At 38.7% G+C, this 144,179-nt stretch overlaps 3 protein-coding genes across 26 annotated transcripts; 1 reads left to right on the top strand and 2 right to left on the bottom strand.

Annotated features, from left to right (window-relative positions):
• Positions 1 to 34,477: 34,477 nt before the first annotated feature.
• On the bottom strand, positions 34,478 to 37,676 carry LOC114278268 (uncharacterized). The gene is made up of 5 exons (XM_028220318.2): positions 37,104 to 37,676; positions 36,668 to 36,911; positions 36,129 to 36,196; positions 35,050 to 35,136; positions 34,478 to 34,891 (listed from the first exon to the last, which is right to left on the bottom strand). The coding sequence occupies exons 1-5, from the start codon at positions 37,674 to 37,676 to the stop codon at positions 34,478 to 34,480; spliced, it is 1,386 nt and encodes a 461-aa protein (XP_028076119.2).
• Positions 37,677 to 60,259: 22,583 nt separating this feature from the next.
• On the top strand, positions 60,260 to 94,132 carry LOC145788634 (GCN5-related N-acetyltransferase 6, chloroplastic-like). 23 transcript variants are annotated; one of them, XM_082906421.1, is made up of 12 exons: positions 60,361 to 60,722; positions 64,402 to 64,530; positions 64,664 to 64,886; positions 64,967 to 65,050; positions 65,741 to 65,777; positions 66,963 to 67,034; positions 69,685 to 69,789; positions 70,163 to 70,301; positions 70,398 to 70,474; positions 71,547 to 71,608; positions 81,009 to 81,049; positions 93,828 to 93,984. In XM_082906421.1, exons 3-12 carry the CDS (start codon positions 64,873 to 64,875, stop codon positions 93,842 to 93,844), a joined length of 648 nt encoding a protein of 215 aa, XP_082762547.1. In that variant the 5' UTR covers positions 60,361 to 60,722; positions 64,402 to 64,530; positions 64,664 to 64,872; the 3' UTR covers positions 93,845 to 93,984. The 23 variants fall into 23 exon arrangements, 17 of the variants coding, with proteins under 17 accessions (XP_082762550.1, XP_082762537.1, XP_082762538.1 ...); XM_082906425.1 differs by having other exon boundaries at positions 60,412 to 60,722; positions 64,664 to 64,890; positions 64,998 to 65,050; XM_082906423.1 differs by having other exon boundaries at positions 60,574 to 60,722; positions 64,972 to 65,050.
• An 8,350-nt stretch (positions 94,133 to 102,482) lies between these two features.
• Positions 102,483 to 124,798, bottom strand: LOC145807718 (E3 SUMO-protein ligase SIZ1-like). 2 transcript variants are annotated; one of them, XM_082906407.1, is made up of 18 exons: positions 124,596 to 124,798; positions 124,316 to 124,451; positions 122,474 to 122,554; positions 121,562 to 121,604; positions 116,638 to 116,710; positions 116,257 to 116,416; positions 114,104 to 114,237; positions 111,859 to 111,927; positions 111,686 to 111,773; positions 111,520 to 111,595; positions 110,578 to 110,651; positions 110,271 to 110,378; positions 109,217 to 109,378; positions 106,098 to 106,202; positions 105,877 to 105,957; positions 104,600 to 105,791; positions 102,853 to 103,262; positions 102,483 to 102,758 (listed from the first exon to the last, which is right to left on the bottom strand). In XM_082906407.1, the coding sequence occupies exons 2-17, from the start codon at positions 124,349 to 124,351 to the stop codon at positions 103,132 to 103,134; spliced, it is 2,613 nt and encodes an 870-aa protein (XP_082762533.1). In that variant the 5' UTR covers positions 124,352 to 124,451; positions 124,596 to 124,798; the 3' UTR covers positions 102,483 to 102,758; positions 102,853 to 103,131. The 2 variants fall into 2 exon arrangements, with proteins under 2 accessions (XP_082762533.1, XP_082762534.1); XM_082906408.1 differs by having other exon boundaries at positions 124,316 to 124,471; positions 124,596 to 124,753.
• Between the last annotated feature and the right edge of the window lie 19,381 nt (positions 124,799 to 144,179).

Genomic DNA, 144,179 nt, shown 5'->3' with positions numbered 1-144,179 from the left:
AAAGTTGGTTTTTTCCAGCCAACCATTCTTCAGCCATTCCCTTACTTTGGCTGAAGAGTAAAGAAAGTTGGTTTTTTCCAGCCAACCATTCTTCAGCCATTCCCTTAATTTGGCTGAAGAGTAAAGAAAGTTGGTTTATTCCAGCCAACCTCTAAGTTAGTTTTTCCGGCTAACTTAGAATAATATTTGGTTATTCCGACCAAATGTCCTGCAGCCTGGATCCTTATCCTGGGCTTAAGAAGGGTGTTGGTTTATTCCAGCCAACCTCTAAGTTAGTTTTTTCAGCTAACTTAGAATAATATTTGGTTATTCCGACCAAATGTCCTACAGCCTGGATCCTTATCCTGGGCTTAGGAAGGGTGTTGGTTTATTCCAGCCAACCTCTAAGTTAGTTTTTCCAGCTTAACTTAGAATAAAATGCTTGTAATGTACCTAATCTTTACTAAAGCTAATCTTGACAAAGAACAACTTGTGCTGAAAAGAATTGCTTGTTTTATTGAAGAAAGAAAAAATTACATATGTTTGAAAAAGAAAAGCTAAAATAAAATATCTTGAGATTGGCCGTGTTCCATGGCCTAGGGATTGCCTTGCCATCCTTGTCCTCTAGGTGGTATGCCCCTTTGCCTGCTAACCCAACCACCTTGTAAGGACCTTCCCAGTTTGGCCCTAACTTGCCGTCTCCTGGTGTCAAGGTGTTCCCCATTACTTTGCGCAGTACCCAATCCCCAATCTTGAATTGTCTTGGATGCACCTTTTTGTTGTATTTTCTAATTAACTCTCGTTGGTATGAGGCGATGTGAACCAGTGCTCTTTCTCTTTTTTCTTCCGTAAGGTCAAGTTCCAATGTTATGGCTTCTCCATTTAAGTCTGGATCAAAATTTTCGCTTCGAATTGTGGGGAGGCCAACTTCCAGTGGGATTACTGCTTCCATTCCATAGGCTAAGGAGAATGGTGTCTCTCCTGTTGATCGTCGAGGTGTGGTGCGGTAAGCCCATAAAACATGAGGAAGTTCGTCCGCCCATTTGCCTTTTGTCTTCTCTAGTCTTTTCTTAAGTCCATCCAAGACGACATTATTTGATGCTTCTGCTTGGCCATTCGCTTGAGGATATGCCGGTGTAGAATTGTAGAACTCTATCTTGTACTCTTCACAAAAGCTTCTGAAGATTCTGCCGTCGAACTGAGTACCATTGTCTGAGATCAGTGCTTTTGGTATGCCAAACCGAGTGATGATATTCTGCCAAACGAACTTCTTCACATCTTTTTCTTTGATTGATGCCAATGCTTCTGCCTCCACCCACTTTGTGAAGTAGTCTGTTGCTGCGAGAAAGAATTTTCTGTTGCCGGGTGCTGTTGGAAGTGGTCCTACTATGTCCAAGCCCCACATTGCGAAAGGCCATGGGCTAGTTAATGGTAGGAGTTCTCTTGCTGGTTGATGTATTTGGTGTGCGAATTTTTGGCATTTGTCACACTTCTTCACATATTTCTCTGAGTCTGCTTGCATATATGGCCACCAATAACCTTGTGAAATGGCCCTGTAAGCTAGCGACCTTCCCCCTTGATGGCTTCCGCACACTCCTTCGTGTATTTCGAACAAGAATGCTTCTACTTTGCTGGGATGAACGCACTTTAGGTAAGGCCCTGAGAATGACTTCTTGTATAATGCCAGAGATGGAGATAGCCAAAATCGCTGCGACTTCGCCCTTATTCTGTTGGCTTCTTTTTTTTCTTCTGGTAGGATGCCGTCTTTTAGGAACAGGATGATGGGATCCATCCAAGAGGGGCCTAATTCTGCACAACATACTTCTTCTGCTTCGGGATCTTCTATGCTTAGTCTTGGTAAATAGTCGATCAGTAGTGGATGAGGTATGGAGGAATCTGCCATTGAGGCGAAGCCTGCTAGTTCGTCTACTCTGCTGTTTTCCTCCCTGCCGATTTGCTCTATCCTTACTACTTCAAATTTCTTGATTTCTGTTCTGACCAACTCTTGGTACTTGGCCATCCTGTCATCCTTTGCTTCATAGTCGCCAGAAATTTGATTTACCACCAGTTGTGAATCGCTGTAAACCATTAGTTCGGTGGCCTTTATGTAGTGTGCTGACTTAAGTCCTGCGAGAAGCGCCTCATACTCCGCTTCATTGTTGGATGCTGGGAAGCCAAGATTGATTGCTTGTTCTACAACCAGGCCGTCTGGAGAGATGAGGACTATGCCAAGTCCTGCACCATGCCGATTGGATGCTCCATCCACAAAGAGCTTCCACATCTCTCCAACGAATAACTTCCAGCAAGTGGAGGGGTCAGATGATGTCGTGGGGTCAAGGATGGTGTTTTCTTCGAGGTCCATGTTTGTTGTCTGCCCTTCGTCATCTAATTGTACTGTTGGTGAATCTTTGTTTGTTTCTTCCTTGTTGTCCTTGGTCTGGTCTGCCTTGGAGTCTGACTGAGTGCTAACTGCTAGGGGTTGCGCTATTCCGGCGTCAACTTCCATCCCTAGTTCGGTCGTGTCAGTTAGGTCGACTGGGCAGATATGATGACTACCAGGAGTGAATTCTGCAACGAAGTCTGCCAAAGACTGGGCCTTTACTGCGATTCTGGGTTGGAACTTGATGTCGAATTGTCCTAACTCTACTGCCCACTTTAAGATTCGCCCAGAAAAGTTCGCCCTCTCAAACAAAGCTTTTAGTGGAAAAGCTGTGAGGACGACTATGGTGTGGGCATGAAAGTAGTGTGCCAATTTTCTGGATGCCATCATTAATGCTAATGCTAGTTTCTCCAAGGGCAAGTACCTTGTTTCGGCTCCCAACAATGTCTTGCTGACATAAAAGATGGGCAAGTGTTGTATTCCTTCTGCACGAACCAACACTGCGCTAACTGCGTGCTAAGAGACTGCCAGGTACAAAAAGAGTTCTTCACCGGGTACTGGAGTAACAAGCAGTGGTGGGGAAGACATGTACTCTTTCAAGCTTTCCAGAGCTCGGTCGCATTCTTCATCCCACTCAAACTTGGCTTTTGAAGCTTGAAAGAATGGTCGTAATCTGTCTGATGACCTGCTTATGAACCGATTGAGCGCAGCTGCCATGCCGGTAAGATGCTGCACTTCTTTGACTGAGTTTGGTCTCTCCAACTCCTGGATTGCCTTGATTTGAGTGGGGTCTGCTTCTATACCTCGGTTGGTCACGAGGAAGCCCAGGAATTTGCCAGATCCTACTCCGAATGCACACTTGGACGCATTGAGGCGTAACTTGTGCTTTTTCAGGATCGCAAACATCTCGCCTAGGTCTTTAAGATGGTCATTCTCATCCTTGCTTTTGACCACCATGTCGTCGATGTAAGCTTCCATTGTTTTGCCTAACAATAGTTCAAACATCTTGGTGACCATCCGTTGGAATGTTGCCCCTGCGTTTTTCAGGCCAAAGGGCATGACCTTGTAGCAGTACAATCCCCTTGGTGTTGTAAAGGATGTGACCTCCTGGTCTGGTTCATGCATGGCGATTTGGTAGTAGCCTCTGTATGCATCCAGAAAGCTGAGTCGATTGTGCCCTGCCGTCAGGTCCACCAGTTGATCTATCCTTGGTAGAGGAAAGCTATCTTTTGGGCAGGCCTTGTTGACAGTTTTGTAGTCGACGCAGACACGCCATTTACCATTCTTTTTTGGCACTACAACTGTGTTGGAGATCCATCTTGGGTAGTGCACTTCTCTAATTGCTCCTGCCTCCAGCAGGTTGCCTACTTCTTCTGCCACTATTTTGGCGTGGTGGAGTGCCGATCTGCGTGTGCGCTGAATGACTGGTCTGGCGGATTGGTGGACGTTGAGTTGGTGACTGATGAAGTTTGGATCAATGCCTGGCATGTCGTAGGGCGTCCAGGCAAACACTTCGATGTTAGAGGTCAAGAATTCCAAGACCTCTAATCTCTCAGCGCTGGACAACGACGAGCCAAGCAAGAAGAACTTATCCGGGTTCTTCTCATCTATTTTTACCTCCACCAAGTCCTCTACCGCTTTTTGATCAGCCTCTTTGCCGACGTCTGCGAATAGCTCATTACTTTCTGGCTCTTCCACCGAATGAACGTACCCTTTGGCAGTGCGGCTGCCATTCACCGTGGCGAAACATTGTTTTGACATGATTTGATCCCCATAGACTTCTTCAATTATACCGGTGTCGTTGGGGAACCGCATTACTTGGTGGTAGGATGACGCCACCGATCGCATGGTATGCAGCCATGTTCTGCCCAAAATGATGTTGTAAGTGGAGGGGACTTTCAATACCCAGAACTCCACTTGTTTTGTTACGGTTCCTGCTCTGACCGGAAGAATTATCTTACCAACGGGCCATTCTGGCATGGAGTTGAACCCAATCAGGGGAGAGACGGCAGGCGCCAAGTTTTTGTCTTGCAGCTTTAACTGTTTGAATGTTTCGTAGTACATGATCTCACATGAACTACCCTGATCAATCAGAATCCGCTTGACGTCAAAATCCTTGACTCGGAGAGTGACGACCAGGGCATCATTAGGGGGGCAGTATATTCGGTCTAAGTCTTTATCTGAGAAAGACATGACGTTTGTTGCCTCTGTCTTCCCCTTCTTAAAGGCAGGTTGGGCACTTTGTACTTCTTTAAAGTGTTCAGCCTTTTTGATTGATCCCTTGAGCTCGCATACACGCTCAGGTTCAAAGATTCCATGTATCACATTGATAATGCCTTGAGGTGGGGCGTCGATTGGCATTCCATTAGGGTTGTTATGATCCTGGGCGGCTGGCTGTGTCCCTCCTTCAATGTATTTGTCCAAGTGACCAGCTGCTACCAACTCTTCCAAGTGCTGTCTCAACGGCGTGCAATTCTCAGTTCGGTGCCCCTTTTCTTTGTGGAAGGTGCACCGTGATCTGTCGTCATAGTCTTTCTGAGCTTCACCTAGCTTGGCTGGCCACTTGACAAAAGGCTCATCCCTTATTTCGCTCAGGATCCGATATATCAGTTTTTTGAACACCGTTGTTATGGCAGTGCGGATTCTCAACCATCTTTTGTCTGGGTCTTCTCCGTTATCTCGTCTGCCACGACCGTTTCTATTCTGCCGATCTACCGCGTTGACCTTTGCTGAGGTTTTCTTTTCTGGTACTGCGGTCGTACTAGATTTTGCCTTGGCACGCGCGCCATCCTCTTCTACCCTGATGTGCTGATGCACTCTTTCCATCAGGGCCTCCATGGTGAGGGGTGGCGTCATGGTAATCGAGTCCCTTAGTCTGTTCCCGACTGGAAGGCCTCTTTTATACTGGGCAATGGCAAGATTGGTGGGACAGTCTCCAATCTGGTTGAATGTCTCCCAGTAGCGACTGTTGTAGGATCTAAGGGTCTCTTTATCCCCCATGTCGATGGAGAGTAACTGGTCTATCTCCACCGGTGTCTTAGTATTTGTTCGAAACCTCGTTACGAATGCTTCTGCCAATTGAGCCCAGGAGGCTATGCTGCCCTCTAGAAGCTTTTCGAACCATGTCAACCCTAGGTCGCCAAGGCTTGATGGGAAGAGTATGCACATTAAGGCCTCGTTTCGCCTGTATACGGCCATGACTTGGCGAAAGTGGCTCAAGTGTGAATACGGGTCCGTCTTCCCTTCATATGTAGTGAATTTCGGTTGAAGGAAGCCTGATGGTAGGGGCGCGTTTTCGATTGCTGGAACAAACGGCGAAGTCTGTAGTCTTGCCAATGCTTTGTCCGTTGGTTCGTAGGCCGGTCGCGGTATTGGCATTCCAACCTCGACGCTTCCATGCGTCCGAGGAGCCAACCACTGTAAGGCTGAAACTCTATGTAGATCCCTTGCCCTGGCATCCTCCTTGCATCGTGCTTTCTCTTCGAGCACGGTTCGTAAGTCGGATGATCTGGGTAATTCTGTCTGTCTAGATCTGGTTTGGTGCGAATGTGAAGGCCAATATGTGCTTCCTTTAGTGTATGATCTCTCAGATCTCGTCCTCTCAGACCTGGAATAACGAGTTTTGGAAGACTAGGATTGAGTGTCGCCTGTCCTGAGGCTTCTGCTCTCTCCTTGCGAGGGTGTAGTATTCTTACTACGATTTTCTGAGTGGCGAGGGGGCGTCTTGTTTTTGCGCCCCTCTCCTGTCGCCACTTCCTTTTTCTTCATCTGGCGCTTCAAGGCTTCCATGTCTGCCGCCATATTCTTTATCAATTCATCTTGCTCTTTCACGTGATCTTCCAGAGTTTGAGGGTCAATCCTCCGTCTTTGTCTGTCGGGACTTTGAGAATGGGATTGACGGGGGCTGTGAGTCCGTCTCCCCCTAGCATCCCTCCTGGAGGTATGTCTTTGGGGCTCCAAGTCCGCCATGGGAGGGACAGAAGGTAATCCTTCACGCCTTGCGCCCCCCTCTGGAGTTAGTCCGTCGACGGCGGACTGTGGCAAGTCTTCAATGTGTGCCATTGAATGAGAAAAGGATAAGCTTAGTCAAGAGGTTTTTGTTCTTGTCTGTTCTTCCCACAGACGGCGCCAATTGTACGGGGAAGAAATAATTCTCCTCGTATAATCCTGTTGACCAAGTCTACGCTCCTCCGTACGACGTCGCTTTGTCACCTGAAAATATAAACGTGAGCTAGCCGGCGGGTGTGTGCCGGAAACCTCTCCGATGCCTAAGTCAGTAAACTTGACAAATAGACAAAGCTCTATGTTTTCAGAAAGCAAAATTGTGTGTTGTGTTCTGTTACCTCCTCCAAGGTGATGTTTGTGAGCTTTTTATAAGTTTCGTGTGGCACAATCCTAGTAGGACTCTTATTCCTCCATGCAGAGTCCTCCTAGGATTCATACTCCTAAGGATAATGCTTATCCTTTTACACCCCCCCACTGCTTAAACCAAGTGGGATGGTTTTTACTTTGGCCGAACTACGATATGACTGAAATGAGCTTGGCTATGCAGAGCCACTGACTAGGCCGAACTATTCTTAGTTCGGTTCTGCTTTTACTCCTCATCTCGGTTCTCCTCTGCTCAACCCATAACACGACTGGACCGAACTAACAAATTGCGACCGGTACAACTCCAAGACCGAGCTACCGAGTAGCAGTGTTTTGGCCGTTCTAACCTCAATACGTCTCAACCGGACTATTACTGAGACCGACCTAACTCCAAGTTGCCCGGACCGGAGTAGCTTTACATCTTATTGCACCGAAGTAATTTTACCTCACCTGGGCCGGAGTAACTTTTACGTTTCTATTGGGCCTTTCTATACTGTCCTTCGTACTTTGGGCCATAAAGTCCATCTCACAGTTCTTATTTAGTGTGTTCCTTCATTGTTGCAGTGAAGTTTTGTATTCTTCCATTGGTGTTTTGTGTTCGAAACTTTATATTCGTCCATTGTTGCTTTGCATTTGAAGCTTTGTGTTCTTCCATTGTTGCAGGTTGAAACTCTGTTTTCTTGTAGTCAAATATTGCAGGGACATTACGATTGTGGTAGGTTTTTTCTTACACATTGGTTGAGATCAAAGGGAAAGAGAACGTTTCAAAGTTCTAACTCTGTCATAGCTGTGATTTTAGCTAGAGATCAAAGATAGAGAGAATGATGTGAATCAAAAGGAGAGAGAATCATTTGAAGCTCGATATTGTATTAACTTAATTTTTTTACAGACTTGTTCATCAAAGGTAGGTTTGGTTTAATTTGAATTACTGTAATAATGGAATTGTATGAATTGTTAATGACAGTGATAATGATAAAGATAAAGATGAGGATGATGATGATGAAGATAGGAATCTGAGTGATGGTTTTTTATTTTTGGAGAGATCAAGATTTTTTGAATTTCTGGCTATGTTGCTACCGTTGTTTCTAATTTTTTGTAAACATTATCACACTGTTTTTGATTTTTTGTAAATATCATCACATCATTAACCAGTATTAATATTCACATTAATCTAAAATGGAAAATTGTTATTGTGTAGTCAATCGGTATTAATATTCACACACAAATTTAATATAACATTAAATGATAAATATGTTTTCATTGTGTTCTTTACCACTATGACAAGATGATGTTAAAGTTCACATCAGTATTGCATCAAATTACACAGCCACAAGCCTCAACTTTCATTTTGAATACAAACATGATATGAATGTTCACACTAGAACATACGAATGTGAAGGTTCACATTGTAACTAGTTTTTCGTGCTCTTCAGAGGGGTTTAGTCTCTCCGGATATGATAGCCCTACAGTTCGGACTCCCGTGGTTTTGAATCTAGTTCCACAAGTGCAATATGAAACAGAAAAACACAAAAGAGTCTAAATCCGGCAAATATTTGGAAAATCGATTTTTAATCAAAAAATGTCAAAAATGGACTGCATTGTCAGATTTCAGAGTCACCGCCTAAATATTTTTGAAAAATTTAGGAAACCCATGACTCATGCCAAAAGCCACTTGTCTGTCATCACCAAAGTATCTTGGCTCGGGAACTTAAGTATGAGAGGGGAAGGTCATCAATTGAGCACCCGACTTACCCAGTCAAAGATCCGCCTCTACTAATCATGATATGATCCTTATGTATATTATATGCTCTTGTTCCGATTATTAGACTATCTTACTATGTAAGGCACACAAGTATAGACTGTTTCGCCTTTTTTGGAATGCTTTAATTTTATGTTTATTTGAAAATTGTTTTGAATATGTGCTCCTTGAAAAAGTAAGCTCACATTTACATTAATCAAATTATACTAACTTAAGCGAACTAGCCTCCGTCCATAGGCATTCAAGAGGTATATCAATTAAGCACTTAGCCTGCTGGTAAATATGCTCAACATGCCAACAATTGCACGCATGCAATATGCTAAAGCGAAAAAATGCTTATCCCAAGTGTCCAAAGCGAGCCAAACGAAAGAAAATAGTTAGAAAAAATGCATGATCCTAAACAATGCAACATGACTAATGCGACGCATATAACATGCAATTAATAGGCTCCGCTACTAGCATGGCATGTGAGTCAATTCAAGGCATGCGACAAAGCGCGTATTCGAGTAAGGAATTTGAAATTGATATTGATTAGTATGATGAGCCGAACCCTTATGCACGCAAAATGAATGAATGTGAGTTATGAAAAATGCTAAGGAAAATATGATGCTACATAACCACGGTAAGCATGTAAATAAAAAGGAGAAAAAAATAGGGATTGAAAGACATACACAAATTATTACATATTTACTCTCGCGCAAGAGGGTCCAAATAAATGTCCTAATTAAACTAACTATTACAACACCAAATTAATTAACTAGCTATTACAAGTTCTGAATGAAGCTACTAATTAATTACAACATACTACTATTAGCATTACTTTAACGGAACACGGAAAGTGAAGAATGGCACATGCATGAACGAGAATATCTGCTTGAAAACTCCTTTGTTTTGCTGCCAGAAACTGTTCTGTTCGCAGTCAAAAAATAATTATGTTTTTGCCTCAGCTTTTGCTTGTTCTGTCATGAAAATGACACTGTTTGTATAAAATAGAGTAGCTGATCGGCCTTGAAAAGTGGCCGGCCGGCCATTGTTTTGAGGGTCTGCCTTGCTACTATAGAAATGAAACAGAGCAAAAATAGAGTGTTTTCAGGAGATGTTTGTCCCTTCTGTCTCTCCCTATCATGAAACTGATCCAGAGAAGAGTAAGGTCGATTCACAAACCATCGATTGTCGCAAAGTTGTTGCGTGATAATCTATGAATCGATAGGACAAAAGTTCAATAAATGAAAATAAAAAACCAACAAAACCTCCTCCCTATCATGGAGTTACCTCAAGGGAAACGGTAAACATTGATTCTTGCCTCATTATCATCATTAAAGAGTATGAAATGACTCAAGACTCTATGGGTTCAATATAACGTCTGATTGAACCCAACTCAATTTTATTATCTTGTGCCTCTTTTAGTCCAATTTTATTAGCCCTTTTTATTACATTTCCATTCTTTAATCATTTTGTCCAAAAGTGATAATTACATCCACTAATGAAGAGAAGTGAAGTTGCACTTAGCATGAGAGAGATGTAATGCCCTGGTAATGAACCTCCGAAAAGATTAAACCATTAAGCATGAAAGGTCTTTTTCTCATGCCTTGAACAACAATCAATTGTTTGAAACAACTCTTAAAAAAAAAAAAAAAAAAACCAAGAAAGGAGGGAGGTTACAGAGATGATGAAGTGTGAGTATATGTATGAAAAACTATGAAATAAAAGCTATCAACTCAAATAGGTTAGCATCTAAAGCCTAAACCACCAAACCTGTGAGGAGTTACAACAACATAAGCTTAATATGCAAAGCATAACCTAAGTAAACACATCAAAACAGCCCCAAAATTAGTAAAAACAATGCTGAAAATTATCTTGGAAAAGCCAAGAAAAGTGAGCAAAAAAAGAAAAAAAATAATTAAAACTAGTATGCAAGCCTAAGGAGGGGTGGCTAACCCCTCCACTTTTTCAACCTCAAAACCACATATTTTAGCCTCTGAAAACTTGGAAAACAAGTGAGAAATACAAAGATAAAAGCTTATGGAATAAGGTTCAAAGAAGGGTGGTTAACCCCTCCACTTTTAGTAGCTTTAAATCACAAGTTTCAGCCCACCAAAACAGTCTAAAAACAGTATGAAAACAGCAAGAAAAGAGAAAAAAGAAGTAGTGTAAAGATGGCCAAAGTTATACCTCTTGAAGAGGAGCTACTCTTTTGTTTGCAAACCACAAGGCCTTCACTCTCAAGGGGTGATATTTGAGCTCAAGAACCTCAGCAAGGAGCCTCAAATTCTTGGTCTAGGAAGTGTACTGTGTAGTGTATGTGTGTTACAAGATAGAGAGGGAGAGTGTTTGGCAAGATTTTGAGCTTTGATAAATTTTTCTAACCTAAAACCAAGAGGGATGGCCAAGTATATATAGAAAAATAGGTTGCTATCTCGAAAAATCTGTATTGAGCCAGCTAGTGCAGTGCATGCACATGGGGGTACAACTGGCAACAAATATCTGTTCTGTCGAAAAACCTGGCCAGCCGGCCAGATAGGGGACGGCCGGCCACTAATTTTTGTCCAACCGGCCACTTGTTGGCCAGCAAGCCTCTGAGTGGCCAAGCTAGAAAAAAAGTAGGTTTTGGTTCAAAGAGGGTGTAAGGTTCTAGGCTTTGAAACTAAAAATCGAGGCTTCTTGCTGAAGAAATCGAACGTTTGTATAGCGTATTATTTCAACATCGAGTGTTCACCTTGAGGCGTCCAAGTCTTAAGGGTGATCAAAAATAGGGTGTCTACAGTTGTCCCTCTTTGATAGAGCTTGAAGTCATGAAATGACGTGTCAAAGTCCAAAGACGGCCCATTTGACAAAGCCATAAGACTTGGGCAAACAAACAAAATGCAGATGCAATTGGTTGAACTTGAAAGTTGCCTACATATCCCTTTGCAATGAATCAAATCAGTGTAGTTCAGGGGCAGAATACAAAATGATATCCACAAATAATACCATCTAAAGCTGGACTTACACGCCTCGCGAAGCTGGGTTTGAAAATCCATGAGCATACAAGACAATACAATGAACGATAATCAAGATGGCAGCATATGAATGCAAAGCCTCAAGATTAAATCAAAATAGGTCTAATCGTGCCACGTAGGGAAAGGAGTAAGCAAAAGTCAATTCCAAACACATTTCACGTAAAAGAATAAAAGATGCACTCTAATCATGCTGAAATCGTAAGAAGAGGAAGAGAAAAACCGCTTAGGGTCGCGTTCATGCACACCCTGAGATACTCTAATCACGCTCAAATCATGAGAAGAAGAAGAGAAAAATCACTTAGGGTCACGTTTCCGCACGCCCTAAGATGTTCTAAGCACACTGAAAACGTGAGAAAAACCGCTCAGGGTCGGGCTTCCGCACACCTTGAAATACTCTAATCACACTAAAACAGGAGAAGAGAAAGAGAAAAATTGCTCAAGTTCGTGCTTCCACACACCCTGAGATACTCTAATCACACTGAAAATGTGAGAAGAGAAAGAAAAAAACTGCTCAGGGTTGTGCTTTTGCACACCCTGAGATACTCTAAGCACGCTGAAAACGTGAGAAGAGAAAGAGAAAATCCGTTCAGGGTTGTGCCTCCACACGCCCTGAGATACTCTAATCACGCTGAAAATGTAATAAGAGAAAGAAAAAAACCGCTCAGGGTCGTGCTTTCGCATACCCTGAGATACTCTACTCACCCTGAAAATGTGAGAAGAATAAAAGAAAAACAGCTCAGGGTCGTGCTTCCGCACACCCTGAGATACTCTAATCACACTGAAAATGTGAGAAAAGGTCCTGAGATGATGTGATAGATGCAAAGAGTATGATGAGATTGTGCGATAGATGCATGATAACGGTTTGACCGTGCGATATGTACGATGACAGTATGGATCGTGTGATAAATGCATGATGTGGTATGCGTGACAAGCGATGTAACGAATGATGTTTAGGAAATGCAGTAAACAAACAAAGCGGCGCTTTAGAAAGCACCTCATGGAGTGAGTGATGATGAACCGCTCTATTCTGACAGGGATCTCCCTCTTGTGTTTTTCAAACTTCCACCTTTAACTCACAGTTCAAAGGTCCTCAAATGTTAACAAGGGGTAAAATTTGCATGCGAAAACCGCGGATACCACTTTTCTCCTTTATCATATTCACAACTTTCCTTATTCTCCAACGGGGTGACAGACTAGGTTGGTTCAGTATTCAAAATTGAGGCGCACACATGCTATTTCAATCTATGGGGTTGCCATATAGATTTAAAGCCGAGGATACACCCCTGGGTATTTAAACCAGACTTTAGGCTCGAAAATTCCAAACATTTGTATTCTAGGCATCGCAATTCAAACTCTAATTTCAACCGTCGTAGTTGGTCTCCTAGGAACTCATTGCAAACACAACCAAGATGCCTGTGATAGGGAATGGTGTTTAGGGAGAGCACTTTTGATCATTACTCTGACTAAGCAAGCTTGAGCTTAGGGTCGAGGTACACTCATACTTCGGAGAAATGACGAGGCCTGTGAAGGTGCATCCGAAATGCAATCTCGGAATTTACTGTAGTTGAAACAAACTCCCTTTTCTCTCTTGCTTTTGCAGTTCGGAACCTATGCAGCTTCAAATAGGTCCTTGTTTTATTGTTCCCTCTTTTTCGGGGTTGGACCCTGCAGTTTATGAAAGAAAGAATTATGTTTTGCACATTGTGGTGAGAATGGCACGGCACTCTGAGCACAAAACGATTTATTTTTGCAATTAAAACCGAGAATAAGTTCTTAACTGGGTATTGAGCCCATGACTGACCAAAGTACAAAATACGACTCAACAAAGGAAGAACAAAGGAAAAACTACCTAAACGCATCTATTTACACCTACTGAAATCAAAACAACTCAAAACAAGACTCAAAACAAATAAAAACCACAAACACAACACTTGGATGTTTGCCATCAATGAGAGACCTCACAATTCACGGGGAGCCCATTACTTCTCCAGGTATTGTTTTCCAACCTTTCTTATTTATGATTCTCACATCACTTTGGTAATCAATCTCTATTTTCTCTCAAAAGCCCTTTTCTTACTTTTTCTCTCAGCGCACATCTCTCTATTCTTTAATCTCTCTTATTTTTTATCCTTTCCCAAGTGTGGTTGATGGATAAGCTGAAAGTTGTGAACTCTATGAGGGGGTCAAATATCCAGCTCTATTTCTAGTCCATGCTTCGCACTTGGCTCGATACCTTGCTGCTTGGAGGATGAGAGAGCTTTTTGGCCCTTCTACTGGCTTCAATTGTGCCCTTTCTGGTGAGTGTGTTGACAATGGGGAAAAGACAAAAAACTTGACTCAACTATGCCCCTAGTTCATCATTTTGACTTTATTTTGTGTTTTTGGCTTTCTACTGAAACAATTTTGACCAACATGAAAATTAGATTAACATGCTTGTTCGATTTTCTGTTTTAAAATCATGTATGTCAAACTATGAGCACTGAAAATTTCCTTTTTTTGGGTCTAAGAAATGGTCCAATTTTGAAAAAAAAAATGGAGTAATTTTTGAGAAAATTAGTCAACTTCATTAAAAATCCTTAAAACTATTTTTGCAAATGACCACTGTTCAACCAACGTGGAATTAACTTTTGAGATACACAACCTCAAATCTGAACTTGATTTGTTTTATAGCTAAAACTTCTAACGGAATAGGACAACCGATTTTGAACAAAGATGACCATGAAGATGAGCCAGTTTTTATACATGGATAGGATAGCTGAGTTAAATAAGGATAAGCTAATTAACATGGATAAGACAAGCAGGTTGAAAATGGTTGGGGTGAAACATCAGGATAAAGTTGCCTACGTATCCCAAAGATGGGAATCGGGCCTTACGTAGTTCCCGGGTTAAGGTGCACTCAGGTATTAACACTTTTCTTTTGCGCTCTATCTTTTGCCAAAGCCATCCTTCCGGGTTTTCAACTTTGCGAGCTCTATTTCTCTTTTCTTTTCATTTTTTTTCTTTTGTTCTTTTCTTTTTTTCTTTTCATTTTTGTTCTTTTTTCTTTCTTTTCTTTTTCTTTTTCTTGTTTCTTTTTTCATTCTTTTCATCTTTGTTTTTTTTTTTTGTTCTTTTTCCATGCTCTAACTTTTGTCTGGGTTGCCCTTTCGGGTTTTCGGTCGAGTGAGCCTCTCAAGGATAGAAAAGTTTAACTTGTCCATGTTGATCGACTGTGAGATCTTTAAGCCATCTAAATCCACGAGAATGGCTGTTATTCCTGACCAAATAGTCACTGATGATGTAAGGATGTCACGACCCAAACCCGCCCCTATAGGTTTAGCATCGTAACCGGCCAGTAATCCTGGGATTACCGAAGGCCTCTGAGATAGATTAATATAATATTAGGGGCTAGCGGAAGCAAATAACAATAAACAACGTCCATTGAGCTGTGAAAACTTATATGAGACAGAAAAAAAAAATTAAAACTTTTTATATACATATATACACATTATCTTAAAGTCATCATATATATACAGATTAGACAAAAAGGGACTTAGCCCTATTTACAAACTACACAAGACTTGTTCAACCAAATACGAAAACAAAACTTAAACTTTAAATCACATAGCGATAATCACTTGACATATCCGGAACCTCCACGGGAGGCACATAGGTTGGCTGACAAAAACAGATTCTAGGCAGATGCCTCTAAGCCCGGTCACGCGCCTGATCACCTACATACATAAATAATACAGTGAGCTAGAGCCCAGTGAATAATAACAGAGTAAAGGATTTTAATGAATGATATCCATACCAGATTCAAAAATCACAATTCAGATTCATAACAGATTCATATTCATATTCTTGCTTAAAGCAAATACAGAAATCAGAGTCCATGCTTAATCATACATGGTACATCCATTAGCGCTAACAGAGTAGATACAGAACAAATGCAGACACATGGTGGTTATGAATAACCAGTTCCATAAAGGAACCTCCGGATCTGGGTAACAGAGAATAAACACGTTGAGCCCCATGATGGAGCCTCCGGTACGAGTAATAGAGTGCAAACTGATTAAGTTCCATGATGGAACCTCCGATACCGGGTAACAGCCAACACATATCACATGATGCTAAGGATGTCACGAATACATATCAGAAATTGGACAATCATTCATTGTACAGAACATAACATTTCAGAAAACAATTCTTATTTCATCATACAGAAAATAAATAAGGTTGAGCATAGCTTTACTATGTTATTACTCACAGATAGCCGCAGAAGCAAATCAGATGGACTGGACATATCAGATAAATCAGGCAGACAATGGCGCGTGACCTACACAAGCACATAACATATACACATTGAAATAAAATACTACTCCCTTGATCAAACTTGACTTTTCTAGTCTTTTTCCGTCTAAATAGTCCGAAGTTCTACTACGCTTATTCTTTCTTATTCAAATAAACTGGGTTCTTATTTCACATATTCTTTCATTACTAAGCCCTTCTTTTCCACAAAGATTGATCTTTCACTTGGCTTCTTATACAATTACCACTAGATCAATGATTCATTCTTTAACTAACTAATCTATGTTGATTGGTAGTTTATTAATCCTTATTGAGTCATAAATCATGTCTAGAATGCTTTGGAAAGAGATGAGAATAAAAATGTGAACTAAATGTAAATTTTCCAAAATATGCTGAAAATGGGGTCTTCGCTCGAGCGCCACTTTGGTCGCTCGAGGGGACTATAAAATTTGAACAATTTCTAGGAGCTCGATTTTCACGCTCGAGCGAGACTTTCCTCGCTTGAGCGGATAACGTAAATTCTGGAATTTCCAGAATTGCAATTGAAATTCAAATTTGATATTCAAAGCCTCAAAACATGTATTTTTGGTACACAACAATAGAGAACCATTGTATGATTTAGTAAACACTTTCAATTAGAAAACATTCATTCAAAATCATGTTCCAATTGCCTAAATTTAGTTTTAATTCATCTTATTAATATCAACCCACAATTCTAAAATATAAATTAGACTTCCCAACCTCTTGAAATTCCATGATGTATGTAATACAAATAGATCCAATTTTACTATTAATAACAAAATCAACTTAACTCAATTTTTAACCAAATACTTAATTTATAATCATGGGTGTTCTAAAATGTATCTAACTTGAATAAAATTCTTAAATTACATCACATGCATGGATTAAATAAAAATCTAACTATAAAATCAAAACTTTAGGATTAATTCCAAATTTCCATAAATTTGATTTTCTTAAAACATTTCCTTTGTCTCTTCAAAATATGAACTTGAATGGCTCAATTCCCTTAAAACTCATGTATTACAAGAAAATACTACAAAATCAAATCAAAACAATTAATTTTCCAAATTAATTTCCATGACTATGAGTCTACTTAATTTCTTACTTAAAACCTTATTTCTTACAAAATCCATGAGACTAATTCTATAACTTTCTTAAAGATTCATTGATGCATGTAAAGATGAAGTCCAAATTCATAAGGAATAACACCAATTAAACCTACTTGATAAATTTTCCCATACTCATTTCCTTAATCTCAAGCTTAACTCAATTTATTTTAACCTCATTTTAATTCATAATCATAGAGGTTCCATAACATAAATTTAAATTTTGAATAAAACTCTTTCATTATATTGCATGCATGGGTTGGGGATCAAAATCGAATCAATGTCCAATTTTCCATAAATTGAACATAACTCCATTTATTCATCATTTTGCTAACTTCTTCTATTTACATGAAATTGAACTCAAGTTAACAAATTTAAGAAATCATAATTCATACTCTTGATCCTAACTTGATTTTACATGCAAACCCAAATCTTAACAATTCATAATTGATCTACAAAGCTTTATTTTTAATTTCTTCAAAATTCATGATGTATGTATCATTAGAGTATTAAACTTGTAAAATTTATTCATGCATGTAACAATGAAGCTTAGTTTCATGTAAAATGACAACATCAAACCCCCAATAATTAATTTCTAATTTAATTTCCATAACCATCCACATGCATGTGACCCATTTCAAATTAATTTCCATAATCTTATACTTAAGCCAATTTTCCTTCATCTTCTTGCTATTGATTCCAATTTCATCCTTAATTTCAAGTATAATGTAAAGATTCTACACAAATTAATATAAATTCCATACCTTAGTTGAATCCCTTCTAATTCTCCTTGGATTCCTTCCAAAAACTTGAACATTTCTTTAAATCTTCTTGAACATTTCTTTCTTTTCTTCTCTTTTTTTTTTTTTTTTTTTTGTTCTTCCAGCAAAACTCTCTCTCTCTCTCTCTCTTTTGGTCTCTGTCTCTCTCGGCTACAAAACAGAGCACACTTGCTCCTCTCTTTTTTTGAGCTTAAAGTTCCAGCACAAAACAAAACTAAAGCTTCTACTCTCTCTCTCCTCATGTATAAATGCTTGTCAACAAATCTCAGATTTTTATTCTAGAAACCTCTCCAACATACCAATGTGCTAATTAGTTGAATAGGATCAATTAGCATTTTAATTAGCTTAATTAAATACCACTTAGTCTAATTATAATTAATACTTGGATAGCACATAATTAATTAATCCTAACTAATCACAAATCTCACATATTAATTAGTCTAATTGACTTCCTTTAGAGTCCAATTAATTATTTTTAAATTTGTTAATCTCAATCAGATTTTAATCAAACTCCCAAAAGGTTCCAAATTCCGTCGCTTAAACTACATATTCAAATTGGACACCCCATAAATAAATTTAATTCGTAATAATTAGAATTCTCAATCTTCATAATTTAATTAACTTGATTAACTCCAATTAGGATCTAATTAATCGAATCTTAATTTTACTAAACTGAAACGAATATTTAATTAAACTCCCAAATGGGTCCATAATTAAGATTAAATTGATTCAACTTCTTAACTTCACTTCCTTAAGTCATTTGGACCCTTAATTTCTAAGTCCAAAATAAGTCTTTAATAGAATCATGTACGAGTTAGATTCCACAATTCTCATAAATCCCAAATTAAATTATAATACTCGGCAATTAAATTTCAAATCCTCTTAATTATTCAAGTACTAATCATTATACATGATGAGGTCGTTACAAAGGACCTATCTGTAGACACCCCATTTTTGACCGTCCTCAAGACTTGGACGTCACCGTTTGAACACTCGGTGATCATCCATGTTTGTGTTCGTTTGGAGTTCCCGGAGGTCTCGGCTACGCGCCTTGCCTCAGGATCTCCGAACTCGACTGTTTAGTGTCTGGTTTTGCACCAAACACTTGTGTTTTGCCTTGGAGGGGCAGGGAATGCCTTGTGAGGCATCCCCACACACCACCGGCAGTAGCTAAAGGTCACCGGCTGGCTTTTTGATGCCATCGGCACTTTTTATTGCCGGTCGGCACTGTTTGTTGCCGGTCGGCACTTTATGTTGCCGGTCGGCACTAAATTTTGTCAAAATGACATTTTTGGGCAGCCGACCACTGTTCATCCACTTTATGGAGATATTTTGTGCTAGCTGTGATAGCTGGCACCAACTCTGCCTCCCTCTATACACGTGTATGGAGGGATGTCCCTCTAAGCAAGCTTGTTGTATAAGCTTTGCAAGAGGGACCTCTATAAGAGGAAGGCTCTCCTCTTGGCTCTAGGTTAGAAAAATTAGAAGTAAAGACCAGGGCTTAGAGATATAGATACATCCTATCTCTATATCTCCCTCCCTCTCCTCCTTTGTGTGTGTTATTTGGCCCAAAAGTGTGATTTTACCTTACTTTTGCACCATTACACACACTATTACACCTTGCTTCGAGTTTGAGGGACTTGGGGGGTTGATTCTTGAGTTTTTGGACTGATTTTGATCAAAAGAAGAGGGCTAGACCATTTGTTCTTCAAAGGTTCTTCAAGGGTGAGCATCTTGCTTTATTTTCCCCAAACTTGCAATAGTTTTTTACCTATCTTGCTTGCTGATTTAGCTTTTGTGCATAACATGAAAAAGGCTTATATTTTCATGCTTTAGAACTTTCATTAAGGTTGTCTTGTAGTTTGAGTGCAAACTCACCTTGTTAGGCCTTATTTGGCCCCTTTTGTTGCCTCTTTTGTAGGGCTTTGTTTACTTCAGTGTTTTGATCTCTTTACCACTGAAAACCGGTGTATTTTTAGTGGTAAGGAAGGTGGTTTGAAGTCTTGCATAGGGGAGGGACACCCCTCTCCCTTCATTGTCTTGTTTCCTTGCTTTTGGCTTAAAAGGGTAGCATGTATGCTTGATCATTTTTGGCCTCATTTCAGAAGTTTTTTGGGTGTTTTAGGTCATGTGTGACCTCTGTTTTTGGCTGGATTTATGTCCCTTTGCATGCTTAGTATACTTGCTTTGCATTGCTCCTTTTGGCCTAGAAAGGCACCTTGTGTTTAGGCCATGATTCTTGCATGTGTTGGCTTGGTTCCATGAAGATGTTGGCTTTATTTTATCATGTTTAAAGTCTGTTGGCCCTTCATTTCAGTCATGCTTGCATGGTTTAATGTCATCCCTTTGTGTTTTGGCTTGTAAGTCTTGAGCATTTTGACCTCTAACATGTATAGCTTGAACCATCTTCATGATTTTGGCATCATTTAGGACCTTATTTCAGCCCAAGAATCATGCTTATATGTGTGCATGTATGGTCTCTTTCATGCCTTGAGGGCGCGCCCTTTTACGCCTATACATGAGCCTTGGTGCATATGCCTTCTTGGAGCCACTTTAGTTGCCATATTAGGAGGTTATGGAGCCCTATTTTGCTTGTAAAAATTCTGTTCCTTACTTGTCTAAATCATACTATGATTGGTCATGCTATGGGAGTGAGGTACCTCATTTCTTGTGCCTTAGTTTCGAGACCATTGGCTTGCATGTTGGCATGAGAGTTTGTCCACCATTTTAGGCACTTTTGGCCACTGTTTTAAGATGGTTTGATGTCTGTCCCTTTGTGGTTTATGGTCACCCTTGCATGCTTATCTCATGTTTGTTGCATAATTGCTTCATTAAGTGTTGTAACATGTCGATCCCATTGCCTAAATGGCCCATGTTCGCACCACATTTGCATCTCGTACGCCTAACATTGCATGCTTGCCATACTAGTTGCACCACACTTGGCATGCCTTGCATCTTGGTATGATGTCGCATTTTAAGCCATGTTTGCATAACATGCATTGCATTATTTGGTTTGGGGTGTCAAGCCAAATGTGGGGATCAAGGGACATTCATACTTCAAGTGATGTAATGTGCCTTGATTCTCGGTCACCGAGGCCTTTGACTCCGATTTGATAAGGCTTTGGTTCTCATTTTGTTTGTTGCATGCATCTTTACATCAAGTGGCAAAATTGATCCCTTGGGCTATCATGCACCATTGATGGCTCGAGGATCGAGGACCATGTTTCTTTGAGTTCAAAGCATGATAGGAAGTATGACCATGCTCACATATGCCTGAAACCCCATGCCATGCACTGTCTGTTCTCTGTTTGCTGTCAAAACTGTCTTCTGCAGGAAGTTTCTGCCGACCGGCAGAATTCAGTGCCGGCCGGCAATCTTTGAATGGCCGGTAAGTCAAAACAGTGCCGATGGAAATCCTGGACTGCCGGTGAGAATTCTGTTAAGCCGGTGGTGTTCTGCAACATTCAAGGAACCTGTCCTAGGGTTTTGGCAACTTTCAGAAAGACAGGGCAGTACAAATAGAGGTGGCAGAGATATGGTACGGGTTTTTCCAAGCAAGCCGGGTTCCGAGCATGCATCATTTGCGCATCCCGAGGCAGAGGCTGCGGCCACCCTCTTCTTTATTTTGCATTCTTTCCATTAACTAATTAGAATTTCTGTAATAATTTTATTCGCTTATCATTCGGACTATAATATTTATTTGGCCCCTCCGAGTGAGGGCAATTATGTAATAAGCGTGCGTGAGTGTGTGTATGTCTTCCAACCTCACGTCTTTCTTCCCTTTTATTTACCTGCTTATGATGGTAGATTAGGGCACGTTTAATTTAGCATACCTTATGCTATGCATGTGTGCATTCATGCATTTGTATTGCATGCATTAGGCTCGGTACATCACGCTAACTGCATTTGTACTTCAATTCACAAATTGAATATGTGATAGTTGATCACATTTCATATGCCATGCTTAGGTTAGCCGAGCCTATCTAATTGCATCCTGTATGTGTTGCATTAGGCAATTTAACATGAACTAGGACACGCATGTTTGCTAACTAGTTTCTTGTTTTAGCACGGAGTACTATGTAAGTATTTGTGCTTTAGCATCTCGCATGCGTGTGAATGTTAACATAACAGTATGCTTGCCATGCGGCTAAATGCTTATGTGCTAAACTGTTTGAATGCCTGTGGGTGAAGGTTGGATTGTTTAAGTTGGAAAAACTCATTGAAATCCGTGTTTTTAGTCTACTTGCGAGTAGCAAATTCCAAAGCACTTTTTCAAAGCAAACGGATATGCAATGCTTGTTTCCAAATTAGGCAATCCAGTCTATACTTGTTTGCTGTGCGCATAACATAGTAATTCTAGGCCAATAACCGGAATAAGAACACGTAACGTTTTCAAAATCAGATATCACGGTTAGTAGAGGCCGGTCTTCGGACCGGGCGAAAGGGGGTGCTCATAGCTGACCTTCCCCGATCGTACCCAAGCTCCCGAGCCGAGATAACTCCGGTGATGACGGACACGTGGCCTTCGGCACCGAGTCAGGGTTTCCTAAATTCTCCCATTTTAAATATTTAGGTGGCGACTCTGTATCTGGCAAAGCAGTCCATGTTTGGCACTACTTTTTCAAAACATCTGTTTCTCAAAACGATTAACCAGATTTGGACTCTTTGGTTCAGATTAAGAACCGTGACACAAAATCGAGTCCGAACTGTAGTAGCGAGGTCCCCCCTTCGCGGGCGCTGTTACAGTTTCTGGCGACTCTGCTGGGAAATTTAGAGAGCTTGACTCGAACTCGTGATATCCTGTTTTGATTTCACTTATGTGTTTCTTTGCATTGCATGTGCATTGGTGCGCCTAGGAACACAGTGTTTGCCATTTGCCATTCCTGAACGGTTTGCCGGAGGCTTTTCTTGTCAAGGCATGACCATAAGGCTGACCGGTTATGGGCTCTGACAGTATGGGAACACAAACCCCGGTTTTACTGGGGCACCCTTTTTTGACCATTCGACCTAGTACATATTCGGATCCATAGTGACCATTCCAAGTTAGGATAGGCTGCTTACCCGATGTTAGGTTGTTTGAAAACTGCTGCGTGCATAGTGAAACCCTAGCTCCTGACAAAATAGGACAGGGAAACCCTACCCCAACATAGGGGTGTTTTGGTTCTCTTTATTTGCTATGTGCTTTTAGGGTGTATCTCTACAGGAATGTGCATACCAGTTCGCAAGTCTGGGGCATCAGGCCTAAGGGCATGGGTAGCAGAATTCGAGAATCAGTTATATCCGCGGGTATCAGATTCAGTATTTTGGGAACAGAAATTTGGGGAACAGTGATCAGTATCGAGGAACAGTGTGTTCGGCTTATCAAACTGTGCATTGTGAAATGCCCAACTGCGTGTTGAATGTGTTTATTTTATGCAGTTATGCCGTCCGATTGTTTGTTTATTTACTGCTTTATTTATCTTTTTGCTAGGTAGTTTAGCACCATTGCTTCTAACCCGGTAGATATTCCCCAAGCACTCTGGATTAGAGGTCGTCGGCTCCATCGATCTGAGGATCTGGTAGACGGACAACTACTGTACCGCTCCCTACCCCCGGTTACTAAACGGAGGACAGCTGGGCAGAGAATATCAGTTCCACAGTCAGTTCAGAGGGCCTTATCTACCCCGCCTGAGTTCAGTAGGGATCAGGGTCCTGTTTCACCTACAGAAAGAGAACATATACCAGTAATCCAATCAGAGCAGAGTAGTATGGCTAGCTTAGAGGAGATGGTGCGCCAACTCCAAGACAGCATGAAAATGATGCAGCAGGATGCTGTTCAGCAGGCAGAGTTCGCCAAACAGCAAGCCACAGTTGTGAGTGAACAAACGGATTTAATCGTGAGATTGCAGCAGCAAACTGGGGCGTCAGCTTCACAGCAAGTCCCTCCTCCACTAAGGGTTCCGATACCCGAAGAAACGCCGGATACCAAGAATGTCCAAGAGGATACCGACCTTCCAACGGGGCCAGCTCCGCCCCCGATCCCGCCTCAACTATCCAAAGCACCCACTCCTATCAATCAATTGGATTCTCCCTTCGAGTTCGAGGTGGACCCCATGGCATTAAAAATGAGCAAGCTTGAAAAGCTGTTTAAGAAATCTCAAGGTGTGAAGTCCATTCCAGACATTGGAGACGGATACACCGACGCAGCCGTGACGCTGCCAGATCGGTTTAAGATGCCACAAATCGATCGTTTTGATGGGTCTGGAGACCCCATGGTGCACTTGCGACTATTTTCAGACATCTTAAGGCCAATGGGCCTCACTAGACTGCAGAAGCTGTCTTTATTTGGCCGGACCCTGTCGGGTGTAGCGGCCACATGGTATGCCAAATTAGAGGATGACGTCAAGAGAAGTTGGAACGAGATGGCTGAGGCCTTCATCCTGCAGTATTCGTACAATACGCAAATCGAGATCACGACCCGGGATCTCGAGACAACGAGGCAAGAACCCAAGGAGAGCTTCTCCGAGTTTGTAGCCAGATGGCGGGCTAAGGCTTCGATGATGACCTTAAGGCCCACGGACAAGGACCAGATTCGGATGATTGTGCGCAATCTTCAGCCGAAGCTAATGCAAAAGATGATTGTACTCCCCTTCCTTACTTTTTCAGACCTACATGAAATGGGGGTGTAGATTGAGGATGCTTTGAAACAAGGATTGATCGATAATGACCGGGAGCAGCCCCGTAGAACTTTCAATCGCAACGCTAATGCAGGCCCGAGTGGCACTACAACTACCAGGACCTCCGAAGTGAGTATGGTCACCACCAACCCTCCCCCAAGAAATATGGCAGCCACACCATTCTCCGGTGCGTCAGGAAGCAACCCACAAGCAGCCAAATACCTTCTCAAAAATACCAGAACCTTCGCTCCACTTTATATGCCCCTGTCCAAAGCTTTGGGGGTTTTGATCAGAAAAGGGCATTTGAAGCCCCTAGAGCCGCGGCCCTTACCGGAAAGACTCCCCGCTGCCCACAATCCAGCCAAGTATTGTGCATTTCATCAACAGCACGGTCACGACACCGACCTGTGCTTTCGATTGCGGCATGAGATTCAAGATCTCATTGATAACGGGGTGATTTTACCCCCTGAGAAACCCAATGTCACTACAAACCCTCTCCCCACACATAACCAAGCTCCACCACCCAAAAGAATCAATTTCATCCATACTGGGGTTGTGCCCTACGATCCTAGTATCTATATCACATCTTCCTACCTGCCCAAGCCAGAAATTTTCCTTCCTGATTGCACCGATTTGTGCATGATGGATGTCTCCGTAGCCCAACCCAAGCCAGGGGTGGTGACCATCGAGAGTAGGGGAGAGAAAACTCCAAAGGAGAAAGGGGTTTTTGAGCCAGAATCTGCAGGGTCTGGGAGTGATGTTCGAAATGCTTATAGTCCGAGTGACTACATTTCGCCCGTGGGCCAGAATAGACCAGATGTGAAGTTTCCAGTAGAGGGAGAGCTGTGTGCAATCCAAGGGGACAGTCCAGGACAGGGAACGGATGATTTGACAACTGTAGAAGAGGATCTCGCCAAGTTCCAGTTTCACGGTAACCAAGATCCAGAAAACTCAGCCATCAACTGGTTCGATTACGAGGAATCGGCAGAGGCCACGGGATGGTTGGACGATCAGCCAGATGTAGTAGGAGAGTTTCAGTCAGAACAAGGCCCGGCAGGGGCAGGAATGTCAGTAACAGCCAGGAACGTTGGAGAACAGAGTACATCGCCAGGGAGCGCCGGTGTCGAGAATTTCGCTCAGGAATGGAGCATTTTGAGTACAAGGATTACCGAACAATCTACTGCATTGACACAGTCAGAACGGAAAAAATTTGAAGATTCTGAGAGAATCAGGAAGGCAAAAGCCCATGTAGGGGTTGAGACCGCCGCAAGTACAGAGATGGAGAATGCCGCGAGCATGGGAATAGGAGGTACTGCAAGTATCGGAATAGTCATACCGGAACCAGACAGGTGCCTGTCGATCGCAGATGGAATGTGGTAGGAGGATGATGATCTGTGTCTTGCCCACACCGACGAAGATTGGGCGAATCACCAACCAGATGATACTTGGTACATCGGCGAAGTCGATCACATGACCAGGAGTGGACGGTATTTCAAGCCTCCACATCTGGATCAACCAGAGGCGTCTGGAAAAGATAGGGAGGCAGAAAAGCAAAAGGAAAAGCAACTCGAGGATGAGGCTGTATTGAGACAATTGAAGAAGATACAAGCAGACATCTCCATTTGGGGGCTGCTTATGGCTTCTCGAGTACATAGACAGGCTGTCCTTTCAGCCATGGACAAAGCCAAGCTTTCCATAGACACCACGCCCGAACAGCTGGTAGGCCTAATCTTTTCGGGAGGGGCCGCCCCGATGTTGACCTTTTCCGATAAAGAATTACCACCTGAGGGTGCGAACCATAACAAGCCACTCTACATCTCTGTGGAGTGCAGAGATAAATGGATACCCGTAGTGCTTGTCGACACAGGGTCAGCCATCAACGTCTGCCCGGCAAGGACAGCCTACGCAATTGGTTTAAAAGTCGCGGATTTTGTGCCAACAGCCTAGGTAATTCGGGCATACGACAACACAAGCCGGGAAGTAATGGGGACAGTTAAGATTCAAACAAAGGTTGGGCCGGGACAGCATGAGATAGACTTCCATGTCTTGGAGGTCCCTGCAACGTTCAACCTGCTTTTGGGGCGGCCATGGCTGCATCAGGTAAAGGCGGTTTCCTCTACCCTACATCAAGTGGTGAAATACCCCTATGGGAAGGGAGTAGCCATTGTTTTTGGAAACTCATCGATTCATCCGCCACCGGAGGTGTCTACGCCTGTTCTAGAAATCGAGCACGGTATGGAAGACGTGTTCATATCAGGTTTTACCTTAGCTGAGGCTTGGGTCGTACAGGATATCATGGCAGCTAATGAAGGGGTATATGTTAGTGCCCAAGCAGTCTATCTCATGAACAAACTCCAGCACATCCCCGGGATGGGACTGGGGAAAAGCAGCTGGAAGGGCGTCGCGGCATTGGCCGAAGTGCCACACAACCCTCACACCTTTGGGTTGGGTTACCTACCCACCAAAGAGGACTGGATAAGGAAAGGAAAGGAGATGGCCGGAAGAGCCAGAGCAAAACAGATGGGGAAGCCCTTTGACTTAATGCACCGGCCCATTCAGGGTACCTTAAACGGACGCTTCGTCCGGAAGGGGGAAGACTTTCCGTTCTGTGGCTTCCCCGAGCCGTGGTTGAACGCAGAAGGGAAGCGCGTACCAGGGTTTGAAATTTTCTTCGACCTGCAGTTACCTGAGAATGACACCGCCGAAGAGCAGACGGATTCATTAGCCAAGGCTAAGCAAAGTGAGGAAGTGCAGTCTGAGGACGCTGAGAATGAAATGGGGGTAGCGCTGGCGTGTCTACTGTCAGATCCTCCGATCGAACAGAAGTGCTTGGGGGATAACTCCTCGGTATGCATGATTGGGAATGAAGCAGCTGCGGGCCTACCATCAGCCATTTTGGATGCATCCATCGCACCTTCTCTCATCTGGAAATATGAAGAAGGATTTTTGTCCAGTAGCACCGGGTCAGGTAGTGAGCTAGAATCTGATTCCACCGAGTCTTGTGAGTCGGAATCAGGTTCCAGCTCGACTGAGTCTGAGTCCGGTATTCCTGGGGGTGATAACCCGGATGCCACAGTCCTGTCTAGGTCGTCATTTTCTTTCTCTTTTGAGTCTGTTGTAACAGAAGAATCGGACGGCTTGGAAGTATTTAATGAGAATGATATGGATGTGGTTTCTGAGTATTTTTCTGTGCCTTTGATTTATTGCTTAAATCAGGATTTTCAAAATTTTGATGAAAACGACGAGGAAGAAATTCCTCCGGTTTTGCAACGATTAATTGATCAAGAGCAGGAAAGATTTGTTAAACCCTTAATGGATGAAATCACTACTGTGAATGTTGGTACTGAGAAGGACCTGCGGCTGGTCCAGATCGGGTCCACGTTGTCTTCGGAGGAACGCGAGCGCTTAGTCGCCTTATTAAAAGATTTCAAAGATGTTTTCGCGTGGTCCTACGAAGACATGCCTGGAATCGATCCTGAGATTGTACAGCACCGGATCCCTCTTGATCCCGAGGCCCGACCTGTCAAGCAGAAACTCAAAAGGATCCGCCCTGATTGGGCCATCAAGATCAAAGAAGAGGTCACCAAGCAAATTGATGCAGGCTTCCTGCTGGTATCTGAGTACCCGACTTGGTTGGCCAACATTGTTCCAGTGCCAAAGAAGGATGGCAAGATCCGAGTATGTGTAGATTTCAGGGATTTGAATGATGTGCACATCTGACCTTTTTTGCTCCTAGTTCAAAAAAGGTCAGATGTGCACATCATTCAAGATCTGACCTTTTTTGCTCCTAGTTCAAAAGATGCTTCTCGTCGAGCTATGCAAGCTTCCTTCAAGCACATCCGACCTTATTGCCCCTAGTTTAGGAGTTATTTTCAATTCGACCATACAAGCCTCATATTGTGGTTGATCGTTGAACATTCTGAATCAAGGTTTGAAAGTAAAGAGGTCGAGTATTGAGACCGAGTGTGCTCCTATGCTGTATGAGCTCAAGATCAAGTCCAGGCATGTCTTCGTAGGACTATGCAAAAAATATTTTTGAAATCTTTTAATAAAGCAACTAGTCACTCGTGCTCTTCTGAAGACAATGTAGAACCAATCTAGACCAAGCTAGGATCTTTCCCAGTACCCACATTAACAGACATGATCTCATTCATTAAGGGCTTAGCATGTTGTAGACACCCCATTTTTGACCGCCCTTAAGACTTGGGTGCCTGAGGTTGATCACTCGATGATGAAAGTTACGTTGTACAAACGCTCAATGTCTTCAGCAAGAAGAGTTTCAAAATCCCAACCTTACACCCCATTTTGACCAAAACAATTTTAGACCTTAAAACTCTCTCTTTCAAAATATTTTTGAAAATGTTTCTATGATGTTCCGAGGCTCGCATTTTGTTAAAATTACGCTTTTTGATAAATTGAGCAAGGAAAAAGTGGAAATCAATGAAAGGGTGGTGAAATATTTGGAAAAAATCTTTAAAACATCTTATTTAGAGGTTTGGAATTGAAGAAAATTGGAGGAGAGGGAAGAAAACCAGTTGGGGAAGAAGTTGAGCATTAAACCGTTAAGAGAGAACTGAGTAGCCTTGACTAAATTAGGCATATCTCTTTGTGCACTTAGACTTTAGTTATGAGGTCACCACCATTGGAAATTGGACTTCCAGGGCTTCATTTTAGACTCAAGAATCTCCTAAAGCCGAGTTTGGATGAGGAAGATATGGCCGTTTGAAGTTGGGCATCAATTCGGTTAAGATAGAAATGAGAAACCTTTACTAAAATAGGTATATCTCTTTGAACACTTAGAATTTGGATATGAGGATACCACCATTGGAAAGTAGACTTCTGAGACTTCTATTTAGACTCAAGAATCTCCTAAAAACGAGTCCGAATGAAGGAGATATGCTCATTTGAAATCGAGCCTGGAAGCAGATTTTTGTGGCCGAAAGGCCACAACTTGTGGACGGCAGGCCACTATTTGTGGCCGGCAACCCACACTTCTGGCCTGCCGGCCACTTGTAAAAAACATAGATATTTTGTACCAGCTGGCCCCAAAAGCTCCAGCTGTTTCTATATGGATATCTCCGACCTGTGAGGCTGTTTTTCTATATATACTAGGCCTTCTTTCTTGGTTGAAGGTTACAAAAATTTCCAAAAGTCCCAAAACTTGAAATTCTCTCCCTATCTTTATCTTGCAACCTATAGACCCCCTCTTTACACTTCCTAAACCAATATTGGAGCTCTCTATGTTGAGATTATTGAATCCAAATTTCAGCCCTTGAGAGTGAGAACTTGTTAAGTGTTATTCCTCTTCAAGAGGTATAACTACTAGCTCGTTTGCAATACTTCTTTCCTATATTTTCTTACTGTTTCTAAATTGTTTTTCAACTCTTTTTATTGGCTAAAACTTGTGCTTTAAAGCTACTAAAGGTGGAGGGGTTAACCACCCTTCTTTGAACCTTGTTCTATAAGCTTTTGCCTTTGTGTTTCCTATTCTTTTCTCAACTTTTTTTGGGCTTTTTACCATTGAATTTCAAAGTTTTTCAAAGGCTAAAAATCATGTTTTGAGGTCCCAAAAATGGAGGGGTTAGCCACCCCTCCTTTGGCTTGTTTACTAGTTTAAATTCTCCATTATTTTAGCTTAGTCTTTTAGCTATTTTTATCTAGATTCTAACACTGTTTTTGCTTACTTTATGACTGTTTTGGGTTGGTTGTGTTATTTATGCCTTATATTACATGCTTGTAGTGTAATGGTCCTCATAGGTTTAGTGGTTTAGGCCTTAGACACCAACCTATTTAAGTTGATAGCATTTATTTTGAGCTTTTCTTACTTGTCATCACCTTTAATCACCTCTACAACCTCCCTTCTTTCTTGGCTTTTTCTTTGCTTTGAAAGTTGTTTCAAGCCACTTGTTTGTTTAAGCATGAGATTAAGGTGTTATGCTTAATGGTTTAATCCCTTTAGGGTTTCATTACCAATGGCATGACCCTTCTCTCATGCCTAAAACAACTCTTTGTTTGATATTTCTTTCCATTAGAGGACTTAAAGACCACTTTTGGACTTAATGAACTAATGAATGGATGGTAATTAAAATGGAGTAATGAAAACACATGGAGACTTGAGTCATTTCAAACGTGTTAGTGATGAAATGGTTCAAGTTTCCAAGGTCAACCGCTTCCCTTGATTAAACCATGATAGGAAGGAGGTTTAAGAGTCTTTTCTTGTATTTATTGAAAGTGTACCCCTTGATTCATTGGCCATCATGCAATGAAATTGCATTGATTGATGGCTTGCGAATCAAACTTGTCACTCCTTCGAACTGTTTGATGATAATGAGGGATAAGGTGTATAAATATACCTTGAGAATACAATGTTCTTGCTCTGTATGCTTTCTGTTGCAGTAGGAGGAACCAGACTTTTGTGGTCGGCAGGCCACCAATTCTAGATAGCAGGCTACCATTTGTGGCTAGCAGGCCACCACTTTTGGCCTACCGCCCTGTCATAACCCAAACCCGTCCCTATGGGTTAAGGTCATAACCGGCTAGTAATCAAGGGATTACCTATGGCCTCAAACCAAATTAGACATATTTTATAATGATAATGGGGCCGAACAGAAACAAACTCAAAAATTTTGTCCAATGAGCTGTGTTTACATGATAAAGCAAACATTCCATAATAACTCACACGTATATACAAAATTAATATCTTATATGTCCAGGAACTTTCAAACATACAGTCAGTCAAACAAAAAGCTTATGTACATGGTGATCCAACATATTTACCAAGACAACAAAGAGAAAACAAAAGAAACAAAACAAGTCTCATGCGTTTGACGTTCGGGCTGACTCCACAAAAACTTGACTTCTCTCATGTCTCTCACTGAGGTTGGGATTGATCGTCTCTCTGCTCACCTACACACATATAAATGAGAGTGAGCAATAGCCTAGTGAAAAATATTAAAATAAAAAAGTCACCTGAATGAAATTGTAACAGATATAACAAACGGCCATAGGCCTATTCATATTTCTATCTAATACATCAAATGGCCTCAAGCCCAATTTGTTCATGTCAAATGGCCTTTGGCCCAATCATTTTTGTCAAACAGCCTTTGGCCCATTCGTTCATGTCAAACGGCCTTTGGCCCAATTTGTTCGCATTCATGTGTGTCTCATACTCATGATCATGATCATAATCATACGGCCTTTGGCCCAATTTGTTCTCATGTTTGCATTGATGTGTGTCTCATACTCATGATCATGATCATATTTGTATTCAATTAGTCTTATGCAAAAGACTGATAGTTAAACTATTCATCCATAATTCAAGATACAAATCCATAAGGCTCATACAGTAGTAACATTCGGAGAATAACGTACTTGAACATATCTTTACTAAGATATTACTCACAGTGATCTGTCGGATGTGTCCTTGCACTTGACCCTACATATATCATAAACATAATGGATCACAAGCGATTCAATCCGTTCTTAATTTATATATTCCTCTTAGACCTCTTTCTTATCTTGTTAGTCTATTTACAATGCTCAATGTATGCCTAAGAGTGCTTAGAAATGAAAGAGAACGGAAAACAAAGCACAAAACCACTTTTTAAAATTTCTAAAACAGGGTTCTCTGTTCGAGCGTAGCTTCGGTCGCTCGAGCGGACCCCTTTGGTCTGCAAAAGTGCTAGTTGCCTCATTTTTGCGCTTAAGCGTGACTTTGGACGCTCGAGCTGAGAGTCAAAACATGTGACTAGGTGCTCGAGCGTAACTCCTCTTGCTCGAGCGAACATCAATGTCTGCAAAACTTCTGGGAGCTAACATTTTACGCTCGAGCGGCGATTTTCCCACTCAAGCAGACTCGACGAATTCCAGAATTTCTAGAACTGTATTTGAAGCTCAAACTTGATGTTCAAAGGCCCAAAACTCATGGTTTTGGTACAAAAGCATGGAAAGACATTATATAACACAAGGACATAAGTAATTTGGAATCAATTGTCTAAAATCATGATCCATCTCTCAAATCATTCTTGTCAATTTCAAGACTCAAATAATCAAGCTCCTTATTTACATGAATCATGCATGCATGTAAATTATTGACTTTAATTCCATTTCAAAGGGTACAAGTGGTATTTAAAATGATGAAGCTTAACAAAATTATGCATGCATATGAAATTTGGTGCTTAATTCTTCATGTTCAATATGCCTCATGCTTGATTATGCAAATTCATGGCAATTCTATACATGTATGTGCATATAGACCTCAAATTCATCATAATCAACTCAATTCTTGCTCTCAATTGCGTTATGGATTTAAACTCATGAAGTTGAGTTCAATTACTCACCTAGAGGCTCCAATCTTCCCAATTATTGTTAAACTTTGTGTTAATCTACTTAGCTCTCCAATTCCCTTGCAAAATCTTCAATGTTGGCCCTTTTCTCTCTCTAAATTCGGTTCACTCTCTCTTTAGAGTGCCTATTTTAGATTTTTGAGCACAAGCCCAAAATGAGTATAAGGGTAATTACTTGCCCAAAAAAAAAGTATAAGGGTAATGTGGCCCTTGTATATGTTTGCCTTAATTAATTTGATTAATTTAAGGCTAAGTAATCATGCTTAATTAATCGGTTCAATCTAATTATTTTGATCCAAATCAATTTCTAATTAAATTTCACCATAGGTTCTAAAAATTACGCTAATCACAATAGTGCAGACAATTCCAGTTTCTGAAACCTCTACGGTCTTCAATTTTCAAATTATAACAATAAGTTTGACATATTTTCCTACGGTGAACAGATATAGTTTCAAAAACATGAATAATCACATAATTACTACTAAAAATCATATTAAGCATATAATCACAATCATAATTAAGTTCAATTAGCATATCACGGGACAGGGTTATCACAATCTTCCCCCATTTAGGAAGTTTGGTCCTCCAAACTTATTTTACCTTCGTCCGAAAACAAATGTGGATAGCATAGTCGTATCTCATCCTCTTTTTCCAATGTGGCATCCTTCCCATAGTGTTCTTTCCATTCTACCTTCACCATTGGGATGGACTTGTTTATCAACTGTTTCACTTGCCGATCAATGATTCGTTTTGGCCATTCTACATATTCGATATTTTCATCGAGAGCTATCCGGTGGCAATCAATCACATGAAATGGGTCTCGAAGATAACCTCTCAACATTGATACATGAAATACATTATGCATTTGTTCGAATCCTGGTGACAAAGCAACCTTATAAGCAACTGGACCAAGTCTTTCCAGAATTTGAAACGGTCCAATGTAGCGAGGTGAAAATTTGCCTTTCTTACCAAACCTCAACTGGCCTTTCATCGGAATCACACGAATAAACACATGGTCGCCAATCTCATACTCAAGAGGTCTCCTTCGAACATTTGCATAATTCTTTTGCCGGCTCTGTGCTGTCTTGAGCCTTTATTGGATGATTTTAATCTTTTCCGACGTGTCTTACACAATTTTGGGTCCAAGTAAGGTCCTATCCCCGACTTCCGTCCAACAGATTAGTGATCTACACTTTCTTCCATATAAAACTTCGCATGGTGCCATACCGATGCTGGAGTGGAAGTTGTTATTGTATGCAAACTCTGCTAGTGACAAATAATCGTCCCAACTCCCTTGAAAATCTAAAGCATACATTCTGAGCATGTCCTCCAAGGTCTGTATGGTCCATTCTGATTGCCCATCTGTTTGTGGATGGAATGCAATACTGAATTTCAATTCTGTTCCCATAGCTCTTTGCAAACTTTTCCACAATCTAGATACAAATTTTGGATCTCTATCCGAGACAATGGACACCGGAACCCCATGTAGGCGAACAATCTCATCAACATATGTAGTAGCTAGTCTATAAGCATCAAATGTAGTTCTAACAGGCAGAAAATGTGTAGATTTAGTTAGCCTATCTACTATAACCCAAATAGAATCCATACCTTGAGGAGTTCGAGGTAGACCAACAACGAAATCCATAGTCACATGCTCCTACTTCCATTCCAGAATAAGGAGATGTTGAAGTAGACTGCCTGGTTTTTTGTGTTTAGCTTTAATTTGCTAACATTGAAGGCATTTAGACACATACTCTGCAATTTCTTTCTTCATTTTGAGCCACCAATAGCTTTACTTCAAGTCCCGATACATTTTGTTATTACCCGGATGCATAGCAAATACTGACTTGTGGGCTTCATCAAGAATTATTTTCTTTAGTTCTGAAATGTTTGGGACACACATTCGATTTTGAAATCTCAACACATCACCGTCGATGCTGAATTTTGATTTTGGATTTGCTTCAAACTCATCAATTATCTTCTTGAGGAACTCATCCTCTTTTTGTCTTTGCTTGACTTCATTAATTATTGCTGGCTCAGCTAAAATGGCGGCCACCAATCTGGTTTGTTCACGTAACACGACTTCAATCTTGTTTCTCTCAAAGTCTAGCAAAATTTCCTTCTGTTCAGTAAGTAAGCAAGCTAAATTCCCCGTCGATTTCCTGTTCAAGGCATCAACAACCGTATTGGCTTTCCCGGGGTGATACTGGATTTGAAGATTATAATCTTTTATCAATTCAAGCCATCTTCTCTGTCGCATATTTAGCTCTTTTTATGTAAAGAAGTACTTCAAACTTTTGTGATCCGTGTAGATTTCGCATTTTCCCCATATAAGTAATGCTGCTAGATTTCCAAAGCAAATACAATTGTTGCCAATTTTAAGTCATGTGTTGGATAGTTCTTCTTATGTGGCCTCAATTGCCAGGAGGCATAAGCAATTACTCGTCCATTCTGCATTAAGAAACAACCCAAACCTTTATAAGAAGCATCACTATATATCTCAAAGTTTTCCATACCTGAGGGCAATGTCAAAACTGGTGTAGTGGTTAGTCTCGTCTTTAACTCTTGAAATGCAGTTTCCCTCTCATCTGTCCACTCAAATGGTTGTCCTTTGCGTGTGAGTTGGGTAAATGGTACAACTATTTTCAAAAAAATCATTCACAAATCTTCTGTAGTACCCAGTTAAACCCATGAAACTGCAGACCTCTGTTACAATCGTCGGTGTAGGCCAATTCACAATTGCCTCTATTTTCTGGGGGTCTACCGAAATTCCATTTCTGTTGATCACATGCCCTAAGAAAATAACTTCATCCAACCAAAATTCACATTTCTTTAATTTAGCAAATAATTTCTTCTCTCTAAATGTTTGCAAGACGATTCTCAAATGTTGTTCATGTTCAAGTCTATTCTTCAAATATATCAGGATATCATCAATAAAGACTACAACAAATTCATCGAGGTAAGACTTAAAAATTTGGTTCATAAGATCCATAAATGCTACAGGGGCATTAGTTACTCCAAATGGCATAACAAGAAATTCATAATGACCATACCTCATTCTGAATGCAGTTTTCTTAACATCTTTTGCCTTTACCTTTAATTGGTGGTACTTGGATCTCAAATCAATTTCAAAAAATACTTGTGATCCCTGCAACTGATCAAACAAGTCATCAATACGGGGTCAGGGATATTTATTCTTTATCGTTACCTTGTTCAGTTCACGGTAGTCAATACATAGGCGTAAGGTTCCATCCTTCTTTTATCACAAATAATACTGGTGCACCCCATAGTGAAATACTTGGTCAAATAAATCCTTTGTCAAGCAAGTCTTGCAGTTGTTATTTCAATTCTTTCATTTTAGCAGTAGTCATTCTGTAAGGGGTTTTAGAAATAGGCTGAGTGTCTGGCACAACTTCAATAGTAAACTCTATCTCTCTGTCAACCAATTCTCCTGACAATTCATCTGGGAATACATCTGAAAACCCGTTAACAATAGGGATACTATTCAATCCTACGTTCATAGATTGTTCAGATAACACACAACACAAATAACCTTGGCACCCTTTCCTGATCAATTTATATACTTTCATTGCAGATATCAAATAAGGTGGAGGCACTACCCCATTACCCACAAACACAATTTATTCCTGCCCTAGTGGTCTAAATACAACCCTTTTTATTACACAATCAATGGTGGCACAATATTTAGTTAGCCAGTCCATGCCCAGGATTACATCAAAATGTCTAAAGTCCAAGGGTAATAAATCTACATTCAAGGTAGCATTTCCAATACGCATATCACAAAATCGACATACAGATGTACACAACATAGATTCCTCGGATGGAGCAGATACACATAACAAATATGGCAATGATTCTAAAGGTCTACTCATTCTAGATACAAATGCATAAGTTACGAAAGAGTGTGTTGATCCGGAGTCAATTAATAAGAAAGCATCCTAATTGCATATAGAGATAGTACCTGAGACAACTGCTTCTGTGTTCCGTGTATCGCCTAGAACTAGCGCAAAGACTCTCATTTGCCTCACAGTATCTACGGTGGTAATAGGCCTTGTAGTGTTTCCTGGTTTTGGGATTGATGCGGTTAAGCTAGTAACTAACTTCCCACTGCTTTGATTACAATCCCTGGCCATGTGCCCTGTTTTACCACACTTAAAACAGGCCCTTGATATACGGTAACAAACCCCACGATGCCTTTTCCCACACTGATTACACATTACGGATGTATCTCTGGAAGAATTCAAAGTACTTGAGGAGCCCGTATTCTGCTTCTTTGAAAAGAAGCCTTGCCTTATACTACTTTTCTAGTCAATTGATGATTTGGCCTGTCTGGCTATATTAGCTTCTGATATTATGGCCCGGTCTAACACTTCAATATAGGTTTCCAGCTTGAGTACATTCACTTTCTCTAAGATATCATCCTGAAGTCCTCCTTCAAAATGCTTCATTTTCTTATAGTCGATATCGACCATATGTGGTGCAAATCTAGCCAATTCAGTAAACTTGGCCTCGTACTCAGCTACGGTCATGCTATCTTGCTTGAGTCCCATGAATTCTGACACTTTCCTGTCACGAACGCATTGTGGAAAGTATTTGTCATAGAAAATTTCCAAAAATCGTGCCCAACCAATATCGTTATTGCTCTCATGCATTAACATCCACCATCTTCTTGTCTCATCTTCGAGAGTAAAAATGGCTAGCAATACTTTCCGTGTCTCTAGACAAGGGAACACTTCAAATAACTTTTTTATTCCAAGGACCCATGCTTCTGCCTTCAATGGATCCAATCCCCCAGGAAACTGTGGCGGTTTTATTTTCTTAAACTCTTTGGTGAGAGCTATTGTTCGGTCATTATTCTGTAGGTCTGGTATAGGAGGTGCCGGAGGTGGAGGTGGAGGGTGTGGCTTTTGCCATTGTTGTTGCCTCAATATTTCTGCCATATCCTGTATTAACCTTTCCATCCTGTCCATTCTGGCAGTAGAGGACTCCTCTATTTCAACACCTCTTGTTCTCACCATTATCTTATTAGACTTGCATTATTCTTTATACAAAAATGTTCACAAGTATGCATATTCAAAAGAGCATATGTATTCAAATAATTCACAATGCAAGTAAATCACAAAACATATAGTACATAGTCACTTATTTCAAAACATTTAAGCATATTTTCGATATCTTCAAGTTCATACTTATCACATGAATACATCCCAGTTCTTTTCTAATTGCTTACTGCTTATTTGGACAAGTGTGTGAGTTATTAACTCGTGTTCTGATACCACTCTGTCATGATCCAAACCCGCCCCCATGAGTTAAGGTCATAACCAGCTAGTAATCAAGGGATTACCTGCGGCCTCAAACCAAATCAGACATATTTTATAACGACAATGAAACCGAATGGAAGCAGACTCAAAAAAAAATTTCGATGAGCTGTGTTTACATGATAAAGCAAACATTCCATAATAACTCACACATATATACAAAATTAATATCTTATATGTCCAGGAACTTTCAAACATACAGTCAGCCAAACAAAAAGCTTATGTACATGGTGATCCAACATATTTACTAAGATAACAAAGATAAAACAAAAGAAACAAAACAAGTCTCATGCGTGAGATGTTCGGGCTGACTCCACAAAAACTTAACTTCTCTCATGTCTCTCACTGAGGCTGGGACTGGTCATCTCTTTGCTCACCTACACACATATAAATGAGAGTAAGCGATAGCCTAGTGAATAATATCAAAATAAAGAAGTCACGTGAACGAAATTGTAGCAGATATAACAAATGACCATAGGCCCATTTATATTTCTATCTAATACATCAAACGGCCTCAGGCCCAATTTGTTTATGTCAAACGGCCTTTGGCCTATTCATTCACGTCAAATGGCCTTTGGCCCGTTCATTCACGTCAAATGGCCTTTGGCCCGTTCGTTCATGTCAAACGACCTTTGGCCTATTCGTTCATGTCAAACGGCCTTTGGCCCAATTTGTTCTCATGTTCGCATTTATGTGTATCTCATACTCATGATCATGATCATATTTGTATTCAATTAGTCTTATGCAAAAGACTGACAGTTAAACTATTCATCCATAATTTAAGATACAAATCCACAAGGCTTATATAGTAGTAACGTTCGGAAAATAACATACTTGAACATATCTTTACTAAAATATTACTCACAATGATTTGTCGGATGATTTGCCCTTGCGCTTGACCCTACATATATCATAAACATAATGGGTCACAAACGATTCAATCTATTCTTAATTTATATATTCCTCTTAGACCTTTTTTTTTATCTTGTTAGTCTATTTACAATGCTTAATGTATGCCTAAGAGTGCTTAGAAATGAAAGAGAACGAAAAACAAAACACAAAACCACTTTTCAAAGTTTCTGAAACAGGGTTCTCCACTCGAGTGCAGTTTCGGTCGCTCGAGCGGACCCCTTTGGTCTACAAAAGTGCTGGTTGCCTCATTTTTGCACTCGAGTGTGACTTTGGATGCTCGAGCTGAGAGTCAAAAATATGATTGGGCGCTCGAGCGTAACTCCTTTCGCTCAAGCGGATATTAATGTCTGCAAAACTTTTAGGAGCTAACATTTTACGCTCAAGCGGTGATTTTCTTGCTCGAGCGGACTCGACGAATTCTGGAATTTCCAAAACTGTATTTGAAACTCAAACTTGATGTTGAAAGGCCCAAAACTCATGTTTTTGGTACAAAAGTATGGAAAGACATTATATAACACAAGAACATAAGTAATTTGGAATCAATTGTCTAAAATCATGATCCATCTCTCAAATCATTTCAAATCCTTCTTGTCAATTTCAAGACTCAAATAATCAAGCTCCCTATTTGCATGAATCATGCATGGATGTAAATTATTGACTTTAATGCCATTTCAAAGGGTACAAGTGGTATTTAAAATCATAAAGCTTAACAAAATTATGCATGCATGTGAAATTTGGTTTTTAATTCTTCATGTTCAACATGCCTCACGCTTGATTATGCAAATTCATGGCAATTCTATGCATGCATGTGCATATAGACCTCAAATTCATCATAATCAACTCAATTCTTGCTCTCAATTGCGCATCTTGCTTGAATTCACTTATTTATGGATTTAAACTCATGAAGTTGAGTTCAATCACTCACCTAGAGGCTCCAATCTTCCCAATTATAGTTAAACTTTGTGTTAATCTACTTGGCTCTCAAATTCTCTTGCAAAATCTTCTATGTTGGCCTCTTTCTCTCTCTAAATTCGGTTCACTCTCTCTCTAGAGTGCTTATTTCAGATTTTGGAGCTCAAGCCCAAAATGAGTATAAGTGTAAGGGGGCCCTTATATATGTTTTCCTTAATCAAATTGATTAAGGCTAAGTAATCATCCTTAATTAATCGGTTCAATCTAATTATTTTGATCCAAATCAATTTCTAATTAAATTTCACCATAGGTTCTAAAAATTACGCTAATCACAATGGTGCAGACAATTCTAGTTTCTGAAACCTCTACGGTCTTCAATTTTCAAATTATAACAGTAAGTTGGACAGATTTTCTTACGGGTGAACATATATAGTTTCAAAAACATGAAAAATCACATAATTACTACTAAAAATCATATTAAACATATAATCACAATCATAATTAAGATCAATTAGAATATCATGGGATAGGGTTATCACACGCCCATTTTTGTCAAATTAAGCACCAATCTTCTAGGGTAGAACAGAATAGAAGCTGAGGTGAAAAGATTTCCACTATGCAACAGAAGCATTCTGGCAACAGGACAGCGGGCTTTTCGGGTGGAAATTAGCGCATGCATGAGCATCCCTCGCTCCCCGGGGCTAAGTAGTTAATTTAGTTACTCTATTTCATGTTGTATTCATGTTCTAATTAATGCTAATTCGTACTTAATTAGTTAGATGTAACTAATTAGCTAGAATAGTTCATTAGTTGGTTTTGTAATAGCTAGCTAGAATAGTTAGTTTATTCGGTTTGTAATAATTAGTTAATTTGTTGTTGTAATAGCTAGTTAATTAGTTTAGCTAGTTAGTTCATTCGAACCCTCTTGTGCAAGGGCAAACAATGTAATAATGTGTATGTCTTTCAATCCCACGTTTTTCTCCCTTTTATTTACCTGCATATGATGGTTAGTTTAAGGCATTATGCTTTGTCTAACATCCCTTATGCCTTGCATCCTCTTGTATTGCATGCATCAAGGCTCAGTTCATCATTCTAACTTGTATTGTTAGTTTATGCTTCTTTGATACGTGCTTAGACCGCATGCTATCAAATTGATTCACATGTTATGTTAAGTAGCCGAGCCTATTTAGATTGCATATCGCATGCGTTGCATTAGTCATATTGCATAGTTAGGATCATGCATTTTTCTAACGTTGTCATCTTTTTGGGCTTGGAGTACTAGGTGAGCCTTTACTCGCTTTAGCATATTACATTGTATGTTAGTGTTGCCATGTCTAGAATGCTTGCCATGAGGCTAACTACTTAAATGATAAATTGTTTGAATGCCTTAGGATGAAGGCTATTTGCTTAAATTGGAATAATTTGAGTAATGTTCATATACAATCACTTTTTTCAAGTGGTTCGTATTCGAAACAATTTTTCAAACATAACATGAATCAAATGTTCCAACTTTAGCAAATTAGTCTATACTTGTGTGCGCATCACATAGTAAAATTAGTCTAATAATCAAAACAAGAGCATATAATGTAGATACGATTCATATCATGAGCGGGGGTGCTCAATTCATGACCTTCCTCTCTCGTACCTAAGTTTCCGAGCCGAGACAATCTTGGTGATGACGGACACGTGGCCTTTGGCACGAGTCATGGGTTTCCTAAATTTCTTAAAAATATTTAGGTGGCGACTCTGTATTTGGCAAAGTAGTCTATTTTTGGCAATTTGATTTAAAATCGATTTTCTAAAAGATTTGCCGAATTTAGACTCTTTGGTGTTTATCTATTTCACATTGCACTTGTGAGATCAGATTTAGAACCACGAGAGTTCGATATTGTAGGGCTTAATCGTCTTCCGAGAGGGAGCACGAAGAGTCAAGCTACACACGCCTCTCTTCCTCTCAGTCAATCAAATTTTACAAATCCCGATGAATTCCTCTCTCTTTGTTTTCACCACAATTTTGGAAACAATTTGAAAAACTTTTGTCAATGCAATGATTTAAAGGCACATAAAAGTATGTGGAAATTACTGTCATTTCATTTAGAATTTCTGGCTCCATGATTGAAACAGACTCAAAAGAAAGAGTTAGAAAAAAAACAAAAACAAGATAGTGATGTCCGAGTTAACACTCCCGAAATCACCAAACTCTGACGCAACAAGACTGACTCAACACGATTCAACACCCAGTTCAAAAAGTAAAATAACCAACATTCTCAAATTACTAAACTCAGTTCGTGCCATCCACCATGCCCGGAGTAAAATGAGCGCCATCAGCAGGTGGTTCATCCTCAATCACAGCTCGAGTCACATTATCTCCCAAATTCACTAATCCAGCGCTGATAGACTTTGTTGGACTTGGTGAGGCGATGACTTTGTTGTCAATCAGATCTTGAACTTTATGGGAAATGTGAAAACAACGGTCAGTGTTATGGCCGAGTTGCTGATGGAAGGTGCAATACTTGGTAGCATCATGCCTGGCTGGAAGGCGGTCAGGGAGAGGTTGAGAGTCAAGGGATTTGAGATAGCCTTGTCCTATAAGGATTTGGAGAGCTTTGGACAATGTCATGTAAAGGGAATTGAAGGTGCGACAACCAGCCCTTGAAGGATTGACATAGGGGTTGGTAAGTGTTACCTGGGTTTGGAGATCTCTTATAGGTGTAGGATTGGAGCTGAAAGGGGTGTTTTTGGAAAGGCATCCCTTTTCATGGCTTACCCCCTAGTTCAAAATGCCCCCAACCTAAGCAACAAAAGTGTCATCTACAATTTTTGCAACAACTGCAAGCACTTGTTGTTTGTTCAACCCTTTGACCTTCAAAGTCTAAATAGCCCACCAAAGATGTGCATAGGGATCAATACTTGCCCCGGCCTTATTCTTACCACTTGTTTCAGCTTTACTGAGGGATTGGATGACTAGGCAAGGCCCATTCATTGTTGACATGTCATCACTCAAGCTCAAGATAGCTTCGAGTTGGCCCTTTTCCAATGGTAGTTCGCCCCAAGATTAGAGAGCTTTTTTACGTGAAATTTCTAGCATGTGATGTAGTCGATGATAGAGCCAAAATCCCAAAGGCTAAATCTACCACAATTCTGTGAAGATCTGCAATCATGCTCAATAGCTCAGAAATAGTGGGCTCGGCTATTGGTGCCTGCGATGTATTTGATAGGGTTTGAGATGATTGGGGTTCAAGTGCATCCATTATACACAAGTTCGTGCTTTATGGAATGAACACCTCAGGCTTGGGTAAATGGGCTGGAGTGATATATATGTTGAGGTTAAAGGTGGTTGGCAGCATATGGTATGGAGGCAATGGGTTAGTGGTGGCCTAAGGTCTTTTCGGTGGAGTTATGATTTCTTCGTCAATAAGATCTTGAATCTTATGACGGAGGCAGATATAACGGTTTGTGTCATGACTGTGTTGTTGATGATAAGCATAGTGTTTAGTGGGGTCATGTCTTCGTGGAAGAGGATTTGGAAGGGGTCGGGGTTCTAGGAGCTCTAGGTGCCCCTTTTCTAGCAGCGTTTTTAAGGCTTGAGAGAGAGCCATATAAAGAGGTAAGAAATTTCAAGCTTGGGGGCGAATTGAAGTGGTTGGCTTTAGGCTATTACTAGTATGAGAGAGTGTTTACTTTTGAGCATTTTGCAGCTGTGCTATTACTGGTAGTAGCATTGGAACTACGAACAACATTCTTCCTCATAGGCTCATTACCCTCCACAATGATCCCTTGTCTGATGGCATCCTCGATTTGAACCCCGATTTCATAGAGGTCTTTAAAGTTGAATATCATGTTCTGCAATATCCCAGCTTGTCGAGCTGTATCTTGCTGGAGCGAATCTACTAATTGCTAAAAACGAATCAGTAAATCCTCTAGTTTTGTCAAAGGCTGAGCCATGATAGGAGTAGATGGTTGTGTTTAGGATGAACTGAACAAAGTTGATCTAATTGGCGACTACGAGAACCGATGAACCCTGTCTAGCCTTCCTTCGTCTGGCCACTGGTGACGGCAAAGAAAACACTAGCTGCCCCTGAACATAAATCTCCAACCTGACAAAGACTATCGACACAAGTCCAGAGTACTTGGGGGATATCAGAGCCTTCTGAAGCTATGGTTCCAAAACTACCTTGAAAAAGAGAAAACAAACAGCACCTCAGTCTCAATGTCACTAGAACGGATATGATCATAGTTGAAGGATTGTAATCCTCACTAAATGCTGCATCACGAACCGATATCAACTGTACCACTGATACGAAGCACCCCTTGTATATGTTTCACTGTAAAGCACATACCAGGTAAAGAGAGCCAAAACACCCCTATGACGGGGTAAGGTTACCCTGTCCTAGCTTTGGCATGATCTAGGGTTTCGCTATTTCAAGCAAGTAGTTTCACAAAATCCTGCATACGGGTAAGCATCCTGTCCTTAGTTGGAACAGTCACTATGGCTTTACTATATGCAGCTAGGCTGATTGGTCAAAAGGGTGTAGCTTGACTTTTCATGCCCCCTTTTAGAAGGCAAATAGCCCTACAGTTCAGACTTCACTAATGGTTCTGAATCTGATTTCACAAATGCAATGTGAAATAGTGAAAATACAAAGAGTCCAAATCCGACAATTCTTTTGAAAAATCAATGTTTGAATCAAATGTCAAAAATGGACTGTTTTGCCAGATTACAGAGTCGCCACCTAAATATTTTTGAAAAATTTAGAAAACCCCGAGACTTGTGCCAAAGGCCAGTAGTCCATCATCACCAAAGTGTCTCGGCTCGGGAGCAGAAGGTCATGAATTGAGCACCCCACTCGACCAATCAAAGATCGGCCTCTACTAATCATGATGTGTTTTTTATTTACATTATATAGTCTTGTTCCGGTTTTATTAGCTATTTTTACTATGTGATGCACACACGAGGTATAGACTAGTTTGTAAGAATTGAAACACTTGATCTCATGTTTTACTTCGAAATTGTTTTATGTGCCATTTGAAAAGGTGGGCTAAAATGGACATTAATCAAGCCATCCCAATTTAAACAACTAGCCTTCATACACAGGCATTCAAACAATTATATCATTTAAGCAATTAGCCTCATGGTATTTATGCTTTGGATTTGGCAACACAAACATTCGATGCAAGATGCTAAAACATAGAATTTACTCAAGTAGTACTCTAAGACAAAATATAGAAAAATAATTAGAAAAATATGCATGCTCCTAATTAATGCAATATGACTAATGCAACGCACACATTATGTATTTTTATAGGCTCGGCCATGAGCATGGCATATGATTGCGTTCAAGACATGCGAGAGAGCACGTATTCAAGTAATGAGTTTGAACAATTTGATATTGGGTTAGCATGATGAGTTGAGCCTTGGATGCATGCAAGACAATGGATGCAAAGCATAAGAATGCTAATGAAACGTGATGCCCTATACTAACCATCGTAAGCGAATAAGTAAAAGGGAGAAAAATGTGGCGTTGGAAGACATACAACTTATTACAACATTGCCCTCGCACAAGAGGGTGCGAATCAAAGCCCAAAAGTCTGAATTAAACTAATTATTACAAAACCGAATGAATAAATAAACGAGGCTAATTAACTAGCAAACTATGCTATTACCATAGGGATAACTTCGATAAATAAACTAACTCTCTAAGCTAAGTAATTACAATAATTACAAAGGAACAATAATAATAATTACAACACTTAATAATTAATGAGACTAATTACAATAAATAATATTAAATTAATTACAGCAACAATCATAATACAAGCGAGGATGCGCAAGAATTGCATACATGCACATGCACAATGTTCAAGAACAACTCTGTCTACCCTAGGCTTGCTTTATTTCACCTCAGCCACTGCCTTCTGTTTTTTTGCAAAAATACACTGCTGACCAAACATTGAGGACCGGCCGACCCTCAATAAAGCAAGGTCGGGCCTAAAGAAGGCCAACTGTGCCTTAATTTTGCGCAAAACTCTGTTTTGTGTATTTAAATGAAAACAGTGCAGACGGAGTGATTTGGACTCTGTTTGTCCCTTTCACACTTCTCTGTCATGGGAAAGCCTCGAGAGAAGGTTAGAATTGTTTCGAAAACCATCAATGAACAAATTGATTGTTTCTTGATTTCGATGCACAATTTTGGCCAAAAATCAATTAATGTAATGAACAACAACCACCTCTCCCTCCTATCATAGAGTAACCTCAAAGGGGGAGGTAGAGACGCTTCAAAGTTAATCAAAACATTATGAGTTGACGTATGATGACCCTTGACACGATGGATTCGGTATAACGTTCGGCCGAACCCAAGCAATATACCTGATTTTTTTTTATGTGGGTTGGTTCATTTTAGTAATTTTCTTAGTCCATTCCATTCTTTAGTCCATTTGTCCAAAGTGATAATTAAGTCCACTAAATGAGAAGCGTGCCAAACGGGAAGTGATTCTCAACATGAAATAGAGACTATGCCGTTGGCAATGAACCTCCGTAGAGATTAAGCCATTAAGCATAGATTTCTAGCTTATGTTTTGAACAACCGTCAACCGATTGAAACAACTCTCAAATTAAAGAAATTGATGATAGGTTGATTATTAAAATGAGGCTCTTAACATGGAAATTAAATATAAAAAAAAGGCTAGGACAACATGTAACAAGCTATATATACGAACTTATGAGATAACAAACAAACTAATCAAAGTATGAAGTAATTAAATAAATTAAAACAGTCCTAAAACAGCCCTTAAAGTGTAAAAAATAGTAGCTAAAACCATGTTAAAAGAGCACAAAAAGATAGGCAAAAACAAAAAGATACAAAGCTAGTAAACAAAGTTAAGGAGTGGTGGCTAACCCCTCCACTTTTGGGACTTCTAAACCATATCTTAGCCTCTGAAAATAGTCCAAAAACTACCCCAAAACAATGGCTAAAATCAAAGAAATAAGTGGGAAACACAAGGATATAAGCATGGAATAAGGTTCAAAAAAGGGTGGTTAACCCCTCCACCTTTGGTGGCTCTTAAATCACAAGTTTCAGCCCACAAAATAATCCCAAAACAGTGTACAAAGCATGGAAAAGAGTAAAAGAGAAATAAGGAAGAAGGTGCAAAAATTATACCTCTTGAAAGAAAGGATGCTTTTAGTTAAACAATCTTGATTCCAATCACCCTCAAGTTTCTGAAATTTAGGTTTGAAACTTCAACAAAAGCTTCAAGAACAAGCTCTAATGGTGCATGTATTGTGTATGTATAGCTAAAGAAGGTTTGAAGGTCAAGAAAGCTTTTGTAAGGAAGTTATGTCTAAGCTTCTATAAATATTTTCTAGAACAATTCTCTAACCTCTAGGTTCTAAAAATATGCCTTGAATTCTCTATAAGAAAGCTTCAAATCCAAGCTTTAATGGTGTATAAAGGGTGAAAGTTGATTTGAAGAACAAAAGAAGCTTGAAGGTTCAAGAGCTCTCATCAATGTCTAAGCTTTTTGGAAAGTTTTTCTCACCTTAAAATCTGAAGTGGGAGGTCCTCTTTGTAGAGTTTGAGCCAAAAAGATCATAAATATCTTCAAACAAAGATATTTGTTCAATTCCCACCTCAAAACCCACGGTCGGGGCTAAAAACACATTGCCGGGCCTAAAAAGTAACCCAAGAAAAGTTTTCATTGAGGCCTGGTCGGGCCTCAATGAGGCACAATCAGTTCTAAATAGACCCCGGCCGGGCCTTAAAAATTTTCATTCAAGCCCTACTTCAAATGGGCATATCTCTCTCATCCAGACTCGGTTTTAGGTGATTCTTGAGTCTAAATTGAAGCCCCGGAAGTCTAATTACCAATGGTAGTGTCCTTACATCTAAATTATAAGTGTGCAAATAGATATGCCTATTTTAGTAAAGGTTGCTCATTTCTATCTTAATCGAATAGATGCCTAATTCTCCGAACTAGTTTTCCTCCCTCCTCTCCTATTTTCTTCAACTCCAAGCCTCTACATAAGATGTTTTACATAATTTCTTTCAAAGAGTTCACCTCCCTTTCATGTATCTCCACTTTGTCCTTACTCGGTTTACCGAAAAGTTCAATGTTTTAAATGAAATACGAGCCTCGAAATATCGTAGAAGCATTTGGAAAATTATTTTGAAATGAGGGTTTTAAGGTCTAAAATATTTTGGTCAAAATGGGGAGCAAGGTTTCAGATTAGAGATTGAATCCAAATTTCTTCGCTGAAGATTCGAACGATTACACAGTGTAACTTTCATAATTGGGTGTTCGGAATAAAGCGCCCAAGTCTTAGGGGCAATTAAAAATGGGGTGTCTACAAATGGGTACCACCACAAGATCACCTAATATACTTCTCACACCTAACACCGAGAAGTGAAAGGAGGATCAAGCGGTACGACAGTAATCCAGATCCGAGGGTTGTGTTTCCAACATGGCAGAGCCCACGATCGACCAGCCTTTTGGCAAGCTTTTTGGGCAAGCCTCCTGCAAGCCGTCCAAAAATAGCAAATAGAAAACACAGTGACTTAGAGTAACAATGTAGATACAAATGCAAAGAACATATATCAGTAAATAAAACTCACATCATGAAGTCCAAGTCCAGTTCCCTAATTTCCCTAGCGAAGTCGCCAGAAACTATAGCTGGCTTTTCGTGCTCCTCGGAGGGATTTAGTCTTCTTGGATATGACAGTCCTACAGTTCGGATTCTCATTGTTCTGAATCTAGTTCCACAAGTGCAATGTGAAACAAAAAAACACAAAAGAGTCTAAATCTGACAAATCTTTGGAAAATCAATTTTTAATCAAAAAATGCCAAAAATAGACCACATTGTTAGATTTCAAAGTCGCCACCTAAATATTTTTGGAAAATTTAGGAAACCCGTGACTCGTGCCAAAGGCCACTTGTCTGTCATCACCAAAGTGTCTCGGCTCGGGAACTTAGGTATGAGAAGGGAAGGTCATGAATTGAGCACCCCACTCATCCGATCAAAGATCGGCCTCTACTAATCATGATGTGATTCTTATTTACAGTATATGCTCTTATTCCAATTATTAGGCTATCTTACTATGTATGTCACGACCCGACCCCAGGGCTTAGGGTTGGAAATCGCAACTTACTAACTCATTCTATTTGTAGTAAATTAAACTGCGCAAGCGGAAATAAAAAAATAATTAAACATGAAATTAGTCCATTTTACTATTTTAATAAGAGAAAATACATTTATAGGGCTTTTATCATTTTATTATTCAGTGACCGGCCCCAAGTAGAACAAAAGGGAGCAAAAAAAAAAAAAAAAGACAAAATAGTGGTTCAACATCAATCTACGTGCGAGTTCCATTTCGTGAGGTTATGGGTTTCCTCTACATCTCGTCACTTGAAAGATTAACAGCTATTAGCACACAGCAGAGTGAGAAATATTATGCCAAGAATATAGAAAATACAAAATAACCATGGATAGTTAGTTAAGCTAAAACATTTACATAACTCAATTTAGTAAATAAATCATTAAAGTGGCAGAAACTGAAATACGAAAATTATATGAATAAATAACCATAACCACGGTACAGAATAGAACAGAACGGAGGTCACAGAAGTGACAATCAAAAAAGAGGTCAATGGATCCATGACAAACAGAAGACCACAAAGTGGCCAAACAAAGGCCAATGGTTATTTAAGTCCCCCAAGGCGTTGGACTCCCGTGGTGGTACTTACAAAACATAATTGTTTATAAGGTCATAGTCAAATATTCTTTAAAATTTAAACAAACATATCTATTGGTTTCATTTAAACAAATAGAGTTCAGAAATTAATCCACGTAACTGAAATATTTCTAAAACATAACTTGAATTAATATAACTTATAAAATATAACTTGTATAAAATAAATTATGGTAAGTCAAAACATACGTAAAATATATTATGGTACCTCAAGGTATAATATAACTCACCTTAATATTGATCTTTAGCCTTATTTTACTATCACAACCTTTCTACTATAAATTTCTTACTTTCAGTACTTACGTGCCTCTCTCTCTTTTTTCCTTTCTGTTTTTTCCCTTCCACAGATTTGATCCACTCCTCTATTTATGGGGAGGTAAGAACATTATTAGCCAACACGTGGCTAATCTCGAATCCTCCTTTGGATTTGCTTCATAACTCACCTGGATTTGCTCATTATAACCATAGATTAATACTTATCTTAATAAATATTTAAGATAATTACACTTTGGCCCAGTTTCCTAATATAACTATATAAACAAATTAATCCCTAATTAAATTATACTTTATCGTATACCAACAGAAAATTAGTTATTTATTTTACTACCATACTCACTATTATTATTGTTGTTATTGTTATCAATATTATTATTTATTTACTCTTACTTTTATATTTATTTATCTACTATCTTTAACTTTAATTTGGCCTAACTAGTATTATAATTCTATATTTCTGTTAATTTGGCTCCAAATAATAATCCCTAGTTAATCTCATATTTGATAACCCAATGCCAAATTAGATTCTGTATTTGTTATTATTTATTTAATAATATATTATCACATACACTTACAATTATATATATAACTATAAGTTTTTATGTGATATTTAATTAAACGTTCAGGGTGTCACAATGTAAGGCACACAAGGCACACAAGTATAAACTATTTCGCTCATTTTGGAATGCTTTGATTTCATGTTTCTTTAAAAATTGTTTTGAATATGTGTTTCTTGAAAAAGTAAGCTCACATTTACATTAATCAAATTATCCTAACTTAAGCGAACTAGCCTTCATCCACAAGCATTCAAGAGGTATATCAATTAAGTACTTAGTCTCATAGTAAACATGCTCAACATGCCAACAATCGCACGCATGCAATATACTAAAGCGAAAAAATGCTTACCCTAAATCTCCAAAGCGAGCCAAAAGAAAGAAAATAGTTAGAAAAAAATACATGATCCTAAACAATGCAACATGACTAATGCGAAACGACAAAACACGTATTCGAGTAAGTAATTTGAAATTAACATTGATTAGTATGATGAGCCGAACCCTCATGCATGCAAAATGAATGGATGCGAGTCATGGAAAATACTAAGGAAAAATTGATGCTATACAACCACGGTAAGCATGTAAATAAAAGGGAGAAAGATATAGGGGTTGGAAGACATACACAAATTATTAAATATTTGTCCTTGCGCGAGAGGGTCCGAATAAATGTCCTAATTAAACTAACTATTATAACACCAAATTAATTAACTAGCTATTACAAGTTCTGAATGAAGCTACTAATTAAGTACAACACACTACTATTAGCATTACTTTAACGGACCACGGGAAGTGAAGAATCGCACATGCATGAACGAGAATATCCATCCGAAAATTCCTCTGTTTTGCTGTCAGAAACTATTCTGTTCGCAGTTAGAAAATAATTCTGTTTTTACCCCAGCTTTTGCTCTGTTCTGTCATGAAAATGACACTTCTTGTATAAAATAGAGTGGTCGGCCAGCCACTGTTTTGAGGGTCTGCCCCGTTGCTACATAAATGAAACAAAGCAAAAACAGAGTGTTTTTAGGAGGTGTTTGTCCATTTTGTTGCCTCTTTCTAGCATGAAACTGATCCAGAGGAGAGTAGGGTCGATTCACAAACCATCGATTGTCTTAAAGTTATTGCGTGATGATTTATGAATCGATAGGAAAAAGGTTCAATAAATAAAAATAAAAGACTAACAAAACCTCCTCCCTATCATAGAGTTACCTCAAGAGAAGTGGTAGACATTGATTCTTGCCTCATTATCATCACTAAAGAGTATGAAATGACTCAAGACTCAATGGGTTCAATATAACGTCCGATTGAACCCAACTCAATTTTATTATCTTGTGTTTCTTTTAGTCCAATTTTATTAGCCCTTTTTATTACATTTCCATTCTTTAATCATTTTGTCCAAAAGTGATAATTACATCCACTAATGAAGACAAGTTTCAAACAAGGAAGTTGCACTTAGCATGAGAGAGATGTAATGCCCTAGTAATGAGTCTCCGAAGAGATTAAACCATTAAGCATGGAAGGTCTCTTTCACATGCCTTGAACAATAATCAATTGTTTGAAACAACTCTTTAAAAAATAAAAAAATAAAAAAAAAAACAAGAAACGAGGGAGGTTGCATGGATGAAAAACTATGAAATAAAAGCTATCAACTCAAATAGGTTGGTATCTAAGGTTTAAACCACCAAACCTATGAGGACTTAGAACAACACAAGCCTAATATGCAAAGCATAAACTAAGTAAACACATCAAAACAGTCCCAAAATTAGTAAAACAGTGTTGAAAATTATCTTGGAAAAGCTAAAAAAAGTAAGCAAAAAAAAAAAAAAAAAAAGATAATTAAAGCTACTATGCAAGCCTAAGGAATGGTGGCTAACCCCTCCACTTTTTGAACCTCAAAATCACATATTTTAGCCTCTGAAAACTCTGAAAATCAGTGGCCAAAAGTTGAGAAACAAGTGGGAAACACAAGGATAAAAGCTTATGGAATAAGGTTCAAAGAAATGTGGTTAACCCCTTCACCTTTGGTAGCTTTAAATCACAAGTTTCAGCCCACCAAAATAGTCTAAAAACAATATGAAAATATCAAGAAAAGAAAAGAAAGAAGTAGTGTAAAGATGGCGAATGTTATACCTCTTGAAGAGGAGTTACTCTTTTGTTCAAAAACCATAAGGCTTTCACTCTCAAGGCTAATATTTGAGCTCAAGAACCTCAGCAAGGAGCCTCAAATTTTTGGTCTAGGAAGTGTTTGTGTAGTGTATGTGTGTTTCAAGATAGCGAGTGAGAGTGTTTGGCAAGATTTTGAGCTTTGGTAAATTTTTCTAACCTAAAACCAAGAGGGACGATCAGGTATATATAGAAAAATAGGTTGCTATCTCGAAAATATCTATATTGAGCCAGCTGGTGCAATGCATACACATGAGGAGACAGCTGGCAACAAATATATGTTCTGCCAGGAAACCTGGCCGGTCGGCCAGATAGGGGATGGCTGGCCACTTGTTGGCTAACAGGCCTCTAAGTGGTCAGGCTAGAAAAAAAGTAGGTTTTGGTTCAAAGATGGTATAAGGTTCTAGGCTCTGAAACTCAAAATCGAAGCTTCTTGCTAAAGACATTGAACGTTTGTACAGCGTATTATTTCATCATCGAGTGTTCACCTTGAGGCGTCCAAGTCTTAACGGCGGTCAAAAATGAGGTGTTTACACATATGAATTCTAGAATATAGATAAAGAAACTATGATTTTAAAGTGTTAATTATCATTATGTAATGGTGATATTAAAGTTCATATCAAAATTGCATTGCTCACAGATCACATTAAACCAATGATTATGTGTACACAATTGTAAAACAACTGACAATAATCTGAATGCTTACATTGATTTTATAATCTCTAAAAATATAACACATCAACATTGCATTAACTACAAATCATTATTTCCGTGTGTATACAAACATGAAGTATACATTTATTCACAATTAGATTATTGATGTGAATGTTAACATCACGAATAAAACATCAAATAAATTAGTTTAGTCACATTAAGCCAATGGTTATATGTGTACACAATTATAAAGCAACAAAAACCAATGTAAATATTAACATTGATTCTGTAATAGCAAACATTCTGACAGCATATATACCAGTGTATCTTATTAGGCATAATTTGAATAACTAATTCTAGTTCTTTTTTCTTATGTATTTCAATATTTACAAAATTGCAAAGGATATGAAGTTCATATCTATTGGTAGTGGATACATTGATTTTGTATGTCAGGAGTTTTGTATCAGAAAAAACCATAATGTTCACATTAATAATAATTTGCGATGAGCTTGTATGTTTCCAACACACGTATGATGACGTCATCAAACTTCATGCATTGGTCGATCTTAGCATTCATCAATACATCAAATAATATCCAAAATGGTGTTTGTCTCTAGCAGTCCAGTTGAGCCTTTGAGAACTTGGTGCTCATCGTCAGTTTAAGTAAGCTCATAATGTTCGATCGGTAATTGACATAGCGCATGTTGATGTGGGTGCTTCTCTTTAGATGCATGTTCTCGTTTTTGACATGATATTCCTTCATCTTCCTTTTTATGCAGAATTTAGGTACAATATCTGTTACATGAACATGCACAATAGTGAATGTCTATATGAAACATTAAATTTTGTTTCAATAGAATTGTGGGGCATACGTGCACATTGACATCACCACATCATTAGTCAGTGTGAATGTTCACATTCAACAATATTCATGCAATCGGAGATGTAAATGTCCACATTGCTAATGGGGCATAAATAGAAATGGTCACACACGTGAATGGTAATATTCACACACTTATGTAACATTGGGTGTGACTAAGTTTTGTAGAAGGGGGAACTCATTACCACTGCCAATGTTAAAGTTTACATAAACATGACATTTAAAACGATACATATTAAGACAATGGTTATATACACACATTTATAACCAGATAACACTAATGTAAATGTTCACAATAACTACATACTACTAAACATTGTGACAATATCACCAATTCATCAGCTACAAACTACAAATTTTGCATCCTACCCAAACATAATATTAAGTTGACAAATATGGACAACATTAAGCGGGAATGGATAATTGTCAATGGTATTTTTCACATTATATCCACATACACACGTTAATTCACAATGTTAATGTGGAGATTGACATTAACATTGTATCATATTATACAACCACAAAAACAAGCCTTGTTTTGAATATAAGAATGATGTAGATGTTCACATTATAATTTACAAAGTACAAAAATATGACAGTATTAGCAATGCATTAACCACACACCACAATTTTTGTGGGAATCAAAATATATTATGAATATTCACAATATCAGAAAACAATAGTTTTATCCATATATCACATAAAAAGTCCAAGAAGGAAGGTTTTTCATAGGTATTAGCTTGATGTGAATCTTCACAATGTAACATACAAATGAATTGATCCACAACAATCATGTAACAATTTTATGCACACCATAGTTTTTATGTGAATGTTTACATCATGGGAACAACAACAACAATTTTTTTAAAAAAAAAATCTAAAATAAAGCAAAAACTTTAGGGGATTTACATCCATTCAAGGATATCATCAATATCAACAACAACGTCAAGAAAGGGAAAATAACAACAATAATATAAACATTAAAGACCAAATTCATATCAATATAATCATTGGGGTGTGTGGAAGTTCGCATTGGGACAAAAAATAGTTAGGGTTTAGGATTTATATACAAAATGAGTGAAATCACTTATATTTGGTACCCATTATGGAACGGTTGGATTGTTACTGATAATCACTGCGAAGATTTATAGCAAAAACGAAGGATGACAATGGTGATTTCGACGGCCGATGACGCAGAGAAGACGATGAAGAAGTTGAGGCGATGAAACGATGAGACGATGAGATGATTTTACAAGTATGGAATATAGGATTTTTGCAGGATTATTTCCGCTTTGCCTGGTGGTGTTCCTATATTTTCAGATTCTGTGAGTTTGAATGGCAAGAGACATTCAAAAAAATTTAGCAGGGGTGTTTTGGACAAAAAATTAGGTATGGGACTTATTGGAATAGTCAAAAACAATTTTGGTTAGATGGAATAAAACACTTAGGAATAGGATTTATCAAAAAATTGCCCTATTAAAAATCATGTCTCTATAATAATTGCTATATAAGAAGATATAATGAGATGAATTTGTTGTATTTACACATTTTATAAAATTTAGCTTAGAGAATATTTTAAAACTTTAAAGTATACTTATACAGTTTTTGAAACATTTTTATAAATTTAATCAATATTTATTTTAAATGAATAGTTTATATATTGATAAACTTCTACAAATATGGTAGGAGTTGGTTTGGTTATTAGTTTGTCTTATAACAAAACCAATCCAATCCAATCCAAAATTCTATTGTGAGAGCTTGTTTGGGTACACTAAAATAGTATATTTATTATCTTTTTATCTTTTTTTAATCATATCATCTTTTTTTTTTTTTGCATATTTTTTTTTTATAAAAAATAAAAAAGTACACTTATTTAGATTATCCTAAGACCTCATCAACTATTAGTAAATATCATTTTATCTCTCTCATTTATGAATTCTTACATATTGACCCCTTTAATTATGAAAATCATACAAATACACTCATTTGGAAGATGGTCTAAAGGGGATTTGGAGAGGATGAAAGTGATAGGTTTTTATAATTTACGGAGTCTAAATGAAACGGTTCATATATGACTAAGTAAAGTGATATTTGTTGATAATTAAGGGTCTCGGTGTAATGGATGTAAAATCAGCCTGGCCCGTCAGGCGTCAAGCTCCTACCAAAATCGGTCTGGGCCAATTTCCAAAAATATAGGCCCAAACTTCGAGTCGAGCCTCGGTTCTGGATTTGGACCAAGCTTGACTTTATATATATATATATATATATATATATTTCACTAAAATAGCCTGCATGTGATGTTAGATGTCGGGCAGGTCAGGCCTCAGGTCAGGCCTAGATCAATCCTGTCGGGCTGGGTCAAGGCTAAACATACTTGACCTAGGCCCGGACCAAGGGGTCTTGGTCCAAGTTGGGCCTCTGGCCTAGTCAAACGGAGATCAAGTCGAACAAGGAAGGGCCTCAGGCCCGCGAGCCAATTTTACATCCCTAGGTGCAGTTAACCAAAAAAATAAGAATAAATATAATACTCCCTCTGTTGCACAATAATAGCCCCGTTTGAAGATTCTAACTTTTTAATAGGAAATGTAATTATTATTTTGAAGTCAAGTAAAATATATTAATTTACCATATTGCCCATTTTATTCTCATTATTAAATATTTTTATAATTATTTTTAAAGGATAGTTTTGGAATTCTCTAGAGTTTTATGTTTTGACTTTTCAAAAGAGGGCTGCTATTAGCATATATCTTAATTCTTTGGACCTGCTATTTCTTTGAAACCCCACTCTAAATCCTAAATTTCAATAACATTTCTTTTAACATCCCACTTAATACTAAATTTATCCATATTCATAATTAGGGGTGAGCATGGTCCGGATTGGACCGGATTGGGATAAAACCAGGACCAATCCGTTATTTACGGTTCCTAAAAAATTGGAACCAATCCAATCCGTTTAAATCATGGAACCAATCCGAACCAATCCATTTAAATACGGATTGGATCTGTTTATGACCACGGATTCACATAATTAAATAACAAAAATATATATAACACTTGAATTTCATAAAAATATAAACATAGCGCTATATTAGTTCCATAATAGCAACATGTTTTTCTATAATAACGACATACTGTTCTAGAATTTAAACAACCATAAGAAAACTGGTTTCACCATAAGTATTTAGACCATTGCAAATTAAAACTTAAAACTAACAAACAAAAGTAATAAAAGAAGATATTATACGATTTTAGGTTTGAGTTTAGATTTTACATAGAATAAGAAAAGATACTATGGGGGAGGATGTATAATAAAAATATAGACTATTTGTATACGGTCCGGATCGGTTCCAATCCGGAACCGTGGGATTCAATCCGGAACCAATCCGTGAACTACGGATTTTTAATTATTCAATCCGGAACCGAACCACGGATTCAAAAAACCAATCCAAACCTATCGGATTGGACTGGATTGGATCGGATTACGGATTTCACGGATTCCTTGCTCAGCCCTATTCATAATATCATGACACTCAAGTGCACACCTACCTAATTTTGCATACCCTCTCCATTATGATTGAAGATGATTCCCCTCCTTCCCTCTCATGTTGAAGGACAACGACGATGATTCGTTTCTTGTAGAAGAACGAAGACAACAAAAGTCCCTCTCTTTGATTTATTCAAAATCAATTAACAACGGTGTTTATTTTGTCAAAACCATTGCATCATTGCATCATTGTTGTAAAATTGAGCCAAAATCACACCAAGAGTTAATTACCTAGCCATCCGACCAGTTGTCTGGCCGATTGACTGCCCAAGGGTTAGTTTAGCACTGTGTTATAGAACATAAACAATTTTGTCATCACTGTATTGCGGAATAGAAATTATTTGTTTAACATTGTATTGTTGAAAATAAATGATTTTTTCAGCACTGTGTAACGTAACCGTCAATTCACTATTTTCCATTCCAATTCAATATAACAAACAAAATAACAGACATCTGTTTTAATTCAACCACCGATTTCCAATTCAAGATTTAGGATTGTGATGAAAAGAAATACGATTAGGGTTTAGAATGGTGATGAAAAGGAATACGTTAGATTTAGATGGGTGAGCAATACGTTTAAATGAGAGAGATGAATGTATAATACTATAGAGTTGTTTTTATTTAATGAGTAGACATTTCATTAAAAATTATTTTTTAATATAATTTTACTTCAGGATATAATTGTAATGTGTAAAAATAAAAAAAATAAAAAGTAAAAATTGAGGGATTGAAAGAAATTATATCCTTTTTCAAAATGGACAGATATTTTGGTACATCTAAAAAAGAAAGACCAACTAAGAGCATCTCCAATGGTTTGCCATTGGAGCTGCCATTGCTATAATATAACAGTTGTGTTAAAAAATAATGCTCCAATGGTTGAATATGGCAGTTGTCAAATTTGAGAAATGCCAAAGCTTGTGTCAAATTTGACACAAGCTTTGACAGCTGCCATTTGTGCCAACTCAGCAAAACCAATTGTTTTCCTCCCTCACTCCCTTCCTCCCTCCCTCTCCAGCAACTGTTTTACCATTTTTTTTTAATAAGAATTGAACAAAAAAAAAATTCAATAATTTTTTTTTTTAATTTACCCAAAATCAACAAAGGTTTTTGTTTACAGAATCAACAAAATCAACAACAATCAATAAATCATGCTCAAACAAAGCAATAAATATCAACAAAATCAACAACAATCCATAAATCGAACAAGAAAAGTGACGAAAAGGTACCTGAACAAAAAACCGAAAGTGGAGAGAGCCGGAAAAGAGTGAGAGACAGAGGAGTCTCTTCGATCGTCTATCTCCTGATGAATCGTCGATCGCCGATCTAGTGGTCCTTACTTATGCCCATTCATTGATCTCACTCGCTTCCTCTCCTTCCTTCCTTCAATCGCTCCCTCTCTCTTTTCCCCAAAGGCCTCTGCGAAACCCCTAAACTCTACCCTCATTCGGTCTCCAATTCGAAGATACAGAGAAGATAGAGTCGGAAGAGAGTGAGAGACAAGAGTCTCTTCTATCGTCTATCTCCTGATGAACCGGTGATCGTCAATCTAGTGGTGATCTCACTCGCTCTCTCTCATTCCTTCCTTCCTTCAATCGCTCCCTCTCTCTCATCTCCAAACTCTACCCCCATTCGGTCTCCAATTCGAAGCTAAAGAGAAGAGAGATAGGGTTTGTAAGAGATATAGAGAGTGATAGAGTGATGGGGTGTAAAATCAGAATAAGGAAAAGGAAATGAGGGAGGGCAGTGTCTTGGAATGAGAGAGATATAGATAAGGTTTGATCACAGCTGTTAGATCTATATAATCCAACGGTAAAGGTACTCCCTTGGAATGTGTAACATGGGCCAACGACTCTATTTCAATCTCTATTTCAATTCAAAGTCATTTTAATATTTTGTGATGAAATTTTTTTTTATTTATTATTTTTGAGTATTTTTTACAATAGAATGTAATATTATTTTTGCAATGTATAATGTTGACTATTTTTTAGTATAATTTAAATTTTTCAATAAAGTATAGTGAAAAAATAAATATATTTTTTGAAATGAAAGCAATAAAAAGATAAAATACATGACATTAAATGAAGATAATTTTATTATAATAAAAAGACATTAAATATATTTTTTTTTTCCAAATTTTTAATTTTTTTAATTTTTTATATTTGCCTAGTTAAGAATAATATAAATATATAATTTTTTTTACAAATAGTTAAAAAAAGTCACACAAGACCAAAAAAAATAAAAATAAAATAAAATTACAAAAAACCTATATCTAAACAACACCTACACATTTAAAAAGAAAATTAATTAAAATTTATTAAAATAACAAATAATCACTAAAGTATGATCACTATAATTTGATAAAATAATTATAACGATAGTAATTACCATATGAAAAATGCTTGGGAGCACTAATTAGTGCTCCCACTAATTAGGTGGCAGTGGGTTTCGTCATTAATGATGTGATGTTTTGGTCTTGGAGTTGTATTTTTTTTTTTTTTTTTTACTTTTTTAATACATTAATACTATTAGTGATGATGTTTTTAGTGGGATGAATCATTGTTGATTACCATATACATAATATGGATAATGAGGGACATGGGCCTACAAAAATGTGAGAAATTCATGTCGGGACGACTTTTCTGGCCATTCTTCTCCCTACTTTCCTTTCGCCGCCTTCGATTCGTGAACAGAGACAGACAGAGACAGAGAGTACTCGTTTATTAACAGTAAAATCACCAAAAATCTTCATAACCAAATTAGGGTTCTATCAACCAAATTAGCGATTCTGAGTTTCAGTTCTCTGAATTTGCTGAAATATGGAAACAAAAATTTCAGGGTTTTGGCTGGGTTGATTACTATTCATGAATGAATATTGTTATATGACAAAAAGACATTGGGAATTTGAAGACTGGAGAGAGAGAGAGAGAGAGAGAGAGAGGCGATGGAGCTCAAAGGGAAATTTGTGACACAGTTTAAAGTACGACAACAGCCTCGATTGACAACTTTGCTGCTATCAAAGCGCGCCAAACGCCAATCACTGGTTGTGCACAGCATATTTAGGTAAACCCTTGGATCCATATGTGTTTATAACAACTTTTATGCATTGAAGATGAATGGTCTGTTTATAATCTTTGACAGTATGTTTTGGCTATGAACACCATGATTGTTGAGCTGTGAATTGAATTGTGATTTTGTGAATTTTGTCTTGCAAGTCTATGGGAACAATAAATATTTGCATAAGTGAATGTGTCTGAGCTGCATGTTGTTTTCCACTCTAGAATCTTTTGCCTACTTAGAATGTTTTCAAATGTGGAGGCTCACTTTTATTACTGTTATTTACTTTTGTCAAGTTCTTGGGACTACTTTTAAATTTACAAAAATTTTCAAATAATTGGTTGTGATTCAGTCCTAATTAAGGGCATCTCCAATCCTTAACCCTTATTTTTTATTCAAATTTAAATTTGATGAAAAGGTGCTAAAAAAACCATCTCCAATCCATTCATTGATTGTTCATCAAATCAATGGGGAGACATTTTTTCATGAAATTGAGAATTCATCAAATTATAATTTGCTAAAAATTTAAAAAGATGAAACATTTGGAGATGATTGTTTTTCATCAAATTTGATGAAAATAGAAATTTGGGATAAGAGGGTTTGACAAGATTTTGATGAAAGGATTGGAATAGTTCTTATCAAATCAAATTTTTTACTCAAATTTGGAATCAAATTAGATGAAAAAATTGATGAAGTGTTGGAGATGCTCTAACGTCCCCATCAGCGGTGTTTCTGAAAATCCATTGACAACCAGAAAGCCAAAAGTGTTTTCCCTGCAAAATCTTAGGCAAACTAAAGACTAAGTCTGTGCTTCCATCCTTTTAGCTGTTTCTAGGTATTGACAATGGAGAGTAGAGACTAGAGATTAGTTTTTGGTGATTGTCCCTTGACCAACAACAATGCTCTTTAATGACTTACATGATGAACTACACCGTTTTTATGTTGTTAATTTGGCTGAAATGTCCTGCCAAGCCCACCCCATTATGCAACTGATGGATAAGGCTTTTACACGAGGACTCTTGAATGAAGACGCTATATGAATGTTTCTCTTGGACTGAATAAGTAGCATTGAAATGATGCCTCTTTCTGTCAGCTTTGGATACTTGATGTTCATAGTGAATGGGATTTTTGCATCCTTCAATCCTTTAAAAAACTGTCAGGGTATTTATTTATCAAAAAAATAAAATAAAATAAAATAAATAAATAAAATAAAAAACTGTTAGGGCACAAACTTGATTTTATGACAATCGTCACAATAGTGCTCTTAGTTCATTCCAAAGTTCCAAACTGTGTCTATGATTGTACAGTCAAGGTTTATTGAGCAAATATGATGAGACTTGGGTGGAGCTAAATTGTACCTGACTACATTTTGTAATCATTCACAGTGGAGGACAAACCATTTGGCTTGGATGGCTTTCTTCTTCCTCCTCAAATGTTTTATACTTGATCCAACTACTCGGTTTTCAATTCTAACTTAATTGACCGTTATCAATGTCAGTGAAGTTAAATTCCTTTTCCCCAACCAAAGATAATGTAGAGTGTAAGGCATGGAAGACCACCTCAGTCTTATTTATTTGTAGGACTTTGGGTTGTCGCTATTCTGTGGAAAACTATCTAATGCAGGCTGCAGCACATGGAGACCTGCAGGAAAGGGAAGGAAAAGAGAAGAGAAGGAAATAGATAAACCGAGCCAATATAGTAGAGGAGAGAGAAGAGGGAAAGAGGCAAAAGAAGAGAATGGTTAAAGAACATCGGGAGGAGCAGTGCAGAGTGAGAGTGAGGTAGGCCAAGAAAAGTAAATATTTCCAAATTACGCCAATAAACTCTAACAATTCAATAAACTATATAGACAAACACAAATAAAGGACCAATCCAAAAGGAAACAAATAATAATTAAATAAAATACTAAAGTAGGAAACTAATATTAATTTCCTAATTGAACTTGAACTCCTAAGTAAGCTAAATTCTCGGTGATTGCCTCCTTCATGATCCCGTTAACTGTCCCTTTAATATTTGCTGTCATAGTTACATGCTCCTTATGCTCCATGATCATGTTATGTGAACTTAACATATGGCTGTTTATTATGTTCTTCGTCATGGACTACGATTATCTGATTAGGGGGTCACTTCAATTAGATGACCAATATTATTACTCGTTTTCTACATTATTAGGACAACACCTTTCTACTTGCATCTCCTGTTTCAGTCAAAATTGTTACCCACCACACCAAAGTTGCTTTGTTTGGCTTGATCATGACAATCTTAAAGAAGCACATCTGAGGTCAACAACCATAGAATAACTTCTTAATCTATTCATTTCTGTGATTCTAATTGATTGACCTTTTGAGGCTTTATTTATATGAAAGGTAAAAGCTTTGGTTGCGTTTGGTTTACTTTTAGAATCGTGATTCTAATCAAAAACTTTCAGAACTATTTTCAAAACTCATAACCAAACACACAACTCAAAACTCAATTCAAAAATTATTTTCAAAACTCATAACCAAGCACACAACTTAAAACTCAATTCAAAACTTATAATCAAACTCTTTTCAAAACTCTTTTTAAACTCCATTTAAAAAATAAAATTCAAAAAAAATAATTTTTTTATTTTGTTTTTTAAAATTATTTTTTATTTTATATTTTATTTCAAAAAATATTTTGTTTATTTTTATTTTTGAAGACAAATATTTTTATTCTTTTATTTTTTCAAAAATATTTTTTGTTGTTTTTTTAAGTATTAGCCAAATAATTTGTTATGCTTTAGATATATATGGGCGATCCAAAAAATTTTAGAATTTAAAAAAAAAATTAAATATTTAAAAAAAAGTTAAAAAATATTTAAATTTTTTTAAAAAATATTTAAAATATTTATAAAATAAAATAAAATATTTAAAGTAAAAATTTCTATACTTAAAATTAAAAAAAAATGAAATTTTCTTAAACATTTTTACATATTAAAAAAATCCAAAAAATTTAAAAATACAACTCAAATTTTTTTTCAAAACTCAAAACTCAAAACTCTTTTCAAAACTCATAACTAAACAAATCTTTTCAAGACTCAAAACACAACACCACACACAAATCATGATTCTAAAACTAAACCAAACGGAGCCTTTTTGTTCGATTATCCAATCTCTATCGCAATTCTTATACAACCTCATTGTCAAAGGGACAAAGGTGAAAAGATTGAGAAGTGAAAACAAAGAGGAAGACACAAAACCGAAGGAAATGTGGAATATGTCTTGTAGTGTTACTATTTAGTCTGTGTTTATCAATTAGAAAATTCAGTAATCTTGTATAGTAATTTAGGAACAAGTCTATATATATAAGAAAATGGGGTTGATTTGCTTCTACTGGGTTTAGGACTCCAAAAAAGGAAATATTTGTACTTTGACTGCTAATAAAATTCTCGTCATAGTAAAGACTCCAATAAAAAAACTCAATTAATTAGTTGGAATAATGACCTATGGGCCACTATTACAGCCTACCAAAATACTGTTCTCTTAAAACTTGAACTTGATAAAACAAGAATAAAACTATGGCAACAATAAACAACTATAGAAGACATCAAATTAAGACTAAAAATGAAACAAGCATTCACTTAAGCATATTTCATGTGAAATTCCATATTTTCTCCCTTTTTGGTCACCCTCCTTAAAATTTCTGCAATGGTTGTTTTGAACAGAAAAAAGGTCAAGATCAAGAAGTTGACAGTCAAAAGTGTAATACATGATTATATTGATGCCTTTTGATTTTGTGCACGTGCCAGCAATTATGCTTGGAATGGGCCAGACAGTAGAGATTAAAATGAAGGGTGACTTATTTTCCTACAAAAAAGAGATTGATGTGAAGTTAACTAGTTTTAAGTTATATAGCTAGTATGAGAAACCTGAATATTCTCTCATCCCACTTTATTTTAATTTTTCATTCGTGTACAAATCTTCCAGGGAGACTTTTCCTGTTTCAAATTCTAGGTGGAAAACTCTTGAAGTGCATTGTGATAATAACCAAAGCATCTGGCAACCAGCTGTTTCCAAGAATGATAGCTCAAAACCGCCAGAACTCTCTTTCAACCGGTTACAACTCAGTGACCAGGAATATAATGGCCTACAAAGGCGAAATTTTGGCCGGTTTGTTGCCCGTGAAGCTGTACTAGATGAAGAATATTGGGTTGGTATTGACCGTTCTTGTGTACTTTCCATTGGAGATTTATGTCTTTTCCTTCATTTATTTTTTTGAAAGTACTTCAGTTTAGGTTCCATGTCTGACTTCACATTGCAGACAGCAGCATGGCTTCGAGCAGAAGCTCATTGGGAATCTTTATCATGTATGAGGTTAGTACCCTGCTTCCATTTTGAATTTTATACTTCTGATTCTATGAACTCACACACACTCGCTCAGACATGCAGATGTTTACACCTATGAAGCATGGATACTTCGACAAACATGTCGTACTTGTACCGGGTATTTACTGGCATATGATACTTCGTATGGTACCTCTGCATACGTATCGGGTACACAAAACATGTACTCAAATTTTTTCTTCATAATGTTTGGCGTACCCAGACTTACCTAGGTATATATCCATGCTGTACCGTACCTTAATCGAAACAATATTTTCTTCTACTACAGAGATAAAGACTTCTTTTTTATTTATAGTTTTATGCTTGGCATGATTTTAAAATTAAGTTATTTCATATAATGACATTTAATTTTTATTTATATCTTTACTTTTGGTATTAAATATTAATTGCAGGTTGGATCTTAACAAATTAAATCATTTAGTTAATTTTTGCATTACTCCAAATTAAAAATAAATATTTTTTTGTGAACGTAATAAGCCCAAGTTGTATCCGTACCCGTACCCTACTTTTTTTAGATTTTACGGTATTGACGTACCCGTATCGTACAAGTACCCGTACCCGTGCTTCATAGGTTTACACCCAGGTACCAAATCTTACTCTATACATATAGACTTTGATTTCAGTTCAGTGTATTAATTATGACAAGTTATCATTTTCCAGGCATGTTGATAGTTATAAAAGAAAGTATGCTGAACAGGTAAGTTGTGATTGAACAGTCCTTTTATCTTTGACCTGTGGTGGGTTAAAGTGTAGGAATCACAAATTGAAAAAAATATATAAGAAACTATGGGGCTTATCATTTTAACAATTTTTGAAATATCATCCTGAACTTTCCTCTGTCCATGACTTATTTGACTTAACGAAGCTTACCAAAGACTCAAATTACAAGCATTATGGAGTTAGGAAAGTGGAGAAGACAGGCAATGTGAGCTGCAACCTCCTGCCTTGATTATAATACCCTGATCTATGAATCGGATGTAGGGTCCTTTAATTTTTAGCACCAAAATAAGGGTTTAGATTTAGGTTTAGCTATGGAAAAGTGATTATGGATGGTTGGAACAGGTTAGTTAAGGGCTTTGGAGTTCAATTTAAGAAATTTTCTTTTGGATAAAAAAGAGAAATTATATTATCATGAAGGACACCAAGGGAGCATCACCCTGTACAAAGCATCAAGGAAACAAACAAAACCCTCAAGGCAAACTATATATCCTCACCAAAATGTAACTCCCCCAAAAAAATCTATGAACAAGAAGGAAGACTCACAAAACTCTCCCTTCAACCAAAATTAAATAGCTCTCGAAATATTTAACCTCTGCCTATGTATCGGCAACTGTACATCTTTAAATGTTCTTCTATTTCTCTCTCCAAATGCACCACATTAAACACAAGGGAACACTCATCGAACCTTCTTCACTTTCTTCTGCTGACAGCCAAAGTCCCTATACTCAAAGAGATCAAACACGGTCAAGCATATCATCAACACCCACCAAACACCAAAGATGCAAAACAACATACTCACAAATCCCTTGCCACCTCACAATGAAGCAAAAGATGATGAACTGAATCCTCGAACTTTTTGCACATGCGGCTTTAATTAGGCAAGAGAAAACCTCTCCTGCCCATATTATTGGGCATGATTTGCCGATCAAGGCAATTATTTTATGCTTAACCACAGGTTATGTAAATTTGCTGCTACCTCAAAATCGACCTGCCTCTCCAAATTTCCTTTCCAAATATCCAATGAACAAACCAACATTCACATGCACCAAAAAATAAAAAGGAAAAAAAAGATCATGACACCGATCTTCATATCTTGCTAAGATTCTGGTCATTGCAGTTATATTTCATCTGTCTCTCTCTCTCTCTCTCGTGCATATTACAGGAGTTCTATGCTTTGAAGCGAAGATGTATGGGGCTGCATGGAAATTCTCTCAAGTGCTCTTGTTTTGTTGCAGTATGTCCAGTACTCTTACACAAGTGACTCATGATGAGTCTTCTGTTCTTTTTTCTTTTTACGGCTATTGATGCTTTAAATTGTTTTCAATTGCAAATTATCTTCAGTTGGTTGCCTGATGTAGTTCTTGACTTAGTCTATCAAATTGTTGTGTTCTTTAGTTTTTAAGTTCTGTTTTGTTTTTGTCTACCAAGTTTCATTGTTATGCTTCAAAATTTGTTGTAAATGATAATCTGAGGTATTTTTGTGTAAAAGAATTCATGTTACATTAAATTCCAATACTATTTTGAAGATGGCCAATGTTCTGCTTCCCTTTCTGGAAGTAACTTCTCTACTGTGACAAACTCTTCTAGTCTAGCTTAATGAAATCCATCTGCTGTCTCTTAAAAAAACAAATTTTGCTTCAATTGAATGTTATTCACATAATATTGTGTAACAATTTTATATATGGCTTTCTTTTTTGATCACCAATAGAAGAAAAATATTGTTAAAATAGAAAATGGAAAGTGTAAAGAGAAAGTAGAGGACAAGGTATCCTTCAAAAAATAGAAGAGATTAAGGCTTCATTTGGGAACAGACTATTTTAGTAACTTTTTGGTTTTTTGACTAAAATATGAGGTAAAAAAAATTAATATGTTTGGAATGACTTTTTGATTTTTGAAGAAAAGATGTGAAAAAAGTAAAGAGAAAATGGAATCTTTGACTTTTTGGTATAGGTTATAGGCCTTTTGGTTTTTTTAGTAACTTTTTAGCTTTTAGGCTAAAAGTGTTGTATGCCAAACGACGCCTAAAACGAAATTACATCTGACAGACTGCCCTACTAATAAGAAACAAAGGAAATCTTATAAGAAGCATGGACACGGACATGTTGACATGTCAATTTTCAAAAAATGCAAGACATGGCATGTGGAGGACACACAAAACATGTGGTTTTATGTATTTATTATATGTTATATATATGAATATTTCATTCAAAGATTATAAAAATGCAACATAACACTAATTTCTAAAGTTTAAACGAAGAGAGATTAATAAGAATAAATCTATATATATTATCATCGTATCCGCCAAGTTATTTTGTTCAAAATTATAATGTATTTCTAAGCAATGGACATGTGTGCTCTTGAAGTGTCCAAAAAATGTTTGGGTTTAAAAATAGTGACACATTTGGATGTGTGTCCAACACACGGTGAGAAGTGTCTGATGGATGTTGGTGTGAACGTGGACACAACATGGACATGCCCCTTCTTAGAAACGCCCTTGGTTCTTAGGAATTTAAAGCCGAAACTGGCACTCAAAAGGAAGTCAAATAACACAAACTATTTCTGAAACCCCACATTATCTGATTTATATTCTAAGTTTCTTGCATCTCTCTCAAGCCACAACACTTACAACACTGCACAAGCCCACAAAGCTCTTGATTTTCGTATTTAAGACAAAGCGACTAAAGGGAGTAGTGAACAATTGATCAATGGAAGATGGAATCTGCCAATTAATTATTGCCAACTGGATTAATCTCAAGCACTAAGTCATAGCCACTAAGCAGTGGGAAAAAAAAGGTGGTCAATACACTTTGCACATTACACACCACTGTGGAGACAAATAGCAACTAGGACTTCTCCTCTGAAGTCTGTACTATATCATTGTTTTGATTTTCTTATGAACTATGGATCACACAAAAACTTCAACTTTAAGGGGCACATAGGCAATCCAAATCACTCTGTGGAGCTTAAAAATAGGAATATTAGGATCATCAATTATGGAATTAAAAAGATATTTACAAGAAAAAAATTCTTGAAGACTGAATGGACCACACTTTTATCAATGGCCTCCCTTTTCAACTGAACAACGTTAAGAATAGACATCAAGGAAACTAATTCATCTTTCTCTCGATCATAAGGTTTGTACAAAAATTGAAGTCCCAAGAGACCGGAAAGGAGTAGGAAGAAACCATAGAAGTAATAGGAGCACCATGAGAACGAGATAAATGATACAACTAGAATATAAATGAGCAAAAGAATTCCCACCCCTCCAATCATCTTCCCAGATATGAACATTCTCCTCATTACCCACAATGATCCTCATATCATGTCTAGAGAAAAGAGAGTTCATGAGATATAATATAAATTTTCCAGTAGATCGAGAGTTTCCCCCATTAATTTGATGAGAGTCCCAGCCATTTTCATGAATCACATATTTACTTTTAATAACAACATGCCACAAAGAATCACACGCGAAGGGAAATCTCCACAACCACTACCAAGCAAAGTAGTATTTTTAGCAACTATATTCTCTAACTGAAGACCCTCTTTATTCAAAGCATCTGGGGTCAAAACATAAATGCATGGAGTAGAACAAGGACAAATTTTTCAAAAACAACTTGCAATTGGCAAATAAATTCAAATTAATGTGGGTTGAGGAATTTGTTTTCCAACCACATGCATACTGTAACCCCTACATATGTGCATCAACCCAAGATGTTGCAGAAGTTTTAATACCTCACTGCTTGTTGCGTGAATTTCACTTATAGCATTTACTGCATCTTGCAAGTGCTCATATTCTAATTTATATATGGATATTTATACTTACCATCATGATGCTCTGCTGGTTTGAAGATTTGTCACTGGCATTTGTTCTTCTCAACATTCAGGTTAAGAAGGAAGATAAAAACATAAGAAGAACTGTCATAAACAGTGTTGTGGGAACTCTAGACCTTAGCATCCGGCAATTCTTGAGTGGGGAAACATACCCAGGGGTATGTAACTGATTGTATCTTAACTCATTTCTTGCAAACTTTAGAATGGCATGCTTGGTTAAGATGTAAATATTTTATAATGATTTACTTTTCTTGATCCATATCATAGATTCTTAGGGAAGATCCCAGTTGCAATGAGCATCCTAAGAAAGGTGCCAAAGGCCCTGAAGTCTCTATCTGATTCCCACATTTTGTTTCCTTATATATTAGTTATTATGTATTTTGGGTTTCAACATATTTACCTTAAGAAAAAGATTTTGCTTTTTGGCTTTCCCTCTTCCCTCCCTCTCTCTTTCAGAGTATAAGCAGCCTATTAGTGGGCGCCCTTGTATGGATCCTATATCACCTTGAACCCATTGGATTTTGTTTTCAGGAGGTAAAAAGACCGTCTGCTATCTTGGCAAGTCGAAAGTATGCTTATGTTGCAAATGTTTGTGTTTCGAAGTTTGCTCGGCGTCAGGCAATAGCTTCAAATATGTTATATTTGGCCATTGATGCTGCCGCCTTAGCAGGTACTAGGTTTTGACTTTCAAAAATTTAAGGGTAGTTTTCTTTTCTCCTAATGTCATTTTAATTCTCTTTTTTCTCCTTTTTGGGTATCCCAACAGGTATGAAGCAACTATTTGTTCATGTAAATGCAGACAACAAGCCTGCCCAAGAATTGTACAAAAAAACTGGCTTTAAGGTTTGGCATCTGTTCAACTCATATTTTGGTTGAAGAGACCTGAAATGTTACTAGATATTTTTAGTATCTGATTTATATTCTGTTTGGCTTTGCATGCATCACCAAGCATTCTTATTCACATGCCTTTCCGTTAAGTGTTTGAGATAAAAAAATTTTTGGCATCAGTAAGATAATCCTTTGAATGTTTTAAGTGCAAAAGAGCTATATTTGTCAATTTTTTTTTTTTTTTTTTTCCTTTTATGTTTGGTTCTCTCCTGATGGTTATCTCAGATTCTTTGCACTTTCATTTTCATATTGATTTTTTCCTTCTATAGACAGTTTATCTCTCTTGGACTCTGGATCAGTTGCCCTGCTGGTGTTGCTTTCAATATTTTCTGTCATGAGCTTTTTTTCTGTCAAAGACAATCCTAATTCTTTTGAAATACTTGTCAGAATTTTAAAGTTCATTCATCATAAATCTTCTTAAAGAATGTCAGACATAATCTCTGATGTCAAATAGAACCCTTCATACAGTTCACAACAAATAATTAAATAGAACCCTTTATATAAAATCTTCAAATTGACCTATTTGCTGCCTTAACAGACCACTAAAGGACATGTTTTGCAATGTTAAGAATTGCTATGTTTGTATAAACTACAGCCAGTTAAATTAATACCCTGTGAGAATATGAACAATAGAAGGTTCAGTAAGTTACATTTGCAGCACCTTTATGCATTAAATTGTACACTTTGTTACTATTTTTGATTTTATGTTTATGTAATCTTTCTAGTGTTTTGCAATTTCATGTGGAGATTTTCAAGAGGTCCTAAACACCTTCAAAACAAAACTGAGATTTCAATTCCTTTGCAATTGATCTTAAAATATTAAACTAATCTTAAAATTTGCCACTTCTGAGCCGGAGTTGAATATTTTCAATATTTTCTTTAAGGATGAAAAAAATTACTTCTTGCAATGTAGCACTCTTATTGCGTGTTTGTGTTCAGCAGACATATATATATATATATATATATATTTTAATATGTATTCATGTTCGGCTATATCCTTGATGGGTTGTTCATTTCACCTTTGCAGATTATCGAAGCTGCATCATCTCCTCTGTTAGAAGATCAGAGGCTACTAATGTCCATGGAATTGTAAGTAAGATATGACCTAGTGCTGGTTCACTTCCAACATGAAGAGTGAAATTAAATTTTACTGTTTATATACACACAATATATAATACATGTGTATTCATTCTGGTATCATCCTGTTGTTTTCTGTATGTATGCTTGGCTTGTCCAGTTAAGTTGTAAGGGCATACAAATATTGTAAATCAATTATTATATAATGTATAGTTTGTGCTGTTTTCAGGATCCTTACAAAATGTAGAATGGGATTGACATTTTTTCTCTTTCAAACCAAAACAAAAAAATGATACCTACTTTCCACAAGGATTATATTCAGTTTACTACTAAAAACTGTCTAATAGATGTCAGAAGATGCACAATGATTTTCTCAGCAAATGATTCATTTATTTCTAAATATAAAGGAATGAATGTTTGATTGATATATACTTTTAAATCTTACAAAAATAACACATTCGCACATCCACATCGAGGCAAAGGAGTCTTTTGGGTAAGCAAAGGCAAAGGAGTTCTAGAGGGCCTAATTTCTAGAGAAATGTTGGAGACCACACAATCGATGTGGAGCTCTTTTATTTTAGTAAAAACCAGTCCCAATGCATGAGGCTCTAGCCATTATGGGGTTTGGAGAGGATTAGAAGTACATGTACACAACCTTACTGTAACAGCTGTTTTTAGGTGACCGCTTGAGTGGTCATTTGGTTGCTCGAGCAGAGATTTGTAGCTCCCAGTATTTCGCTAGTTTGCAGGCGAGACCGCTCGAGCAGTCCCTTTGCATTTTGGTACTTCGCTCAAGCAGTAGAAGTTTCGCTCGAGCGGTCATGTCAGGATAGCAGATTTAAAACTCGATCCAAATACATTTTTGACACACTTTTCTATCTCTTCTCTCTCTCTCTCCCCATTTTTTCGAAAACCCTATCCTTAAAACTCTGGATTTCATCTATCAATAGCAAGAATCTATCGTTGTGTCTTCATCAAAGTTGTTGCCCTTGCCAAAGGCTACGATTTGAACCGATTAGGTCACGTTATTTCAGAAGTTCATTGCGTGGATCTTCATCTCTCCCTCCACAACTTTGAGGTAGGAATATCTTTAGCCTTGTATATTTATATTTTGATCTAAATAAGTGTGAATCTTGTGATGTATAGTACTGTGGGAGCCGAATATTGGAAGTCGTAGAGATTCCGGAGAGTCGAACTGTAGTGACCCTCACCCCCATCTTAGTCATGTTCATGTGCATTTGCACGTTTTGTTTTGTTCAGCTTGCATTTGTAGTTTTCAACTTGTTTTGCCTTAAGTAAGGTTTCCGTCTTGTTTTGTGCTTATGTAATTTGGCTTGCGTATTGTTTGTGTGTTCCGCCTCTTGCCCGGCGTGTAGCTGAGGTCTTGTTAAGCCTAGGTCGCACCTTTGAACCTCTTACACTTAGTACTATCTTGGAACCACTTTGTTTGACCTCCACCTCCACCTCCACCTCCACCCTGACATATTGACCGAGATGTCATCATCTAGGTCAAGGTGTACTCCATCGAGGCTGAGATATGAATTATCTAAGCCGAGATGTTACCATCTAGACATCCTTGATCCTTGCACCTAGTGGTCTTGTTCTGGACCGGTATAACCTAGGCCGAGATGTGGCACGTCTAGGCCAAGGTGTGGCACATTTAGACCATGCGTTATCCATCCCTGCCGAGATCATTGGGACCCCTCTTGCCGAAGCTCTGTCCTTAGCCGAGATCATTACCTACCGGAGTGCTAATGCCACCTTGTTTGTTGAACACACTTTGTCATAATCTTGTCTTTTCACTCAGTCACCTTTTTGAGAAGAGCCAACCAGCCGATGCCACGTGTTCCAGCAGAGGGTTAAGTTAGTGAGTTGTTGAGAAACACATCATTTTGTATCATATCCTTGTCTTTTAGAGAGAGAGACTCTAGGAAGAGAATGAGGAGTTCTTAGAGAGGGAATAGATTTCCAAGCTTGATCTTCACACCTTGAGCCGTTAGATTCGTGTCTTGAGGTTAGAATCTTGATCTACTCTTGTTGTTCTTATTGTTCATCTAGCTGCATTGCATGATCGAGCATGATTTGTAAGCCATGTATTGATTTAAAGTTTGGTTTTAGAAAGAGAAAGTGATATTCATGTGTTCTTGAATAAAAGCCTTGTTTGATCCGAATGCTTGCATCAAGATTCATGTTTTTGTGTTTGTTTTCATAAAATCTTCAAGTATGGGTACCCAGGTCCATGTTTTCGAACTCATCACATGAAATTCCAGATTTCGTAATAACAAGTTGTGATTAAGTATTCATGTTCTTCATGTTCTTCAGCAGAGGGAAACCCAGATTTTTCCGACTTCATTTCCTTGAATGTGGCCATCGGGACCACACCTTGGTAAGAAGGTGTGGGACCTCGGCCTAGACCTGGTTGGTGCCCATTATGTTTTCCGAGATGAGAAGCAGTGTTTTGTTTTGGTCCGACTTAGTTTTGAAGGAATGCCGAGATCATTTGCATTCATGTAAAGCTTGTTTGAGAGTGCATTCAATAGATTTTGCCATGTGTTTGTAGGACTTGGACTCTTGCTTTGACCCCAACGTTCGAAGAACTATGTGAGTGGTATTTTTAATAAAGCTATGTTATGACATTTGATAAAGCTTTGCCTTTCTTGTTTTGGAGAAGTATTTGTTAAGCATGAATGACTATTCTTATTTTGTGTATCAAGTATTAGCTTTGATTTTGACAACATTCTTGACAAGTCCGTACGTGCTAAGGGACTATAAGCATTTGTAGCACAAGTTCATACGTGCTAGGGGACTCTAAACTTTTGTAGCACCTTTGTTAATGCCATCCCTTGTACTATATTGATACTAGTAAGCATCCCTTGAAGTTTTAAAGACTTGTTAGATGGACTTGGTTCATCCCTTGATTTCGTATTAGTTATGCTATGTATTGTATTGTTTAGAAAAGAGACCTCGGATATCATTCATGCAAACTCCTTTATTGATTATATCATTCACTGAGTATCCAACCTCACTCTCTCTCTATATATATAGGTGATGAGTAGGACGGCGGTGACGCCTAGATGCGTTTGGCATGATGTTTTGGATTCGTACTTTTGATAGCATCTTGAAGACTATGCTTCTTGGCTTGTGACTTATTGTATTTTGCATATGTCGGCTTGAGAAGCTTTTTGATCAAGATGTATTATGTATTTATTCATTTGTATTCAAGTTGTAAGACCTCGATATGATGTATGCCATTCATTTGATTTATGCACGGCTCTTATGGACTAATCAGAATTAAATTATTGCTTCCGCACATGTAAGCCCCATATGTATACTCTGTTTGTGTGTGAATCTTTCTAAGTTGGCCCTTGGCAATCTCGAATTACTGGCCATCATGGCACCATTCTACTAGGGGCGGAATGGGATCGTGACAGATTGGTATCAGAGCCCGAGTTTCTTATAGTACGTTATTCACACACTTTGAGTCATAAAGAGCTTAGGATTTCCCTTAGAAAGATTGCATCATATTGCTTACTACTTGACAAGATGTGCATCATCTCGGCATAACTATTTGTTACTTGCATACGTGTTATTCGTTCATTTTGTTTTAAAGTCATATTTTGCATACTCTTAGCATCATGAGAAGGGGTAGACCTCCAGTTGGCCGAGATCATTCTGAAGACAGATTAGACAGACTAGAAAGGTTGGTCGAAGGTTTGGTCCGCGAGTTGATACAGCCTAGGCCACAGGATGCTAGTACTACCTCTACCCAGGCTGAGCAGACAAACAGCCGACATACAGTCCCACCTCCACCTCCACCTCCTCCAGTGCCGCAAGTGCCTCCACAGCAAGCCTTATATGGAGACGGCACCATAGCCTTGATTAGAGAGTTCAAAAAGATGAAACTGTCGAGGTTCCAAGGGGGTATAGAGCCGATGAAAGCCGAAGCATGGGTCTTGGAAATGGAGAAGTTGTTTGAGATTTTTCCCAGTACTGATGCTCAGAAGGTGTCATTGGCAGCATTCACGTTAGATGACGACGCACGAAGATGGTGGATAATGGTCCGAAAAGGTAACCCAGGTTTGACTTGGGCTAGATTTTTGGAGTTGTTCTACAGCAAGCATTTCCCCCTTAGTGTCCGAGACCGCAAGACCACAGAGTTCCAGACTTTGACACAAGGCAACAAGACGGTGGCGGAATACGACCGTGCTTTTACCGAGTTGGCAAGATATGCGCCCCATATGGTCGATGATGAATATAGAAAAGCTAGGAAGTTTGAAAGTGGGCTACGTGGATTGATACATGATCGAGTTAACATGCTTAACATGCCGACTTAAGCCGGAGTGTTGGACAAAGCCATCCTAGTAGAAGCTAACCTAAACCGATACCAGAGTTCAGGAGAGAACCAGAAGAAGAGACAGAATTACGACAATCGTCGATGATCATTTGATGCTAGGAAGAAGACGAACATAGGCAGTTCAAGCAACTCAAATCAGGGAGGAGATACTAAGCCGACGTGTGCAAGTTGTGGAAAGCCGCATTTCGGAGTTTGCCGTTGGGCATCAGGAGCTTGTTTTGAATGTGGTGAAATAGGTCATTGTGTGAAAGACTGTCCGATAGCAAAGGCAAATGATGGCAAGAATGATGGGAACACTTCCAGCTCTGCACAGAAAAACAACGTTGGAAGAGCGCAGGCGAGGTAGGACAGAGTTTTTGCATTAGTACCAAGAGACACTCAGAGTGCCGAGACAGTAGTGTCAGGTACCCTTCCAATTTGCTCTCAAGATGCATACATATTGATTGATTCGGGTTCTAAGCATTCATTTGTATCTACTAAATTTGCCGAGAAGTTAAATAGAGAATTGGAACCCCTAGGTTATATGTTATCTGTGTCTACTCCGTTTAGAAGAATTATGACTGTTGCATCCATTTATAGAGCATGCGATGTTGTGATTGAGAATGTTGAATTACTAGTTGATTTGATGCCGTTGGACATAGCTCATTTTGATGTTATATTTGAAATGGATTGGTTAGTAGAAAATCATGCATCCATTAATTGTGTTTCCAAAAGCGTCGTGTTGAAACCCCCAAACCAAGTCGAGGTTACATTTCGGGGTAAAGGAGTAGTACCCCCGCCCTACTTGATCTCATCCATGAAAGCTTGTAAGTTGATCCAAAAAGGGTGTCAAGGTTATCTGTGTAATGTACTAAGTGACCTAAACGGAAACGTTGAAATTGCCGACATCCCAGTTGTCAATGAATTCCCCGACGTCTTTTCAAATGATTTGCCTGGCCACTTAGTCGAAAGAGAAATAGAATTTACCGTTGACGTCACATCGAGAACCCAGCCTATCTCTAAAAGACCCTATAGAATGGCCCTCGCCGAGCTTAAGGAATTGAAGCTTCAACTACAAGAATTGTTGGATTAGGGATTTATTAGGCCGAGCACTTCACCATGGAGAGCACCAATTCTCTTTGTCAAGAAAAAGGATGGCACACTTCGTCTTTGTATCGACTACCGAGGACTGAACATGGTAACCATTAAGAATAAGTATCCATTGCCGAGGATTGATGATCTGCTTGACCAATTACAATGAGCACGAGTCTTTTCCAAAATTGATCTCAGGTCGGGCTCCTATCAGCTCAAGGTTAAAGCCGAAGATGTTGAGAAGACTACTTTTCGGATAAGCTATGGCCACTACGAATTTTTGGTGATGCCTTTTGGAGTGACTAATGCTCCTGCAGCATTCATGGATTTGATGAACAGAGTCTTTAAACCTCACCTGGACGAATTTGTAGTTGTCTTCATCGACGATATATTGATCTATTCCAGGAGTGAAGTTGAGCACGAGAAGCATCTAAGACTTGCCTTGCAGATTTTGAGGGATAGGAAGTTGTACGCCAAGCTTAGCAAGTGTGAGTTTTGGCTTTCCAGCATTTCATTTTTGGGACATGTGATTAATGAAGAGGGTATCTCCGTTGATCCAAGTAAGATTGAAGCCGTTGTGAATTGGCCGACCCGACCAATGTGTCTGAGGTTCGTAGTTTTCTGGGTTTGGCCGGTTATTACAGAAAGTTTGTGAAGGATTTTTCGAAGATTTCAATACATTTGACGCAACTAACTCAGAAATGGGTGGCGTATGAATGGACCGAGGATAGGGAATCAGCCTTCCAAGAGCTAAAGATGAGGTTAGTCACAGCACCAGTTCTTGTACTGCCGACAGGTAATGAGGAGTTTCAGATTTATAGTGATGCATCACATAAGGGTTTGGGTTGTGTGTTAATGCAAGAGGGTAAAGTCATAGCATATGCATCTCGCCAATTGAAACCCCATGAGAAGAACTATCCCACCCATGATCTAGAATTAGTAGCCGTAGTATTTGCTTTGAAGATTTGGCGTCATTACTTGTATGGAGCTTCTTGTCAAATTTTCACAGATCACAAGAGTTTGAAGTATTTGTTCACTCAGAAAGAACTGAATATGAGATAGAGAAGATGACTTGAGTTATTGAAGGATTACGACATGCAGATTCAATATGATCCGGGTAAAGCAAACTCAGTGGCCGACGTGTTAAGCAGGAAGTTAATTGGGAGTTCAGCTTATTTGTCAATGATTTCAGTGGAGCCGACTATCATTGAGGAAGTAAAGACCAGGCAGATGGAAGACAGATTCTTCAGGAAGGTGATTGATGAGATTGTCGCTAAGCCGAGGTCAGGGTATACTGTTGAAAATCAGGAACTCAAGTTTGAAGGAAGGTTGTGCGTAGCCGACGTCCCAGAGTTAAAAAGGAAGATTTTGCAGGAAGCCCATGTTTCCAGATTTGTAGTACATCCAGGGAACACCAAGATGTATCAAGATGTGAAGCAGACTTTTTGGTGGCCAAAAATGAAAAGAGAAATAGCCGAGTTTGTATCTCAGTGCCTATATTGTCAGCAAGTAAAAGCAGAGCATCAGAGACCAGCAGGACTTCTTCAACCTTTGTTGATTCCCGATGGAAATGGGAGCACATCTCTATAGATTTTGTGATTGGGTTGCCGAGGGCATAGAGGGGTATGGATTCAATTTGGGTTGTAGTCGATAGATTAACTAAGTCAGCACACTTCTTGCCTGTTAAGACTACCTTTAATGACGATCAACTCGCTTTGTTGTATATGAATGAGATTGTTAGACTTCATGGAGTGTCGATGTCCATTGTGTTAGACTGAGATCCGAAGTTCATTTCTAGATTTTGGCAGAGTCTACAAGGAGCTTTGGGAACAGAGTTGAAATTTAGCACAGCTTTTCATCCCCAGACCGATGGGTAAACAGAGAGAATAATTCAGACGCTTGAAGATATGCTCAGACTATGTGTATTGGACTTCAAAGGAAGTTAGGAAGTGCATCTACCATTAGTAGAATTCGCTTACAACAACAGCAGATCGCCGATATGTTGGACCGAAGTAGGAGACAAAGCTTTAATCGGTCCCGAACTGATCCAAGTGACAACCGAAAAGATTAAACTTATCCGACAAAGAATTAGGACTACTCAGAGTCGACAAAAGAGTTATGCCGACCAGAGAAGAAGAGAGTTAGAATTTGAAGTTGGGGATCATGTATTCCTGAAGATTTCGCCGATGAAGGGAGTTTCAAGATTTGGGAAGAAAGGTAAGTTAGCACCTCATTATATTGGACCGTTTGAAATCCTTGAAAAAGTTAACCCAATTGCTTACAGGCTTGCTTTGCCACCAGAACTAAGTCAAGTCCACAATGTGTTTCACATTTCGATGTTGAGGAAGTATATTCGGGATCCATTGCATGCGATTGATCATTCCGGGATTGTGGTTAACAAAGATTTGGGTTACGAGGAGAAGCCAATGAGAATTATCGATAGACAAGTGAATCAGTTGAGGAACAAGTCGATACCGATGGTGAAGGTTGAATGGAAAGAACATTATGGCAAAGATGCTACATGGGAAATGGAAGAAGAAATGAAATTCCGACATCCAGAATTGTTTTTAGAGCAAGGTAACTTAAGTTTGGGGACCAAACTTCTTTAAGGAGGGTAGGCTGTAGTGACCCTCACCCCTATCTTAGTCATGTTCATGTGCATTTGCACGTTTTGTTTTGTTCAGCTTGCATTTGTAGATTTCAACTTATTTTGCCTTAAGTAAGGTTTCCGTCTTGTTTTGTGCTTATGTAATTTGGCTTGCGTATTGTTTGTGTGTTCCGCCTCTTGTCCGGTGTGTAACCGAGGTCTTGTTAAGCTTAGGTCGCACCTTTGAACCTCTTACACTTAGTACTATCTTGGAACCAATTTGTTTGACCTCCACCTCTACCTCCATCCTGACATATTGGCCGAGATGTCATCATCTAGGTCGAGGTATACTCCACCGAGGCCGAGATATGAATCATTTAAGCCGAGATGTTACCATCTAGACATCCTTGATCCTTGCACCTAGTGGTCTTGTTCTGGACCGATATAACCTAGGCCGAGATGTGGCACATCTAGGCCAAGGTGTGACACATTCGGACCATGCGTTATCCATCCCTGCCGAGATCATTGGGACCCCTCTTGCCGAAGCTTTGTCCTTAGCCGAGATCATTACCTGCCGGAGTGCCTATGCCACCTTGTTTGTTGAACACACTTTGTCATAATCTTGTCTTTTCACTCAATCACCTTTTTTAGAAGAGTCAACCAGACAATGCCACGTGTCCCAGCAGAGGGTTAAGTTAGTGAGTTGTTGAGAAACACATCATTTTGTATCATATCCTTGTCTTTTAGAGAGAGAGGCTCTAGGAAGAGAAGGAGGAGTTCTTAGAGAGGGAATAGATTTCCAAGCTTGATCTTCACACCTTGAGCCGTTAGATTCGTGTCTTGAGGTTAGAATCTTGATCTACTCTTGTTGTTCTTATTGTTCATCTAGCTGCATTGCATGATCGAGCACGATTTGTAAGCCATGCATTGATTTAAAGTTTGGTTTTAGAAAGAGAAAGTGATATTCATGTGTTCTTGAATAAAAGTCTTGTTTGATCCGAAAACTTGCACCAAGATTCATGTTTTTGTGTTTGTTTTCATAAGATCTTCAAGTATGGGTACCCAGGTCCATGTTTTCGAACTCATCTCATGAAATCCCAGATTTCGTAATAACAAGTTGTGATTAAGCATTCATGTTTTTCATGTTCTTCATGTTCTTCAGCAGAGGGAAACCCAGATTTTTCCGACTTCATTTCCTTAAATGTGGCCATCGGGACCACACCTCGGCAAGGAGGTGTGGGACCTCGGCCTAGACCTAGTTGGTGCCCATTATGTTTTCCGAGATGAGAAATAGTGTTTTGTTTTGGTCCGATTTAGTTTTGAAGGAATGCCGAGATCATTTGTATTCATGTAAAGCTTGTTTGAGAGTGCATTCAATAGACTTTGCCATGTGTTTGTAGGACTTGGACTCTTGCTTTGACCCCAACGTTCGAAGAACTATGTAAATGGTATTTTTAATAAAGCTATGTTATGACATTTGATAAAGCTTTGCCTTGCTTGTTTTGGAAAAAGTATTTGTTATGCATGAATGACTATCCTTATTTTATGTATCAAGTATTAACTTTGATTTTGACAACATTCTTGACAAGTTCGTACGTGTTAAGGGACTATAAGCATTTGTAGCACAAGTCCGTATGTGCTAAGGGACTTTAAGCATTTGTAGCACAAGTCCGTACGTGCTAAGGGACTATAAGCATTTGTAGCACAAGTCCGTACGTGCTAGGGGACTCTAAACTTTTGTAGCACCTTTGTTAATGTCATCCCTTGTACTATATTGATGCTAGTAAGCATCCCTTGAAGTTTTGAAGACTTGTTAGATGGACTTGGTTCATCCCTTGATTTCGTATTAGTTATGCTATGTATTGTATTGTTTAGAAAAGAGACCTCGGATATCATTCATGCAAACTCCTTTATTGATTATATCATTCACTGAGTATCCAAGCTCACCCTCTCTATATATATGTAGGTGATGAGTAGGACGGCAGTGACGCCTAGATGCGTTTGACATGATGTTTTGGATTCGTACTTTTGATAGCATCTTGAAGACTATGCTTCTTGGCTTGTGACTCATTGTATTTTGCATATGTCGGCTTGAGAAGTCTTTTGATCAAGATGTATTATGTACTTATTCATTTGTATTCAAGTTGTAAGACCTCGATATGATGTATGCCATTCATTTGATTTATGCACGGCTCTTATAGACTAATCAGAATTAAATTATTGCTTCCGCACATGTAAGCCCCATATGTATACTCTGTTTGTGTGTAAATCTTTCCAAGTTGGCCCTTGGCAATCTCGGATTACTGGCCATCATGGCACCATTCTACTAGGGGCGGAATGGGGTCGTGACACGAACATTGAAGAATCAAGATTCGAAACATTCGGCCATTGCCACGGAAGGTCGGACCCAACCTTATTCGGCTAGATAGTCGATTAAGCAAGGGGGCGAGCAAAGATCGGTTTATTACAAAATATGCCGAATAGAAGGTTGGATTTGGAACTAATCCCGAGGCCCAAAGAAGAAAAGATATAAATAGAAGAGACATCAGCCAGAAAGAGGTATGTGATAATTGTGGTGTTTAACTTAGAATACAAGTAATCTAGAACGAGAGTTTGACTTGTCCGTCGGAGTGCTAATTCCGGCACCCCCGACCGAAGTATTTACTTCCTTTCAGGTGCCTATCGGTGGATCACGAGCGTCCCCCAGGATCAAAAGAGTATTTCCTAAAACCGACATCCCCACAATTGGCGCCGTCTGTGGGAATACTAAAGCATATCCATGGCAAACATGACGGAGGATCCTCTAATAGTCACTGATGAAAACACGCAGGTAGACGTTTTCACTCCAACAAACACGCACGGACTGGAGCTTCTCCCAGTAAGACGCGTTTTGAACTTCGCCTCACCTTCGACTCCAGAACATGAGGCAATGCAAGCGATCATAGAGCAGGCAAAGCAAAATGAGCTGAGGTTGGAAAACTTGATCGATGAGAACGAGCACCTCCGTCAGGATTTGGCTTTGGAGGTAGCAAAATCCAAACAAGCCGTGCCCCAAAATCCCGAGCAACCTTTGAAAGCAGGTGATCGACGACCTCGAGCCCGGCTTCAAGGCACCGATAGTAGCTCTGGCTTATTATCCCCGGATCCCAAGAAGAATGGATGATCTAAAGTTTTCAGTTCCTCCGGAGAAAGTCCGCATATAAAGTGGGCCCCCTCGTTGTACACCAGGCCATCAGAAGCGGTGGCACCTCCCAACTCGACAAAAAAGGATAGGCGGTGTGAATGTCGCGAAGATCACGATCGTGACAGTAGCTGTGCCATGAAAGACCTTCAGGAGTTGGTCCGAGATGTTCAGCCCCAGCACCATGCCCAAACGTGCGCAACCAGACCAATTGTACTTCGGCGGGAATCACCTCCGCTTGCAGTCATCCATATGATATACAGCTTGTCAACGCCCTCAGCCGTGCATACAATTCGAACATACCCTGCATCCCAGAAGTAACTCACGCCGGCAAAACGGCCGCATGAAGCTCCGAGTATTGCCTTTGACGATTCTGATCTTATCGGCATAACAGTCCCCCACATTGATCCACTGGTCATTGAACTACGTGTCAACTGATTTACTATCGAACGCGTTCTCATAGACTAGGGAAGTACTTCTGAGGTTATGTATTACAAGACCTTCATCAAACTTGACTTAAACGAATCAAACTTGTCTCCGGCCCCTTATCCATTATTCGGCTTCAACGCAAATTCAGAATATCCATTGGGGAAAATCATACTACCCGTCTAAGCAGGCTCCCGAACAATGGATGTGGAATTCTTGGTCGTCAGGCTGCCTTCGCCGTACAATCTCATCATGGGACGAACTTGGTTGCATACTATACGGGCTGTCCCGAGCACCTATCATCAGCTTTTGCGCTTCCCGACAGAATATGGCATTGAGCAGATCCGTGGTTCCCAACAATCAGCACAAGTATGCTATCTCCTCTCCAGAAAGACGCCAAAGGATTTGCAAGTTAATTCCATCGAGGTGCTGGATCGTGAAAGCCTCGACGATGTCGGGCGGCTCCCGAATGAGAAAGCCACAGAAGACTTAGACCGAATTGAGATTGACGGCAATCCAGAGAGATTCTTCATGGTTGGCGCCTCCCTGAATCAAGCCGACAGACAGCAGCTAGTATCCTTCCTGCTCGATAATCTTGATGTATTTGCATGGACTCCATATGAAATGCTGGGCGTTCACCCAACTGTTTCCGAGCATCGTTTGAATGTTGACCCTAAGTGCAAACCCATCGTGCAGAAAAGTTGGCAATCTGCCGTAGAGCACACTACCGCCGTGATTGAAGAGGTTGACCGGCTGCTTGATGCAGGGGCAATCAGGGAAGTTACCTACCCCACATGGCTCTCTAATACTGTAGTTGTGAAGAAGAAGAACGGTACATGGCGAGTCTGCGTTGATTTCACAGACCTAAACAAAGCCTGCCCCAAAGACTGTTTTCCTCTCCCAAGAATAGACTAACTGGTAGATGCTACAGCACGCCATCAGCGCATGAGTTTCCTCGATGCTTACCGAGGCTACCATCAAATTGCCATGCATCCGGAGGACCAGGAAAAAACTGCATTCCTCACCCCAAGAGGAACCTACTGCTATAAGGTTATGCCTTTTGGGCTGAAGAACGCCGGGGCAACCTACCAGAGACTAGTCACCACCATGCTCAAAAAGCAACTCGATCGCACAATGGAAGTGTACATTGACGATATGGTGGTCAAGTCAAAGGTAAAGCAGAATCATATAGCCGATCTTGAAGAAACATTCGACATCATACGCAAATATGGAATGAAGCTGAACGCTTCCAAATGTGCCTTTGGAATCGGCTTTGGCAAATTCTTGGGATATATCATCAATCACCGAGGAATCATAGCTAACCCAAGGCAGATCACAGCAATCCTGGAGCTCAGCTCCCCCCGATCAGTAAAAGAGGTGCAAAAGTTAATGGGGATGGTCGTCGCGCTCAACAGGTTCATCAGCCGTTCCACAGATCGCTGCCGACAATTCTTTCATACACCACGGTAGGGCAAGGCTTTTGAATGGTCCTCCGAATGCGAAGCCACTTTCAACGGCCTTAAGACATACCTCCGCTCAGTACCACTCTTGGCAACGCCCTCTCTTGGTGACCCGCTCATTATGTATCTGGCAATTTTCGACCGGGCCGTCAGCGCCGTGCTAATAAATGAAGAGCTGAAAGAGCAACGGCCGGTGTATTATGTGAGCAAGGCAATGGTTGATGCCGAAACACGCTACCTTTCGCTGGAAAAGTTCATCCTAGCCCTAGTCATGGCGGCGAGGAAACTGATGCATTACTTCCAGGGTCATAGTATTGGGGTGCTAACAGACTATTCCCTCCGATCTGTACTATGCAGTGCAAAAGCTTCCGGACGTGTTTCAAAGTGGGCTCTGGAACTTGGCCAATACGATGTTCAATTTCTACCCAGAACCTCAATCAAAGGGCAGGTGCTTGCCGACTTTGTCGTCGAATTCACTGGTGTCCTGACCGACTTCAAGCCTGACGAAATTCGATCGAAGCTGAATTGGAGGATTTATGTTGGGGATATTTGGCAGTTGTATTGCGATGGGTCGTCCAATCAGTGGGGCAGTGGAGCCGAAGTTGTCATCATGTCTCCTAACGGCGCAATAATTGAGCAGGCCGTTAAGGTTGGCTTCGAAGCATCAAATATCGAAGCCGAATACGAAGCCCTCCTAGGCGGTTTACGGAATGTGCATGTTCTTGGCGCTCAGCGTTTGCTTGTGTTTTGTGATTCAAAACTGGTGATCAACCAGCTAAAGGGGGAATACGCTGCAAGGAACGACCGCGGCAAGGAACGACCGCATGGCGGCCTACATGAAAACGGCCAATACCTTGTTGGCAAAATTCGACCATCATGAGTTGAACCAGATAACACGTGATCAGAACACCCATGCAGACGCCTTGGCTTGCCTAGCCTCCGCCATCAACTCAGAGATTAAACGGACTATCGAAGTAAGTTTCATCCCGGAGCCAAACATTGGCCCTTCGGAGGAAGTCCAGATTAACGTTATAGAATTTGACCTAAGCTGGATAGATCCCATTGCTGCTTTCCTGTCTTCTGACCAACTCCCAGAGGAGAAGAAAGAAGCACACAAGTTGCAAAACAAAGCCATGAGATACTACTTAGATCCGCAAGGAGGGCTCTATAAAAAATCCCTCTCTGTCCCATATTTGGAATGCGTGCACCCAGACAAAGTCGAGGAGCTTCTGACTGAAATACATGAGGGCAGTTGTGGTGCCCATTCTGGCGGGCATTCTTTGGCCCATCGAGCTATAATGCAGGGGTATTATTGGCCGACAATGAGAGCGGACGCCGAGTGTTATGCGAAAAAGTGTGAACAGTGCCAGAAGTTCTCCCCACTAACCCATTTGCCCGCAGAAGAGCTGAATTCTATTACCAGTCCCTGGCCGTTTGCCTAGTGGGGGCTCGATATCATAGGACCATTGTCGAGGGCCCTAGGAATAAGCGATACTTGATCGTCGCAACAGATTACTTCACAAAATGGGTCGAAGCAGAGGCATTAACACACATTCGAGACGTTGATGTTAAACGCTTTGTATGGAGGAACATCATAACACGATTCGGCATTTCAAGAGCCCTTATTTCAGACAACGACACTCAATTTGATTGTGGTGTTTACCAAAAACTGTGCGACAAATATGGTATCCGGCCGTATTTTTCTATGTCGGCTTACCTCAAAAGCAATGATCAGGCCGAAGTTTCGAACAAATCCATCTTGGACGGCATCAAGAAAAGGCTGGAGAAAGCCAAAGGCAAATAGGTCGAAGAATTGTCGAGTGTATTGTGGGCTCATCGAACAACACCGAGGAGATCAACTGAAGAAACTCCGTTTGCCCTATGCTTTGGCAACCAGGCGATCTTACCCCTGGAGATCGGCCTCCCAACCCTGAAGTCGCAAGTTTTTGATACAGGCCGAAACGACATGATTCTGGCTTTGGATTTGATTCTAATCGAAGAACGAAGAGACCGCGCCCTTGCGTCCATGGCACAGTACCAGCAATAGTTGGCGAAATCATACAATCAACGAGTTCAGCTGCACCGCTACACACCAGGAGAATTGGTCCTGAAGAAGGTGCTTCCAGCCGACAGGAAGTCGGTTGATGGAAAACTTGGTCCAAACTGGAACGGCCCCTATCAAATAGATTCCATCGCAGGATCAGGGGCATATCGACTGAAAGATATGACAGGAAGGAGTCTTCCAAGGCCTTGGAACTCGACCCACTTACGATAGTTTTATCATTAAACCTGACCTGTAGGGAATGATTTTAGTGTTAAACGATTCGCCATGTACAAATTCCACTTTTGTAATACGAGGATTCTAGTCGAAAATTGTTCTAAAAGTGTTCCGAAAAAGCTTCCAAATTCGGAGCGCCCTTCGTGGATATCACGATCGACCACTCAAAGTCTCCGGATTCGGAGCCCCTTCGGCGCATGACGCTGTTGGGTAGAAAAAGCCTCCGGATTGGGAACGCCCTTCGTGGATATCACGATCGGCCACTGAAAGCCTCCGGATTCGGAGCCCCTTCGGCACATGACGCCGTTGGGCCGAAAAAGCCTCCGAATTCGGAGCGCCCTTCGTAGATATCACGATCGGCCAATCAAAGTCTCCGGATTCGGAGCCCCTTCGGCACATGACGCCGTTGGGCCGAAAAAGCCTTCAGATTCAGAGCGCCCTTCGTGGATATCACGATCGGCCACTCAAAGCTTCCGGATTCGGAGCACTCTTCGTGGATATCACGATCGGCCAATCAAAGTCTCCGGATTCGGAGCGCTCTTCGTGGATATCACGATCGACCACTCAAAGTCTCCAGATTCAGAGCCCCTTCGGCGCATAACGCCGTTGGGCCGAAAAAGCCTCTGGATTCGGAGCGCCCTTCGTAGATATCACGATCGGCCACTCAAAGTTTCCGAATTCGGAGCGCCCTTCGTGGATATTGCTATCGGCCAATCAAAGTCTTCGGATTCGGAGCGCCCTTTGTGGATATCACAATCGGCCACTCAAAGTCTCCGGATTCGGAGCCCCTTCGACGCATGACGTCGTCCTAGCCTAAGCCTGGAGCCGAATAAATACCTAAAGAAAATGCCGGATTTGGAGTCTTATCAACACCGTTTTTGGGCAATGTAACGAGCATACTGAATAAATATTTAGTGACGTGCTCCATTTGGACGAGCCGGCTAAAACCGTTTATTCAAACAATCTCTGTCCAACAAAGCACAAAACATGCAAACATATATACGCCAAAGAATTACATAATTATGCAATTTGACAAGTAATTATAAGGCAACAGGAATATTAACAACATAGCATCTTATTCATCTGACAAGTAATTACATAATTTTTGACGCAATCCGCGCCTGAACATTACAACGAATATTTTTATGCAGTCTCTCCCTCATCGTCACTCTTTTCGACCTCAAAGGCGGAAAAGGGAAAATGATTGTGCCGGTACCGCAGCAACGCCGAATCGACACCCTTTGCTTGAAGAGCCTCTGCGGCCTGAAGTGCCGTGATCCAACCGTGCTTAAATCTCCAATTCTCGCATCGGCAGACCTCCTCTGCAAGCTTCTCCTTCATTTTGTCGATCCCAACCTTCCGGCCCGCATGAAAGCCTTGCTCATAACCTTTGGATCTCATATTTTCTACGGCAAACATGCTAGTCGTGTCTCGATCGGCAATGGCATGACTCAATAGCAGTTGGGTCACCCTTTCGTCCATGATTGGATTAGATCGACCCGCCACGTGCAGCTCGGCGGCTTTAGCCATCCTAAGCTCATTAAGTTCGCGCTCGGCTTTCTCCACCCGAACCTCCGAACTGCGGACCCTTTCGTCCATCTTCTCTATCTCCCGTCGCGCGGCGTGCAGGCGCATGCCAACTTCGTGAGCGGTGTACAGCCCCTTCACCGCCCCGTGGATTTCATCTCGAAAGACGTCGAAATCTTGTCAGCCAACCATCGACTGCTGCACCTCCAGTGGAAAAATCTGTCGAGCAAATTCGACCGCCACCACTGGGTCCCTGATAATGGAGTCCGCTTCCGTCATCGGTCTGTTCCCTACGAAAACTGCGAAACTCAACGGTCGCGGTTGCGGAGAGCTTCCCCGTTGCTGTTTCTCCTTTTGGGGTGATCTGTTTCGACGACTTGGAGTCTGACGTTTTTCCCGTTCGTTGGACGCCCCACTTCCCGCACGAGTGGCTTCTCTGCCGCGATTCATCGCAGTATCAAGCTCAGCCAAAGTTTGACCTTCGCCTCTGCTGTTGAAGAAAACTCTATTTGCCATTCGCGATAAGTTGCCTTGAAAACACAGTAAGCGAAGTTACTGGCGCAAACAGCCACCCCTCATTTATTTCTAATCCTTACAGCGCCCCCGAGGCAATTTCATTAACGCCACTCTCCAAACGAACTATCTAAATGGCAATTTTTGATCAATGCCTTTGAAGTTCATACACTGGCTGGGGCACGGGCAGATTTATTAATCTAGCCGGCCGCGTACCCTGACCTCATGCCGATCGATATGTGCCGCAGCCAGTTCGTTCATTCAATTTTTGGCTTTTAAAACGGCCTAACTATCTAAACGGCAATTTTTGATCAATGCCTTCGAAGTTCATGCACTGACTGGGACAAGGGCAGATTTATTAACCTAGCCGACCGCGTACCCTGGCCTCATGCCGATCGATATGTGCCGCAGCCAGTTCATTCAATTTTTGCCTTTTAAAACGGCCTAACTATCTAAACGGCAATTTTTTATCACTGCCTTCGAAGTTCATGCACTGGCTGGGGTAAGGGCAGATTTATTAATTTAGCTGGCCGCATACCCTGGCTTCATGCCGATTAATATGTGCCGCATCCAGTTCATTCATTCAATTTTTGGCTTTTAAAACGGCCTATCTAAACAGCAATTTTTTATCAATGTCTTCGAAGTTCATGCACTGGCTGGGGCAAGGACAGATTTATTAATCTAGCCGGCCGCGTACCCTGGCCTCATGCCGATCGATATGTGCCGCAACCAGTTCATTCAATTTTTGCCTTTTAAAACGGCCTAACTATCTAAACGGCAATTTTTGATCAATGCCTTTGAAGTTGATGCACTGGTTGGGGCAAGGGCAGATTTATTAATCTAACCGGCTGCGTACCCTGGCCTCATGACGATTGATATGTGCCGCAGCCAGATCATTCACCACTTTTTGGCTTTTAAAACGGCCTAACTATCTAAACGTCAATTTTTGATCAATGCCTTTGAAGTTCATGCACTGGCTGGGGCAAGGACAGATTTATTAATCTAGCCGGCCGCGTACCCTGACCTCATGCCGATCGATATGTGCCGTAGCCAGTTCATTCACCAATTTTTGGCTTTTAAAACGTCCTAATCATTTAGTCGGCAATTATACAACATTTGACCCAAAGCAATTCCATTCATCACTAACAGCAAGGTACAAAATGAATTTTCATTAAGTAAATTGGGCACAAATTGTAACCATTTTACATACGAAAATTACTAAGCAAAAAACTGTAAAAAGCTGAAAAATACACGCAAATCCTAAAACAAAAAACAAGCGCCTTTGAAATCAGCCATCGGAATCAGACTCCAGCGGCTCAATATCCACTTGCTCATATGGAATTGGCGCAGCCAAAGACACATTAGCGGCAGCAAGGGCTTTGAGCCAGCCGTGTTTAAAGCCCTGATTCTCAAACTTCGGGACTTCGTCTATGTATTCATCATAAGCAGATTTTTTCCCGGCATCAAATGCGCTAGAAGCCTTCAAGTCAATTGTTTCCTTCGCCGCCTTCATCTCTTCCAACTCAGCCTTCAATTTAGAATTCGCCTCCTGGGCCAATTTAAGCACGGCGTCACTCGCATGCGCCCTCTCCTCGGCAACCGATCTCAAGTCTTCAGCATTACGGGCTCTCTCCAACTCGGCCTCGGCACGAGCGCCCTTGATCTGCGCCCTACTCCTTTGGTCCTCAACCTTCGCTTGTAAACGGCCAATCTGCTCCACGGCATCATGATAGCGACGACCCATGTCTGCTATCCTTCCGACGGTCTGCAAAACAGGAAGTTAAAACCAAAATAATGTGTAAGGAGAAAAGACAGAGTCAAGATATGTACCAAAAGAGCCAATTGCGCGGCCAACGCGATTGCAACCAGGTCCAGCTCCGCCCGAAAAGTCTCCTCATCAGTAGGCAGTGAAATGGACGTCGCCAAACTAAGTGCAACCGCTGCATCTTTGATTACCGAAGCATCGGAGAAGATCGGCGTATTTTTCATCTTCGGCTGAATAACAAAAGGTATAAACACATCCGATTCCTCCAAACGAGGCCGTTTGTCGACGCGATCTTTTTCTGAGCCGACCTCGACATCAGTAGGGCACTTTCTACCCTTTGCTCAGTTTCTACACTAGCCTGCACCGAGGGTTCCGTTTCGGTGCTTCCTCTTTTTGCCGTCACTTCCTCAATAACGGGCAGGGCGGACTGAGACTGAGACTGAGACTGAGATTCGATAACCCGAATCTCCTCCGCCCTTCGCCGCGCAGCTAGCCTTTCCGCGTTCGCTTTCTTGGCAAGCATAGTGAGGCTCAGCCCAGCCACATCATCAGGGTACGCGCTGGGAAGATCCTCCAGACCCTGAAAAATATCGTCAAGTGAACGATCCTCTCGACCCGAAGTGTACGGATTATCAGTCGAATTGAGGCCGACTTCCTCAAATGCTAATTTCAAAGCATCGTCAACCTCTGTTTTGGCTTCGTCTGATTCGGCGGCCTCAGCTACTTCCGATCGCTTCGAATCTGATTCCTTGCAGCCGACTTGCCTCAAATTTTTGAAGTCAGTCAAGATACGGGCGACAAGAAACTCCTCACCGATCGGAATTGCGATATTTTTTGCTGCCGAAAAGGTCGTATAAGTCGGCTCATAGCGGAGCAGGACGTGGGCCGCCCTCCCCTGCTTCTGAAGAGTCCGTCGGCCGAAATACTTGAGCGCAGTCTTGATTTCTGAAAGGACGACGTCGTCAGTTGAGGTCAAGATTTTCTTCAAATCGTTCCCTGCAAAAGCAAAACCATAAGGCCCAAAAAATGAAGCTTTATAAATTTAACAAATGAATAGAAGATGATACTCGGCCACCTGGTTCGCCCCTCTGTCTAGGAATACGATCAAGGCGATCCTCGCCTTCGCCGAATTCCCAGTTTCCTTGGACGATGACCATAACATCATCGACTCGCTTCCTAGAGCTGGAAAGCATAGTCACTAGTTGATGGTCGGTGTCTTTGGCTCTAAGGAAATAACGCTCGTGCTGACCAGAAGACTTGGCCAAGGCGTAGCAATGCCGAATAGCGGAGATGCCAAGGTTAAGCCCAAGGCGATGGTTTAGTGCGACAATTCCCATCATAATCCTAAAGAAATTGACGTTAGGCTGCGAAGGGATTAACTCCCAATGGCAAAGCACGGCCCTAAGGAGTGGGTGAAAGGGGAAATGGACCCCGCCGTCTGCAATTGATAGAAGAGGGAAGACGATGGTGTTTTCATCAACCCTCTCCATATCAAGGGTTTCGTCTGCCACAAAAGACAAACGGACGTCATCAGGGACGGAAAAATGACGTCGGAAGTCAGAAATTTGATCCGGTGAGAGATCTTTTAAATGTTTCGCCATTCTCCCCAGCCAATACGATTATACTAAGCCAAAAAACAAAGCAAGGAAGGAGAGAACTTACAAGTGGCGAAGGAGGTAGAGAAGAGTAGGAGGTCGCAGAGGTAGTTCGGAAGGCAATCCAGCGACGGGCGTCTAAAAGCATGTATCTATTTGAAAAGACATCAAAATTTTAAATCACAATAAATGAGAGTGTACGAAGAGGCGGGAAGTTGAAATGATAACCGAGAAGCGTGTGGACAGAATTCGCGTTGGAATACGATCAGCCACCAAATTTCGGCTCTGACTCTTCGAGTTCAAAGCCAAACACTCCAGCCAACTGCCGCTAGTGGAGTGCTTGGGGGGAAATTGTGGGGGCCGAATATTGGAAGTCGTAGAGATTCCAGAGAGACGAACATTGAAGAATTAAGATTCGAAACATTCGGCCATTGCCACGGAAGCTCGGACCCAACCTTATTCGGCTAGATAGTTGATTAAGCAAGGGGGCGAGTGAAGATCGGTTTATTATAAAATATGCCGAATAGGAGGTTGGATTTGGAACTAATCCCGAGGCCCAAAGAAGAAAAGATATAAATAGAAGAGACATCAGCCAGAAAGAGATATGTGATAATTGTGGTGTTTAACTTAGAATACAAGTAATCTAGAACGAGAGTCTGACTTGTCCGTCGGAGTGCTAATTCCAGCACCCCCGACCGGAGTGTTTACTTCCTTTCAGGTGCCTATCAGTGGATCGCGAGCGTTCCGCAGGATCAGAAGAGTACTTCCTAAAACCACTTCCCCACAAGTACTATAGAGATGAGTGAGATATATATATATATATATATATGGGTGGGTTTTGTGCAATAAAGTATTTATTTGAGAAATTGATGATGGATTATGCTTTCAACTATGAAATAGGAAATAAATGTACTTGAATCAAAGAAGGAAATATTGGTGTGGAAAAATCCCAAATTTTATATGAACCCTAAGGGATTATTCATGTAATTGATGAGATTGATGATCGATAGTTTAAATTTAAGAATCCTTGTGATTGTGGATGTTGTGTGAAAATGTAAATGTTATGATATGTGTATGAGATTTTTTTTGGGTAAGTAAAATGTGTTTGAGATGCCCACTTGCCCGGTTCATGTAAGGACGACGAATGTGGGGTTGTGTTTGAGGTGCCCACTTGCTTGGTCTGCATGAGAGCGGCGAATGTAGGAATGTTGTGAGGCGTCCACTGGCCGATTCGTGTGAGGACGACGAAAGTGGAAAGGTTTGAGGTGTTTGCATGCCATCCGTATGATGACGAAAAAAAGTGTGGAGGTTGATTGTGAGTTGTATTTTGTTCAATTAAACTTATAATACAAATGAACATTGGGCATACATATAAAGGTCATTCATGTTTAAATCAATTGTCTATATACTCGGTTAAAGTTATTCTCTACTGGGCAAAATTACTCATTCCTATTTTTTTTCACTAACATTTCAGGTAATGAAGAGCCCTAAACCCGTTTATGAAGGAAAAGAAGATAAGGATATTTCTTTTCCTTTTTGTTGAAAAAGCCTAACCTTTTGTGAAAACTTAATGTTGTAATGAAATGATGAAACTCTTTTTCTACTTTTATTTTGAGCTTTGTAATTTTGTATTAATGTCCCAATGTAACTAGTAAGCTAGAAGGGCAATGTAATTGTTTTATAATTTTCTCTAACTCACTGAACAGGGAGATGTATTGTTGGAATTGTTTTGTATGTAAAATCTACAGTTCAATGAGAAAGAGAAATATTTGAATGAAATTGTATTGTGAGTATATGTGTAGAAAGTATATTTTAACTGTTCTATGTACATGATAATTGGTGGGGTGTTACACTTACCCCCACATATGGAGAGGTTTATGTAGTTTGAACCCATGATGACCAGGTTAATAGTAATATCACACAGTTGCGCACGCACACACACAAAGGCCAAAACAAATTTGAAAGTGAAATGCAGCACACCCAAATGGTTTAAACTGGCTCACAAGTCTAACTATGGTCTGAAGGAGCCTCAATGTGATGGAGACTCATGAGGCTTTATTGACTGGGAGAGGTAATTAGAGAGGTGGATGATTTTGGAGCATGTTAAAGTTGTTGCTACCTGATTGTTTCGTGCCCCCCTTGTTGTTGTTGTTGTTGTTGTTGTTGTTGTTGTTGTTGTTGTGTAGTTGACATTTGATAACTTGGACCATATTTTGTTAGAAAAAATCCGGAATGATCTCAAGGTGGTCATGAAAGAAATTCATAATTCCCAGCTTCACTCAAAACTGGTATTTCTTCAATGTTTCTACTATTTTTTTTCTCTTCTGATTGGGGTTAATTCTTGTAGGCTATCATCTATCATTTTCTTGAATCACATTTTGCCCATTTCATCTTCTCCACCAAAAAGAAAAAAGTGATGGATCTGTTTTTGTGCTCCGAGGTGCAAGTTATATCATTCTTTGAACAATATCCAATGGACCATATTGGTTTTGTTTTTTCTATAATAACGTCATCTTACAATATTTCTATGTCATAATGAAAAATACAGTGTATTTTACACGAACAGTATATTTTACTCAGGTAGACAAGGGGTCTTGGAGTAGTCTAAGTGCACGGAAAATTTTTAGAGAATGAGAAACAAATATGTGATAAATGATTTATCTATGTCCCATTGTATGAAAACCTTTCGTGTTCATATCACAATTGGGAGTTTAGTTTTAAGCATAATATCCAAAGAACGTGTTTCATTAGCAATATTAATAGTAAGGGGATTAACAATCTATGATATTAATGTATGATTGGTTATTCAGTTAAATTTGTGAGATACAAAAATTTCCTCTTGTCCACTTTTGTTTTGCAATATATATAGAAATATATAATCCCAATTATATGTATATTTTGCATTATTAGTTGTAGGATAAAAAAATCTAATAACTTTGTTAGATAGAATGGGGAATTGGGGATGTTGTTGCGCCGGTTGCGTAGCAGCATCTGTTGTGCTGTGAAATGGGTCTATTTCAGAGCTTATTTTCATAATTCAAATAGTTCACATTTTAGCACACATCAAGTAGAACATGCCTGTAAAAAATCAAGATGATACTCGGCCACCTGGTTTCCTTGAGGTCAAGATTTTCTTCAAATCGTTCCCTGCAAAAGCAAAATCATAAGGCCCCAAAAATGAAGCTTTATAAATTTAACAAATGAATAGAAGATGATACTCGGCCACCTGGTTTGCCCCTCCGTCTAGGAATACGATCAAGGCGATCCTCGCCTTCGCCGAATTCCTAGTTTCCTTGGACGACGACCATAACATCATCGACTCGCTTTCCAGAACTGGAAAGCATAGTCACTAGTTGATGGTCGGTGTCTTTGGCTCTAAGGAAATAACGCTCGTGCCGACCAGAAGACTTGGCCAAGGCGTAGCAATGCCAAATAGCGGAGATGCCAAGGTTAAGCCCAAGGCGATGGTTTAGTGCAACAATCCCCATCATAATCCTAAAGAAATTGACGTTGGGCTGCGAAGGGATTAACTCCCAATGGCAAAGCACGGCCCTAAGGAGTGGGTAAAGGGGGAAACGGACCCCGCCCTCTGCAATTGATAGAAGAGGGAAGACGATGGTGTTTTCATCAACCCTCTCCATATCAAGGGTTCCGTCTGTTACAAAAGACAAACGAACGTCATCAGGGACGGAAAAATGGCGTCGGAAACCAGAAATTTGATCCGGTGAGAGGAGATCTTTTAAATGGTTCGCCATTCTCCCCTGCCAATATGATTATACTAAGCCAAAAAACAAAGCAAGGAAGGAGAGAACTTACAAATGGCGAAGGAGGTAGAGAAGAGTAGGAGGTCGCAGAGGTAGTTCACAAGGCAATCCAGCGACGGGCGTCTAAAAGCGTGTATCTATTTGAAAAGACATCAAAATTTTAAATCACAATAAATGAGAGTGTACGAAGAGGCGGGAAGTTGAAATGATAACCGAGAAGCGTGTGGACAGAATTCGCGTTGGAATACGATCAGCTGCCAAATTTGGCTCTGACTCTTCGAGTTCAAAGCCAAACACTCCAACCAACTACCGCTAGTGGAGTGCTTGGGGAGCAATTATGGGGCCGAATATTGGAAGTCGTAGAGATTCCAGAGAGTCGAACATTGAAGAATCAAGATTCGAAACATTCGGCCATTGCCACGGAAGCTCGGACCCAACCTTATTCGGCTAGATAATCGATTAAGCAAGGGGACGAGTGAAGATCGATTTATTACAAATTATGCCGAATAGGAGGTTGGATTTGGAACTAATCCCGAGACCCAAAGAAGAAAAGATATAAATAGAAGAGACATCAGCTAGAAAGAGGTATGTGATAATTGTAGTGTTTAACTTAGAATACAAGTAATCTAGAACGAGAGTCTAACTTGTCCGTCAGAGTGCTAATTCCGGCACCCCCGACCGGAGTGTTTACTTCCTTTCAGGTGCCTATCGGTGGATCGCGAGCGTCCCCCAGGATCAGAAGAGTATTTCCTAAAACCACTTCCCCACAAGTACTATAGAGATGAGTGAGATATATATATATATATATATATATATGGGTGGGTTTTGTGCAATAAAGTATTTATTTGAGAAATTGATGATGGATTATGCTTTCAACTATGAAATAGGAAATAAATGTGCTTGAATCAAAGAAAGGAAATATTAGTGTGGAAAAATCCCAAATTTTATATGAACCCTAAGGGATTATTCATGAAATTGATGACGTTGATGATCGATGGTTTAAATTTAAGAATCCTTGTGATTATGGATGTTGTGTGAAAATGTAAATGTTATGATATGTGTATGAGATTTTTTTTGGGTAAGTAAAATGTGTTTGAGATGCCCACTTGCCCGGTTCATGTGAGGACGACGAATGTGGGGTTGTGTTTGAGGTGCCCACTTGCTTGGTCTGCATGAGAGCGGCGAATGTAGGAATGTTGTGAGGCGTCCACTGGCCGATTCGTGTGAGGACGACGAAAGTGGAAAGGTTTGAGGCGTTTGCATGCCATCTGTATGATGACGAAAAAAAGTGTGGAGGTTGATTGTGAGTTGTATTTTGTCCAATTAAACTTATAATACAAATGAACATTGGGCATACATATAAAGGTCATTCATGTTTAAATCAATTGTCTATATACTCGGTTAAAGTTATTCTCTACTGGGCAAAATTACTCATTCCTATTTTTTTTCACTAACATTTCGGGTAATGAAGAGCCCTAAACCCGTTTATGAAGGAAAAGAAGATAAGGATATTTCTTTTCCTTTTTGTTGAAAAAGCCTAACCTTTTGTGAAAACTTAATGTTGTAATGAAATGATGTAACTCTTTTTCTACTTTTATTTTGAGCTTTGTAATTTTGTATTAATGTCCCAATGTAACTAGTAAGCTAGAAAGGCAATGTAATTGTTTTATAATTTTCTCTAACTCACTGAACAGGGAGATGTATTGTTGGAATTGTTTTGTATGTAAAATCTACAGTTCAATGAGAAAGAGAAATATTTGAATGAAATTGTATTGTGAGCATATGTGTAGAAAGTATATTTTAACTGTTCTATGTACATGATAATTGGTGGGGTGTTACACTTACCCCCACATATGGAGAGGTTTATGTAGTTTGAACCCATGATGACCAGGTTAATAGTAATATCACACAGTTGCGCACGCACACACACAAAGGCCAAAACAAATTTGAAAGTGAAATGCATCACACCCAAATGGTTTAAACTGGCTCACAAGTCTAACTATGGTCTGAAGGAGCCTCAATGTGATGGAGACTCATGAGGCTTTATTGACTGGGAGAGGTAATTAGAGAGGTGGATGATTTTGGAGCATGTTAAAGTTGTTGCTACCTGATTGTTTCGTGCCCCCCTTGTTGTTGTTGTTGTTGTTGTTGTTGTTGTTGTTGTTGCTGCGTAGTTGACATTTGATAACTTGGACCATATTTTGTTAGAAAAAATCCGGAATGATGAAAGAAATTCATAATCCCCAGCTTCACTCAAAACTGGTATTTCTTCAATGTTTCTACTGTTTTTTTTCCCTTCTGATTGGGGTTAATTCTTGCAGGCTATCATCTATCATTTTCTTGAATCACATTTTGCCCATTTCATCTTCTCCACCAAAAAGAAAAAAGTGATGGATCTGTTTTTGTGCTCTGAGGTGCAAGTTATATCATTCTTTGAACAATATCCAATGGACCATATTGGTTTTGTTTTTTCTATAATAACGTCATCTTACAATATTTCTATGTCATAATGAAAAATACAGTGTATTTTACATGAACAGTATATTTTACTCAGGTAGACAAGGGGTCTTGGAGTAGTCTAAGTGCACGGAAAATTTTTAGAGAATGAGAAACAAATATGTGATAAATGATTTATCTATGTCCCATTGTATGAAAACCTTTCGTGTTCATATCACAATTGAGAGTTTAGTTTTAAGCATAATATCCAAAGAACGTGTTTCATTAGCAATATTAATAGTAAGGGGATTAACAATCTATGATATTAATGTATGATTGGTTATTCAGTTTGATTTGTGAGATACAAAAATTTCCTCTTGTCCACTTTTGTTTTGCAATATATATAGAAATATATAATCCCAATTATATGTATATTTTGCATTATTAGTTGTAGGATAAAAAATCTAATAACTTTGTTAGATAGAATGGGGAATTGGGGATGTTGCGCCGGCTGCGTAGCAACATCTGTTGTGCTGTGAAATGGGTCTATTTCGGGGCCTATTTTGATAATTCAAATAGTTCACATTTTAGCACACATCAAGTAGAACATGCCTGTAAAAAATCAAGTTAATCGAATATCATTTTCTCATTCATCGACTCACATTTGTATCTACAAAAATAAATAATAATTGTAATTTAAAGTACTAAAATGAATACAAATATAAGTGGATGAATGGGCAAACATTATCCGATTAACTTGATTTTTTTCAGACATGTTATACTTAATGTATTCTAAAATGTGAACGGTTTGGATTATCAAAATGGATCCCGAAATAGGCCCATTTCGCCGCACAACAGATGTTGCGCAGACTGCGCAGTAGCATCCCCAAATTCGATAAAATGGTCATTGAAATCTAATTCGAATAATAAATTAGAATATGAGTCTCATAGATTAATAATTTCAATTCTATGCTATAGTCTGTCCAATCAAACTAGCCTAGAGGTTACTAATATGAGAGAGTCAGAAATACTAAGCACTTAAATTTGGAAATTGACTGAAAATATTCTTAATTTCATTTCAGAGAGACATCAATGTAATTTCCATTTTCATCACAACTAAAATCTTTATCCTATAATTTTGTATTTACAATTTAGTTCTTTAATATTTAAACATTGGAATACAAAAAAAAAAAAAGTTTAAAACTTTAATTTTCAATTTTAACAAACGACTCTTAAGAAAAACTCCGAAGAAAAATCTCTAGGACTAATTAGTAGGTCACATGATAAGGGTAATTTTATTTGTACAAAAGAAAATCTTAGCATACACTATCTATATCATTCAGATGTAAAATTTTAGACAAATGTAAAATGTTCGGACATAAATTTTAGAACAAAAAATAATTGTTTGGACTTAAACAGTTAAACGGAATGTATATTGAATAATTTATTTTTTTTTAGAAATTTATAACCGAACATTTAATTTTTCTTCTAAAATTTATATCCGAATGACTAAAAATTTTTTGTATTGAGATATTTTGTGACATGTGAATTGAATTTCCAACATGATAATCACGTGCCAAATTTCCATCTAATTTAACAACAATTTATTGAAGGATCGAATCATAAGGGCAATTTTGAGGTTAAGATAATTGAAAATTGAGAGATTGAAAAAAATATTAAAATAAAAGTAAAAAATAAGATTTATTCATTACTTGCTTCTTTTATTTTGAAAGAGAAACTGGGCTTCTTTCACTCATGCTTTTTGCCTTTGTTCATTTCTTGTTTTTTTAATTTTGTCACATAAAATAATTTATAAATATGATAAAATTCCTGGTACCTATTTTATCTAGAAAAATGCTTGGGAGCACTAATTAGTGCTCCCACTAATTAGGTGGCAGTGGTCCCGCTATTAATGATGTGATGTTTTGGTCTTGGAGTTGTATTTTTTTTTATTTTTTTTTACTTTTTTAATGCATTAGTGCTATTAGTGGTGATGTTTTTAGTGGGATGAATCATTGTTGTTAATAAAATGATATTGCAATTATAATTTATATGTGCTCTAGCCTTGTCATCACAATAAATATGTAAAAACCTATCAATTGTGTTATTAATATGTAAAAAATAAAAGGCATATTTCTCTCTTTTTTTAATTATAATCAATCATTATTATTATTGTTGATTTTGTTTAGAAAGATTATAAGGTAGTTATATTAAAATGGAAGTAAGCATCCTACCGAACAAGAAAAAAGAAAAATAACAAAGTTGCAAAGAGCCAAACAAAAAACCTTGAACAAATTACAAAAGCCTCCAAAAAAAATTAGTTGTGGTTCTGAAAAAACCACTAATCTTATCACAACTGTTGTTTGGAAGAAAAAGAAAAAAACAAAAAAAAAAGATCTGCATTAAAACAAAGCTCAAATCTACTGTCACCGTCATCTTTGTCAACGTTGCCTTCTAAAATTCAGTTACCGTCACAAGCCAAAATTGAAGAAGAGCACCCATAACAGTAAGGGAGGAGGATTGAGAAAAAATGAAACAATTATGAGTATTGAAAATCCAAAAAATCTATTTAAAAAATCAAGAAAGTTCTCAAACTCCTCTTTCTAGGCAAACCATAATTATTAAAACACTTCTATCCCAACCCCTCTGTACATTTATAGTATCTTTGAACTTTTTAACTTCTCCTTCTATGCTTTAGAGTGATGTTTGACATTGTTTGTGGGCTTCGCGGCTCTAACAGGAATGGGTGACAACGGGTGGGCTTCGACGGGAATGGGCTCCAGCGGAAGATATTTGATCTGTTGCGTTGCTCTACGTGAGGAGTTGAGTTAGAGAGAACTGAAATCAATTTGGCTTGTGAGCTGTGCCAAGTATCTCTCAAGGATTTTTGAAGATATAATAAATATTATTTAGTGTGTCCAAAATAGCAAAATAAATTTCAAATTTTAAAATGAAATGTCCAAAGTATAAGGGTGTTCAACTAAACTTCTGGGATGCATATTAAGCCATCCGAGCTGCTTTTTGCACATCATACAATAAAAATAAAAAATAAAAATAATAATAATAATAAATTAGTTACAATTCTATCCCTCAAACAAATTATATTGTCAAGGACAAACATACCTCACCATCATCAACCACCACCGTCTACCGCTTAAAACCCTAACCCTAGTTGCAGCATCGCCTCTGTCCCACCAGCCCCAAACAGTGACTTGCTCCCATCCCTCTCCACTCTTACGCCTCCCCTAGTCGTAATGGGAATACATTTGAGGATCTCGGTGCTTGTGAAAGGATAGCAGTGGGTTGCAATGGCGGTCTGAGGTAGCTGGGTTGCAGTAGTGGGTCTGTGGAATAAAGAGTCAGGGAAAGGAGTGACTGGGAAGAGATGGGCAGTGGCTGTGGGGCAATGTGGCTAGGGAGGTAGCAACAAGAGTGGGAGGTGGCAATGGGAACATGGCGGCAACAGCCCCGAAGATGACCACAGTGGATGGTGGCTTTAAGACTTAAAAGGTTAGGGGACGAATATGAAAAGTCCTATGAAACTTGCTGGTGTGAATTCAAATATATATATATATATACATGCACACACAAAATTAACTGTGGGGTGAACCGAGTAATGGTGGGATGAAAAAATAGGTGGTCTACAAACAGATGCTCCCTACACACAGGGACACGGAGAGCATATAAAACAACAAAATAACCAATGCATTATGCATCACTCAAAAATATAAAAAGCAAAATAAGAACAAAAACTACCCAGACTAGCTTATGCAAGCCCTTGTCCAAGCTTGTGGAGAGAAAAGGACCTGCATTCCAAACTCCACTTTTGCTACATGAAGAATACAGATCTAACAAACAAAATATTTATTAACTTATAAACAAAAGAAAGGAAATATCCAACAGCAATAACTAAAACTCGTCCCAAAAAAAAGTCTGAAAGATCCAACATTTCTATAAATTATTCAATCAGGTAAGGTGAAGAAAATTTACATGATCTATTTTGCTCGTCATAAATAGAAGACGAAAAAATCAAAGGAAAATTTGTGTTTACTTTTGGGGACTCACCCCCTATATCCAAAGGTCATGCAACCATCGGATTTGTTCTCAATTTCACATTAAAAATAACTGTCTATTGTACAATTTATCAGAGCATGGGACCTGCAAATCACCACGCGGAGAGAAAAAAAGAATTTTCAAACCAAGCCCTGTTAAGAAAAAAGAAAAATAGAGAATAAGTAACACAACAAAATGGGTGCTCAAAGCTGGACATTTAAATAAATAAATAAATCTACAACTCACCAATAAAAAGAATTCCTGAAGCAACGGCACACTTCTAAAGCAGAACACTTCATTGCTAAAATTTGTCCCGCTATGCTATGCATGCCTTGCAGCAACTGAGACTACTCACATGGGCAAAAATGTTTCTCAGCTTTCTTCAATTTACAAGTATAAACCAACTGGGCAGTAAAGACAACAGATCTCTGAATCTTTCCAGGAATTGAATTCTTCAAGACGGGGGGTTCCAAACAGTTCTCTATTGTTGCAGCATATACTCCCAGAAACCAATGTCCAACTAATCTAATCAGAGTCTGAGTCAATAGAAAGATAAAATCGTTTTACAGTACGTCGCTGGCGAGGAAATGGGCTATCGGATCTTTCCCTGCTTGTCTTGCCAGATCTGTTGTCATTCATTCCAAGAAGCAAAGAAGCTGCATAAAGTGTTAGTGTGAAGGAAGTTAAACTAAATTAGGCCTCCAAGTATACTATGAAAAGATATTACGAATTAGCGAAAAAGGAAAAAAATACAACACTAAAATTCCATATTTGATGGGCTCATCAGAACGGGAATAAAAAGTTGGCATCAAATCGAATCCTCCCTTATAAGATCCTAGCTTTATAAATATGTAAAGAATATCATGGGCGGAAAAATCTACCAATAATAGTTACTAACCAAAATGGCCAGTTTATATCAGATCTGACATACAAACAATCTAAGTTACACGGACTCGGGAACGAGTATCGGGGTGCATGTCAGAGCATCAGACTTTCATAAACTTAAGTCCTAAGATATTTGGATATGTATCCAAAAATAGGATACGGGTACGGGGACTCATTATAGACATATATGTTACATATTATACAATATTCTTAGATAAGATGTAAATTATGTAGAAATTTACTTGAAATTAAGTCAGATTTAGAAAAAATGTGAAGTTTCTTTCTTTCATCTATGTTGAGATTATAAATGTTTCTTTTTTAGCAAATTTGAGCCTCTTATTCTTCAAACATTTTGAAAAGTTGGAGGATCCAAGTGTCTAAAAATTGCATACAAGTGTCGGACCATATCACATACCCTTCCTTACCCTTGTCATATCCAATGGATACAAATACTTTGGGGGAAATAGAAGAGTCCATGTAACAAAGCAAACAATAAACCATTCATTTCAAGGTTCAACTCAACATTGTCAGTTTCCTATTTTCCATTTACAAAAACCAGAAAACAAGTTTTTTAAAAATAAATAAATAAATAAAACAGAAAATTTGTTTGGTGTGCAAACGTGTTTTCAAAACCAATGAAAACAAAAACAAATAACCATGTTTGGTGAGTTGCCAGGCTTGGTGGCCTGAATGTTGCCGGCTGTCGCGAGGTGATTGTAAGGACACCGAAAGGTGGCCAGCCAACTAGTTTCTGGAGTGTCACTGGAATGGAGATCTAGCCAGAGGTAGGAGTGAAATTGTTTTGAAAACAAGTAAAAACACATTTTTTTCATTTCAAAAATCTTGGAATCAATTCCCATTTATTTGAAACCAAAACAATACGCCAAACAAGTTTTCGTTCCCAAATTTCAAAAAAAAAAAATGAATAGGGAAACAGAAAACAGGGAACGGAAGCATTACCAAACGACGCCATGTTGCTGACGCAAGCACATTTTTCTCAAAAGTGCAGCCAAAATATACCATTTCAAAGAACTAATGAGCACACGCATGAAAAAAAGAATGGAAGGAAGAAAGAAAAGAAAAGCAAAAGCCAAAAAACGACACATACCAGTGTCTGTCAAAGAATCCATGGGCCTTTCCTTGGATTGTAATTGCTGCTGTGACTTTACTCCATTTGCAGCCGCAGATTGACCACTAGTGCCACCACCCCCAAGTCGGAGAGAAACCCAATCCTCAGACTCATCAGGTTGATCTCTCAAATTAGGCTGCATCAAGGCATCAGAAGGCCTTGTAGGAAGAAATAATTGAAGAGGGGGATCATCGCCACCAAATGGCAGTGGATTATTAATTAATCTATCATTTAAATCAGCATTTGAATGATCAATTGAAGACTCAGGGACAGGACCAGCGGACCCCATGGCAGGCTCTAGAGTAAATGAGTAGTCATTCATGGAAGTAGGACAGTTAATGGAACCATGCTGCAAATCGAGTAAGGCATCCGAGACATCCGCATCTGAACCAAATAACTGGAAACTGGGACCCGCTTGACTTCCAGGAGGTAAAGACCAGATTGGCATCCCAAATTCATCATCATTAGTATTGAAAAGACCGAGGCATGAACTAGCACCGGTACCAAGAGCAGGTTCTTCAGGATATGGATCAGGAATTCCATGTTGGGGAAGTGGGAATGCAACCCCATTAGTATCAGTTTGATTGTTCTTGTAGACAGAAGAAATCAGGATGTCGTTCTCTTCCTCCGAATCACTGAGAACAATGACTTCTGCATTGGCTAATGGTGTAGAATTGTGGTTGGTAAATCCATAAGTAGGGTCAATATTCAGAGACATTGAATCGAGTTCAATCCCATTGTTGGTCGAAAAATCAAAATTTCCGCCACCATCCTGATTGACACTAGCATCATCACCATCCCTGCCACTTCCCGTTGCGCTACTGCTCATTGGGATAACATTGTGACCATTGTTTTCAAACTTTTCTAATCTATTACCGGAAGAAAGAGCATGCAAATCTTCGGGTTTACTGACTTCCCATAAACCATTCCGGTTCTTCCTGATTCCGAGTTTCAAATTGGCATGACCTTCAGAAACACCTTCTTGTTTGACATGCTTGAAAGCTTCTAATCTAGATTTAACTTCTTCATTCATAGGGGCACAAAGAGTGCCATCAGGGAAGTGCCACATCCCAAGATCACCAAGCTCCCTATGATCACTTTCCGCCTTTGCACGCCAAGAACCATCAGGCTTCACCTCAATGTCTGCCACGTCTTCTCCAGAATTCCGCATCTGTATCACAAAATTACAACAAAGCATAAGCCCTATGTACCAAAAGATCAACGATGGACTTGATTAAATTTTCCGTAGGTGATACCTTAGATGTAATGCGATTGAAATATGGGTCAATGATGATATTCTCCAGACAGTAATTCTTGAGACAAATGGGGCACTGCCACTGCAGCAGACAAAGAGCTTGCTGAGATATAAAAACATGACTAAAAGAGAAGGAAAAAAAAAAAAAAAAGAAGGAAAAATCTCACATACATTCCAATAAGAATACCAATATACATATAGAACATATTGTTAGATGCTTGCCTTTCTAGATCGTTGGTTCATTTCCACAAAAACTTCAAGGTCAAAACAGCCCATGTGGAGACAAGGTTTGAATCTTCCAGCAACCTTCATTCTTAAGCCACTCATCTACAGCATATATGTGCAGGGGGGGAGAAAATCCCAAAAATAATTATCTCCATATCACAATAAAAAAATAGAAGCTTCAACACCGATGCCATAAATGCATTAATTAATAATGCCTTGACCTCACTAGTGGTCTCATGTAATCAAGGTATAACATAAATAAAAACATACTACATTGCCGACACAAAGCACAGATATACAGATTGATATCAACCTAGATACCAATTGAACTACAATCCCAGGGAAATAAGGGGTACTGCAGAATATTGGGTTCTTTTTATTCCTCCTTATCAGTTATTTCTGAAAGACAAAGGGTTGTAGGAAGCATGACACTTCAAAATGGGTGCTGCGTCAGTGTCCAACACGTAGTGGAGCACAAATATACAGATTAATATCACACTAGAATCTCGATACCAATTGAACTACAATCCCAAGGAAATGAGGGATACAGCAGAAAATTGGATACTTTTTTCTTCCTTCGTACCAGGTATGTCTGAACGACCAAGGGTTGTATAGGAAGCACAGACACTTCAAAATGGGTGTCATACTAGTGTCCACACGTATTTGAGACTAACGTGCCACGAACACGCATGTCTACATGTCAGACATGCCACGTGAAGTGTCATTTGTTTTGCAAGAAACATTGGGGACACTTCATGAACACGTGTCCTGTGTTGGCTTACTTTTGTTTGTTAGGTTACAGTTCATGCCCACTCGTCATGAACCCCCACCCGCCTTGAGTGGCAATTCTTCCTGTCGAAACCTCCTTCAACTGATTCAACTTCAAGTGATTCAGTCACTAAGAAAGTCATATGCCTCTCCTACAATCCGAGACATTTCCTTTGAATAGAGGCGCATACTAACTTGCTTCTCTCATACCACCGTACTAAATACCGGTTTCCACCTATTTTATTTGCCTTTGTCGATTGCCTATTTGCACTTTGAAGTCCTTATTCTCAATTGCAAGAGGAAGACCAACTGCTCTTATCCAACAGCTTCTATTTGCAGAACAGCTATAGCGTAACTACCGCGATTTGCTTACATGCTTGTTATAAGAATTCCTTATTCTCTTTGATACTCCCTATGGATTCTTTATTCTGGGCTAGGTAACCAAGTCAGTATTCTAGCGGAGCTCTTGAAGGGGGGGGGGGGGGGGGGGAGACTAAACGTGTAATAAAAAGGCTTATCTATATCGTTTGTCCCCCCTGAAGCACCGCGACCGTTGCGACAGGTAAACTGTTTGAGAGCCTTGCATGAGTTTCGCAAGAACGACAAGAGAGAGCGATTGAGAGACTTGATTACAACTGTTAGAGATTCGCATTAGCATACTCGATATCGAACAGATCAATTGCAAGGGAGATCTAGATTGAATAAAGACGATCAATTTATGTGGAAAGTAGAAAAAAGTAAAAATACACCTATATATACATTGATGTCTTTTTATATCTTTGTGCCAAAAATTCATATTCATATATATAGGCTATAGCAAATAAAAATATAAAAAATAATAATAATAATAATAATTTTTTGTCGTTTTCCTGTCTTGTTTGTATCTTAATTTTTTCAAAACGTCTGTCTTTTGTCTATGTCCATGCCCGTGCTTCTCAAGAAAAAAAACATATTAATGGCAACTCATTCAAAATTCTACTCTATTTGGGAAGTATTAAGATGTTAATTCACTACAGATTTAAACATGTAAAATTAAGCATTCTCACCATACCTACACTCATTTTATGAATGTGCTGATTCCTAATTACCCCGCATTTTGTCATGTAAAGCATTGTTGGCCTTATAACTTGTTTTATAAAAAATTTCCATTGACGAATATCACACTAGATAGTGGTGTCACTGTTTTTTAAGAAAAAAAATTCATTAATTGCAACGAATTCAAAGTTCTACTTACTTTTGGGAAGTATTTAATAAGATGTTTAATTCACTATGTAAAATTAATAGAGTAAAATTATGTATTCTCAACTTAGCTACACATTTTATAAACGTTTCCCATGCAATAACGTTTGTGTTTATAATTTTCTATTTATGTTTACAAAGATTTTGAATTTTCTAAACAAAACCTTGCTTGGAGTTTATTTTCATTTCAAAAATATTAAAAAGAATTTACAAAATTTACTAAATTCTTTTTAAAAAAATTAAATTCATTTTGAAAACAAGTTTTTACTCCTTCCTCCCACCCTCTCCGGCCACCACCCACAATGCCCATTACCACTGCATGCCACCTGCAATCTGCTTTGGCCACCACCTCCCTGACAACCACCTTCAACCACCACCAACCCGCCTCCCGCTGATTGAAACCTCTTCAACCACTTCTTGTTTTCAAAACGAGTTTTTGAATCACATGTAGCAAATATGTTTTTTGTTTTCATATTCATTCCCAAAAAAAAAAAATGTTTAATGTTTTCTGTGAACAAAAACAGTAAAATGTAAATATTGCCAAACAATATCTTACTGTTTAGCATTTATGTTACAAAAAATTTGAAAACCATTAACAAAAACTTGTTTGCTTCCTGTTTTTGTCTGTAAAAAATATAAGCTATTTACAAAATTTACTAAATTCTATATACAAAAAAATGTAATCTTTTTTTGTAAACAAGTTCACATTCCTTCCTTCCTCCCACCCACCCCCACCCCCACCCCCCTCTGGCCACAATACTACCATCAGCACAGCCAGCCAACCACCACCGTCCACCACCATCAGCAACCCCCCTCCTACCACCACCGGCAGCCACTACCTCCGGGGGAGTCCCTCCACCCCCTCAGGCCACCCCATTAGCTTTCAAAACAAGTTTTTGAAAACATGTGACCCAACGTCTTTCGTTTTCATTTTTACCAAAAATAAATATAAACATGTTTAATGTTTTCTATAAACAATAAAGAATAAATTGTAACCATTACCAAATAGCATTACCAAAAAGTTAAGTGTACCTTTCAGTAAAGAGCAAAAAGTTATAAACACAAATACAGAAAAGAATGTCTGCATTGACAAACACAAAATTACTTACAGGACAACGTAAGTTGACAGGAATAAAATCAGCAACAATTTCCAGATCACTGTCACTATCAGCATTCTCCATTTCAGTTCCACCACCAACACAACGGCGAACACGAGAAAGAGCCTCTTCAAATTGTTCATCATCTGACTCCTTGGGTATCAAGTTGAGAATCTAGACAACAAAATAAAAACAAAATAAACAAAAATCAAGTAAATATTTTATTTTAATTTTTTTGGCAGCTGTGTGTTTAGGAAAAAAAAGGCAATGAATCTTTGGAATCCAGTTAGTGCACATTTCTTCTGTGATCATAGGTTCCTAAAATGTTCATAAAAACAAAAACAAAAAATAAAAACAAAAATATTTAAAAGATAATTATTCAGACACAATTATAACAAATACTACCTCCCAAACTACACAAAATTAGATCCAAAATAATCGCAAGAACTATCACAGAGGCAAAACATTTCAATCAACTGATTCATAATTAAATACTAGCAAGGTAAATCCTGTACTATTAACAAAAATCCATAGAAAACAGACAAAACAGTATTTTTTTTTAGGTACATCGGAAAATAAGACAAAACAGTATTACAATTATATCCAGCATTACATCAGAAAACCATAGAGAACAAACAGGACAGTACGTAGCAATTAATTTAGATGGCAACAAGTAACTGTAACAATGATATGTTAACTTTATTACCTCCATTTTTATTGAGATTTATGAATATAAACACATGCTTGCAAGACCATAATGAAGGTCAGTTTATAAGAATTCCTCTACCGGTATAAACAGATGCAAACTAACTACAGAAAAAATGTAGAGACACTGCAAAACTCTTCAAATGCAAATTTAACCACAAAAAGAACTTGTAAACACCAACGAGATTATTAAACAGAACAAACAGTAAAACAATCCCAGGGAGTGATAACAATACACAGCAATCAACAGCATCTAGATTGCATTTCCTATTTCAAGCCATAACTGAAAGAACTTGATGTCATACACAAAAGACAGACTCATAATTATCTCATGTCTTAATATTGAAAGAGTTCAAAATACCTGCTGGACAGTACGTCGCTTCACAATTCTGACCCCCAAACTAAACACTCGAGAATCACATCCTGTTAAGGAAATTTTATTAATTCCGTCTCTGGTGAATGGTGTGATCTGGCAAAACAATAAGAAGTAAGCTAAGACCAGTAATAGTTAAGGCTATTAAAAACACCAGCATCCAGCTAACTGAAGAAAAGTAGTAAAAACATTTATGCATAAAAAAAATCACAAGTAAATCTATTTCCTCAGAAATATTTAGGCATGAAATAATTCAACAGAATGATTGGCAGCTTAACAAAGGGGAATAACTCACAACAGGGCCATCATCACGACCATTAGCCCCTAGCAATTGCGTGCCAGGTCTATTAATTGCCCGCACCAGCACACCTGTAAGGCCATAGACAAACAAAAACAAAAAAGGACAAGAACAGCTTGTGATTATCCTGTACAAAACCAGACAAAAAAACCACAAAATTTCTATATATGTGAGTGTTTATGAAGATCATAACATCCAAAGCACATACGGTTGTTTGATAGAGTGATTGTTGGAAAACCTCAATCTGTCAAGGATCAAAACTATGGGCTCAAGTCTATAAGTTCTTGTGCTAAATTTTGAAGATTCCCTCCGTCAAGATATAGAGGCTACTCTCAGGTGGAGGTGGACCATGAAAAGGGAGCAGTGGTACCCTAGGCTGAGCTGTTCAGTGAGGTGCTTAGTGGGAAGGATGGCATCAAGTCCCATTGAAAAAGCACTGGGTGTGTGCAATGCCCACCAAAGCAGTGTCAACATCAACTGCTACATTCAGAGAGAATTTATAATTTGGGACAAAGGGTTCAATTGCTAGCTAATTGCGATTACAAGTGGTACAAGGTGAAGGAAACTGTATAACTATTTTGCTGCATTCTGAAATCTCTGGAGGACAATAGAGCCAGCTGTACTTTTTGGATTGTACAATAGGCTATACCATATGCCTTTGTTATGACCCAAAGTAATCTTGGTTATGAATCAAAGCGTATTGGTTGGGGACTCCAAGTGCAAAGTTGCCAACTCAGCAGAGTATGCAAAGAACTACATTAAATGTTTGATGTGCAGGATAAATTTTGACAGCTTAACAATTTTTACAACTGCAGTTTCTTAATTTTTTTAATAGAAATTATTTTATTTTAGAGAAAATATCACAGCAATAGAGTTTCCAACCTTCCACATGCAGGCAACACAAAATTTAATTACTGAAGCAAAATTAGCATAGCGTACCATTGACCTGTAGGTCGGCATACAGTGGCCACTGCATCCTAAATGTAACCTTGTCATTGAGAAGCATACACCAAGCCTGTATCATAATTATGCATAAATCATTAATATATCTAAGCCGCTGATAGGAAACCTTTTATCATGAGCTAGTGTAATAAAATCAACCTACTTGAACGTCATACTCTTGTTTCAACAACAAGTCCTTGTCTGCCCTTGTAAGTTGAAATGTTTTCTCAATGCTCTGCGTCGGGTTGGTACTGAATTTTTTGGGGGGAATAAAAAAGGAAAAAAATTAATCATGACGACTACAAATAAATACATACATCCAAATCATGCACTAACCCATCTGTTGGAACACTTGTAGTAGTCAACTTAACAGGATACAAAGGATTTGCCACAGTCATCCAAAAGCTGCATAAAAACAAATAACAAGATTCAAAAACTTCTCGAGTATATTAGGTGGGCTTTAGGAGAGTGGGATACATTGAACCACCCAGACAAGTATTTAAGTTACAATGATCCAGCTTTAAGAATGTTCAAATGTTCACAGCTGGCTTGACAATTGGTTCAAATTAACCCAAACAATCTGCTATCAAAATCTTACGACTCATGCATGTATCAATACAAATTGATGGACACAATTTAATTCACATTTTACGATTCATGCATTTCTTGAAACTATCAAATGCGACATATTCTGATTCATTTTTCTCTCTTTTTTTTCTGAATGTTTGAATACAACTTCTAAGAGTATTTATTGCGAAAATAACCAATACTTTGCATGATTTGTTGTTATTTTTGTGATCAAAGGGTTTAATTGGATCCCATAAGATCAAACCCAACAGATTCTTAACCATTTTTCTCTTTTTTTTTGTCCCTGGCAAAACGTCAAAATAAATCTTCTAAAGATGTTTAAGACGAAAGCAATAAATTATCTGTTGTTATTTTAGTGAAACAAACATAGTTTAGCATGACATGGATCAACTTAGTCAGATCCGAGAGTTCCACAACTTTTTTTTGAATAATAAGCCTACTTAAAGTGTTCTAGGTTTTAAAATACAACATTCAAACTTAATCTTTCTTCTTATTCTACTCTATTTAGAGCAATGTTACATGGACTTGGGTACATGTGTTGGGCATGGATATGTGTCCAAGTATCTTATTCATTTAATTCCTATGTCCAAAAGCACAAGGACGAGACAAAATATTCATATTTTTTAAATAAAATATTCATATTTTTTTAATATACTTCTTTTATTTTCTAAGTTAAACTAGTGTTGACAAGATACTATAGTATATCATTGCATAATTTAATGATAAACTCAAATTACGAAATATGTTTGCCAGGTGAAAATATCCAACTAGATATGTTAGACACATATCGCACCCTGACCCACGTGTAGAGTTAGACACGAGCACACATTAGCATGGTACATGTAACATAGATTTAGGATTCCTGTCATTTTTAATAGTTTGTACCGAATCTTACGATTTTCGATTCAATTCAATTCATGATTCATCAAATTAGGATTCCAATTCACGATACAATTCTCAATTTACAATATCAAAATTAAGTTTTTTAACTCCTGTTTAATGCTGGGAAAAAAAATCGCATATTATTTATAATGACAGGCTTTAAAGCAATATCAAAATTGGAGGAAATATACAAATGAGACAATTTAATGCAAGTTCAAAAAATAGTTGCCAAGTCAAGATTTATTATATAATAATAATGGTCCAGTTATTTATGTAAGGGGTAATACTATGATACACACCCTTTTGTGGGATTGATTCCCACAAATGCCATAACTTAATCCTATGGGAGTCATAACTAAAAATAAATTGAGTTATAACCAAACACAACATCACATAACGTATAACCAAAGAACTCTTGGATCATAACCAAAATAATGTCATAACCAACATCACAATGAGTCATAACTAACACCACAATGTGTATAACCAAGTCCTAACCAATACCTCAATAAGTCATAACCAAAGACTACAAAGGTCGTAACTGGGTGCATATGTACCATAGAATTTTCCTTATGCAAGATCATGACCAACAAATCGAACTGAAGAATCACAGATGAGCTAAATTTTTAATAAAACTAAACTGTACTGAAAGATTGTACTAACCAAGCATACTTGCTAAATATAAAAATGGCCTAAAAGCAATAGCAAACTCAAATTACAGAAAAACCACAGTATGATTCTTTTCAAAGACTAACTAAATCAATGGCATGCTGATGAGAGAGAGAGAGAGAGAGAGAGAGAGAGAGAGAGAGATAGAGAGAGTCCATAAGTAGGATGAAGGTTGAAGAAGAAAATGTAACATAATACCAGTACAACACTACTTATCAAATTAAATAAATAAATAAATAGTAATAGCATTAAGAAAACATTTATGTCCTCAAAACAACCAAACCCCATCTGGAAAAATATAATGTTACCAACAATACCAATCATAGCAAACTTACATGCAGAAAACTTAAACATGCATCCACTTACAGTCCAAAACATTAAAAAATATATATTTAAAAATTAAAATTTTAAAAATAAAGGAAAAATGACTGGCATTACATACGGATCAGCTCTACTGAGTCTACAGAGTTCACAATAGAAAATATCAGGAGGAGCAGGTAGAACACCCTCCATAGGTTTCTCTGGAATAATAACACAACCAATATGCTGCCACACCTGGCACCTCGGATCCTCACACTGCACAATAAACAAACAAGTAAAATTTAAAGTGTGTGCAATGCACTAAAGCAACCAATATGTACAAGGATGGGATGATAGCATATTTGTAAATTCTTCTGTCAATAAAGCACATTGAAATGGTCATATCTCAACAAGGCATTTATGGCATTTGTGGATCTTTAAATATTCTATGCAACACTCCAAGGAATTGAAAGAGTAAAATCTTCTTGCTGAAGAAACCAGTTAGCGTCTATTTCGTCTTTGTGGAGGAATTTAGGAGATAGCTAAGAAGCACGGACACGGATACAAATGCGGACATGGACATAGATGCAAACATGGGAATTTCAAAAAAAAAGAAGACACGGACATGGCATATATTTTTATTTGCTACCTAGAATAGATTAATATTATATCAACAAACAATCAATATTAACAAAAAACGAACTCTAATTCTATATTTTTTGTAATAAAAATATATAAAAAAAAAAAAAGCACTTGTAAATTAACATTTACAGTTTATATATTTTTTTATGCATGATCTATTAGGCATTTAAACCTAAGAAAAAAATAATAAATATTCAACATTCATCAAAAACACCAAAGAAAATCGGAGAAAAGACAAGTTGTCATGTCCCTAGTGTGTCCCCAAAGTGTCCCCAACGTGTCCTCTGAAAATAAATTAATTAAATAAGGGAACATGCCATGTGACGTGACCCATACGTGTCCTCGCCGTGTCTGTGTGCCTGACACTGCTAGTCGTTTTGAAGTGTCAGTGCTTCATAGGGAGACAGTTTAAGGAGAATAATCCATAAATTAATGTCGGTAGAGGAGAAAGCAAATTGGTGTTGTTTTGAAGCAATTTATTAATTGGAAGTGAATGCTTGCGGATTGTATTAGGCATTTGGGACTTTCCTTTTGTACTAATTCTTTCTTTTTCTTTTGGTTGTATAAGGGTTGTAGCCCCTCAATAAATTCTCTAAGACTCCATTTGTTTAGAAAGAAACGGATGATATAAAGTGAAAATGGTAGAAAGTGAAGTGAAAGAAAGGAAAAAGAAACGAAAATTTATTTTCTTTCATGCATTTGAATAGATGGAAAATTTTGCAAAAAAATGATGGGAAAAAATGTAATCACCGCATAACATGGAGTTGTGGAGAGAAGCATGGATAAAGAGGGAAACAAAATAAGCATTGTAAAGTGTTGTGAGAAAAAATAAATTTCCCTGTATATTTTGCGAGAAATCGTAAGCTTAATTAACATGTTAATTTGAGTCGTACATGAAACTTTAGTTTCCAGTACTTTCTAAGACTCTATCTAAACAAACACATAAAAAAATAAAAAATAAAAAAAAATGTATATTCTTTTTCTTTACTTTCCTGTATTCTCTATCTAACCAAACTGAGCCTAATACAATTTCTTTTTGTTGCTGATAAAAAATAAAAATAAAAAAGCGCTAAGAAACCAATCTATCAAATCTAATACAAAAGTGGAGAAAGAAAGTGAATCTCATTCACTTGGTGCCCTGGCAGTTGTAGGTCAATATATTAAATATACCCACAACCCAACCAAAGGGTCACAAATGGTGGAGACAGGAGAATAAAAGAATATGTTGTGATCATGATACATGAATGAGCTTGCTAGAGAAAAGTCACAATGCATCTATAACTACTAATGCTCGAGAAAATCCATTGTCAAAAGGCCATATAACTATTAATTATGTCCCCCACTAGATACTCAAGCAAGTAACTCTCATAATGACATACAGTGTCATAAACAATTCATGCATTGCATTACATTTGAGGAGGAAATCAAGAACAAAAAGTAAAAAATCAGAACTAAGAAAACTAAACCCAGCCACATGCTTATGGGAATTCAGAAGTAATACTACTTCTAACCTTCAAAATCAACCTTCATAAACATACAAGAGCCGCAAGCTCGAGGGATGGAGAACTGGACAGCGGGGGAGATGGAGAAAGGGGGAAACGATGCGAGATATACAAACTTATATAGGAAAGAAAGTTGAGACATTCATATGACCTTAATCATTGAATCAGCTTGCAATGAACTTCCACATAGACAACGGATTTTATCCGTTGGATAAGAATCTTCAATTTCCTCCTTGAGCCTCACATTACTGCTATCTGATGCAGCTTGTCCTTTCGAAGCTAAATCAGGAGCTCCAGGAACCTTCATTTTCCTGGGGGAAAAAATGTTATGCATGTTCACGAGGTAACCAAATAAATTTTGAGCCAATATATGACATTATGGAATGAGAAAATGTTCGACAACCATAGCAAGAAGTTCAATTTTATATCAAAACAACAGTGTATGGATCAAGAGGTAAGATCTTTAAAAAAGGAATTTTCCATAACTTACGATTTAATGCAAATGTAAGAATGTGATAAAATAAGAACAAACCTGAAAGTGTCATCTACTAGTTTTGCTACTTCATGCTTCCCAACAGCATTTTTCTTTGCCCACATACCATAAACTGCAAAAAAGATGAGCAATTTGCTATTGGTCAGAGAAAATCGTTGTATCCAACATGCACCTTTAATTGTCACCCAAACAAAGTAGAATACTAGAAATATAGTAGTTAAGCCCACAAATAACACAACCCAGAGATAACAAAGCACAAACCAATCAAATCTTGAATACACATTTGCACTACTATACCAACCGTGGGGGGAAGAAGTGCTCATCCTTGGAGGTTTTTTAAAAGCTTGGATTTGGAATATAAGGGAGCATCATAAATACATAAGTTCCATGAAATTACACTACAGAACATAACTACAATCTGCATTACCAATTTATGAACTAGATTGCTTCCCTTTTTCTCACCTTGTATTATAAGTTATTCCCTAAATGTACACACCTAAGTTTATTGGAAAACAACAATATAGGACGTTAAAATTACAAGTGTTCATGATGAAAGCATGAAATGTAACTTTTTCCCAATACAAGAGTTTTGCACAAGATCGCTACTAAACTTAAAAGATAGAAGGAAACCTAGGAAACAAAAAATAAGAAATAAAAATTGCATCAAACAAGTTGTGAAAATTATTATTTCAAAATCATTCCAGTGTGTTATTTCGATTGGCATGGAAACAGAAAGGGTAAGTTACAATGACACCCCCTGAGATTTCTGCTTAATACAGATTCCCCCCTCACGTTTGAAAAATTACATTCCCCTCTTTGAGGCTTGTAATCTCATTACAAATTGCCCCTGGATTGTTGATGCCATGTCCTAAAAAATTTTCAATTACCATTTTGCCCTTTTTCTTACAATTTATTCTTCCTATCATCATGACTACATTCTACAACTTTTCATCATTAAATTCTACCTGAACATATTCTTATTGAACAATGATATACAAACATAAATTTTATATAAAATTTTCAAACACAATGATATAGCTTAATGGTGACCCTTAGTTGCACGAAGCGGAAGCGGAAGCGGAAGCGGAAGCGGAAGCGGAAGCAGGAGCGGGAGCGGGAGCGGGGGCGGGAGCGGGGGCGGGAGCGGGGGCGGGAGCGGGAGCAAGAGCGTGGAAACGTGAGCATTTTTTAGGTTGGGAGCGCTTCAAGGAGCGGTAATATATATATATATATATATATTAATACACATTAGAATTTTTTTTATAAATGTTTTTATTTTAATACACATTAAATATTTTATTTATTTATTATATTTTTTAAATAATGTGTTATTGTTGACTTATTATTTTTATTTTAATTGATATATATTATAAATAAATAATTACAATAAATGAGGAATAATAAATTATGTTAAAATAAATAAAAAGAAATGTTAGATATTTTGTTTTATAATTTTTTTATTATATATGATTTAATTAGATTTCTTTTAAATAATTAGATGATTTATTTTATTCATTATTTATTAAAAAGGTAAGAAATAATAGTTTACAAAAATTATTATTATATATGATATTTTAAGAAATAACAATTAGAAATTTTATTATATATATTATATATGATAAATTATACATATTTTTGAAAATGACTTTATCATGTATAATATAATACATATGTATATATATTATTATATATATATTACATATATGATGAATTAAACATAGAGACGGAGAGAGAGAGAGAGAGAACAACGAACAGAGAGATGAAGGGGGAGAGAAGCAGAGACGAAGAAAAAGAGAGAAGCACAGAGACGAAAAGAGAGCCGAAGACGATCGAGAGAGTGACGAAGATGATCGAAGAGCTTAGAGACGAAGATGATCGTGAGAGGAGTTTGACGAAGGCAATCAAAGCCCTAACCTCAGCACTGGTCCACTGTAAGTTCTCTCAACAACCCTTCTTCTTTCTCCTCTCATGTCGACGTCGAAGGCTAGGGTTTCTCTCTCTCTCTCTCTCTCTCTCTCTCTCTCTCCCCTTTACGATCCCATCTTGGACTGAATTGCGTTTCTTTCTCAAACAGAAACGTGATTCTTACACGTTTCTTTCTAGGAAACGCGGAATCGCGATTCTTACTCAGAATCGCCACCTAGTTGCACGATTTCTACAACTAAGTGGTGACCTTCTACTTTAAAACAAAACACCCACAAACATGATTTATATTTACAACAATATCCCTATCACAACATTTTTACAATATTTTCTTGTATAAATTTTTATATATGAATAGAATTTTTCATTTTTATTTCCACCATCATTTTTTTTTCTCGTCTATTCACCCACATTTATTACAGTATTACCAAACATCGTCATTTACATTATTACAGTATTACTGAATTTTTATATTTTTTTCATTTTTTTCTATTTGACGAATTTAAAATAAAAATCACAAAATATTATACTTTTCAAATATATCTAAATTAGGTATATCTAAAAAAAATTTAAAAAAAAATTTGCTTAAAATATTTTTTAAAAAAAATCAGTAAAAATAAAAATTTAAAAAAAAAAAGAAAAAAAAATTCAATTTTTTGTGCAAGGTTAAACCAAAGAAGATGATTGTTATTTCTCTTAAAATAACATGAACAAAATATCAACATTATTTTATTATTTTATATATGTATAAAGGCTAAGAGACAAATATGTCATTTTAATTTGACAGGAGAGCAAGTATAATTCTTCAAACGTGAGGGGGGATCTGTATTAAACAGAAACCTCAAGGGATGTCAGTGTAATTTATCCAAACAGAAATATTTCGTAACTAAATAAAGAACTTGAAAATATCAAAGTTTTTAAAGGTGAATGCATAATGTGAGGCGTTTTACTCCTCATGAGGAGAGACGTATGCCTTGAGACGTTGAGGTGTAAGCATTTCAAATTTTGTATTTAGTAGACAATTTAAATATTTTAAATTAATAAATAAATACATCAAAATTACTTTTTTATGTTTAAATCATCTACTAGACTAAGTTTAACAAGAACCTAAGACAAACTCTTCATATGCATACTCCTCGCATGCATATATGTAAAAGGCATACACAACGCACCTAAGGCGCATGTCTTAGACTGTGTGCGCAAGCCTTTGTGGAGTAAATCCTAAAAATCAAATCCTTTAGGCGTTTTGCCTTAGCCTTGCCTCAAAGCAAGCATTGAGATGAGTCTCAGTAAAACCTTTTAAAACTTTGGAAAATATATAGAAATATTCAGAAAAATAAAATTAAGATCTATCTAAACTTATAAAATTAAAATAATTTGACTAATTTATAATTAAAATAATTTGACTAATATTGATCTTAACGAAGTCATTCACTTAAAAGAACAAGTGTAAAATACAAAGATCATTGTTACTAAGAAGAACCAAAATTTGTTAAAAATTTTCAAATAATTTAATTCTATTAAACATGAGTGCAAATGAATAAGAAAGTGTGTAAGATTCCAACAAATAAGGTCTAAAAATTCAATTAGATAGTAGTAATAATGATAGTATTATCGTATTACTGAATTACTAATAATAATATTTATTAGCTATGAAGTAGGGACACCTCTCTGAAAGCAGCGTATGGGTGTCCGACACGTGTCGGACACGGACACGGATACACGTCAGACACGTGGTGGACACGTGTCTGACACTCTATGGAAGGTGTCCCTTTTTTTTTTTTTTTTGAATTTTTTTGCAATCGGACACGTTCAGAGACACGCTTGGACACGTTCGGGACACGATTCTGAACAAAAACCCTAGCTTGTTGGCAAACACAGAGAGAAGAGAAAAAAGGCAAAGAAGAACCTTGAACATGTTGAAGCTCAGGAGGGTGAAGTTGAAGCCCTAGATCGAAGTATGTCCTTCTTTGCATCGTTTTTCTTCTTCTTTCACCACTTCGAAGGTCGTCTCTCTCTGTGTGCTTTTCATCTCTCCGTCGTAGTTCGTCACTCTCCCTCTCTCGCAGTTCGTCACTCTCCCTCTCTCGCAGTTCGTCTCTCTCTCTCTCTCTGTTTTTCGTCGTCTCCCCCTCTCTGCTTTCATCTCATCTCTCTGTCTCTCCCTTTTTATTTATTTTTTTCCTTCCCTTCTCATGAAAGACTCTCACTCCCTTTTTATTTATTTATTTATTTTTATTCTCATGAAAGATTGAAAATACTCTTTTTTTATAACAAAAACCCTACTTTTTTATTTATTTATACCTGAGATCCCCCCCTCTTTTTTCCCTCTTTTTATTTTTTCTATTTTTTATTTTTTTTAATTTTATACATATAATAAATTAATAATATTATATATATTGAACGTGTCCCCAGCGTGTCATGTCCTCCCGTTTTTTGAAATTTTGCATGACCACGTGTCCGTGTCGTGTCCCGTGTCAATGCTTCATAGTTTATTAGGATAAATAACATTGACCTCCTTTGAGAATTATGGTAATACTAGACACCTCCCCTGTGGTTTCTGAAATGACACTGGCCTGTTGTCAGATTTGTGGAGCACATGTTGTTAATAGAGTGGCCTTTCACTATATTACCCTTTCAGTTCATTAAAAATGTTTTTCTCCAAAGTCAACATAATCCACAACAAAATTGTTATAACCAATAATATTTTGCCACATCATCATTCAATCAAACAATTATACACCCTACCAAACTGTATCATCACCACTCCCTCCAACCACATTGCTCTGAACCACCTCCACTCGCCCAAACCACCAGTCCCTTCAACCCCCACCAAGAACCCCTCCTCTACAGCCCCAAACAACCACCCACCATGGCTACCACCAAAGCCATCATCATTGGTTAAACCCCAGAGTCTTGTACCACCTCCACTGCCCAAACAGTCATACTTGATTAACACACAGAGGACTTGTAACAAGAATATATCCATCATATTTGAAGGGAGGGAAAAAAAGAAAAGGAGAGAAATAGAACCAGTTACCTCGTTCATCAGAAAGAATGGCTAATATCCGGTCTACAAGGTCCTACATAATCAATTATACACAAATCAGACCTAATATGCTTTTGTCATAATCCAACTAAAAAGCCCAATAAAGATTTAATGAAGATTAGAACAGACATACTCAACACACAGACAAAAATAAACTCATATGATGAGGTTAGAACTTCAATTTTGCTAATGAAAGGACAAATAAGCCTAAAGCTAAGTTTTTTCTACAAATAATCAAATAATATTCTGGCAGCTTGCCTCATGATAAACACATACAATAGATGGGGAGTTTTACTCAACTCCAAGCAAGCATAATGCAAAATCAACAAATTCTAGTCACACTGGCATATGAACAAATACCCATACAAGCTGTCACAAGTTAAGAAATGCGAAGTTACATTCATGAAGCTGAAAATGGCAAAGAGACAGGGTGAGGAGGTTAACAGGACAAAGGGAGGAGGGAGTTTACCAAATGAAAGCTTGAATGTTATTGACAAACAATTTTCAACACTGAACAAATGGCTAATTAAATTACAAAAGATAAATTGCAAGCACACACATATGTAACCCCTAGAATGGTTGACAAATAAGAAAACTGGGACGTGAGATTTTCCCAAAACTAGAGGGCAAACTTCAGGTTCTCTGACATGCTTACATCAACAATGGAAATCCAAAATTCATCTCTTTTCAAGTGTTTTTTTTTTTTTTTTTCCAAAATGCAAATGAAGTCAAATGAAACTTCATTAAAAGTTGAGCAAGAACAGAAGATAAGCATAAAACAATGTGCTGGAATCATTAGGCTTCCAGCCAATACTCTTTTAAGTTCACAAGATATCAACAACTAGTAGGTCATTCATGAAACTAAACCCACAAGCAATATAAGCAATATTCCAGATATCAAACCTGCTTCTTTCCTTGCTTTGAAAGACCCAGTTGATTGAGAACATCCTTGAGCTCCTTTATTCGAAATTCTGCCAATTTTCCCTATGAGAGAGAAGGGATGTCATCACAAACTCATTGCAGCAAAAAGCAGACGAAGTCTTCATACATCATACATGACAATAATACAAAAACTAGCTACCATGAGAACGACCAAAAAAAATGTGATAATTGAGGAAATATTATGACCAGAAGAAAGAATCAAATGAAAAGAGAAGGCATGCCATAGTTTTCTGCAATATAACACTCGTACCATTTCTGAACTTCAAATTGAACCTTAGCCCACCATTTGCTTGTAAGCAACCTTAGTGCCTTACTTCCCTTAGTAAGCCTAGTCTTGGATTACAATCATTATATTGTAATTGAGAATGTAAATTCCAAAAGGATAATTGAGAAATGAAGACCATTTCCAAATGTCTGTTAGGGAAAATGGTACCAGTTAACCAACGCAAGCATGCGATCCAGAACTAATGTGGGGAATAATCCCGCTGAACACCATAACAATTTCATGCTAAAACAAATCACATCAGAATGGCTGCACTGATACTAAGGGCAAGGAACTAGATTTGGTGAATCAATGATTCTAGGTTGGCAACAAGAATAAGAACTGCAACATAACATGTTTATCTTCTATTAAGGACAAGACAAAAAATTGGTGATTCAATAATTTAGGTTATCAATCTCTAAACTTCATAACTACTCACTGCTATTACTTTTGGTAACTTTGAAAAGAAAAAGGAAAACAAATTAACGTGTTTTGATACAGCAGGGTAGTGAGAACATAATGCCGATCATCAACTTCAATATAAAATGCACTAGGAAACCTTGAATGAATATGAAATTTTGGAACCCAAAGGTAAGAGATAACTCCAAAGTACAGACAAATCTAGCAATTAAAACTACTTTGGTTTTCTAGCCAGTAGCCTATGTATAAGCACAAAAAAATATTCAAATAAAAAAAAATGCGAGAATCTCCCAAAAATGATCTAATTATTATGCTGGCCCACAACTCAAATTTGACAATCAAAACACTAAAGCCAATCATCATCAGAGAACAAACTGCTGCATACTTAGAAGAACAAAAATGAATACAGCAACCATAATTGGCACAGGCAATTTGCACTACATCGTGCATTAACACATTTTCTTTGTGAAACATGGATGTAGTTTTTCTATGAAAAATGCATATTAGTTTCCCAAAAGAAGTTTCCTATCTAGCTTGCTTTACATTCCAACACCACGACTTAATTGAGAGGAAGAAAAAAAAAAAATTTAAATATATTCATTATTGTCATCAAACTAAAATGCTTTTGGTTAAAACTAACCAAGTATCTGAGCTATCATCTTCACTTCCCATTTGGTTTCTAGACATTCATTATGCAACAAAATCCTAGATTAGGCTAATTTCAACCAACAAAACAATTTTTAAAAAATACACATAGTGAAGAAATTCAGAACACACTTCACCAGCACACCAGATGTCATCATACTCAACAACAGCATCAACAAAAATACTGAATGAAATATTTGCCACAGAAAATTAACATGCCACAATATGGGCATGTCAATATGATTAATAAGCTGGTTCAATATAAAAATAAAATGTGAATTTTGCATAATTGAACATGTTCAATATATAGACATTCTAAATAAAACACTGATCTTTTATCATGGAATTAAATTAAAATACTTACTAAATCATACTTCTTTTCTTCTACAGATGATTAACAGAAGCCCAATTGGGATGTAATCAAAATCATCATATACATATACATAATTCAAAACTAATGCAGAAAATGAAAATACCTTGCAACTAGTTATCAAATCCATGTCTGTCCTCATAATCAAAAGATAAACCCTCAGTTCTCGAACGCCGCAAAATCAACAAGCACAGCCATCCACGCAGCCCATGTTTGCCTCCAATTAACGACCGATCAAAGTTCTAATCACAATCATAAAACACTAAAAACACAGTTAATCGAATTACAATTAAGTATATAAATACATCATTCATATAAATTAAAACCCCAATCACCACAAATACAAGCATAAACAAATAAATATACATATGAGAATAAGTTCTTACAATTGTGAATTCGATTGATTGAAGGAGATTGAAGAAGGAGAAGGACGATTTGGCGATGAAATGAGGGTATTTAGTGACTCCACTTTGGTTTCTCTCTCCTCCCTCTCTCTCTCTCTCTCTCTCTGGTTTGGGTTTTTTTTTTTTATTTAAATTATTTTGACCGAAACCAGCCTGAAGCTATCCTCCCCAAAGTTCCGGACTTTGATCCATTATGCAATCCGGTTTATTGTTTTCAAACAAATCCGGGTTTGGATTCTCTGTTGTCACGTGTATACGGTGGTGAAAAATGGTGCGACGATGGTCACGATTTGTGAGCGCCCCAAATGAAAAAGATAGATAAATTACAATTTCCCCCCTAAATTTTATTGTTTTTATGTTTTCGTTAACATTTATAATTTTTTTTTTAATTTACTCTCAAAACTAAAATTATAAAACCCATAACTTGAAACCTAAAATTCAAAATTCAAAATCCAAACTCAAAGACAAAGACAAAATCCAAAATTCCAAATATTAGCCATTCTCTGCAAATTTACCCACAAACTTCCATCACCTTTTAAATATTTGTATTTACCTCCAACATTCGTTGCATTTTTTATTGTCATCGTCTTTTAATGCCTTCATTTCACCGTCTTATTCTTATACCACAAACCCTTTTCACAAACACACAAACTCTTCTACCAACATAACACCACACCAAAAAATTCATATTTTTTATTTTGGGTTTTAGGTTTTAATTTTGTGTTTTGGTCATAAAATTTTAAGATAATGTTTTTTTATTTCTTTATCTAAAATTAGACCAAAGTCGATTTTGAAAATTTTAAAAAAAAATTGCAAAAATTAGAAGCTAAAGTAAGGTAAAAAAAATGAATAATGTTTGAGAGCTCGAAATTCTTCCCCCCTAATCCCCCTAATGCCCAAAACGACATCGTTTTGGGCATTTTCTTTTCTTTCTTTTTTTTTCCTTTTTCCTTCGTCTTCTTTATGCAACTCTGAGACCGGGAGAGGGAGAGGGAGAGAAAGAGAGAGGGAGAGGCAGGTCGCAGCTCGTCGCCGTCGCAGGGAAGAGCTCGTCGCCGGGATGTCGCAGCTCATCGTCCCCGTCGTCGTCCAGCCCAGCCCGATCGCCGCCCAGCCCAGCCCCGCCTCTGCCCAGCCCCGCCTCCGCCTCCTCCTCCCCTGTGATTATGGCCCCCTTCAGTTCCTCTCATCCTCCTCCTCCTCCTTCCTCCTTCCTCCTTCCTTCTCTTCTCCTTCTTCCTTCTGATTTTCTGCTTCTGAAACAAAAAAAAAAATTAGAGAGATTCGGGGAGCTCATTTTCGAGCTCCCTAGCACGACCGAAAAAAAATTTAAGGGTCAAAGTAAAAAAAGTAAAATCTAAGATGGCAAGGTTGTTTTGTAAAACATGTGGCTGCCAACTTAACATTTTCCATCCAAAATTTGTCAAAAATTGATTTTGAAAGTAAATTGAAAAAAAACGCAATTTTATGGTCAAATTGAGAAAATATTAATTTAATAATCAAAGTAAAAAAATTATAAAACTTAGAGGGGTAAATGAATTTACCCTTAAAATTTTGATGTGGTTGTATGATTGAAAGAGTGCATAAGGAAAAGTTAGGTAGTAATTTAAAAAGTTATTGGGAAATAAAATAATGTGATGTTAGTTATTTTTAAAATGAAAAAATATAGCCATGTCAATCGTATTTGAAGTTTTATTTGAGATCTCAAACCAAGGCCTTTATATTTGAAATATTAAAGAATACCTTTAAATAGAAGTGGATGCATTTCACTGTTTTTTTACTTTTATGTTGTTTCATAAAATAAAAAATTATTGTTGATACTAAAATATGAAAAAACATATCGACGGAGGTAAAAGGAAGAAATTCGAAGGCAGAAGACATCATTCAAATCCATTCATAGCACTTGTGACATTAGGAGTAGCAATAGCAGTTAGGTTAATTTCTTAGGAGTATTTCATCTATAATTAGTTCTTAGTTTGTAATCACTTTGTTGCTTTTGTTTTTGCTTATTATAATCAAGTGACAAGTTCAATTCCATCTTGAAGTCCTTATCGGTTTGTGTTTGTTTATAATCACACAATTGTTTCTAAAGAAGTCATTGAATCTATCAAGGTATAAAACTCAATCACTTTGCTTGATTTTTATCTCTATTTTTGTGAGTTTTTGAGTTTTCTGTTAATTGACCTCTATTGATCTATCTACTCTAAAAGTAATTTATTAGCAATTATGCATACAAGATCCACGATACAGCTTATGTTTGTCATGTGATTTACGTAGATGGTGAAAAAATGATTAAAATCATAAGGTAATAAATATAGATTCATTTATTAACTTTATTAATTTTTCATATTGTAAAATGAAATTTCATTTTTAATGCATTTTGATATACATAATTACTAATTAAGTTTGCAATCAATTTTTAGAAAAAATGGTTTTTATGGTGCCTTTAATGTAAAATTAAAGTAGGTTCCAGCCATTGGTTGAGGTGGGATTAAATGAGTCTAGATTCTTTGTAAAAAAGTCTTTACACCACAAAAAAGAATGACTAAAAATCATTGAGAATTGAATGGGAAATTGTCTCATACAAATGGCCTCATGAATGAAGTATTTGGAATTGTATATAACTACCAATGCTACATGGATTGTAAAGGAAAGCTTTGATGCGTATTTAAACCTCAAGATTATGAGAAGGACATAAGCCCTTTAGGGCATCCAAATTTTCCAAAGGAATAGTGTTATGGATGCTTCAAGGATGAGCTTGCGCCAAGACTATGGTCCAAGTTAGTTATAGAAAAATTGCCACACGCGAGTGCGTCACCCGCCAGCCCAAACCGAGCCGGGCCGAGCCGGGTCCGTGATCCGTGATCCACGGGACGTGGGTCGGGGATCATGGATCTTAGTTCTTGGATCTTGGGACTTGGGCTTGGGCTTGTGTAGCTAGCTTTTCATGCTTCTCGCAAGGGTTTAGTTTCCTCGGATACAATAGCCCTACGGTTCGGACTCCCATGATTCTGAATCTGAATTTACAAGTACAATGTGAAATAGATAAACACAAATGAGTCCAAATACGATAATTCTTCTGAAAAATTGATTGTGAATCAAAAATGCCAAAAATAGACTGGATTGCCAGATTTTAAAGTCACCGCCTAAATATTTTTGAAAAATTTAGAAAACTCGTGACTCATACCAAAGGCCACTTGTCTATCATCACCAAATTGTCTCGGCTGAGGAACTTAGGTATGAGAGGGGAAGGTCATGAATTGAGCACCCCATTCACCCAATCAAAAATTGGTCTCTACTAATCATGATGTGACTTTTATGAACATTATATGCTCCTGTTCTGATTATTATGCTAACTTACTATGTGAGGCACACAAATATAGATTAAGTCACTCATTTTGAAATGCTTTGATTTCATGCTTTGTTTAAAAATAGTTTTGAATATGTGCTGCTTGAAAAAGTAAGCTCATATATGCATTAATCAAATCATCCCAATTTGAGCAAATTAGCATTCATCCACAGACATTTAAACAAGTATATCAAATAAGCACTTTGCCTCATTGTAAACATACTTGACATGGTAACACTAACACATACAACATGCTAAAACAAGAAATGCTCACCTAGCACTCCAAGACAAGCCAAAGAAAACTGAAATAATTAGAAAAATGCATAATCCTAAATAATACAACATGATTAATGCAATGCATACAGCATGCAAGTAATAGGCTCGGCTACTAGCATGGCATGTGAGTCAATTCAAGACATACGACAAAGCACGTATTCGAGTAAGGAGTTTGAAATTGACATTGAGTAATATGATGAGCCGAACCTTATGCGTGCAAATATGGCTATGTACACATGGGAAATGCTAAGGAAAACATGATGCTATACAACCACGATAAGCTAAAAAATAAAAGGGAGAAAAAATGGGGGTTTGGAAGACATACACAAATTATTACATATTTGCCCTCGCACAAGAGGGTCCGAATGAATGTCTTAATTAACTAACTATTACAATACCAAAATTTAACTAACTATTCTAACTAATTATTACAAATTGAACAAATCTAATTACACGGAATTAATTAACTAAGTAATCTAGCTATTACAAGCCCAAAGGATTTAACTATTTGATGAACAACACACTATTATTAAGCATAATTTAACGGGCCACGAGGAAAAAAGAATTGCTCATGCATAAATGCAAATTTCTGCCTGAAAATGCCTCCATTTTGCTGCCAAAACTGTTATGTTTTGCAATCAGAAAAATAATCTATTTTAGTCCCAGCCTCTGCTCTATTCTGCCATGAAAATGATACTACTGATCTAAAACGAGATGGTCGGGCAACCTTGAAAAATGGTCAGCCGTACAATGAGGTGGCCGGCCGGCCACTAGTTTTTCCCATTGTCCTGCTGCAATAGACATGAAACAGAGCACAAACAGAGTATGTTCAGGGGATGTTTGTTCACCCTGCCTCTCTTTATCATCAAACAAATCAGATGAGGGGTAAAGTCGATTTGTAAATCATCAATCAACGCAAACTTATTGTGTGATGATCTATGACTCGATGGACAAAGTCTCAATAAATGATAATGAAAAATCAACAAAAACCTCTTCCCTATCATGGAATTGATCAAGGGAAGTAGTAGACCTTAAATCTTGACCCATTATCATCACTATAGAATATGAAATGGTTCAAGACTCAATAGGTTCAACTAACTTCCAATTGAACCCAATCCATTTTTATTATCTTGTTACCTTTTTTAATCCAATTTTATTGCATCTTTTAATTACATTTCATTCTTTACTCATTTTAGTCTAAAAATGAGAATTAAGTCCACCAAATAGAGAGAAGTGTCAAACAAGAAGTTATTTTTGGCATGAGAGAAATGTAATGCCTTGATAATGAACCTCCAAAGAGATTAAAATCATTAAGCATGGAAGGGTCTCTTCCTCAAGCTTAAACAACACTCGTTTAAAACAACTCTCAAACAAATAAAACCAAGAAAGCAGAGAGAGTGTAGAGATGATTATGCAAGTGTGAACATAAGTATGGAAAGCATAAAAGAAATGTTATCAACTCAAATAGGTTAGCGTCTAATTTCTAAACCACCAAACATATGACGACCACTACACTACAAGCATACTATACAAAGCATAAATGAAATAAATACACAAAAATAGTCCTAAAGACAGTTAAAACAGTGCTGAAATTATCATGGAAAAGCTAGAAAAAATGAACTACAATAATAGAGAAATGAAGCTAGTAAGCAAGCCTAAGAAGGGATGGCTAACCCCTTCGCTTTTTGAACCTCAAAACCACTTTTTTGTCCTCTGAAAAATTTTGAAAAACAGTGGTAGAAAGCTAGAAAATAGATGGGAAACACAAGGGTAAAAGCGTGGAAAATAAGGTTCAAAGAATGGTGGTTAACCCTTCTACCTCTGATAGCTTTAAGCCATAAGTTTTAGCCCATAAAAACAATGAAAAACTGTGTAAAAACAATAAGTAAATATAGGGAAGAAGTAGTGTAAAGAAGCTAGAAGTTATACCTCTTGAAGTGGAGTAACACTTTGATTCACAAACCAACAAATTCTCACCCTCAAGTGCTAAAATTTAAGCTCAAGAACCTCAGTGAGAAGCCCTAAAAATTTAGTTTAAGGAGTATAGGTAATATGTATATAGGTTGCAAGATATATATATAGAGAGAGAGGGAGAAAGAGAGAGAGAGAGAAATTTTCAAGAATTTGAACTCTTGAAATTTTTTCTAACCTAAAAACATAAGGTATGGCTCTCTATATATAGAACAACAGGTTAATATCTCAGAAATATCTGTATTGAGCCAGCTGGTGCAGTGCATGCACATGAGGAGACAACTAGCAATGAATACTTGTTCTATCGAAAACCTGGTCGGCCACCTTTTGGCCTACAGGTCTCTGGGTGGTCAAAAAAATCTATTTTGGTCCAAAAGTGGTGCAAGGTTTGTAGGCTTTTGAGACTCAAAATCGAGGCTTTCCACTGAGGAAATTGAATATTTATATAGCATAATTTTCATCATTGGGTGATCAATCTAAGGAGTCCAAGTCTTACGGACGATCAAAAATGAGGTGTCTACAGTTGCCCCTTTTTGACAGAGCTCAAAGTCATGAAATGATGTGAGTGAATGTCAAAGCCCAGAGATGACCCATTTTGACAAGGCCGTAAGACTTGGGCAAACAATCAAGACATAAATGCAATTGGTTGAACCTAAGGGTTGTCTACGTGTCCTTTTGCAAGGAATCAAGCCAGCATAGTTCAGGGGCAGAATGCGAGATAAGAAATAATGCGATGCAATAGTTGAGAATACGAACAAGCATACTGCTCGAAAATTATGAAGATGAAATTCAATACAATGCAACAATGAAATCAATAAACGAGAAACAATCTTAACTACGCTTCCACGTATAAGAAACAATCCAAGCCACACTTCCGCACAGAATGTTTAACAAGAGACAAGCCAGACTACACTTCTGTATTGAAAGGTGAAAGACAATCCTAACTACACTTACGCGTAGAGAGCAACAAAAACAACCCAAACTACACTACCGTGTAGAGAGGAACAAAAACAACCCAAACTACACTACCATGTAGAGAGGTGATCCTAACTACACTTCCGCATAGAGTGGACACAAGAACAACCAAACTACATTACCCCGTAGAGAGGTGATCCTAACTACACTTCCGTGTAGAGAGGACACAAGAACAACCAAACTACACTACCGCGTAGAGAGGTGATCCTAACTACACTTTCGTGTAAATATGATACAAGAACAACCAAACTACACTACCACGTATAATGGTGATCCTAACTACACTTTCGTGTAGAGAGGACACAAAAACAACCAAACTACACTACCGTGCAGAGAGGTGATCTTAACTACACTTCCGCGTAAAGAGGATAATAGGAAACAATCCTAACTACACTTCCTCGTAGAAAGGAACAGAATAACCCAAACTACACTACCGCATAGAGGGGTACAAAAACGAACCAAGCTACACTTCCGCGTAGCAAGGTAACAAAAACAACGAAGCTACACTTCTGCGTAGCGAGATACAAGAATAACCAAGCTACACTTCCGCGTAGCAAGGTAACAAAAACAACCAAGCTACACTTCTACGTAGTGAGGTACAAAATAGACCAAACCACACTTCCACGTAGCGAGGTTAAGGGGAGAAAACCCAAATCACACTCACGTGACAAGGGTGGATACAAGAACGGAAAAGCACGACGCACATAAATGCGACACAATTATAATGGATGCGAGTATAATGACGATGCATGCTTTATGCAACCAAGATAGGTATGCGAGTTACGATGTAGTGCATGTTCTATGCAACATAATAGGTATGCAAAATTGAAAAGATAAGCAGAAAGTGGTGTCCGAAGACACCCTACAACGATCTTCGACTTACCACTCGGGGGCTCCTCAAAATGCTCAAAAAGGATACAATTCGCTCTGACTTGAGATCAGGACACATTCATGCACCGGAGAAACAACGGGAATTGAAACGGTGTAACTAGAACACGATTTCGAGATCTTCAGAATCCAAACCAACTTCAAATACCTCAATTCTTCTCCCCAAGATGAAAACAGGATCTTTTATACACATATTGGACAAGAGGGTAGCAAAAACCAGCTCTGGACCACAAAAAAGACCGGTCGGCCACAAAAAGGGGATGACTGACTAAAAAGTGGACGGTCGGCCACCCGTAGCCATTTCGGGGGCATTTTGGGGTTTTTGGCTCGGGTCTCCTTTAAAACAACACCTAAGCCTCATTTTCACACACTACTCTATCCGAAAACTCTCTCTCTAGGTGTTTTCTCTCTCTAGATTCGCTTTTTATACATATTTTCCAACGTCCCATGCAAACTTTATTCGTGAATCACCTTTAGCCCTCTTCACTTTGGACCGATTGGATTTTGTTTTCGTTGATTTTTTTTTGGGTTTTCATTACTTTGGGCTTATTTCCCTAGGGTTTTTCTTGGGTTTCGCACATTTTCCCGGGTTTTGACTTTTTCTCTCATTTTCTCTCTCTTAGGGTTGACTTTTGGGGTTTTCCCTATTTTTTCCCCCTCATTTTCCCTATTTTTCACCACTTTTCCACATGGCAGATGATATCCCACAAGACTGTGCCCCTCCTGAGGTACCCGTACTTCCACCTGTCGCAGAGGTGAAGGAGCCGATAGTTGATGAGGCCGACAAAGCGACGGAGGACATTGCTGCACACTTTGAGGCAGAGGATGTCTTTCCTCCAAGGCTTGAGCCCGAGCTACTGCCACTAAGGTTGAGGCCATTTGACCCGGCCACTTACCACCTACGGACCCATACGATGGCCCTTAGAGGCATGCTACGATTTGAGGACTTTGTTGGCGGCATACCTGAGGATGTTTTGTTGAAAGAGCGAGCCTTCCACCTTTTTCACGACGCTGTTGAGGTATAAACTTTGCTTTTATGCATTTTGCTAATTTTTCCATTTCATTACCGCCTTTCATTACTGTATTTCATTCTGTTACACAACTGATGATTGTTACACAACTGATACTTTCTTGTTTTACCAATACAGGGTGGTGACCGCTCCTAGAAAGGATATAGGGCGGTGATAGCAAGGGCCTGGTATCATGAGCTCCTCGCTGGGATCTGTGATCTTGTTGATGAGGCGGGTTTCAACCTCTGCTACTCTAGACTTCCACGATTGTTAGCCAGCCGGGCCTTGCTTAGAGCCTTGGTGGAGAGGTGGTGGGACACCATCAACTCCTTCCACTTCTTTTCCACCGGGAAGATGATGATGACCCCCTATGATTTTTTGATGATCATCGGCTTGAAAGTATGGGGTGATCTGATCCTTTTTGACATGGACATGGGCCGATGAGATGCAGGATGGACATATCTGCTTAGGGCACGCCCTTCACTAGACAGACTGGCTATGGTGCGTCACAGCTAGTTTTACGATCGCTTCCATAAGAGCCAGCTAAAGGCACAAGAAGAGGTGAAGCAGTATACACGAGGGTTCTTGATCTATCTCCTCGGTACCACCTTGTTTGTGAACACATAGAATACCGTAGGGCTGTACCTGCTAAGCGCCCTTGTGACATTGCCCTAGGTCCGGTTCTATGACTTGGGTGGCACTGGCCTTGTCAACTTATACAGCTATATGAGCTTCGGTTCCCGCAAGAAGGGGAACAAGGTTGGAGGCTACTGGAGAGCCTGGGAGGTACACACTATACTTTCTTTTAATTTATGTTTGCTTATTATGCTTTTTGCTTTTCATTTTCTGCCTTTATTGCTGTTTATACCTATGCTTTTGGCTTTGCACTTTCTGTCCTTTATCACTGTTTATACATGTGCTTACGCAATTGATTTCTTCTTACAGCTATGGTTTTATGCCTATTTCCCTACCCTAGTCTCAGTGCCCGTAAGCGAGATAGCACCAGCTGAACCTTACTCTTGACGATACAATGGTATATGTCGCCGCAGGCGCTGCGATAACATGACTTTCTCCTACTACCGCCGATATTTTGACATAGTGGTGGCTCGTTAGGTAATCCGAAACCTATATTCACTTCTGCTTCGTTTTCATTACTACTCTAATCCATACTCTGACAATCGACAGCAACTAATAACTTATGAATTCTCTATTTGCAGATCATATGGCAACCTTAGGCGATGATGCCGGCTGGGATACGGGACCAGTATGCCGTATCATGGGCTACTTCTCAATATCGAATCTTGCTGGAGGGTCTATTCTGTCGGACCTGGTATCTAGGCGAGAGGTTCGTGCGTCAGACCCTAGGCCTGCCTACTCCAGCCGTTCCTACTCCTCCTCTGGTGTCTATGAGGACAACTGATAGCCTCCTAGTAGGAGGCTATCGTTCAGTACATGGCGGGATAGACGCCGATTTCTTCAGAGGGGACGCAGACTACACGACCTTCATCCGGACTCATCTCATGCTGTCCTTGACCGGAGTTCGAGCGGCCGATATTACAGGTGCCCCTTTGGCTGGAGAGGCTGCTCATAAGGGCGAGGCTGATATTACTCCTAGTGTGCGTGCAATCAGTTGGCCAGCGATTCCTACCACGATTCCCTGCTGGCAGCAAAGCAGGAAGGCCTATCAGATCCCGATAGAGCCATTGGAGGCGGAGCATAGATATGTTAGGGCTCCGGGCGCACCGCAGGTATGGACCGTGTTTTACAGTTTACATCCCGTATTTCCCTTTTTTAGACACTGATTGTTCAAATTCACTTGCAAGTGTCTACGGAATACAAGAACGGTCTTCTCTAGCTGATTGCCTCTCTGGTTCACATGGTGTGGAGAAAAGAGATATTGCTAGCTCTCTATGGTATCCAGGTATTCTCCCTTCTTCTCATGCATTGCATTGCTTACCCGTACTGTTTTGCACCTCACTGTACCGACATGTCATACTCACATTGATATGCGATACTTACACTGTATACTGACATGCATCCTGATCTTGCCTCACACTGCACTTATGTTGAATCTGTCTTCTACATCATACTTATATTTGCATACTACACTCTGCAACATACTCATACTGTACCTAATACTCTGATGCTTGTTTTTTAGATTCCACCTGTGCCGATGGCACCAGCGGCACCGGTGGCACATTCTTCAACGGCAGGGATGAGAGGTAGACAGGCTCTAGCATGCAGTTGGGATGGGCGTCGAGGTCGGTACAGAGGTAGAGGTGCTCGGGGTCAAAGCAACGAGTCCGAAATAGAGGAGACCTCCTCTTCCTCGGAGCCGATTTTGAGTAAAGACAACGCTGAGACTAGCGGCACTGAAAAGGCTATGAGCAAGCACTCTGAGTCTGAGAGCGAGGGCCATGATGCTAGCACGGGGTCAGAAAGCGAGGAAAATGCCAAGACCGGCTCTGAGTTGGGGAGTGGAGATAATGATGCTAGCTTTGGTTCAAAGTCTCATTCTTCTGATGATAGCGGCGCTAACGGAGACAGTGCCCCTAAGTCCCCTCCGAGGAAGAGGACGAAAAGGACCTCTCGGGCTTGATATGATCGGCGCAAATTTTTGTACTCTTTTGCTTATTTTCTTTTGTTTTGGTAGCTTAGCACTTGTATAGCTTCAAATAGGTCTTTACTTTTGTTTTTGAAAAACTTGTATTCACTCTTTTGTAAAAAGTATGATCAGGGTAAAACCCTGTAATTTTGTGAAAGAAGTTTTGTTTTACATCATGAGCATGGCACTACACTTGCATAAAACAAAAATGGAACTGAATTTGAAACTGAAAACGCTTAAAATAAAAAATACAACTCGATAAATGGAAAACAAAGTAAAAACAACCTAAACACAACTATTTACACTTGCTAAAAACAAAAGACTCAAAAAAAGACCTCAAAGCACAAAGACCGGAACAAAACCACACTACCCAACTGCCAGGCCAACAAAAGTAGTCGTCCGGCCATCAAAGGGGACGGCCGGCCAAAAGAGGTGGTCGGCCGGCCAGGTGTTGTAGCTGGACAGCTGGCTGATAGTTGACATCCACTCACACAACCTTATCCTCTATAAAAGGTCTTCCTCCGCTGCTTCTTCGACATAAGCTCATTTTTGTTGTTGTTTCTTCTAAAAATGAAGATATTCCTTGCTGAGAAGCTCAAGGATTGGATAGCTACTTTGGACGGCGCGGAGAAGGTAAATTTCTGAGGTTTCGGCATAAACACATTTTTTTCATTGAGCCGTACTTTACTTTGTTTTCCGTTCCTGCATGCCTCGGTCCAATGTTGGGACCCAGTTATGCATGTATTTTGCTTCGGAGCATAAGAAATGTGTCTAACTCTTGAAGAGTTTCAAGCATTACTGGAATCTCGGCACGATGAGGAGATCATGCCCTAACCCCGTTTTGGCCATACATAGGCTTTGGAACGGATATGTGGGCTTACTTTGCACGGGGCTCGATCCTTGGCTCATGACAGGGAGCTAGATATACCCGGCTTGATTCATCAGTTTCTGATATTGGCGACAGAGGTGACCTTCTCTGGCGAGGTTATCAACCACATGCCCTCTGTTTATATATGCTTGTGCACTTTTTTCTTGCCCCTAGTTGCGGTGCAGCCAGCATTAGGTTGATCGAAGTGACCCAATGCCTGAAAGAGGGTAAGAGCTGCATTGGTTTGGCATTGGCAGAAACCCTAATGGGTTTGGATGCTTTTTATCGGCGAGAGATTACTTGGTTCGCGAGGAGCCCACTATTTCTCCAAGTATTGTTTCCTACCATTTTTTATTTATGATTCTCACATCACTCAAGCACTCATTCTCTATTTTTCTATCATGCCCCTTACTGCGGCTAACATTGTCTGGCGTTGCCCCTGGCTTAACTTGACTGAGATGAGCATGTCCGGACAGCTGGGTATACAGTTGATTGGCCTCACGTATTACGTGTTCTATTTCTCTTTCCGATTCAGACGCCAATTTGGACATGATCAAACCCGTCTGGAGGAGGGGTGTGGAATACCCGGCTGCATTCCCAATTCGTGCTTCAAACCTGACTCAGTACCTCACTGCTTTGAGGACAAGACAGCTTCTGGCCCCTGCGGTTAGCTTCAGTTATACCCTTTCCAGTGAGTGATTGACTTGGCTTGAGAACGAAGCACAGTTTGCGACAACTTTGGCTGCAGAAACTTCTGTAAGCACAAGCAGAGGACGTCGGACCACCTGACTTATCTATGCCCCTAGTTTATTGCTTTGACTTTTCTTTTCAAGTTTTATGATATAAAAGTAACTTTGACTGAGAGTTGGAGAATGTACTTGTGTTGAAATCAATGGAATTAAGGTTGTGAGCACTAAAAATTTTCTTTTTTGGTTCCAAAATGATCTAAGTTGTAAAAAGCAAAATTTTGAGAAAATCAATTCATTAAAACTTTTCAAAATAATTTTCGAAAATGGTCACCACCTGACACACACGGGATCAACTTGCAAGATGTACAACCCCAAATTAGAAGATTATAACTACCTGCTATTGCATTCACCGTCATTTCTCTTCATTCCAACTGGCCCTAATGAAGATAACACAACCAAGCACATATGATGGACAAAGATGGCTTGATTAGACAAATGGATAGAACAATTGAATCGAAGATGGTTATGGCAGAACTTCGGGATGAAGTTGCCTATGTATCCAAAAGATGGGAATCAGGCCTTACGTAGTTCAGATTTGGTTCACTCAAATATTAACTCTCTTCTTTTGCGCTCTAACTTTTGCCAAAATTACCCTTCCGAGTTTTCGACCTTGCGAGCTCTGTTTTTCTTCGTTTTTAATTTTTTATGCTTTAACTTTTGCCTAGGTCGCCCTTCCGGGTTTTCGGCCTAGCGAGCCTCTCAGGGGTAGTATTTTTTCAACTTGTCCATATTGATCGGTTGTGAGAACTCCAGGCCATCTAGGTCCATAAGAATAATTGCCCCTCTTGACTAGATAGATTTAATGATGTAAAGGCCAGTCCAATTGCGTCGGAACTTGCCCCTAGGGTCTTGGATAGGAGCTCGGTTGTCCTTAAGCACCATATCTCATTATTTGATATTTCTGAACTTAACCTTCTTGTTAAAAGCCCTAGCAATTCTACGCTAGTATCCCTAGATGTGATACAATGCCTTCAAATTTCTCTCGTCAAACAACATCAATTCTTCGAATCTACTCTGCTGCTAATCCGCCTCCACTATTTGACACTCAACCATAATTCTCAGCGACGATACTTTGATCTCAATTGGTAGAACAACTTCTATCCCTTATACTAGAGAATAGGGGGTCGTCCCTGTGGATGTTCAAATTGACGTTCGATAACCCCAGAGTGCAAAAAGCAGTTTATCCAGCCAGTCCTTGTAGGTCTCCACCATCTTTCGCAGGATGTTCTTGACGTTCTTATTGGCGGCCTCAACAGCTCCGTTGGTCTGTGGCCTATATGTTGATGACTTGTGAAATGCTACATTGTATTTCTCAAGAAAATCCACCACCTCTTTCTTAAAGTGCGAACCATTGTCTGAAGCGATCTCATTCGGAACCCCATACCTTCAGATAATGTTGTTTCTGATAAACTTGGCCACATGCGACGCTTTCAACACAGAATAGGACTGAGCTTCTACCCACTTAGTAAAATAGTCAATCGCCATCAAGATGAACTTGTGTCCATTTGAACCCTTCGGCGAGACTGCACCGATAACATCGATTCCCCAGACTAAGAACGGCCATGGTGAAGTCATGTTATAGAGTTTTGACGGCAAGATATTTATGCGATTGGCATGGATTTGACATTTGTGGTATCGCCGAACGAAGCTAATATAATCCTCATCCATAGTTGACCAATAATAGCCTTGTCTGAGAATTTTCCTAGCCAACATCACACCGTTCATATGTGCTCCACACTCTCCTCCGTTGATGGCCTCCATGAAACACTTCAGCTTTTCTTCTTCAACGCAGAGCTTGTGCATTTCCAGATGACCTCTTTTATACAGCTTGTTTTTGCAGATGATGAACTGGACGGCCAAATGCCATATTCCCTATTTATCCTTAGCATTTGCCCCTGGTGGATACGTATCCTTTTCCAGAAAATTCCAAATGTCGTAATATCAGGGGTTTTTGTCTTGAACTTTATCTATTGCGGCGATGGTTTCATAGGCAGGCGTATACTGTTGTTCAATGATGATTGTATATGTTTCCTCTTCTGCCTGCAAAATGTCTTTATATGGGAACGCGTACTCTATTGCTTCATTTCCTTCTACTGGGTGATCTACCTGGAATTCTGCTATAGCTCTTCCTTTAACTGATTTGCGCGTGACATACTTGAGGTCAAACTTGGAGAGAAGAAACAACCAACGAGCTAGCCTATCCGTAAATGTTGGTTTCTCAAAGAGATATTTAATGGGATCTAATCTCAAAACCAGGATTACAGGGTGAGCTAACAGGTAGTGCCTCAACTTCCTAGTACCCCATACCAAGGCTAAACAAGCTTTCTCCGAAGGAGTGTAGCGGGTCTCATAGTCCAACATCTTCTTACTCAAATAATAGATGGCCCTTTCCGCATTGTCTTCAAATTCTTGAGCTAGCATGCACCCCATGGTTGAATCCGTTACCGACAAATACATAATCAAAGGCTTCCTTGGCTTTGGCAACGACAACATAGGTGGGTTCTGAAGGTACTGCTTGACCTGTTCGAAAGCAAACTGACATCGATCATCTCATCAGAACTTCTTGCCCTTTTTTAGAAGACCAAATAACGGTTCACAAGTCAAGGTCAATTTGGAAATAAACCGTCTTATGAATTGCACTTTGCCCAGAAAGCCGTGCACCTCCTTTTCAGTCCTTGGTGGTGGCATTTCTAAGATGGCCTTGATTTTGGAAGGATCTACTTCAATTCCCCTCTGTGTGATAAAAAATCCAAGTATTTTTCCTGTCGTCACGCCAAAGGTGCATTTTTGTGGGTTTAACCTCAATCTGTATTCCCTGATTCGTTGAAAGAATTTTTTCAGTGCAGTGTAATGGCCTTCTTACTCTTTGGACTTAACAATCATACCATCCACATACAACCTCAACCTCTTTGTGAATCATGTCAGGCAGAATGGTGGTCGCAGCCCTTTGATATGTAGCCCTAACATTTTTCAACCCAAAAGGCATGACTCGGTAACAATAAGTACCCCACGACATGGTGAATACAGTCTTTTCTCTATTCTCTGGTGTCATCAGAATTTGATTGTATCTGGAAAACCCATCCATGAACGATAGCAATGCATGACCTGCGGTGAAGTCTACCAACTCATTAATGTACGACAATGGAAAGTCATCTTTCGGACTAGCTCTGTTCAGGTCCCGAAAGTCGACACAAACCTGGATTCTACCGTCTTTCTTCGGAACTAGGATGATATTAGCCAACCAGGTCTAATACTTGGACACTAACAAGAATCTTGCATCAATCTACTTGGTGACCTCTTCCTTGATTTTCAGTGCCCAATCCGGATGAACTCTGCATAGTTTCTGTTTGATTGGTTGAGCCTCAGGATTAAGAGGGATTCGATGCTATACAATCTCAGGGTCGATTCCAGGCATGTCTTCATAGGACCATGCGAAAACATCTTTCAAATTTTTTAATAAAGCAATTAAACATTCACGTTCCTCCAAAAACAACGTAGACCTGATTTGGACCAAGCGTGGATCCTTCTCAGTACCCACATTAATAGCAATGATTTCATCAATACAGGGCTTAGCATACCTCTCATCCTCTCAATTAATCAAGTTTTCAAAGTCAGGGGAATTTCTTCCTCTTCGTTTTCATTAAAATTCTAAAAATCTTGGTCAACGCAATATATCAGTGGCACAAAGAAGTACACAGAATCTGCAATGTTCTCATTCATAAGTTCCAGCTTTTTGGTTACAACAGACTCAAAAGAAAAAGAAAAAGAGGACCTTGATAGGACCTTGGCATCCGAGTTACCACCCTTGGGAATGCTAGAGTAAGACTCTCTGGACTGACTTGAATCTGATTTCGACCCTATAGACTCAGTGGAATTAGATTCTAGCTCATTACCCGATTCAGAACTGGAAAGAAAGCCTTTTTCCAACTGCCAAGTAAGACACGGTGCCCTTGATGCATCCAGAATACCACTAGTTGGGTCCACACCAGGTTTTTTCCCAATCATGGAAACAGTGAACTTATCCTCCAAGTTCTCCTTGCCGGTTGCAGGATCTGTCAAGAGATTAGCCAGTGTTGCCCCTACGTCAACCTCACTGTTGTCTGAGTCATCTTTTTTGCTCTGGCCAGTGTTAATGATTGGTTCAGCCCTTTCTTCATTGTTGTCTTGCAACTGATGGTCAAAGAAGATCTCGAATCTGAGGATACATTTTTTTGAGGAATCCACCCAAGGCTCAGGAAAGCCACAAAAGGGGAAATCCTCTCATTCTCTAACAAAAAGGCCATTTAATGTCCCCTGGATTGGCCTGTGGACAAGCTCATAATGCTTCCCAACTCTTTTGGCCTTGGCTCTATCCCTCATTTTTTCTCATTTTCTTCTCCATCCCTTCTTAGTAGGCTCATAGCCCAATCCAAAGGTATACAGGTTGTGTGGCACCTCTGCTAGTGCTGCAACACCTTTCCGCCTGCTCCTTCTGAGCCCCATCCCTAGAATATGCTGCTGCTTATTCATGAACTAGATGGACTGGGCACTGACATACATGCCTTCATCTACGGCTAGGATTGTCTGCACTGCTTGAGCTTCTACTAGAGTGAATCCTGAGAGGAATACATCCTCATCGCCATGATTGATTTCTAGTAATGGTGTAGTCACCTCTGGCAGTGGATGGATGGATAAGTTCTCAAAAATGGTTGTTACTCCTTCCTCATGAGGATACTTCAACATTTGATGGAGGATGGAGGACACAACCTTCACGTGATGTAACCAAGGCCTCTCTAATAGCAGGTTAAAGGTAGCTGGCACATCCAGCACGTGGGATTTGATCTCTTGCTCGGATGGGCCCACTTAGACTGGCACTTTTACTGTCCCCAAAACTTCCTTGCTTGTGTTGTCATATGCTCGTATCACCTGGGTCATGGGAACGAAGTCTGCCGGTTTAAGGCCTATCGCATAGACTGGGAAGGACAAACATTAATGGCAGAACCGGTGTCCACCAACATCACTGGCACCCACTTCTCTCCGTACTCCATGGATATATATAATGGCTTGTTGTAAGCTGATCCTTCTAATGGTAGCCCTTTGTCAGAGAAAGTGAGCATTGGCTTGGCACCACTTAGAAAGACCAGGCCCCACAAGTTGCTTGGGCGTAATATCAATGGATAATTTACCTTTATCCATTGCCGACAATACTGTCTGTCGGTGCACCCGTGAAGCCATAAGGAGTCCTTAGATAGAGATATCAGCTTGGATCTTCTTGAGCTATTTCAGAACTAGCTCATCTTCCAACTTCTTCTCCTTCTTCTTCTCGACCTCCCGGTCATTTCCTGATGGCTCTACCTGATCCAAGTGTAGAGGTTTGAAATACCGTCCACTCCGGGTAACATGGTCTATTTCCTCAAACTACCATGGTATTATCTGGGAAACAGTTTTCCTAGTCTTCATTAGTATAGGCCAGATGCAGATCACTAACATCTCACCACTCGCCATCAGCTGCCGACAAACAGTTGTCCGACTCCACTTGAATCATCTTTACAGTATAAGTGTCCCCCTCAAGGCGATACGTGGTTGCGGTTTTCTTGCTGCCTTCAATTCTTTCTCTCTTAAACTGTCTTAGCGCAGCTTCCTGTTTAGTATCTATAGTTCCCGTAACACCCATTTCTTGGGTGGGTTTTCCACATATGTGCCCTTTGGCAGTTTTTCTTTCTCCTTAGCTTTTCCGGTTACCATAGCTATTCTGGCTTTCTGTCCCTTTAGTTTAACCCTGGTTTCCTCTTCCTTGTCTGACTCATCGTTCGGCCACTCGACGTTATTAGTCGACCTGTTCAGATCGAACCAACCAATCTGTACACTACCTTGATCTTGTTCATCGAAGAACTGCAGGTTGTCCAAATCTTCTTCGAGGTCGCCAAATCATCCAACCCTTGGTTTGGGTCATTCTCCATAACAACACTAATGTCCACCGAGGTTGGTAGCACCACCTCAGGCTTGAGTTAAGTAGTATGAACAATGTAATTGCTCAGGTTGTACTCTCTTTTCAAAGAGTCTCCGGGAAACTTTGGCAACAAACCAGCAGGCCCTGAGGTCAAAACCTTTTCTACTGCAGGTGTTGTCACCACTAATCTGTGAGGCTCAGTTTGTAGATTAGATGTGTCCATCATGCACAAGTTCGTGCCCTTAAGAATGAACAACATCGATTTTGGTAGGTGTAAGGGGATAATGTAGACGCTGGGGTCATAGGAGGTGGATACTGTATGGATAAGGTAAAGATTTCGAGGTGGGGGGACTTGGTTATGGACAGGGAGTGAGTTAGTGGTTACATTTGGTTTTTGGGGTAGAACGATGACCTTGTTGCCAATGAGATCTTGAATCTCATGACGCAAGCAGAAGCATTGGTTGGTTTCATGACCGTGCTGCTGGTGGAAAGCTCAGTATTTTGTGGGGCATGCTTGGGCGGAAGAGGGTCTGGAAGTGCGCGAGGTTCTAAGGGTTTTAGGTGTCCTTTCTTGATCAGCAACAACATGCCTTTGGATAGGGTCATGTATAGTTGGTTAAAAGTTCTACCTGAAGGTCGAGTGAGATTGGATAATGTTTGTGGGCCCATGTTGGTGAAGGGGTCGGCAGTTTTGGTTGTGGTGACAACACTTACTTCTGACGGCCTCGCAGTTGTGCTACCGCTGGCAGCATTGGAACTACAAACAAACGGCCTCTTAGCCGGCTCCTTATTATTAGTAATAATCCCTTATTTCATGGCATCCTCAATTTGAACCCCCATTTCATGAAGTTCTTTGAATTTAAATAAGAGAAGAACAAACATTTTCTGCAGCAGCTTAACATGTAGGTTATGGACAACCATTATGATTTGGTCTTTCTGTAAAGGT

This window comes from Camellia sinensis, chromosome 14 (genome assembly GCF_055761805.1).
Source record: "Camellia sinensis isolate YWXY chromosome 14, ASM5576180v1, whole genome shotgun sequence".
NCBI classification, from domain to species: domain Eukaryota; kingdom Viridiplantae; phylum Streptophyta; class Magnoliopsida; order Ericales; family Theaceae; genus Camellia; species Camellia sinensis.
Note: the sequence above shows the minus strand (reverse complement) of the source record. Positions and strands in the feature narration are given on the sequence as shown.

What these genes read in the sequence shown, in the direction of transcription:
- LOC114278268 (XM_028220318.2), bottom strand. Translation starts at nt 37,676, where the DNA reads ATGGACAGGATGGAAAGGTTAATACAGGATATGGCAGAAATATTGAGG. An exon ending in CACAGAAGCAGTTGTCTCAG is followed by an intron (nt 36,197 to 36,667) that starts GTACTATCTCTA and finishes CTATGAACGTAG; the next exon opens with GATTGAATAGTATCCCTATT. An exon ending in ATGAATTGTCAGGAGAATTG is followed by an intron (nt 35,137 to 36,128) that starts GTTGACAGAGAG and finishes TTCTTAATGCAG; the next exon opens with AATGGACGAGTAATTGCTTA.
- LOC145807718 (XM_082906407.1), bottom strand. Translation starts at nt 124,351, where the DNA reads ATGAGGACAGACATGGATTTGATAACTAGTTGCAAG. An exon ending in CTAGTAGATGACACTTTCAG is followed by an intron (nt 116,417 to 116,637) that starts GTTTGTTCTTAT and finishes TTTTTCCCCCAG; the next exon opens with GAAAATGAAGGTTCCTGGAG. An exon ending in TGCCGACCTACAGGTCAATG is followed by an intron (nt 110,652 to 111,519) that starts GTACGCTATGCT and finishes ATGGCCTTACAG; the next exon opens with GTGTGCTGGTGCGGGCAATT.
- LOC145788634 (XM_082906409.1), top strand. Translation starts at nt 60,604, where the DNA reads ATGGAGCTCAAAGGGAAATTTGTGACACAGTTTAAAGTACGACAACAG. An exon ending in AGATGAAGAATATTGGGTTG is followed by an intron (nt 64,891 to 64,971) that starts GTATTGACCGTT and finishes ACTTCAGTTTAG; the next exon opens with GTTCCATGTCTGACTTCACA. An exon ending in ACAAAAAAACTGGCTTTAAG is followed by an intron (nt 70,475 to 71,546) that starts GTTTGGCATCTG and finishes TCACCTTTGCAG; the next exon opens with ATTATCGAAGCTGCATCATC.